A 144,179-nucleotide genomic window follows, 5' to 3' on the forward strand; every position below is an offset into this window, starting at 1 on the left:
GGTGTAAGTTGAAACTTTTTGTAGATTAGATTGCATGCGTCTAACACTCCCTGAGGTTGAGCTTTTATCCATTTTCCTTGTTTTTAAAAAGAGTGTGAGGAAAACTTAACTCTTCATAATCTCTTCTTGAAACATTTGCCTGTTTTGAATTTTTTTGTCCATTCCCTACTTCAGCACCAATGTTTAGAGCAAGTGTCTTTTACAGCCCTGAGTCCTTGTGAATGTTAAGTGACCATTAGCTGTGAGTTTAAAGCTGCTCTTGCAGGAAACGGCCACAAGGCTGCAGCATTTCTCCTTTACCAAATCTGGTTACTAGGGAAACAGAGCCTTAATGGAAGTGGTGTTCTAGGTTGTATATTAGAATGGAATATGCCAGGAAAAAGCCCTTTAGTTTATGTCTCATTACTTCTTGTTCATATTTGTAATTGACTTTTTATTTTTTATCCCAGCAAATTTGATTACAATGGTTTGTTTGCTCTAGGTGTGCAAGATGTGGTTCTTTCACACATATACGTGTATCTATTCTTCCTCGCATCCTTTTCCCATGTAGGTTATGGCACAATGTTGAGTAGTCTCTCTCCTGGTCTTCCGTACGTCTTTGGTGGTTATATATTTCACATGGTATGTATATCTTTGTTAACCCCAATATGGTAATGTAACCAACCCTCATCCCTTTCTATTTGGTGAACCATAAGTTTTTTAATGAATCTGTGATTGCCTTTCTCTGTGGAAATATCTTCATTGGTATCAATTTTTAAGTAACTCCAAAAAGTGATATGATAGGATATGTGTCTTTTGCTTTCTCACTGACTACAGGTGGCGTGATTACGTCTAGACTCATCTATGGTGCTGCAAATGGCATTGTTTCATTTTTTTCACTAGCGAATATTCCATCTGTACATGGAGGAGTTCTTCTGTGTCCACCCATCTGTTGGTGGACTTTTTGGTTACTTCCATATCTTGGCTATTGTAATACTGTGCCATGCAGATTTGCCTGCCTGTGTCTTTCCAATTCTCTCTTCTTAGATTATAGGTCGAGGAGTGGGCCTGCTGGATCATATGGTAGCTCAATGTTGACCTTTTTAATGCACCTCCATTCTGTTCTATTTCGTGGCCCTTTCCAAGTTACGTCCCCCTTGAGGTTGAGGGTATGCATTTCTCTACAACACCTTCAGCATTTATTGTTTGTAGTTTTCTTGCTGATGGTTATTCTGACAAGTGTGATCTGATACCTCTTTGTGGTTGAATTCGCACGTGCCTCATAATCCATTGAAATTGAGCTTGAAGGCAAGTCCTTTTTATTTTTCAAGCTGTGATTACCTCTTAGTTCTTGAAAGTGTTCTCTTAAAGTATGTGTCACATTTTGAAATGTTTTGGCCATTACCTCCCTCAAGACATTTTGAGGGCGGGTTTCATTTACAGTCCTGCATTACTCCTTCCTATGAAATGACCATTAGCACAGGCTTTAAAGCTGGTTTTGCAGGTAACTGCCATAGGGTGGCAGCCGTTCTATGTTCCCCACCCTTGTAACTAGGGGAAAGCCCTTGCGGCCTGTGGTGTTTCTCGGTTATAAATTAGAGTGGAGTGTGCCTGGACAAACCCACACAAGCTGATGTCTCTTTACTTTTGTTGGATTTTTAAATTTAATTTTTATTTTTTATTGGAGTAATTTTCCACTGTGTACGTGGACCACTTCTACTTTGTGCATTCCTCGGTTGATGGACATTTTCATTGCTTCCAATTGTTGGCTATGGTAAATATTGTTGGAGTGCATGATTGCCAGCCTGTGACTTTTTGATTCTCATTTTCTCAGGTGATAGGCCCAGCAGTGGGTGTGATTCATTGACTGGTAGCACCGTGTTTCCCTTTTCAAAGCACCTACTTTGTGTTTTCATTAGTGGCTCTTACCACGTCCCCCTTAGAATCGAGGGTACGCATTTCTCCACAATCGCTTCAGCATTTATTGTTTGCAGCATTTATGCTAATGGCCCTTCTGGCTGCTGTGAGCTGATAGGTTTCTGTAATTTGGGTTTGCATGTCTCTGAAAATTCGTAGAACTCATCATTTTTCTCCGCCGTTTTCTTTTCTGTTAAAAAAAGGAAACAATTGGGAATACAATATAACTCTTGAAATTGTCTTCTTGGAAGGTTGCCCTCTGTTTAATTTTTTGGTCAATTTTCCACCCCAGAAATTTTTAGAGAGCAGGTGTCATTTCCCGAACTGCAAGTTTGGTGAATATTTAGTGACCTTTAGCAATGGGTTTAAAGGTGATGTTGTGGGAAGTGGCCTCAAGCAGGCAGCATTTCTCCATTCCCAAATCTGGGTACTAGGGCAGCAGAGCCTTTCTGGAAGTTGTGTTCCTAGGTTGTAAATTACATTGGAATGTGCATGGAAAAACCCCCATAAGTTTATGTCTCATTATTTCTTCTTGGTGTTAAAAATTTTTTTAATTGGGGTAAAGCTTCGAATATTGGTTCTCCTAGGTGTACACAATCTGCTTCATTTGTACATTATATATGTCTATTCAAGTACAGATCCTCTTCCCATGTAAAATGTTACAGAGGGTTCCGCAGACCTCCCTTGCTATATGGTCGGTCTTTTTGTGATATGTATATAATATGTGTTTGTATACATATAGTAACACTAATCTTAATTTATCCATTCCCCCCACCTTTCCTTTTAGATGAGCATAGTTTGTTTTCTAAGTCTGTGAGTGTCTTTCTCTGTGGAAATATGTTCATTTGTGTCAGTTATTAGATAACGCCTATAAGTGATATCATAGAATATAGGTCTTTTGCTTTCCGACTTACCTCATGTTTCGTGATTACCTCCAGACTCATTTGTGGTGCCTCAAAGAGCAATGGTTCATTGTTTTCCATGGCTAATATTCCATTGTGTACATGGACCACTTCTTCTTTATCCATTCACCTGTTGTTGGACATTTTGATTGCTTCACTGTCTTGGCTATTGTGAATAAGGCTGCACTGCAGCTTTTGCGGCCTGTGTCTTCTCGATTCTTGTCTTCTCAGGTGAGACGTCCAATGATGCGCCTGCTGGATTGAATGGTGCCTCCATTTTTACTTTTAAACACAGCTCCTTTCTTTTCTCATTATTGGCTGTTACCCCTTTACGTCTCACCAGCAGGTAGAGGGTACACAGTTCTCTGAAACCCCGTCAGCATTTATTGTTTGTAGACTTTTTGCTGATGGTCAGTCGACTGGTGTAAGTTGAAACTTTTTGTAGATTAGATTGCATGCGTCTAACACTCCCTGAGGTTGAGCTTTTATCCATTTTCCTTGTTTTTAAAAAGAGTGTGAGGAAAACTTAACTCTTCATAATCTCTTCTTGAAACATTTGCCTGTTTTGAATTTTTTTGTCCATTCCCTACTTCAGCACCAATGTTTAGAGCAAGTGTCTTTTACAGCCCTGAGTCCTTGTGAATGTTAAGTGACCATTAGCTGTGAGTTTAAAGCTGCTCTTGCAGGAAACGGCCACAAGGCTGCAGCATTTCTCCTTTACCAAATCTGGTTACTAGGGAAACAGAGCCTTAATGGAAGTGGTGTTCTAGGTTGTATATTAGAATGGAATATGCCAGGAAAAAGCCCTTTAGTTTATGTCTCATTACTTCTTGTTCATATTTGTAACTGACTTTTTATTTTTTATCCCAGCAAATTTGATTACAATGGTTTGTTTGCTCTAGGTGTGCAAGATGTGGTTCTTTCACACAGATACGTGTATCTATTCTTCCTCGCATCCTTTTCCCATGTAGGTTATGGCACAATGTTGAGTAGTCTCTCTCCTGGTCTTCCGTACGTCTTTGGTGGTTATATATTTCACATGGTATGTATATCTTTGTTAACCCCAATATGGTAATGTAACCAATCCTCATCCCTTTCTATTTGGTGAACCATAAGTTTTTTAATGAATCTGTGATTGCCTTTCTCTGTGGAAATATCTTCATTGGTATCAATTTTTAAGTAACTCCAAAAAGTGATATGATAGGATATGTGTCTTTTGCTTTCTCACTGACTACAGGTGGCGTGATTACGTCTAGACTCATCTATGGTGCTGCAAATGGCATTGTTTCATTTTTTTTCACTAGCGAATATTCCATCTGTACATGGAGGAGTTCTTCTGTGTCCACCCATCTGTTGGTGGACTTTTTGGTTACTTCCATATCTTGGCTATTGTAATACTGTGCCATGCAGATTTGCCTGCCTGTGTCTTTCCAATTCTCTCTTCTTAGATTATAGGTCGAGGAGTGGGCCTGCTGGATCATATGGTAGCTCAATGTTGACCTTTTTAATGCACCTCCATTCTGTTCTATTTCGTGGCCCTTTCCAAGTTACGTCCCCCTTGAAGTTGAGGGTATGCATTTCTCTACAACACCTTCAGCATTTATTGTTTGTAGTTTTCTTGCTGATGGTTATTCTGACAAGTGTGATCTGATACCTCTTTGTGGTTGAATTCGCACGTGCCTCATAATCCATTGAAATTGAGCTTGAAGGCAAGTCCTTTTTATTTTTCAAGCTGTGATTACCTCTTAGTTCTTGAAAGTGTTCTCTTAAAGTATGTGTCACATTTTGAAATGTTTTGGCCATTACCTCCCTCAAGACATTTTGAGGGCGGGTTTCATTTACAGTCCTGCATTACTCCTTCCTATGAAATGACCATTAGCACAGGCTTTAAAGCTGGTTTTGCAGGTAACTGCCATAGGGTGGCAGCCGTTCTATGTTCCCCACCCTTGTAACTAGGGGAAAGCCCTTGCGGCCTGTGGTGTTTCTCGGTTATAAATTAGAGTGGAGTGTGCCTGGACAAACCCACACAAGCTGATGTCTCTTTACTTTTGTTGGATTTTTAAATTTAATTTTTATTTTTTATTGGAGTAATTTTCCACTGTGTACGTGGACCACTTCTACTTTGTGCATTCCTCGGTTGATGGACATTTTCATTGCTTCCAATTGTTGGCTATGGTAAATATTGTTGGAGTGCATGATTGCCAGCCTGTGACTTTTTGATTCTCATTTTCTCAGGTGATAGGCCCAGCAGTGGGTGTGATTCATTGACTGGTAGCACCGTGTTTCCCTTTTCAAAGCACCTACTTTGTGTTTTCATTAGTGGCTCTTACCACGTCCCCCTTAGAATCGAGGGTACGCATTTCTCCACAATCGCTTCAGCATTTATTGTTTGCAGCATTTATGCTAATGGCCCTTCTGGCTGCTGTGAGCTGATAGGTTTCTGTAATTTGGGTTTGCATGTCTCTGAAAATTCGTAGAACTCATCATTTTTCTCCGCCGTTTTCTTTTCTGTTAAAAAAAGGAAACAATTGGGAATACAATATAACTCTTGAAATTGTCTTCTTGGAAGGTTGCCCTCTGTTTAATTTTTTGGTCAATTTTCCACCCCAGAAATTTTTAGAGAGCAGGTGTCATTTCCCGAACTGCAAGTTTGGTGAATATTTAGTGACCTTTAGCAATGGGTTTAAAGGTGATGTTGTGGGAAGTGGCCTCAAGCAGGCAGCATTTCTCCATTCCCAAATCTGGGTACTAGGGCAGCAGAGCCTTTCTGGAAGTTGTGTTCCTAGGTTGTAAATTACATTGGAATGTGCATGGAAAAACCCCCATAAGTTTATGTCTCATTATTTCTTCTTGGTGTTAAAATTTTTTTTAATTGGGGTAAAGCTTCGAATATTGGTTCTCCTAGGTGTACACAATCTGCTTCATTTGTACATTATATATGTCTATTCAAGTACAGATCCTCTTCCCATGTAAAATGTTACAGAGGGTTCCGCAGACCTCCCTTGCTATATGGTCGGTCTTTTTGTGATATGTATATAATATGTGTTTGTATACATATAGTAACACTAATCTTAATTTATCCATTCCCCCCACCTTTCCTTTTAGATGAGCATAGTTTGTTTTCTAAGTCTGTGAGTGTCTTTCTCTGTGGAAATATGTTCATTTGTGTCAGTTATTAGATAACGCCTATAAGTGATATCATAGAATATAGGTCTTTTGCTTTCCGACTTACCTCATGTTTCGTGATTACCTCCAGACTCATTTGTGGTGCCTCAAAGAGCAATGGTTCATTGTTTTCCATGGCTAATATTCCATTGTGTACATGGACCACTTCTTCTTTATCCATTCACCTGTTGTTGGACATTTTGATTGCTTCACTGTCTTGGCTATTGTGAATAAGGCTGCACTGCAGCTTTTGCGGCCTGTGTCTTCTCGATTCTTGTCTTCTCAGGTGAGACGTCCAATGATGCGCCTGCTGGATTGAATGGTGCCTCCATTTTTACTTTTAAACACAGCTCCTTTCTTTTCTCATTATTGGCTGTTACCCCTTTACGTCTCACCAGCAGGTAGAGGGTACACAGTTCTCTGAAACCCCGTCAGCATTTATTGTTTGTAGACTTTTTGCTGATGGTCAGTCGACTGGTGTAAGTTGAAACTTTTTGTAGATTAGATTGCATGCGTCTAACACTCCCTGAGGTTGAGCTTTTATCCATTTTCCTTGTTTTTAAAAAGAGTGTGAGGAAAACTTAACTCTTCATAATCTCTTCTTGAAACATTTGCCTGTTTTGAATTTTTTTGTCCATTCCCTACTTCAGCACCAATGTTTAGAGCAAGTGTCTTTTACAGCCCTGAGTCCTTGTGAATGTTAAGTGACCATTAGCTGTGAGTTTAAAGCTGCTCTTGCAGGAAACGGCCACAAGGCTGCAGCATTTCTCCTTTACCAAATCTGGTTACTAGGGAAACAGAGCCTTAATGGAAGTGGTGTTCTAGGTTGTATATTAGAATGGAATATGCCAGGAAAAAGCCCTTTAGTTTATGTCTCATTACTTCTTGTTCATATTTGTAATTGACTTTTTATTTTTTATCCCAGCAAATTTGATTACAATGGTTTGTTTGCTCTAGGTGTGCAAGATGTGGTTCTTTCACACATATACGTGTATCTATTCTTCCTCGCATCCTTTTCCCATGTAGGTTATGGCACAATGTTGAGTAGTCTCTCTCCTGGTCTTCCGTACGTCTTTGGTGGTTATATATTTCACATGGTATGTATATCTTTGTTAACCCCAATATGGTAATGTAACCAACCCTCATCCCTTTCTATTTGGTGAACCATAAGTTTTTTAATGAATCTGTGATTGCCTTTCTCTGTGGAAATATCTTCATTGGTATCAATTTTTAAGTAACTCCAAAAAGTGATATGATAGGATATGTGTCTTTTGCTTTCTCACTGACTACAGGTGGCGTGATTACGTCTAGACTCATCTATGGTGCTGCAAATGGCATTGTTTCATTTTTTTCACTAGCGAATATTCCATCTGTACATGGAGGAGTTCTTCTGTGTCCACCCATCTGTTGGTGGACTTTTTGGTTACTTCCATATCTTGGCTATTGTAATACTGTGCCATGCAGATTTGCCTGCCTGTGTCTTTCCAATTCTCTCTTCTTAGATTATAGGTCGAGGAGTGGGCCTGCTGGATCATATGGTAGCTCAATGTTGACCTTTTTAATGCACCTCCATTCTGTTCTATTTCGTGGCCCTTTCCAAGTTACGTCCCCCTTGAGGTTGAGGGTATGCATTTCTCTACAACACCTTCAGCATTTATTGTTTGTAGTTTTCTTGCTGATGGTTATTCTGACAAGTGTGATCTGATACCTCTTTGTGGTTGAATTCGCACGTGCCTCATAATCCATTGAAATTGAGCTTGAAGGCAAGTCCTTTTTATTTTTCAAGCTGTGATTACCTCTTAGTTCTTGAAAGTGTTCTCTTAAAGTATGTGTCACATTTTGAAATGTTTTGGCCATTACCTCCCTCAAGACATTTTGAGGGCGGGTTTCATTTACAGTCCTGCATTACTCCTTCCTATGAAATGACCATTAGCACAGGCTTTAAAGCTGGTTTTGCAGGTAACTGCCATAGGGTGGCAGCCGTTCTATGTTCCCCACCCTTGTAACTAGGGGAAAGCCCTTGCGGCCTGTGGTGTTTCTCGGTTATAAATTAGAGTGGAGTGTGCCTGGACAAACCCACACAAGCTGATGTCTCTTTACTTTTGTTGGATTTTTAAATTTAATTTTTATTTTTTATTGGAGTAATTTTCCACTGTGTACGTGGACCACTTCTACTTTGTGCATTCCTCGGTTGATGGACATTTTCATTGCTTCCAATTGTTGGCTATGGTAAATATTGTTGGAGTGCATGATTGCCAGCCTGTGACTTTTTGATTCTCATTTTCTCAGGTGATAGGCCCAGCAGTGGGTGTGATTCATTGACTGGTAGCACCGTGTTTCCCTTTTCAAAGCACCTACTTTGTGTTTTCATTAGTGGCTCTTACCACGTCCCCCTTAGAATCGAGGGTACGCATTTCTCCACAATCGCTTCAGCATTTATTGTTTGCAGCATTTATGCTAATGGCCCTTCTGGCTGCTGTGAGCTGATAGGTTTCTGTAATTTGGGTTTGCATGTCTCTGAAAATTCGTAGAACTCATCATTTTTCTCCGCCGTTTTCTTTTCTGTTAAAAAAAGGAAACAATTGGGAATACAATATAACTCTTGAAATTGTCTTCTTGGAAGGTTGCCCTCTGTTTAATTTTTTGGTCAATTTTCCACCCCAGAAATTTTTAGAGAGCAGGTGTCATTTCCCGAACTGCAAGTTTGGTGAATATTTAGTGACCTTTAGCAATGGGTTTAAAGGTGATGTTGTGGGAAGTGGCCTCAAGCAGGCAGCATTTCTCCATTCCCAAATCTGGGTACTAGGGCAGCAGAGCCTTTCTGGAAGTTGTGTTCCTAGGTTGTAAATTACATTGGAATGTGCATGGAAAAACCCCCATAAGTTTATGTCTCATTATTTCTTCTTGGTGTTAAAAATTTTTTTAATTGGGGTAAAGCTTCGAATATTGGTTCTCCTAGGTGTACACAATCTGCTTCATTTGTACATTATATATGTCTATTCAAGTACAGATCCTCTTCCCATGTAAAATGTTACAGAGGGTTCCGCAGACCTCCCTTGCTATATGGTCGGTCTTTTTGTGATATGTATATAATATGTGTTTGTATACATATAGTAACACTAATCTTAATTTATCCATTCCCCCCACCTTTCCTTTTAGATGAGCATAGTTTGTTTTCTAAGTCTGTGAGTGTCTTTCTCTGTGGAAATATGTTCATTTGTGTCAGTTATTAGATAACGCCTATAAGTGATATCATAGAATATAGGTCTTTTGCTTTCCGACTTACCTCATGTTTCGTGATTACCTCCAGACTCATTTGTGGTGCCTCAAAGAGCAATGGTTCATTGTTTTCCATGGCTAATATTCCATTGTGTACATGGACCACTTCTTCTTTATCCATTCACCTGTTGTTGGACATTTTGATTGCTTCACTGTCTTGGCTATTGTGAATAAGGCTGCACTGCAGCTTTTGCGGCCTGTGTCTTCTCGATTCTTGTCTTCTCAGGTGAGACGTCCAATGATGCGCCTGCTGGATTGAATGGTGCCTCCATTTTTACTTTTAAACACAGCTCCTTTCTTTTCTCATTATTGGCTGTTACCCCTTTACGTCTCACCAGCAGGTAGAGGGTACACAGTTCTCTGAAACCCCGTCAGCATTTATTGTTTGTAGACTTTTTGCTGATGGTCAGTCGACTGGTGTAAGTTGAAACTTTTTGTAGATTAGATTGCATGCGTCTAACACTCCCTGAGGTTGAGCTTTTATCCATTTTCCTTGTTTTTAAAAAGAGTGTGAGGAAAACTTAACTCTTCATAATCTCTTCTTGAAACATTTGCCTGTTTTGAATTTTTTTGTCCATTCCCTACTTCAGCACCAATGTTTAGAGCAAGTGTCTTTTACAGCCCTGAGTCCTTGTGAATGTTAAGTGACCATTAGCTGTGAGTTTAAAGCTGCTCTTGCAGGAAACGGCCACAAGGCTGCAGCATTTCTCCTTTACCAAATCTGGTTACTAGGGAAACAGAGCCTTAATGGAAGTGGTGTTCTAGGTTGTATATTAGAATGGAATATGCCAGGAAAAAGCCCTTTAGTTTATGTCTCATTACTTCTTGTTCATATTTGTAACTGACTTTTTATTTTTTATCCCAGCAAATTTGATTACAATGGTTTGTTTGCTCTAGGTGTGCAAGATGTGGTTCTTTCACACAGATACGTGTATCTATTCTTCCTCGCATCCTTTTCCCATGTAGGTTATGGCACAATGTTGAGTAGTCTCTCTCCTGGTCTTCCGTACGTCTTTGGTGGTTATATATTTCACATGGTATGTATATCTTTGTTAACCCCAATATGGTAATGTAACCAATCCTCATCCCTTTCTATTTGGTGAACCATAAGTTTTTTAATGAATCTGTGATTGCCTTTCTCTGTGGAAATATCTTCATTGGTATCAATTTTTAAGTAACTCCAAAAAGTGATATGATAGGATATGTGTCTTTTGCTTTCTCACTGACTACAGGTGGCGTGATTACGTCTAGACTCATCTATGGTGCTGCAAATGGCATTGTTTCATTTTTTTTCACTAGCGAATATTCCATCTGTACATGGAGGAGTTCTTCTGTGTCCACCCATCTGTTGGTGGACTTTTTGGTTACTTCCATATCTTGGCTATTGTAATACTGTGCCATGCAGATTTGCCTGCCTGTGTCTTTCCAATTCTCTCTTCTTAGATTATAGGTCGAGGAGTGGGCCTGCTGGATCATATGGTAGCTCAATGTTGACCTTTTTAATGCACCTCCATTCTGTTCTATTTCGTGGCCCTTTCCAAGTTACGTCCCCCTTGAAGTTGAGGGTATGCATTTCTCTACAACACCTTCAGCATTTATTGTTTGTAGTTTTCTTGCTGATGGTTATTCTGACAAGTGTGATCTGATACCTCTTTGTGGTTGAATTCGCACGTGCCTCATAATCCATTGAAATTGAGCTTGAAGGCAAGTCCTTTTTATTTTTCAAGCTGTGATTACCTCTTAGTTCTTGAAAGTGTTCTCTTAAAGTATGTGTCACATTTTGAAATGTTTTGGCCATTACCTCCCTCAAGACATTTTGAGGGCGGGTTTCATTTACAGTCCTGCATTACTCCTTCCTATGAAATGACCATTAGCACAGGCTTTAAAGCTGGTTTTGCAGGTAACTGCCATAGGGTGGCAGCCGTTCTATGTTCCCCACCCTTGTAACTAGGGGAAAGCCCTTGCGGCCTGTGGTGTTTCTCGGTTATAAATTAGAGTGGAGTGTGCCTGGACAAACCCACACAAGCTGATGTCTCTTTACTTTTGTTGGATTTTTAAATTTAATTTTTATTTTTTATTGGAGTAATTTTCCACTGTGTACGTGGACCACTTCTACTTTGTGCATTCCTCGGTTGATGGACATTTTCATTGCTTCCAATTGTTGGCTATGGTAAATATTGTTGGAGTGCATGATTGCCAGCCTGTGACTTTTTGATTCTCATTTTCTCAGGTGATAGGCCCAGCAGTGGGTGTGATTCATTGACTGGTAGCACCGTGTTTCCCTTTTCAAAGCACCTACTTTGTGTTTTCATTAGTGGCTCTTACCACGTCCCCCTTAGAATCGAGGGTACGCATTTCTCCACAATCGCTTCAGCATTTATTGTTTGCAGCATTTATGCTAATGGCCCTTCTGGCTGCTGTGAGCTGATAGGTTTCTGTAATTTGGGTTTGCATGTCTCTGAAAATTCGTAGAACTCATCATTTTTCTCCGCCGTTTTCTTTTCTGTTAAAAAAAGGAAACAATTGGGAATACAATATAACTCTTGAAATTGTCTTCTTGGAAGGTTGCCCTCTGTTTAATTTTTTGGTCAATTTTCCACCCCAGAAATTTTTAGAGAGCAGGTGTCATTTCCCGAACTGCAAGTTTGGTGAATATTTAGTGACCTTTAGCAATGGGTTTAAAGGTGATGTTGTGGGAAGTGGCCTCAAGCAGGCAGCATTTCTCCATTCCCAAATCTGGGTACTAGGGCAGCAGAGCCTTTCTGGAAGTTGTGTTCCTAGGTTGTAAATTACATTGGAATGTGCATGGAAAAACCCCCATAAGTTTATGTCTCATTATTTCTTCTTGGTGTTAAAATTTTTTTTAATTGGGGTAAAGCTTCGAATATTGGTTCTCCTAGGTGTACACAATCTGCTTCATTTGTACATTATATATGTCTATTCAAGTACAGATCCTCTTCCCATGTAAAATGTTACAGAGGGTTCCGCAGACCTCCCTTGCTATATGGTCGGTCTTTTTGTGATATGTATATAATATGTGTTTGTATACATATAGTAACACTAATCTTAATTTATCCATTCCCCCCACCTTTCCTTTTAGATGAGCATAGTTTGTTTTCTAAGTCTGTGAGTGTCTTTCTCTGTGGAAATATGTTCATTTGTGTCAGTTATTAGATAACGCCTATAAGTGATATCATAGAATATAGGTCTTTTGCTTTCCGACTTACCTCATGTTTCGTGATTACCTCCAGACTCATTTGTGGTGCCTCAAAGAGCAATGGTTCATTGTTTTCCATGGCTAATATTCCATTGTGTACATGGACCACTTCTTCTTTATCCATTCACCTGTTGTTGGACATTTTGATTGCTTCACTGTCTTGGCTATTGTGAATAAGGCTGCACTGCAGCTTTTGCGGCCTGTGTCTTCTCGATTCTTGTCTTCTCAGGTGAGACGTCCAATGATGCGCCTGCTGGATTGAATGGTGCCTCCATTTTTACTTTTAAACACAGCTCCTTTCTTTTCTCATTATTGGCTGTTACCCCTTTACGTCTCACCAGCAGGTAGAGGGTACACAGTTCTCTGAAACCCCGTCAGCATTTATTGTTTGTAGACTTTTTGCTGATGGTCAGTCGACTGGTGTAAGTTGAAACTTTTTGTAGATTAGATTGCATGCGTCTAACACTCCCTGAGGTTGAGCTTTTATCCATTTTCCTTGTTTTTAAAAAGAGTGTGAGGAAAACTTAACTCTTCATAATCTCTTCTTGAAACATTTGCCTGTTTTGAATTTTTTTGTCCATTCCCTACTTCAGCACCAATTTTTAGACCAAGTGTCCTTTACAGCCCTGAGTCCTTGTGAATGTTAAGTGACCATTAGCTGTGAGTTTAAAGCTGCTCTTGCAGGAAACGGCCACAAGGCTGCAGCATTTCTCCTTTACCAAATCTGGTTACTAGGGAAACAGAGCCTTAATGGAAGTGGTGTTCTAGGTTGTATATTAGAATGGAATATGCCAGGAAAAAGCCCTTTAGTTTATGTCTCATTACTTCTTGTTCATATTTGTAATTGACTTTTTATTTTTTATCCCAGCAAATTTGATTACAATGGTTTGTTTGCTCTAGGTGTGCAAGATGTGGTTCTTTCACACATATACGTGTATCTATTCTTCCTCGCATCCTTTTCCCATGTAGGTTATGGCACAATGTTGAGTAGTCTCTCTCCTGGTCTTCCGTACGTCTTTGGTGGTTATATATTTCACATGGTATGTATATCTTTGTTAACCCCAATATGGTAATGTAACCAATCCTCATCCCTTTCTATTTGGTGAACCATAAGTTTTTTAATGAATCTGTGATTGCCTTTCTCTGTGGAAATATCTTCATTGGTATCAATTTTTAAGTAACTCCAAAAAGTGATATGATAGGATATGTGTCTTTTGCTTTCTCACTGACTACAGGTGGCGTGATTACGTCTAGACTCATCTATGGTGCTGCAAATGGCATTGTTTCATTTTTTTCACTAGCGAATATTCCATCTGTACATGGAGGAGTTCTTCTGTGTCCACCCATCTGTTGGTGGACTTTTTGGTTACTTCCATATCTTGGCTATTGTAATACTGTGCCATGCAGATTTGCCTGCCTGTGTCTTTCCAATTCTCTCTTCTTAGATTATAGGTCGAGGAGTGGGCCTGCTGGATCATATGGTAGCTCAATGTTGACCTTTTTAATGCACCTCCATTCTGTTCTATTTCGTGGCCCTTTCCAAGTTACGTCCCCCTTGAAGTTGAGGGTATGCATTTCTCTACAACACCTTCAGCATTTATTGTTTGTAGTTTTCTTGCTGATGGTTATTCTGACAAGTGTGATCTGATACCTCTTTGTGGTTGAATTCGCACGTGCCTCATAATCCATTGAAATTGAGCTTGAAGGCAAGTCCTTTTTATTTTTCAAGCTGTGATTACCTCTTAGTTCTTGAAAGTGTTCTCTTAAAGTATGTGTCACATTTTGAAATGTTTTGGCCATTACCTCCCTCAAGACATTTTGAGGGCGGGTTTCATTTACAGTCCTGCATTACTCCTTCCTATGAAATGACCATTAGCACAGGCTTTAAAGCTGGTTTTGCAGGTAACTGCCATAGGGTGGCAGCCGTTCTATGTTCCCCACCCTTGTAACTAGGGGAAAGCCCTTGCGGCCTGTGGTGTTTCTCGGTTATAAATTAGAGTGGAGTGTGCCTGGACAAACCCACACAAGCTGATGTCTCTTTACTTTTGTTGGATTTTTAAATTTAATTTTTATTTTTTATTGGAGTAATTTTCCACTGTGTACGTGGACCACTTCTACTTTGTGCATTCCTCGGTTGATGGACATTTTCATTGCTTCCAATTGTTGGCTATGGTAAATATTGTTGGAGTGCATGATTGCCAGCCTGTGACTTTTTGATTCTCATTTTCTCAGGTGATAGGCCCAGCAGTGGGTGTGATTCATTGACTGGTAGCACCGTGTTTCCCTTTTCAAAGCACCTACTTTGTGTTTTCATTAGTGGCTCTTACCACGTCCCCCTTAGAATCGAGGGTACGCATTTCTCCACAATCGCTTCAGCATTTATTGTTTGCAGCATTTATGCTAATGGCCCTTCTGGCTGCTGTGAGCTGATAGGTTTCTGTAATTTGGGTTTGCATGTCTCTGAAAATTCGTAGAACTCATCATTTTTCTCCGCCGTTTTCTTTTCTGTTAAAAAAAGGAAACAATTGGGAATACAATATAACTCTTGAAATTGTCTTCTTGGAAGGTTGCCCTCTGTTTAATTTTTTGGTCAATTTTCCACCCCAGAAATTTTTAGAGAGCAGGTGTCATTTCCCGAACTGCAAGTTTGGTGAATATTTAGTGACCTTTAGCAATGGGTTTAAAGGTGATGTTGTGGGAAGTGGCCTCAAGCAGGCAGCATTTCTCCATTCCCAAATCTGGGTACTAGGGCAGCAGAGCCTTTCTGGAAGTTGTGTTCCTAGGTTGTAAATTACATTGGAATGTGCATGGAAAAACCCCCATAAGTTTATGTCTCATTATTTCTTCTTGGTGTTAAAAATTTTTTTAATTGGGGTAAAGCTTCGAATATTGGTTCTCCTAGGTGTACACAATCTGCTTCATTTGTACATTATATATGTCTATTCAAGTACAGATCCTCTTCCCATGTAAAATGTTACAGAGGGTTCCGCAGACCTCCCTTGCTATATGGTCGGTCTTTTTGTGATATGTATATAATATGTGTTTGTATACATATAGTAACACTAATCTTAATTTATCCATTCCCCCCACCTTTCCTTTTAGATGAGCATAGTTTGTTTTCTAAGTCTGTGAGTGTCTTTCTCTGTGGAAATATGTTCATTTGTGTCAGTTATTAGATAACGCCTATAAGTGATATCATAGAATATAGGTCTTTTGCTTTCCGACTTACCTCATGTTTCGTGATTACCTCCAGACTCATTTGTGGTGCCTCAAAGAGCAATGGTTCATTGTTTTCCATGGCTAATATTCCATTGTGTACATGGACCACTTCTTCTTTATCCATTCACCTGTTGTTGGACATTTTGATTGCTTCACTGTCTTGGCTATTGTGAATAAGGCTGCACTGCAGCTTTTGCGGCCTGTGTCTTCTCGATTCTTGTCTTCTCAGGTGAGACGTCCAATGATGCGCCTGCTGGATTGAATGGTGCCTCCATTTTTACTTTTAAACACAGCTCCTTTCTTTTCTCATTATTGGCTGTTACCCCTTTACGTCTCACCAGCAGGTAGAGGGTACACAGTTCTCTGAAACCCCGTCAGCATTTATTGTTTGTAGACTTTTTGCTGATGGTCAGTCGACTGGTGTAAGTTGAAACTTTTTGTAGATTAGATTGCATGCGTCTAACACTCCCTGAGGTTGAGCTTTTATCCATTTTCCTTGTTTTTAAAAAGAGTGTGAGGAAAACTTAACTCTTCATAATCTCTTCTTGAAACATTTGCCTGTTTTGAATTTTTTTGTCCATTCCCTACTTCAGCACCAATTTTTAGACCAAGTGTCCTTTACAGCCCTGAGTCCTTGTGAATGTTAAGTGACCATTAGCTGTGAGTTTAAAGCTGCTCTTGCAGGAAACGGCCACAAGGCTGCAGCATTTCTCCTTTACCAAATCTGGTTACTAGGGAAACAGAGCCTTAATGGAAGTGGTGTTCTAGGTTGTATATTAGAATGGAATATGCCAGGAAAAAGCCCTTTAGTTTATGTCTCATTACTTCTTGTTCATATTTGTAATTGACTTTTTATTTTTTATCCCAGCAAATTTGATTACAATGGTTTGTTTGCTCTAGGTGTGCAAGATGTGGTTCTTTCACACATATACGTGTATCTATTCTTCCTCGCATCCTTTTCCCATGTAGGTTATGGCACAATGTTGAGTAGTCTCTCTCCTGGTCTTCCGTACGTCTTTGGTGGTTATATATTTCACATGGTATGTATATCTTTGTTAACCCCAATATGGTAATGTAACCAATCCTCATCCCTTTCTATTTGGTGAACCATAAGTTTTTTAATGAATCTGTGATTGCCTTTCTCTGTGGAAATATCTTCATTGGTATCAATTTTTAAGTAACTCCAAAAAGTGATATGATAGGATATGTGTCTTTTGCTTTCTCACTGACTACAGGTGGCGTGATTACGTCTAGACTCATCTATGGTGCTGCAAATGGCATTGTTTCATTTTTTTCACTAGCGAATATTCCATCTGTACATGGAGGAGTTCTTCTGTGTCCACCCATCTGTTGGTGGACTTTTTGGTTACTTCCATATCTTGGCTATTGTAATACTGTGCCATGCAGATTTGCCTGCCTGTGTCTTTCCAATTCTCTCTTCTTAGATTATAGGTCGAGGAGTGGGCCTGCTGGATCATATGGTAGCTCAATGTTGACCTTTTTAATGCACCTCCATTCTGTTCTATTTCGTGGCCCTTTCCAAGTTACGTCCCCCTTGAAGTTGAGGGTATGCATTTCTCTACAACACCTTCAGCATTTATTGTTTGTAGTTTTCTTGCTGATGGTTATTCTGACAAGTGTGATCTGATACCTCTTTGTGGTTGAATTCGCACGTGCCTCATAATCCATTGAAATTGAGCTTGAAGGCAAGTCCTTTTTATTTTTCAAGCTGTGATTACCTCTTAGTTCTTGAAAGTGTTCTCTTAAAGTATGTGTCACATTTTGAAATGTTTTGGCCATTACCTCCCTCAAGACATTTTGAGGGCGGGTTTCATTTACAGTCCTGCATTACTCCTTCCTATGAAATGACCATTAGCACAGGCTTTAAAGCTGGTTTTGCAGGTAACTGCCATAGGGTGGCAGCCGTTCTATGTTCCCCACCCTTGTAACTAGGGGAAAGCCCTTGCGGCCTGTGGTGTTTCTCGGTTATAAATTAGAGTGGAGTGTGCCTGGACAAACCCACACAAGCTGATGTCTCTTTACTTTTGTTGGATTTTTAAATTTAATTTTTATTTTTTATTGGAGTAATTTTCCACTGTGTACGTGGACCACTTCTACTTTGTGCATTCCTCGGTTGATGGACATTTTCATTGCTTCCAATTGTTGGCTATGGTAAATATTGTTGGAGTGCATGATTGCCAGCCTGTGACTTTTTGATTCTCATTTTCTCAGGTGATAGGCCCAGCAGTGGGTGTGATTCATTGACTGGTAGCACCGTGTTTCCCTTTTCAAAGCACCTACTTTGTGTTTTCATTAGTGGCTCTTACCACGTCCCCCTTAGAATCGAGGGTACGCATTTCTCCACAATCGCTTCAGCATTTATTGTTTGCAGCATTTATGCTAATGGCCCTTCTGGCTGCTGTGAGCTGATAGGTTTCTGTAATTTGGGTTTGCATGTCTCTGAAAATTCGTAAAACTCATCATTTTTCTCCGCCGTTTTCTTTTCTGTTAAAAAAAGGAAACAATTGGGAATACAATATAACTCTTGAAATTGTCTTCTTGGAAGGTTGCCCTCTGTTTAATTTTTTGGTCAATTTTCCACCCCAGAAATTTTTAGAGAGCAGGTGTCATTTCCCGAACTGCAAGTTTGGTGAATATTTAGTGACCTTTAGCAATGGGTTTAAAGGTGATGTTGTGGGAAGTGGCCTCAAGCAGGCAGCATTTCTCCATTCCCAAATCTGGGTACTAGGGCAGCAGAGCCTTTCTGGAAGTTGTGTTCCTAGGTTGTAAATTACATTGGAATGTGCATGGAAAAACCCCCATAAGTTTATGTCTCATTATTTCTTCTTGGTGTTAAAATTTTTTTTAATTGGGGTAAAGCTTCGAATATTGGTTCTCCTAGGTGTACACAATCTGCTTCATTTGTACATTATATATGTCTATTCAAGTACAGATCCTCTTCCCATGTAAAATGTTACAGAGGGTTCCGCACACCTCCCTTGCTATATGGTCGGTCTTTTTGTGATATATATATAATATGTGTTTGTATACATATAGTAACACTAATCTTAATTTATCCATTCCCCCCACCTTTCCTTTTAGATGAGCATAGTTTGTTTTCTAAGTCTGTGAGTGTCTTTCTCTGTGGAAATATGTTCATTTGTGTCAGTTATTAGATAACGCCTATAAGTGATATCATAGAATATAGGTCTTTTGCTTTCCGACTTACCTCATGTTTCGTGATTATTTCCAGACTCATTTGTGGTGCCTCAAAGAGCAATGGTTCATTGTTTTCCATGGCTAATATTCCATTGTGTACATGGACCACTTCTTCTTTATCCATTCACCTGTTGTTGGACATTTTGATTGCTTCACTGTCTTGGCTATTGTGAATAAGGCTGCACTGCAGCTTTTGCGGCCTGTGTCTTCTCGATTCTTGTCTTCTCAGGTGAGACGTCCAATGATGCGCCTGCTGGATTGAATGGTGCCTCCATTTTTACTTTTAAACACAGCTCCTTTCTTTTCTCATTATTGGCTGTTATCCCTTTACGTCTCACCAGCAGGTAGAGGGTACACAGTTCTCTGAAACCCCGTCAGCATTTATTGTTTGTAGACTTTTTGCTGATGGTCAGTCGACTGGTGTAAGTTGAAACTTTTTGTAGATTAGATTGCATGCGTCTAACACTCCCTGAGGTTGAGCTTTTATCCATTTTCCTTGTTTTTAAAAAGAGTGTGAGGAAAACTTAACTCTTCATAATCTCTTCTTGAAACATTTGCCTGTTTTGAATTTTTTTGTCCATTCCCTACTTCAGCACCAATGTTTAGAGCAAGTGTCTTTTACAGCCCTGAGTCCTTGTGAATGTTAAGTGACCATTAGCTGTGAGTTTAAAGCTGCTCTTGCAGGAAACGGCCACAAGGCTGCAGCATTTCTCCTTTACCAAATCTGGTTACTAGGGAAACAGAGCCTTAATGGAAGTGGTGTTCTAGGTTGTATATTAGAATGGAATATGCCAGGAAAAAGCCCTTTAGTTTATGTCTCATTACTTCTTGTTCATATTTGTAATTGACTTTTTATTTTTTATCCCAGCAAATTTGATTACAATGGTTTGTTTGCTCTAGGTGTGCAAGATGTGGTTCTTTCACACATATACGTGTATCTATTCTTCCTCGCATCCTTTTCCCATGTAGGTTATGGCACAATGTTGAGTAGTCTCTCTCCTGGTCTTCCGTACGTCTTTGGTGGTTATATATTTCACATGGTATGTATATCTTTGTTAACCCCAATATGGTAATGTAACCAACCCTCATCCCTTTCTATTTGGTGAACCATAAGTTTTTTAATGAATCTGTGATTGCCTTTCTCTGTGGAAATATCTTCATTGGTATCAATTTTTAAGTAACTCCAAAAAGTGATATGATAGGATATGTGTCTTTTGCTTTCTCACTGACTACAGGTGGCGTGATTACGTCTAGACTCATCTATGGTGCTGCAAATGGCATTGTTTCATTTTTTTCACTAGCGAATATTCCATCTGTACATGGAGGAGTTCTTCTGTGTCCACCCATCTGTTGGTGGACTTTTTGGTTACTTCCATATCTTGGCTATTGTAATACTGTGCCATGCAGATTTGCCTGCCTGTGTCTTTCCAATTCTCTCTTCTTAGATTATAGGTCGAGGAGTGGGCCTGCTGGATCATATGGTAGCTCAATGTTGACCTTTTTAATGCACCTCCATTCTGTTCTATTTCGTGGCCCTTTCCAAGTTACGTCCCCCTTGAGGTTGAGGGTATGCATTTCTCTACAACACCTTCAGCATTTATTGTTTGTAGTTTTCTTGCTGATGGTTATTCTGACAAGTGTGATCTGATACCTCTTTGTGGTTGAATTCGCACGTGCCTCATAATCCATTGAAATTGAGCTTGAAGGCAAGTCCTTTTTATTTTTCAAGCTGTGATTACCTCTTAGTTCTTGAAAGTGTTCTCTTAAAGTATGTGTCACATTTTGAAATGTTTTGGCCATTACCTCCCTCAAGACATTTTGAGGGCGGGTTTCATTTACAGTCCTGCATTACTCCTTCCTATGAAATGACCATTAGCACAGGCTTTAAAGCTGGTTTTGCAGGTAACTGCCATAGGGTGGCAGCCGTTCTATGTTCCCCACCCTTGTAACTAGGGGAAAGCCCTTGCGGCCTGTGGTGTTTCTCGGTTATAAATTAGAGTGGAGTGTGCCTGGACAAACCCACACAAGCTGATGTCTCTTTACTTTTGTTGGATTTTTAAATTTAATTTTTATTTTTTATTGGAGTAATTTTCCACTGTGTACGTGGACCACTTCTACTTTGTGCATTCCTCGGTTGATGGACATTTTCATTGCTTCCAATTGTTGGCTATGGTAAATATTGTTGGAGTGCATGATTGCCAGCCTGTGACTTTTTGATTCTCATTTTCTCAGGTGATAGGCCCAGCAGTGGGTGTGATTCATTGACTGGTAGCACCGTGTTTCCCTTTTCAAAGCACCTACTTTGTGTTTTCATTAGTGGCTCTTACCACGTCCCCCTTAGAATCGAGGGTACGCATTTCTCCACAATCGCTTCAGCATTTATTGTTTGCAGCATTTATGCTAATGGCCCTTCTGGCTGCTGTGAGCTGATAGGTTTCTGTAATTTGGGTTTGCATGTCTCTGAAAATTCGTAGAACTCATCATTTTTCTCCGCCGTTTTCTTTTCTGTTAAAAAAAGGAAACAATTGGGAATACAATATAACTCTTGAAATTGTCTTCTTGGAAGGTTGCCCTCTGTTTAATTTTTTGGTCAATTTTCCACCCCAGAAATTTTTAGAGAGCAGGTGTCATTTCCCGAACTGCAAGTTTGGTGAATATTTAGTGACCTTTAGCAATGGGTTTAAAGGTGATGTTGTGGGAAGTGGCCTCAAGCAGGCAGCATTTCTCCATTCCCAAATCTGGGTACTAGGGCAGCAGAGCCTTTCTGGAAGTTGTGTTCCTAGGTTGTAAATTACATTGGAATGTGCATGGAAAAACCCCCATAAGTTTATGTCTCATTATTTCTTCTTGGTGTTAAAATTTTTTTTAATTGGGGTAAAGCTTCGAATATTGGTTCTCCTAGGTGTACACAATCTGCTTCATTTGTACATTATATATGTCTATTCAAGTACAGATCCTCTTCCCATGTAAAATGTTACAGAGGGTTCCGCACACCTCCCTTGCTATATGGTCGGTCTTTTTGTGATATATATATAATATGTGTTTGTATACATATAGTAACACTAATCTTAATTTATCCATTCCCCCCACCTTTCCTTTTAGATGAGCATAGTTTGTTTTCTAAGTCTGTGAGTGTCTTTCTCTGTGGAAATATGTTCATTTGTGTCAGTTATTAGATAACGCCTATAAGTGATATCATAGAATATAGGTCTTTTGCTTTCCGACTTACCTCATGTTTCGTGATTATTTCCAGACTCATTTGTGGTGCCTCAAAGAGCAATGGTTCATTGTTTTCCATGGCTAATATTCCATTGTGTACATGGACCACTTCTTCTTTATCCATTCACCTGTTATTGGACATTTTGATTGCTTCACTGTCTTGGCTATTGTGAATAAGGCTGCACTGCAGCTTTTGCGGCCTGTGTCTTCTCGATTCTTGTCTTCTCAGGTGAGACGTCCAATGATGCGCCTGCTGGATTGAATGGTGCCTCCATTTTTACTTTTAAACACAGCTCCTTTCTTTTCTCATTATTGGCTGTTATCCCTTTACGTCTCACCAGCAGGTAGAGGGTACACAGTTCTCTGAAACCCCGTCAGCATTTATTGTTTGTAGACTTTTTGCTGATGGTCAGTCGACTGGTGTAAGTTGAAACTTTTTGTAGATTAGATTGCATGCGTCTAACACTCCCTGAGGTTGAGCTTTTATCCATTTTCCTTGTTTTTAAAAAGAGTGTGAGGAAAACTTAACTCTTCATAATCTCTTCTTGAAACATTTGCCTGTTTTGAATTTTTTTGTCCATTCCCTACTTCAGCACCAATGTTTAGAGCAAGTGTCTTTTACAGCCCTGAGTCCTTGTGAATGTTAAGTGACCATTAGCTGTGAGTTTAAAGCTGCTCTTGCAGGAAACGGCCACAAGGCTGCAGCATTTCTCCTTTACCAAATCTGGTTACTAGGGAAACAGAGCCTTAATGGAAGTGGTGTTCTAGGTTGTATATTAGAATGGAATATGCCAGGAAAAAGCCCTTTAGTTTATGTCTCATTACTTCTTGTTCATATTTGTAATTGACTTTTTATTTTTTATCCCAGCAAATTTGATTACAATGGTTTGTTTGCTCTAGGTGTGCAAGATGTGGTTCTTTCACACATATACGTGTATCTATTCTTCCTCGCATCCTTTTCCCATGTAGGTTATGGCACAATGTTGAGTAGTCTCTCTCCTGGTCTTCCGTACGTCTTTGGTGGTTATATATTTCACATGGTATGTATATCTTTGTTAACCCCAATATGGTAATGTAACCAACCCTCATCCCTTTCTATTTGGTGAACCATAAGTTTTTTAATGAATCTGTGATTGCCTTTCTCTGTGGAAATATCTTCATTGGTATCAATTTTTAAGTAACTCCAAAAAGTGATATGATAGGATATGTGTCTTTTGCTTTCTCACTGACTACAGGTGGCGTGATTACGTCTAGACTCATCTATGGTGCTGCAAATGGCATTGTTTCATTTTTTTCACTAGCGAATATTCCATCTGTACATGGAGGAGTTCTTCTGTGTCCACCCATCTGTTGGTGGACTTTTTGGTTACTTCCATATCTTGGCTATTGTAATACTGTGCCATGCAGATTTGCCTGCCTGTGTCTTTCCAATTCTCTCTTCTTAGATTATAGGTCGAGGAGTGGGCCTGCTGGATCATATGGTAGCTCAATGTTGACCTTTTTAATGCACCTCCATTCTGTTCTATTTCGTGGCCCTTTCCAAGTTACGTCCCCCTTGAGGTTGAGGGTATGCATTTCTCTACAACACCTTCAGCATTTATTGTTTGTAGTTTTCTTGCTGATGGTTATTCTGACAAGTGTGATCTGATACCTCTTTGTGGTTGAATTCGCACGTGCCTCATAATCCATTGAAATTGAGCTTGAAGGCAAGTCCTTTTTATTTTTCAAGCTGTGATTACCTCTTAGTTCTTGAAAGTGTTCTCTTAAAGTATGTGTCACATTTTGAAATGTTTTGGCCATTACCTCCCTCAAGACATTTTGAGGGCGGGTTTCATTTACAGTCCTGCATTACTCCTTCCTATGAAATGACCATTAGCACAGGCTTTAAAGCTGGTTTTGCAGGTAACTGCCATAGGGTGGCAGCCGTTCTATGTTCCCCACCCTTGTAACTAGGGGAAAGCCCTTGCGGCCTGTGGTGTTTCTCGGTTATAAATTAGAGTGGAGTGTGCCTGGACAAACCCACACAAGCTGATGTCTCTTTACTTTTGTTGGATTTTTAAATTTAATTTTTATTTTTTATTGGAGTAATTTTCCACTGTGTACGTGGACCACTTCTACTTTGTGCATTCCTCGGTTGATGGACATTTTCATTGCTTCCAATTGTTGGCTATGGTAAATATTGTTGGAGTGCATGATTGCCAGCCTGTGACTTTTTGATTCTCATTTTCTCAGGTGATAGGCCCAGCAGTGGGTGTGATTCATTGACTGGTAGCACCGTGTTTCCCTTTTCAAAGCACCTACTTTGTGTTTTCATTAGTGGCTCTTACCACGTCCCCCTTAGAATCGAGGGTACGCATTTCTCCACAATCGCTTCAGCATTTATTGTTTGCAGCATTTATGCTAATGGCCCTTCTGGCTGCTGTGAGCTGATAGGTTTCTGTAATTTGGGTTTGCATGTCTCTGAAAATTCGTAAAACTCATCATTTTTCTCCGCCGTTTTCTTTTCTGTTAAAAAAAGGAAACAATTGGGAATACAATATAACTCTTGAAATTGTCTTCTTGGAAGGTTGCCCTCTGTTTAATTTTTTGGTCAATTTTCCACCCCAGAAATTTTTAGAGAGCAGGTGTCATTTCCCGAACTGCAAGTTTGGTGAATATTTAGTGACCTTTAGCAATGGGTTTAAAGGTGATGTTGTGGGAAGTGGCCTCAAGCAGGCAGCATTTCTCCATTCCCAAATCTGGGTACTAGGGCAGCAGAGCCTTTCTGGAAGTTGTGTTCCTAGGTTGTAAATTACATTGGAATGTGCATGGAAAAACCCCCATAAGTTTATGTCTCATTATTTCTTCTTGGTGTTAAAATTTTTTTTAATTGGGGTAAAGCTTCGAATATTGGTTCTCCTAGGTGTACACAATCTGCTTCATTTGTACATTATATATGTCTATTCAAGTACAGATCCTCTTCCCATGTAAAATGTTACAGAGGGTTCCGCACACCTCCCTTGCTATATGGTCGGTCTTTTTGTGATATATATATAATATGTGTTTGTATACATATAGTAACACTAATCTTAATTTATCCATTCCCCCCACCTTTCCTTTTAGATGAGCATAGTTTGTTTTCTAAGTCTGTGAGTGTCTTTCTCTGTGGAAATATGTTCATTTGTGTCAGTTATTAGATAACGCCTATAAGTGATATCATAGAATATAGGTCTTTTGCTTTCCGACTTACCTCATGTTTCGTGATTACCTCCAGACTCATTTGTGGTGCCTCAAAGAGCAATGGTTCATTGTTTTCCATGGCTAATATTCCATTGTGTACATGGACCACTTCTTCTTTATCCATTCACCTGTTGTTGGACATTTTGATTGCTTCACTGTCTTGGCTATTGTGAATAAGGCTGCACTGCAGCTTTTGCGGCCTGTGTCTTCTCGATTCTTGTCTTCTCAGGTGAGACGTCCAATGATGCGCCTGCTGGATTGAATGGTGCCTCCATTTTTACTTTTAAACACAGCTCCTTTCTTTTCTCATTATTGGCTGTTATCCCTTTACGTCTCACCAGCAGGTAGAGGGTACACAGTTCTCTGAAACCCCGTCAGCATTTATTGTTTGTAGACTTTTTGCTGATGGTCAGTCGACTGGTGTAAGTTGAAACTTTTTGTAGATTAGATTGCATGCGTCTAACACTCCCTGAGGTTGAGCTTTTATCCATTTTCCTTGTTTTTAAAAAGAGTGTGAGGAAAACTTAACTCTTCATAATCTCTTCTTGAAACATTTGCCTGTTTTGAATTTTTTTGTCCATTCCCTACTTCAGCACCAATGTTTAGAGCAAGTGTCTTTTACAGCCCTGAGTCCTTGTGAATGTTAAGTGACCATTAGCTGTGAGTTTAAAGCTGCTCTTGCAGGAAACGGCCACAAGGCTGCAGCATTTCTCCTTTACCAAATCTGGTTACTAGGGAAACAGAGCCTTAATGGAAGTGGTGTTCTAGGTTGTATATTAGAATGGAATATGCCAGGAAAAAGCCCTTTAGTTTATGTCTCATTACTTCTTGTTCATATTTGTAATTGACTTTTTATTTTTTATCCCAGCAAATTTGATTACAATGGTTTGTTTGCTCTAGGTGTGCAAGATGTGGTTCTTTCACACATATACGTGTATCTATTCTTCCTCGCATCCTTTTCCCATGTAGGTTATGGCACAATGTTGAGTAGTCTCTCTCCTGGTCTTCCGTACGTCTTTGGTGGTTATATATTTCACATGGTATGTATATCTTTGTTAACCCCAATATGGTAATGTAACCAACCCTCATCCCTTTCTATTTGGTGAACCATAAGTTTTTTAATGAATCTGTGATTGCCTTTCTCTGTGGAAATATCTTCATTGGTATCAATTTTTAAGTAACTCCAAAAAGTGATATGATAGGATATGTGTCTTTTGCTTTCTCACTGACTACAGGTGGCGTGATTACGTCTAGACTCATCTATGGTGCTGCAAATGGCATTGTTTCATTTTTTTCACTAGCGAATATTCCATCTGTACATGGAGGAGTTCTTCTGTGTCCACCCATCTGTTGGTGGACTTTTTGGTTACTTCCATATCTTGGCTATTGTAATACTGTGCCATGCAGATTTGCCTGCCTGTGTCTTTCCAATTCTCTCTTCTTAGATTATAGGTCGAGGAGTGGGCCTGCTGGATCATATGGTAGCTCAATGTTGACCTTTTTAATGCACCTCCATTCTGTTCTATTTCGTGGCCCTTTCCAAGTTACGTCCCCCTTGAGGTTGAGGGTATGCATTTCTCTACAACACCTTCAGCATTTATTGTTTGTAGTTTTCTTGCTGATGGTTATTCTGACAAGTGTGATCTGATACCTCTTTGTGGTTGAATTCGCACGTGCCTCATAATCCATTGAAATTGAGCTTGAAGGCAAGTCCTTTTTATTTTTCAAGCTGTGATTACCTCTTAGTTCTTGAAAGTGTTCTCTTAAAGTATGTGTCACATTTTGAAATGTTTTGGCCATTACCTCCCTCAAGACATTTTGAGGGCGGGTTTCATTTACAGTCCTGCATTACTCCTTCCTATGAAATGACCATTAGCACAGGCTTTAAAGCTGGTTTTGCAGGTAACTGCCATAGGGTGGCAGCCGTTCTATGTTCCCCACCCTTGTAACTAGGGGAAAGCCCTTGCGGCCTGTGGTGTTTCTCGGTTATAAATTAGAGTGGAGTGTGCCTGGACAAACCCACACAAGCTGATGTCTCTTTACTTTTGTTGGATTTTTAAATTTAATTTTTATTTTTTATTGGAGTAATTTTCCACTGTGTACGTGGACCACTTCTACTTTGTGCATTCCTCGGTTGATGGACATTTTCATTGCTTCCAATTGTTGGCTATGGTAAATATTGTTGGAGTGCATGATTGCCAGCCTGTGACTTTTTGATTCTCATTTTCTCAGGTGATAGGCCCAGCAGTGGGTGTGATTCATTGACTGGTAGCACCGTGTTTCCCTTTTCAAAGCACCTACTTTGTGTTTTCATTAGTGGCTCTTACCACGTCCCCCTTAGAATCGAGGGTACGCATTTCTCCACAATCGCTTCAGCATTTATTGTTTGCAGCATTTATGCTAATGGCCCTTCTGGCTGCTGTGAGCTGATAGGTTTCTGTAATTTGGGTTTGCATGTCTCTGAAAATTCGTAAAACTCATCATTTTTCTCCGCCGTTTTCTTTTCTGTTAAAAAAAGGAAACAATTGGGAATACAATATAACTCTTGAAATTGTCTTCTTGGAAGGTTGCCCTCTGTTTAATTTTTTGGTCAATTTTCCACCCCAGAAATTTTTAGAGAGCAGGTGTCATTTCCCGAACTGCAAGTTTGGTGAATATTTAGTGACCTTTAGCAATGGGTTTAAAGGTGATGTTGTGGGAAGTGGCCTCAAGCAGGCAGCATTTCTCCATTCCCAAATCTGGGTACTAGGGCAGCAGAGCCTTTCTGGAAGTTGTGTTCCTAGGTTGTAAATTACATTGGAATGTGCATGGAAAAACCCCCATAAGTTTATGTCTCATTATTTCTTCTTGGTGTTAAAAATTTTTTTAATTGGGGTAAAGCTTCGAATATTGGTTCTCCTAGGTGTACACAATCTGCTTCATTTGTACATTATATATGTCTATTCAAGTACAGATCCTCTTCCCATGTAAAATGTTACAGAGGGTTCCGCACACCTCCCTTGCTATATGGTCGGTCTTTTTGTGATATGTATATAATATGTGTTTGTATACATATAGTAACACTAATCTTAATTTATCCATTCCCCCCACCTTTCCTTTTAGATGAGCATAGTTTGTTTTCTAAGTCTGTGAGTGTCTTTCTCTGTGGAAATATGTTCATTTGTGTCAGTTATTAGATAACGCCTATAAGTGATATCATAGAATATAGGTCTTTTGCTTTCCGACTTACCTCATGTTTCGTGATTACCTCCAGACTCATTTGTGGTGCCTCAAAGAGCAATGGTTCATTGTTTTCCATGGCTAATATTCCATTGTGTACATGGACCACTTCTTCTTTATCCATTCACCTGTTGTTGGACATTTTGATTGCTTCACTGTCTTGGCTATTGTGAATAAGGCTGCACTGCAGCTTTTGCGGCCTGTGTCTTCTCGATTCTTGTCTTCTCAGGTGAGACGTCCAATGATGCGCCTGCTGGATTGAATGGTGCCTCCATTTTTACTTTTAAACACAGCTCCTTTCTTTTCTCATTATTGGCTGTTACCCCTTTACGTCTCACCAGCAGGTAGAGGGTACACAGTTCTCTGAAACCCCGTCAGCATTTATTGTTTGTAGACTTTTTGCTGATGGTCAGTCGACTGGTGTAAGTTGAAACTTTTTGTAGATTAGATTGCATGCGTCTAACACTCCCTGAGGTTGAGCTTTTATCCATTTTCCTTGTTTTTAAAAAGAGTGTGAGGAAAACTTAACTCTTCATAATCTCTTCTTGAAACATTTGCCTGTTTTGAATTTTTTTGTCCATTCCCTACTTCAGCACCAATGTTTAGAGCAAGTGTCTTTTACAGCCCTGAGTCCTTGTGAATGTTAAGTGACCATTAGCTGTGAGTTTAAAGCTGCTCTTGCAGGAAACGGCCACAAGGCTGCAGCATTTCTCCTTTACCAAATCTGGTTACTAGGGAAACAGAGCCTTAATGGAAGTGGTGTTCTAGGTTGTATATTAGAATGGAATATGCCAGGAAAAAGCCCTTTAGTTTATGTCTCATTACTTCTTGTTCATATTTGTAATTGACTTTTTATTTTTTATCCCAGCAAATTTGATTACAATGGTTTGTTTGCTCTAGGTGTGCAAGATGTGGTTCTTTCACACATATACGTGTATCTATTCTTCCTCGCATCCTTTTCCCATGTAGGTTATGGCACAATGTTGAGTAGTCTCTCTCCTGGTCTTCCGTACGTCTTTGGTGGTTATATATTTCACATGGTATGTATATCTTTGTTAACCCCAATATGGTAATGTAACCAACCCTCATCCCTTTCTATTTGGTGAACCATAAGTTTTTTAATGAATCTGTGATTGCCTTTCTCTGTGGAAATATCTTCATTGGTATCAATTTTTAAGTAACTGCAAAAAGTGATATGATAGGATATGTGTCTTTTGCTTTCTCACTGACTACAGGTGGCGTGATTACGTCTAGACTCATCTATGGTGCTGCAAATGGCATTGTTTCATTTTTTTCACTAGCGAATATTCCATCTGTACATGGAGGAGTTCTTCTGTGTCCACCCATCTGTTGGTGGACTTTTTGGTTACTTCCATATCTTGGCTATTGTAATACTGTGCCATGCAGATTTGCCTGCCTGTGTCTTTCCAATTCTCTCTTCTTAGATTATAGGTCGAGGAGTGGGCCTGCTGGATCATATGGTAGCTCAATGTTGACCTTTTTAATGCACCTCCATTCTGTTCTATTTCGTGGCCCTTTCCAAGTTACGTCCCCCTTGAGGTTGAGGGTATGCATTTCTCTACAACACCTTCAGCATTTATTGTTTGTAGTTTTCTTGCTGATGGTTATTCTGACAAGTGTGATCTGATACCTCTTTGTGGTTGAATTCGCACGTGCCTCATAATCCATTGAAATTGAGCTTGAAGGCAAGTCCTTTTTATTTTTCAAGCTGTGATTACCTCTTAGTTCTTGAAAGTGTTCTCTTAAAGTATGTGTCACATTTTGAAATGTTTTGGCCATTACCTCCCTCAAGACATTTTGAGGGCGGGTTTCATTTACAGTCCTGCATTACTCCTTCCTATGAAATGACCATTAGCACAGGCTTTAAAGCTGGTTTTGCAGGTAACTGCCATAGGGTGGCAGCCGTTCTATGTTCCCCACCCTTGTAACTAGGGGAAAGCCCTTGCGGCCTGTGGTGTTTCTCGGTTATAAATTAGAGTGGAGTGTGCCTGGACAAACCCACACAAGCTGATGTCTCTTTACTTTTGTTGGATTTTTAAATTTAATTTTTATTTTTTATTGGAGTAATTTTCCACTGTGTACGTGGACCACTTCTACTTTGTGCATTCCTCGGTTGATGGACATTTTCATTGCTTCCAATTGTTGGCTATGGTAAATATTGTTGGAGTGCATGATTGCCAGCCTGTGACTTTTTGATTCTCATTTTCTCAGGTGATAGGCCCAGCAGTGGGTGTGATTCATTGACTGGTAGCACCGTGTTTCCCTTTTCAAAGCACCTACTTTGTGTTTTCATTAGTGGCTCTTACCACGTCCCCCTTAGAATCGAGGGTACGCATTTCTCCACAATCGCTTCAGCATTTATTGTTTGCAGCATTTATGCTAATGGCCCTTCTGGCTGCTGTGAGCTGATAGGTTTCTGTAATTTGGGTTTGCATGTCTCTGAAAATTCGTAAAACTCATCATTTTTCTCCGCCGTTTTCTTTTCTGTTAAAAAAAGGAAACAATTGGGAATACAATATAACTCTTGAAATTGTCTTCTTGGAAGGTTGCCCTCTGTTTAATTTTTTGGTCAATTTTCCACCCCAGAAATTTTTAGAGAGCAGGTGTCATTTCCCGAACTGCAAGTTTGGTGAATATTTAGTGACCTTTAGCAATGGGTTTAAAGGTGATGTTGTGGGAAGTGGCCTCAAGCAGGCAGCATTTCTCCATTCCCAAATCTGGGTACTAGGGCAGCAGAGCCTTTCTGGAAGTTGTGTTCCTAGGTTGTAAATTACATTGGAATGTGCATGGAAAAACCCCCATAAGTTTATGTCTCATTATTTCTTCTTGGTGTTAAAAATTTTTTTAATTGGGGTAAAGCTTCGAATATTGGTTCTCCTAGGTGTACACAATCTGCTTCATTTGTACATTATATATGTCTATTCAAGTACAGATCCTCTTCCCATGTAAAATGTTACAGAGGGTTCCGCACACCTCCCTTGCTATATGGTCGGTCTTTTTGTGATATGTATATAATATGTGTTTGTATACATATAGTAACACTAATCTTAATTTATCCATTCCCCCCACCTTTCCTTTTAGATGAGCATAGTTTGTTTTCTAAGTCTGTGAGTGTCTTTCTCTGTGGAAATATGTTCATTTGTGTCAGTTATTAGATAACGCCTATAAGTGATATCATAGAATATAGGTCTTTTGCTTTCCGACTTACCTCATGTTTCGTGATTACCTCCAGACTCATTTGTGGTGCCTCAAAGAGCAATGGTTCATTGTTTTCCATGGCTAATATTCCATTGTGTACATGGACCACTTCTTCTTTATCCATTCACCTGTTGTTGGACATTTTGATTGCTTCACTGTCTTGGCTATTGTGAATAAGGCTGCACTGCAGCTTTTGCGGCCTGTGTCTTCTCGATTCTTGTCTTCTCAGGTGAGACGTCCAATGATGCGCCTGCTGGATTGAATGGTGCCTCCATTTTTACTTTTAAACACAGCTCCTTTCTTTTCTCATTATTGGCTGTTACCCCTTTACGTCTCACCAGCAGGTAGAGGGTACACAGTTCTCTGAAACCCCGTCAGCATTTATTGTTTGTAGACTTTTTGCTGATGGTCAGTCGACTGGTGTAAGTTGAAACTTTTTGTAGATTAGATTGCATGCGTCTAACACTCCCTGAGGTTGAGCTTTTATCCATTTTCCTTGTTTTTAAAAAGAGTGTGAGGAAAACTTAACTCTTCATAATCTCTTCTTGAAACATTTGCCTGTTTTGAATTTTTTTGTCCATTCCCTACTTCAGCACCAATGTTTAGAGCAAGTGTCTTTTACAGCCCTGAGTCCTTGTGAATGTTAAGTGACCATTAGCTGTGAGTTTAAAGCTGCTCTTGCAGGAAACGGCCACAAGGCTGCAGCATTTCTCCTTTACCAAATCTGGTTACTAGGGAAACAGAGCCTTAATGGAAGTGGTGTTCTAGGTTGTATATTAGAATGGAATATGCCAGGAAAAAGCCCTTTAGTTTATGTCTCATTACTTCTTGTTCATATTTGTAATTGACTTTTTATTTTTTATCCCAGCAAATTTGATTACAATGGTTTGTTTGCTCTAGGTGTGCAAGATGTGGTTCTTTCACACATATACGTGTATCTATTCTTCCTCGCATCCTTTTCCCATGTAGGTTATGGCACAATGTTGAGTAGTCTCTCTCCTGGTCTTCCGTACGTCTTTGGTGGTTATATATTTCACATGGTATGTATATCTTTGTTAACCCCAATATGGTAATGTAACCAACCCTCATCCCTTTCTATTTGGTGAACCATAAGTTTTTTAATGAATCTGTGATTGCCTTTCTCTGTGGAAATATCTTCATTGGTATCAATTTTTAAGTAACTCCAAAAAGTGATATGATAGGATATGTGTCTTTTGCTTTCTCACTGACTACAGGTGGCGTGATTACGTCTAGACTCATCTATGGTGCTGCAAATGGCATTGTTTCATTTTTTTCACTAGCGAATATTCCATCTGTACATGGAGGAGTTCTTCTGTGTCCACCCATCTGTTGGTGGACTTTTTGGTTACTTCCATATCTTGGCTATTGTAATACTGTGCCATGCAGATTTGCCTGCCTGTGTCTTTCCAATTCTCTCTTCTTAGATTATAGGTCGAGGAGTGGGCCTGCTGGATCATATGGTAGCTCAATGTTGACCTTTTTAATGCACCTCCATTCTGTTCTATTTCGTGGCCCTTTCCAAGTTACGTCCCCCTTGAGGTTGAGGGTATGCATTTCTCTACAACACCTTCAGCATTTATTGTTTGTAGTTTTCTTGCTGATGGTTATTCTGACAAGTGTGATCTGATACCTCTTTGTGGTTGAATTCGCACGTGCCTCATAATCCATTGAAATTGAGCTTGAAGGCAAGTCCTTTTTATTTTTCAAGCTGTGATTACCTCTTAGTTCTTGAAAGTGTTCTCTTAAAGTATGTGTCACATTTTGAAATGTTTTGGCCATTACCTCCCTCAAGACATTTTGAGGGCGGGTTTCATTTACAGTCCTGCATTACTCCTTCCTATGAAATGACCATTAGCACAGGCTTTAAAGCTGGTTTTGCAGGTAACTGCCATAGGGTGGCAGCCGTTCTATGTTCCCCACCCTTGTAACTAGGGGAAAGCCCTTGCGGCCTGTGGTGTTTCTCGGTTATAAATTAGAGTGGAGTGTGCCTGGACAAACCCACACAAGCTGATGTCTCTTTACTTTTGTTGGATTTTTAAATTTAATTTTTATTTTTTATTGGAGTAATTTTCCACTGTGTACGTGGACCACTTCTACTTTGTGCATTCCTCGGTTGATGGACATTTTCATTGCTTCCAATTGTTGGCTATGGTAAATATTGTTGGAGTGCATGATTGCCAGCCTGTGACTTTTTGATTCTCATTTTCTCAGGTGATAGGCCCAGCAGTGGGTGTGATTCATTGACTGGTAGCACCGTGTTTCCCTTTTCAAAGCACCTACTTTGTGTTTTCATTAGTGGCTCTTACCACGTCCCCCTTAGAATCGAGGGTACGCATTTCTCCACAATCGCTTCAGCATTTATTGTTTGCAGCATTTATGCTAATGGCCCTTCTGGCTGCTGTGAGCTGATAGGTTTCTGTAATTTGGGTTTGCATGTCTCTGAAAATTCGTAAAACTCATCATTTTTCTCCGCCGTTTTCTTTTCTGTTAAAAAAAGGAAACAATTGGGAATACAATATAACTCTTGAAATTGTCTTCTTGGAAGGTTGCCCTCTGTTTAATTTTTTGGTCAATTTTCCACCCCAGAAATTTTTAGAGAGCAGGTGTCATTTCCCGAACTGCAAGTTTGGTGAATATTTAGTGACCTTTAGCAATGGGTTTAAAGGTGATGTTGTGGGAAGTGGCCTCAAGCAGGCAGCATTTCTCCATTCCCAAATCTGGGTACTAGGGCAGCAGAGCCTTTCTGGAAGTTGTGTTCCTAGGTTGTAAATTACATTGGAATGTGCATGGAAAAACCCCCATAAGTTTATGTCTCATTATTTCTTCTTGGTGTTAAAATTTTTTTTAATTGGGGTAAAGCTTCGAATATTGGTTCTCCTAGGTGTACACAATCTGCTTCATTTGTACATTATATATGTCTATTCAAGTACAGATCCTCTTCCCATGTAAAATGTTACAGAGGGTTCCGCACACCTCCCTTGCTATATGGTCGGTCTTTTTGTGATATATATATAATATGTGTTTGTATACATATAGTAACACTAATCTTAATTTATCCATTCCCCCCACCTTTCCTTTTAGATGAGCATAGTTTGTTTTCTAAGTCTGTGAGTGTCTTTCTCTGTGGAAATATGTTCATTTGTGTCAGTTATTAGATAACGCCTATAAGTGATATCATAGAATATAGGTCTTTTGCTTTCCGACTTACCTCATGTTTCGTGATTATTTCCAGACTCATTTGTGGTGCCTCAAAGAGCAATGGTTCATTGTTTTCCATGGCTAATATTCCATTGTGTACATGGACCACTTCTTCTTTATCCATTCACCTGTTGTTGGACATTTTGATTGCTTCACTGTCTTGGCTATTGTGAATAAGGCTGCACTGCAGCTTTTGCGGCCTGTGTCTTCTCGATTCTTGTCTTCTCAGGTGAGACGTCCAATGATGCGCCTGCTGGATTGAATGGTGCCTCCATTTTTACTTTTAAACACAGCTCCTTTCTTTTCTCATTATTGGCTGTTACCCCTTTACGTCTCACCAGCAGGTAGAGGGTACACAGTTCTCTGAAACCCCGTCAGCATTTATTGTTTGTAGACTTTTTGCTGATGGTCAGTCGACTGGTGTAAGTTGAAACTTTTTGTAGATTAGATTGCATGCGTCTAACACTCCCTGAGGTTGAGCTTTTATCCATTTTCCTTGTTTTTAAAAAGAGTGTGAGGAAAACTTAACTCTTCATAATCTCTTCTTGAAACATTTGCCTGTTTTGAATTTTTTTGTCCATTCCCTACTTCAGCACCAATGTTTAGAGCAAGTGTCTTTTACAGCCCTGAGTCCTTGTGAATGTTAAGTGACCATTAGCTGTGAGTTTAAAGCTGCTCTTGCAGGAAACGGCCACAAGGCTGCAGCATTTCTCCTTTACCAAATCTGGTTACTAGGGAAACAGAGCCTTAATGGAAGTGGTGTTCTAGGTTGTATATTAGAATGGAATATGCCAGGAAAAAGCCCTTTAGTTTATGTCTCATTACTTCTTGTTCATATTTGTAATTGACTTTTTATTTTTTATCCCAGCAAATTTGATTACAATGGTTTGTTTGCTCTAGGTGTGCAAGATGTGGTTCTTTCACACATATACGTGTATCTATTCTTCCTCGCATCCTTTTCCCATGTAGGTTATGGCACAATGTTGAGTAGTCTCTCTCCTGGTCTTCCGTACGTCTTTGGTGGTTATATATTTCACATGGTATGTATATCTTTGTTAACCCCAATATGGTAATGTAACCAACCCTCATCCCTTTCTATTTGGTGAACCATAAGTTTTTTAATGAATCTGTGATTGCCTTTCTCTGTGGAAATATCTTCATTGGTATCAATTTTTAAGTAACTCCAAAAAGTGATATGATAGGATATGTGTCTTTTGCTTTCTCACTGACTACAGGTGGCGTGATTACGTCTAGACTCATCTATGGTGCTGCAAATGGCATTGTTTCATTTTTTTCACTAGCGAATATTCCATCTGTACATGGAGGAGTTCTTCTGTGTCCACCCATCTGTTGGTGGACTTTTTGGTTACTTCCATATCTTGGCTATTGTAATACTGTGCCATGCAGATTTGCCTGCCTGTGTCTTTCCAATTCTCTCTTCTTAGATTATAGGTCGAGGAGTGGGCCTGCTGGATCATATGGTAGCTCAATGTTGACCTTTTTAATGCACCTCCATTCTGTTCTATTTCGTGGCCCTTTCCAAGTTACGTCCCCCTTGAGGTTGAGGGTATGCATTTCTCTACAACACCTTCAGCATTTATTGTTTGTAGTTTTCTTGCTGATGGTTATTCTGACAAGTGTGATCTGATACCTCTTTGTGGTTGAATTCGCACGTGCCTCATAATCCATTGAAATTGAGCTTGAAGGCAAGTCCTTTTTATTTTTCAAGCTGTGATTACCTCTTAGTTCTTGAAAGTGTTCTCTTAAAGTATGTGTCACATTTTGAAATGTTTTGGCCATTACCTCCCTCAAGACATTTTGAGGGCGGGTTTCATTTACAGTCCTGCATTACTCCTTCCTATGAAATGACCATTAGCACAGGCTTTAAAGCTGGTTTTGCAGGTAACTGCCATAGGGTGGCAGCCGTTCTATGTTCCCCACCCTTGTAACTAGGGGAAAGCCCTTGCGGCCTGTGGTGTTTCTCGGTTATAAATTAGAGTGGAGTGTGCCTGGACAAACCCACACAAGCTGATGTCTCTTTACTTTTGTTGGATTTTTAAATTTAATTTTTATTTTTTATTGGAGTAATTTTCCACTGTGTACGTGGACCACTTCTACTTTGTGCATTCCTCGGTTGATGGACATTTTCATTGCTTCCAATTGTTGGCTATGGTAAATATTGTTGGAGTGCATGATTGCCAGCCTGTGACTTTTTGATTCTCATTTTCTCAGGTGATAGGCCCAGCAGTGGGTGTGATTCATTGACTGGTAGCACCGTGTTTCCCTTTTCAAAGCACCTACTTTGTGTTTTCATTAGTGGCTCTTACCACGTCCCCCTTAGAATCGAGGGTACGCATTTCTCCACAATCGCTTCAGCATTTATTGTTTGCAGCATTTATGCTAATGGCCCTTCTGGCTGCTGTGAGCTGATAGGTTTCTGTAATTTGGGTTTGCATGTCTCTGAAAATTCGTAAAACTCATCATTTTTCTCCGCCGTTTTCTTTTCTGTTAAAAAAAGGAAACAATTGGGAATACAATATAACTCTTGAAATTGTCTTCTTGGAAGGTTGCCCTCTGTTTAATTTTTTGGTCAATTTTCCACCCCAGAAATTTTTAGAGAGCAGGTGTCATTTCCCGAACTGCAAGTTTGGTGAATATTTAGTGACCTTTAGCAATGGGTTTAAAGGTGATGTTGTGGGAAGTGGCCTCAAGCAGGCAGCATTTCTCCATTCCCAAATCTGGGTACTAGGGCAGCAGAGCCTTTCTGGAAGTTGTGTTCCTAGGTTGTAAATTACATTGGAATGTGCATGGAAAAACCCCCATAAGTTTATGTCTCATTATTTCTTCTTGGTGTTAAAATTTTTTTTAATTGGGGTAAAGCTTCGAATATTGGTTCTCCTAGGTGTACACAATCTGCTTCATTTGTACATTATATATGTCTATTCAAGTACAGATCCTCTTCCCATGTAAAATGTTACAGAGGGTTCCGCACACCTCCCTTGCTATATGGTCGGTCTTTTTGTGATATATATATAATATGTGTTTGTATACATATAGTAACACTAATCTTAATTTATCCATTCCCCCCACCTTTCCTTTTAGATGAGCATAGTTTGTTTTCTAAGTCTGTGAGTGTCTTTCTCTGTGGAAATATGTTCATTTGTGTCAGTTATTAGATAACGCCTATAAGTGATATCATAGAATATAGGTCTTTTGCTTTCCGACTTACCTCATGTTTCGTGATTATTTCCAGACTCATTTGTGGTGCCTCAAAGAGCAATGGTTCATTGTTTTCCATGGCTAATATTCCATTGTGTACATGGACCACTTCTTCTTTATCCATTCACCTGTTGTTGGACATTTTGATTGCTTCACTGTCTTGGCTATTGTGAATAAGGCTGCACTGCAGCTTTTGCGGCCTGTGTCTTCTCGATTCTTGTCTTCTCAGGTGAGACGTCCAATGATGCGCCTGCTGGATTGAATGGTGCCTCCATTTTTACTTTTAAACACAGCTCCTTTCTTTTCTCATTATTGGCTGTTATCCCTTTACGTCTCACCAGCAGGTAGAGGGTACACAGTTCTCTGAAACCCCGTCAGCATTTATTGTTTGTAGACTTTTTGCTGATGGTCAGTCGACTGGTGTAAGTTGAAACTTTTTGTAGATTAGATTGCATGCGTCTAACACTCCCTGAGGTTGAGCTTTTATCCATTTTCCTTGTTTTTAAAAAGAGTGTGAGGAAAACTTAACTCTTCATAATCTCTTCTTGAAACATTTGCCTGTTTTGAATTTTTTTGTCCATTCCCTACTTCAGCACCAATGTTTAGAGCAAGTGTCTTTTACAGCCCTGAGTCCTTGTGAATGTTAAGTGACCATTAGCTGTGAGTTTAAAGCTGCTCTTGCAGGAAACGGCCACAAGGCTGCAGCATTTCTCCTTTACCAAATCTGGTTACTAGGGAAACAGAGCCTTAATGGAAGTGGTGTTCTAGGTTGTATATTAGAATGGAATATGCCAGGAAAAAGCCCTTTAGTTTATGTCTCATTACTTCTTGTTCATATTTGTAATTGACTTTTTATTTTTTATCCCAGCAAATTTGATTACAATGGTTTGTTTGCTCTAGGTGTGCAAGATGTGGTTCTTTCACACATATACGTGTATCTATTCTTCCTCGCATCCTTTTCCCATGTAGGTTATGGCACAATGTTGAGTAGTCTCTCTCCTGGTCTTCCGTACGTCTTTGGTGGTTATATATTTCACATGGTATGTATATCTTTGTTAACCCCAATATGGTAATGTAACCAACCCTCATCCCTTTCTATTTGGTGAACCATAAGTTTTTTAATGAATCTGTGATTGCCTTTCTCTGTGGAAATATCTTCATTGGTATCAATTTTTAAGTAACTCCAAAAAGTGATATGATAGGATATGTGTCTTTTGCTTTCTCACTGACTACAGGTGGCGTGATTACGTCTAGACTCATCTATGGTGCTGCAAATGGCATTGTTTCATTTTTTTCACTAGCGAATATTCCATCTGTACATGGAGGAGTTCTTCTGTGTCCACCCATCTGTTGGTGGACTTTTTGGTTACTTCCATATCTTGGCTATTGTAATACTGTGCCATGCAGATTTGCCTGCCTGTGTCTTTCCAATTCTCTCTTCTTAGATTATAGGTCGAGGAGTGGGCCTGCTGGATCATATGGTAGCTCAATGTTGACCTTTTTAATGCACCTCCATTCTGTTCTATTTCGTGGCCCTTTCCAAGTTACGTCCCCCTTGAGGTTGAGGGTATGCATTTCTCTACAACACCTTCAGCATTTATTGTTTGTAGTTTTCTTGCTGATGGTTATTCTGACAAGTGTGATCTGATACCTCTTTGTGGTTGAATTCGCACGTGCCTCATAATCCATTGAAATTGAGCTTGAAGGCAAGTCCTTTTTATTTTTCAAGCTGTGATTACCTCTTAGTTCTTGAAAGTGTTCTCTTAAAGTATGTGTCACATTTTGAAATGTTTTGGCCATTACCTCCCTCAAGACATTTTGAGGGCGGGTTTCATTTACAGTCCTGCATTACTCCTTCCTATGAAATGACCATTAGCACAGGCTTTAAAGCTGGTTTTGCAGGTAACTGCCATAGGGTGGCAGCCGTTCTATGTTCCCCACCCTTGTAACTAGGGGAAAGCCCTTGCGGCCTGTGGTGTTTCTCGGTTATAAATTAGAGTGGAGTGTGCCTGGACAAACCCACACAAGCTGATGTCTCTTTACTTTTGTTGGATTTTTAAATTTAATTTTTATTTTTTATTGGAGTAATTTTCCACTGTGTACGTGGACCACTTCTACTTTGTGCATTCCTCGGTTGATGGACATTTTCATTGCTTCCAATTGTTGGCTATGGTAAATATTGTTGGAGTGCATGATTGCCAGCCTGTGACTTTTTGATTCTCATTTTCTCAGGTGATAGGCCCAGCAGTGGGTGTGATTCATTGACTGGTAGCACCGTGTTTCCCTTTTCAAAGCACCTACTTTGTGTTTTCATTAGTGGCTCTTACCACGTCCCCCTTAGAATCGAGGGTACGCATTTCTCCACAATCGCTTCAGCATTTATTGTTTGCAGCATTTATGCTAATGGCCCTTCTGGCTGCTGTGAGCTGATAGGTTTCTGTAATTTGGGTTTGCATGTCTCTGAAAATTCGTAAAACTCATCATTTTTCTCCGCCGTTTTCTTTTCTGTTAAAAAAAGGAAACAATTGGGAATACAATATAACTCTTGAAATTGTCTTCTTGGAAGGTTGCCCTCTGTTTAATTTTTTGGTCAATTTTCCACCCCAGAAATTTTTAGAGAGCAGGTGTCATTTCCCGAACTGCAAGTTTGGTGAATATTTAGTGACCTTTAGCAATGGGTTTAAAGGTGATGTTGTGGGAAGTGGCCTCAAGCAGGCAGCATTTCTCCATTCCCAAATCTGGGTACTAGGGCAGCAGAGCCTTTCTGGAAGTTGTGTTCCTAGGTTGTAAATTACATTGGAATGTGCATGGAAAAACCCCCATAAGTTTATGTCTCATTATTTCTTCTTGGTGTTAAAAATTTTTTTAATTGGGGTAAAGCTTCGAATATTGGTTCTCCTAGGTGTACACAATCTGCTTCATTTGTACATTATATATGTCTATTCAAGTACAGATCCTCTTCCCATGTAAAATGTTACAGAGGGTTCCGCACACCTCCCTTGCTATATGGTCGGTCTTTTTGTGATATGTATATAATATGTGTTTGTATACATATAGTAACACTAATCTTAATTTATCCATTCCCCCCACCTTTCCTTTTAGATGAGCATAGTTTGTTTTCTAAGTCTGTGAGTGTCTTTCTCTGTGGAAATATGTTCATTTGTGTCAGTTATTAGATAACGCCTATAAGTGATATCATAGAATATAGGTCTTTTGCTTTCCGACTTACCTCATGTTTCGTGATTACCTCCAGACTCATTTGTGGTGCCTCAAAGAGCAATGGTTCATTGTTTTCCATGGCTAATATTCCATTGTGTACATGGACCACTTCTTCTTTATCCATTCACCTGTTGTTGGACATTTTGATTGCTTCACTGTCTTGGCTATTGTGAATAAGGCTGCACTGCAGCTTTTGCGGCCTGTGTCTTCTCGATTCTTGTCTTCTCAGGTGAGACGTCCAATGATGCGCCTGCTGGATTGAATGGTGCCTCCATTTTTACTTTTAAACACAGCTCCTTTCTTTTCTCATTATTGGCTGTTACCCCTTTACGTCTCACCAGCAGGTAGAGGGTACACAGTTCTCTGAAACCCCGTCAGCATTTATTGTTTGTAGACTTTTTGCTGATGGTCAGTCGACTGGTGTAAGTTGAAACTTTTTGTAGATTAGATTGCATGCGTCTAACACTCCCTGAGGTTGAGCTTTTATCCATTTTCCTTGTTTTTAAAAAGAGTGTGAGGAAAACTTAACTCTTCATAATCTCTTCTTGAAACATTTGCCTGTTTTGAATTTTTTTGTCCATTCCCTACTTCAGCACCAATGTTTAGAGCAAGTGTCTTTTACAGCCCTGAGTCCTTGTGAATGTTAAGTGACCATTAGCTGTGAGTTTAAAGCTGCTCTTGCAGGAAACGGCCACAAGGCTGCAGCATTTCTCCTTTACCAAATCTGGTTACTAGGGAAACAGAGCCTTAATGGAAGTGGTGTTCTAGGTTGTATATTAGAATGGAATATGCCAGGAAAAAGCCCTTTAGTTTATGTCTCATTACTTCTTGTTCATATTTGTAATTGACTTTTTATTTTTTATCCCAGCAAATTTGATTACAATGGTTTGTTTGCTCTAGGTGTGCAAGATGTGGTTCTTTCACACATATACGTGTATCTATTCTTCCTCGCATCCTTTTCCCATGTAGGTTATGGCACAATGTTGAGTAGTCTCTCTCCTGGTCTTCCGTACGTCTTTGGTGGTTATATATTTCACATGGTATGTATATCTTTGTTAACCCCAATATGGTAATGTAACCAACCCTCATCCCTTTCTATTTGGTGAACCATAAGTTTTTTAATGAATCTGTGATTGCCTTTCTCTGTGGAAATATCTTCATTGGTATCAATTTTTAAGTAACTCCAAAAAGTGATATGATAGGATATGTGTCTTTTGCTTTCTCACTGACTACAGGTGGCGTGATTACGTCTAGACTCATCTATGGTGCTGCAAATGGCATTGTTTCATTTTTTTCACTAGCGAATATTCCATCTGTACATGGAGGAGTTCTTCTGTGTCCACCCATCTGTTGGTGGACTTTTTGGTTACTTCCATATCTTGGCTATTGTAATACTGTGCCATGCAGATTTGCCTGCCTGTGTCTTTCCAATTCTCTCTTCTTAGATTATAGGTCGAGGAGTGGGCCTGCTGGATCATATGGTAGCTCAATGTTGACCTTTTTAATGCACCTCCATTCTGTTCTATTTCGTGGCCCTTTCCAAGTTACGTCCCCCTTGAGGTTGAGGGTATGCATTTCTCTACAACACCTTCAGCATTTATTGTTTGTAGTTTTCTTGCTGATGGTTATTCTGACAAGTGTGATCTGATACCTCTTTGTGGTTGAATTCGCACGTGCCTCATAATCCATTGAAATTGAGCTTGAAGGCAAGTCCTTTTTATTTTTCAAGCTGTGATTACCTCTTAGTTCTTGAAAGTGTTCTCTTAAAGTATGTGTCACATTTTGAAATGTTTTGGCCATTACCTCCCTCAAGACATTTTGAGGGCGGGTTTCATTTACAGTCCTGCATTACTCCTTCCTATGAAATGACCATTAGCACAGGCTTTAAAGCTGGTTTTGCAGGTAACTGCCATAGGGTGGCAGCCGTTCTATGTTCCCCACCCTTGTAACTAGGGGAAAGCCCTTGCGGCCTGTGGTGTTTCTCGGTTATAAATTAGAGTGGAGTGTGCCTGGACAAACCCACACAAGCTGATGTCTCTTTACTTTTGTTGGATTTTTAAATTTAATTTTTATTTTTTATTGGAGTAATTTTCCACTGTGTACGTGGACCACTTCTACTTTGTGCATTCCTCGGTTGATGGACATTTTCATTGCTTCCAATTGTTGGCTATGGTAAATATTGTTGGAGTGCATGATTGCCAGCCTGTGACTTTTTGATTCTCATTTTCTCAGGTGATAGGCCCAGCAGTGGGTGTGATTCATTGACTGGTAGCACCGTGTTTCCCTTTTCAAAGCACCTACTTTGTGTTTTCATTAGTGGCTCTTACCACGTCCCCCTTAGAATCGAGGGTACGCATTTCTCCACAATCGCTTCAGCATTTATTGTTTGCAGCATTTATGCTAATGGCCCTTCTGGCTGCTGTGAGCTGATAGGTTTCTGTAATTTGGGTTTGCATGTCTCTGAAAATTCGTAAAACTCATCATTTTTCTCCGCCGTTTTCTTTTCTGTTAAAAAAAGGAAACAATTGGGAATACAATATAACTCTTGAAATTGTCTTCTTGGAAGGTTGCCCTCTGTTTAATTTTTTGGTCAATTTTCCACCCCAGAAATTTTTAGAGAGCAGGTGTCATTTCCCGAACTGCAAGTTTGGTGAATATTTAGTGACCTTTAGCAATGGGTTTAAAGGTGATGTTGTGGGAAGTGGCCTCAAGCAGGCAGCATTTCTCCATTCCCAAATCTGGGTACTAGGGCAGCAGAGCCTTTCTGGAAGTTGTGTTCCTAGGTTGTAAATTACATTGGAATGTGCATGGAAAAACCCCCATAAGTTTATGTCTCATTATTTCTTCTTGGTGTTAAAATTTTTTTTAATTGGGGTAAAGCTTCGAATATTGGTTCTCCTAGGTGTACACAATCTGCTTCATTTGTACATTATATATGTCTATTCAAGTACAGATCCTCTTCCCATGTAAAATGTTACAGAGGGTTCCGCACACCTCCCTTGCTATATGGTCGGTCTTTTTGTGATATATATATAATATGTGTTTGTATACATATAGTAACACTAATCTTAATTTATCCATTCCCCCCACCTTTCCTTTTAGATGAGCATAGTTTGTTTTCTAAGTCTGTGAGTGTCTTTCTCTGTGGAAATATGTTCATTTGTGTCAGTTATTAGATAACGCCTATAAGTGATATCATAGAATATAGGTCTTTTGCTTTCCGACTTACCTCATGTTTCGTGATTATTTCCAGACTCATTTGTGGTGCCTCAAAGAGCAATGGTTCATTGTTTTCCATGGCTAATATTCCATTGTGTACATGGACCACTTCTTCTTTATCCATTCACCTGTTGTTGGACATTTTGATTGCTTCACTGTCTTGGCTATTGTGAATAAGGCTGCACTGCAGCTTTTGCGGCCTGTGTCTTCTCGATTCTTGTCTTCTCAGGTGAGACGTCCAATGATGCGCCTGCTGGATTGAATGGTGCCTCCATTTTTACTTTTAAACACAGCTCCTTTCTTTTCTCATTATTGGCTGTTACCCCTTTACGTCTCACCAGCAGGTAGAGGGTACACAGTTCTCTGAAACCCCGTCAGCATTTATTGTTTGTAGACTTTTTGCTGATGGTCAGTCGACTGGTGTAAGTTGAAACTTTTTGTAGATTAGATTGCATGCGTCTAACACTCCCTGAGGTTGAGCTTTTATCCATTTTCCTTGTTTTTAAAAAGAGTGTGAGGAAAACTTAACTCTTCATAATCTCTTCTTGAAACATTTGCCTGTTTTGAATTTTTTTGTCCATTCCCTACTTCAGCACCAATGTTTAGAGCAAGTGTCTTTTACAGCCCTGAGTCCTTGTGAATGTTAAGTGACCATTAGCTGTGAGTTTAAAGCTGCTCTTGCAGGAAACGGCCACAAGGCTGCAGCATTTCTCCTTTACCAAATCTGGTTACTAGGGAAACAGAGCCTTAATGGAAGTGGTGTTCTAGGTTGTATATTAGAATGGAATATGCCAGGAAAAAGCCCTTTAGTTTATGTCTCATTACTTCTTGTTCATATTTGTAATTGACTTTTTATTTTTTATCCCAGCAAATTTGATTACAATGGTTTGTTTGCTCTAGGTGTGCAAGATGTGGTTCTTTCACACATATACGTGTATCTATTCTTCCTCGCATCCTTTTCCCATGTAGGTTATGGCACAATGTTGAGTAGTCTCTCTCCTGGTCTTCCGTACGTCTTTGGTGGTTATATATTTCACATGGTATGTATATCTTTGTTAACCCCAATATGGTAATGTAACCAACCCTCATCCCTTTCTATTTGGTGAACCATAAGTTTTTTAATGAATCTGTGATTGCCTTTCTCTGTGGAAATATCTTCATTGGTATCAATTTTTAAGTAACTCCAAAAAGTGATATGATAGGATATGTGTCTTTTGCTTTCTCACTGACTACAGGTGGCGTGATTACGTCTAGACTCATCTATGGTGCTGCAAATGGCATTGTTTCATTTTTTTCACTAGCGAATATTCCATCTGTACATGGAGGAGTTCTTCTGTGTCCACCCATCTGTTGGTGGACTTTTTGGTTACTTCCATATCTTGGCTATTGTAATACTGTGCCATGCAGATTTGCCTGCCTGTGTCTTTCCAATTCTCTCTTCTTAGATTATAGGTCGAGGAGTGGGCCTGCTGGATCATATGGTAGCTCAATGTTGACCTTTTTAATGCACCTCCATTCTGTTCTATTTCGTGGCCCTTTCCAAGTTACGTCCCCCTTGAGGTTGAGGGTATGCATTTCTCTACAACACCTTCAGCATTTATTGTTTGTAGTTTTCTTGCTGATGGTTATTCTGACAAGTGTGATCTGATACCTCTTTGTGGTTGAATTCGCACGTGCCTCATAATCCATTGAAATTGAGCTTGAAGGCAAGTCCTTTTTATTTTTCAAGCTGTGATTACCTCTTAGTTCTTGAAAGTGTTCTCTTAAAGTATGTGTCACATTTTGAAATGTTTTGGCCATTACCTCCCTCAAGACATTTTGAGGGCGGGTTTCATTTACAGTCCTGCATTACTCCTTCCTATGAAATGACCATTAGCACAGGCTTTAAAGCTGGTTTTGCAGGTAACTGCCATAGGGTGGCAGCCGTTCTATGTTCCCCACCCTTGTAACTAGGGGAAAGCCCTTGCGGCCTGTGGTGTTTCTCGGTTATAAATTAGAGTGGAGTGTGCCTGGACAAACCCACACAAGCTGATGTCTCTTTACTTTTGTTGGATTTTTAAATTTAATTTTTATTTTTTATTGGAGTAATTTTCCACTGTGTACGTGGACCACTTCTACTTTGTGCATTCCTCGGTTGATGGACATTTTCATTGCTTCCAATTGTTGGCTATGGTAAATATTGTTGGAGTGCATGATTGCCAGCCTGTGACTTTTTGATTCTCATTTTCTCAGGTGATAGGCCCAGCAGTGGGTGTGATTCATTGACTGGTAGCACCGTGTTTCCCTTTTCAAAGCACCTACTTTGTGTTTTCATTAGTGGCTCTTACCACGTCCCCCTTAGAATCGAGGGTACGCATTTCTCCACAATCGCTTCAGCATTTATTGTTTGCAGCATTTATGCTAATGGCCCTTCTGGCTGCTGTGAGCTGATAGGTTTCTGTAATTTGGGTTTGCATGTCTCTGAAAATTCGTAAAACTCATCATTTTTCTCCGCCGTTTTCTTTTCTGTTAAAAAAAGGAAACAATTGGGAATACAATATAACTCTTGAAATTGTCTTCTTGGAAGGTTGCCCTCTGTTTAATTTTTTGGTCAATTTTCCACCCCAGAAATTTTTAGAGAGCAGGTGTCATTTCCCGAACTGCAAGTTTGGTGAATATTTAGTGACCTTTAGCAATGGGTTTAAAGGTGATGTTGTGGGAAGTGGCCTCAAGCAGGCAGCATTTCTCCATTCCCAAATCTGGGTACTAGGGCAGCAGAGCCTTTCTGGAAGTTGTGTTCCTAGGTTGTAAATTACATTGGAATGTGCATGGAAAAACCCCCATAAGTTTATGTCTCATTATTTCTTCTTGGTGTTAAAATTTTTTTTAATTGGGGTAAAGCTTCGAATATTGGTTCTCCTAGGTGTACACAATCTGCTTCATTTGTACATTATATATGTCTATTCAAGTACAGATCCTCTTCCCATGTAAAATGTTACAGAGGGTTCCGCACACCTCCCTTGCTATATGGTCGGTCTTTTTGTGATATATATATAATATGTGTTTGTATACATATAGTAACACTAATCTTAATTTATCCATTCCCCCCACCTTTCCTTTTAGATGAGCATAGTTTGTTTTCTAAGTCTGTGAGTGTCTTTCTCTGTGGAAATATGTTCATTTGTGTCAGTTATTAGATAACGCCTATAAGTGATATCATAGAATATAGGTCTTTTGCTTTCCGACTTACCTCATGTTTCGTGATTATTTCCAGACTCATTTGTGGTGCCTCAAAGAGCAATGGTTCATTGTTTTCCATGGCTAATATTCCATTGTGTACATGGACCACTTCTTCTTTATCCATTCACCTGTTGTTGGACATTTTGATTGCTTCACTGTCTTGGCTATTGTGAATAAGGCTGCACTGCAGCTTTTGCGGCCTGTGTCTTCTCGATTCTTGTCTTCTCAGGTGAGACGTCCAATGATGCGCCTGCTGGATTGAATGGTGCCTCCATTTTTACTTTTAAACACAGCTCCTTTCTTTTCTCATTATTGGCTGTTATCCCTTTACGTCTCACCAGCAGGTAGAGGGTACACAGTTCTCTGAAACCCCGTCAGCATTTATTGTTTGTAGACTTTTTGCTGATGGTCAGTCGACTGGTGTAAGTTGAAACTTTTTGTAGATTAGATTGCATGCGTCTAACACTCCCTGAGGTTGAGCTTTTATCCATTTTCCTTGTTTTTAAAAAGAGTGTGAGGAAAACTTAACTCTTCATAATCTCTTCTTGAAACATTTGCCTGTTTTGAATTTTTTTGTCCATTCCCTACTTCAGCACCAATGTTTAGAGCAAGTGTCTTTTACAGCCCTGAGTCCTTGTGAATGTTAAGTGACCATTAGCTGTGAGTTTAAAGCTGCTCTTGCAGGAAACGGCCACAAGGCTGCAGCATTTCTCCTTTACCAAATCTGGTTACTAGGGAAACAGAGCCTTAATGGAAGTGGTGTTCTAGGTTGTATATTAGAATGGAATATGCCAGGAAAAAGCCCTTTAGTTTATGTCTCATTACTTCTTGTTCATATTTGTAATTGACTTTTTATTTTTTATCCCAGCAAATTTGATTACAATGGTTTGTTTGCTCTAGGTGTGCAAGATGTGGTTCTTTCACACATATACGTGTATCTATTCTTCCTCGCATCCTTTTCCCATGTAGGTTATGGCACAATGTTGAGTAGTCTCTCTCCTGGTCTTCCGTACGTCTTTGGTGGTTATATATTTCACATGGTATGTATATCTTTGTTAACCCCAATATGGTAATGTAACCAACCCTCATCCCTTTCTATTTGGTGAACCATAAGTTTTTTAATGAATCTGTGATTGCCTTTCTCTGTGGAAATATCTTCATTGGTATCAATTTTTAAGTAACTCCAAAAAGTGATATGATAGGATATGTGTCTTTTGCTTTCTCACTGACTACAGGTGGCGTGATTACGTCTAGACTCATCTATGGTGCTGCAAATGGCATTGTTTCATTTTTTTCACTAGCGAATATTCCATCTGTACATGGAGGAGTTCTTCTGTGTCCACCCATCTGTTGGTGGACTTTTTGGTTACTTCCATATCTTGGCTATTGTAATACTGTGCCATGCAGATTTGCCTGCCTGTGTCTTTCCAATTCTCTCTTCTTAGATTATAGGTCGAGGAGTGGGCCTGCTGGATCATATGGTAGCTCAATGTTGACCTTTTTAATGCACCTCCATTCTGTTCTATTTCGTGGCCCTTTCCAAGTTACGTCCCCCTTGAGGTTGAGGGTATGCATTTCTCTACAACACCTTCAGCATTTATTGTTTGTAGTTTTCTTGCTGATGGTTATTCTGACAAGTGTGATCTGATACCTCTTTGTGGTTGAATTCGCACGTGCCTCATAATCCATTGAAATTGAGCTTGAAGGCAAGTCCTTTTTATTTTTCAAGCTGTGATTACCTCTTAGTTCTTGAAAGTGTTCTCTTAAAGTATGTGTCACATTTTGAAATGTTTTGGCCATTACCTCCCTCAAGACATTTTGAGGGCGGGTTTCATTTACAGTCCTGCATTACTCCTTCCTATGAAATGACCATTAGCACAGGCTTTAAAGCTGGTTTTGCAGGTAACTGCCATAGGGTGGCAGCCGTTCTATGTTCCCCACCCTTGTAACTAGGGGAAAGCCCTTGCGGCCTGTGGTGTTTCTCGGTTATAAATTAGAGTGGAGTGTGCCTGGACAAACCCACACAAGCTGATGTCTCTTTACTTTTGTTGGATTTTTAAATTTAATTTTTATTTTTTATTGGAGTAATTTTCCACTGTGTACGTGGACCACTTCTACTTTGTGCATTCCTCGGTTGATGGACATTTTCATTGCTTCCAATTGTTGGCTATGGTAAATATTGTTGGAGTGCATGATTGCCAGCCTGTGACTTTTTGATTCTCATTTTCTCAGGTGATAGGCCCAGCAGTGGGTGTGATTCATTGACTGGTAGCACCGTGTTTCCCTTTTCAAAGCACCTACTTTGTGTTTTCATTAGTGGCTCTTACCACGTCCCCCTTAGAATCGAGGGTACGCATTTCTCCACAATCGCTTCAGCATTTATTGTTTGCAGCATTTATGCTAATGGCCCTTCTGGCTGCTGTGAGCTGATAGGTTTCTGTAATTTGGGTTTGCATGTCTCTGAAAATTCGTAAAACTCATCATTTTTCTCCGCCGTTTTCTTTTCTGTTAAAAAAAGGAAACAATTGGGAATACAATATAACTCTTGAAATTGTCTTCTTGGAAGGTTGCCCTCTGTTTAATTTTTTGGTCAATTTTCCACCCCAGAAATTTTTAGAGAGCAGGTGTCATTTCCCGAACTGCAAGTTTGGTGAATATTTAGTGACCTTTAGCAATGGGTTTAAAGGTGATGTTGTGGGAAGTGGCCTCAAGCAGGCAGCATTTCTCCATTCCCAAATCTGGGTACTAGGGCAGCAGAGCCTTTCTGGAAGTTGTGTTCCTAGGTTGTAAATTACATTGGAATGTGCATGGAAAAACCCCCATAAGTTTATGTCTCATTATTTCTTCTTGGTGTTAAAATTTTTTTTAATTGGGGTAAAGCTTCGAATATTGGTTCTCCTAGGTGTACACAATCTGCTTCATTTGTACATTATATATGTCTATTCAAGTACAGATCCTCTTCCCATGTAAAATGTTACAGAGGGTTCCGCACACCTCCCTTGCTATATGGTCGGTCTTTTTGTGATATATATATAATATGTGTTTGTATACATATAGTAACACTAATCTTAATTTATCCATTCCCCCCACCTTTCCTTTTAGATGAGCATAGTTTGTTTTCTAAGTCTGTGAGTGTCTTTCTCTGTGGAAATATGTTCATTTGTGTCAGTTATTAGATAACGCCTATAAGTGATATCATAGAATATAGGTCTTTTGCTTTCCGACTTACCTCATGTTTCGTGATTATTTCCAGACTCATTTGTGGTGCCTCAAAGAGCAATGGTTCATTGTTTTCCATGGCTAATATTCCATTGTGTACATGGACCACTTCTTCTTTATCCATTCACCTGTTGTTGGACATTTTGATTGCTTCACTGTCTTGGCTATTGTGAATAAGGCTGCACTGCAGCTTTTGCGGCCTGTGTCTTCTCGATTCTTGTCTTCTCAGGTGAGACGTCCAATGATGCGCCTGCTGGATTGAATGGTGCCTCCATTTTTACTTTTAAACACAGCTCCTTTCTTTTCTCATTATTGGCTGTTATCCCTTTACGTCTCACCAGCAGGTAGAGGGTACACAGTTCTCTGAAACCCCGTCAGCATTTATTGTTTGTAGACTTTTTGCTGATGGTCAGTCGACTGGTGTAAGTTGAAACTTTTTGTAGATTAGATTGCATGCGTCTAACACTCCCTGAGGTTGAGCTTTTATCCATTTTCCTTGTTTTTAAAAAGAGTGTGAGGAAAACTTAACTCTTCATAATCTCTTCTTGAAACATTTGCCTGTTTTGAATTTTTTTGTCCATTCCCTACTTCAGCACCAATGTTTAGAGCAAGTGTCTTTTACAGCCCTGAGTCCTTGTGAATGTTAAGTGACCATTAGCTGTGAGTTTAAAGCTGCTCTTGCAGGAAACGGCCACAAGGCTGCAGCATTTCTCCTTTACCAAATCTGGTTACTAGGGAAACAGAGCCTTAATGGAAGTGGTGTTCTAGGTTGTATATTAGAATGGAATATGCCAGGAAAAAGCCCTTTAGTTTATGTCTCATTACTTCTTGTTCATATTTGTAATTGACTTTTTATTTTTTATCCCAGCAAATTTGATTACAATGGTTTGTTTGCTCTAGGTGTGCAAGATGTGGTTCTTTCACACATATACGTGTATCTATTCTTCCTCGCATCCTTTTCCCATGTAGGTTATGGCACAATGTTGAGTAGTCTCTCTCCTGGTCTTCCGTACGTCTTTGGTGGTTATATATTTCACATGGTATGTATATCTTTGTTAACCCCAATATGGTAATGTAACCAACCCTCATCCCTTTCTATTTGGTGAACCATAAGTTTTTTAATGAATCTGTGATTGCCTTTCTCTGTGGAAATATCTTCATTGGTATCAATTTTTAAGTAACTCCAAAAAGTGATATGATAGGATATGTGTCTTTTGCTTTCTCACTGACTACAGGTGGCGTGATTACGTCTAGACTCATCTATGGTGCTGCAAATGGCATTGTTTCATTTTTTTCACTAGCGAATATTCCATCTGTACATGGAGGAGTTCTTCTGTGTCCACCCATCTGTTGGTGGACTTTTTGGTTACTTCCATATCTTGGCTATTGTAATACTGTGCCATGCAGATTTGCCTGCCTGTGTCTTTCCAATTCTCTCTTCTTAGATTATAGGTCGAGGAGTGGGCCTGCTGGATCATATGGTAGCTCAATGTTGACCTTTTTAATGCACCTCCATTCTGTTCTATTTCGTGGCCCTTTCCAAGTTACGTCCCCCTTGAGGTTGAGGGTATGCATTTCTCTACAACACCTTCAGCATTTATTGTTTGTAGTTTTCTTGCTGATGGTTATTCTGACAAGTGTGATCTGATACCTCTTTGTGGTTGAATTCGCACGTGCCTCATAATCCATTGAAATTGAGCTTGAAGGCAAGTCCTTTTTATTTTTCAAGCTGTGATTACCTCTTAGTTCTTGAAAGTGTTCTCTTAAAGTATGTGTCACATTTTGAAATGTTTTGGCCATTACCTCCCTCAAGACATTTTGAGGGCGGGTTTCATTTACAGTCCTGCATTACTCCTTCCTATGAAATGACCATTAGCACAGGCTTTAAAGCTGGTTTTGCAGGTAACTGCCATAGGGTGGCAGCCGTTCTATGTTCCCCACCCTTGTAACTAGGGGAAAGCCCTTGCGGCCTGTGGTGTTTCTCGGTTATAAATTAGAGTGGAGTGTGCCTGGACAAACCCACACAAGCTGATGTCTCTTTACTTTTGTTGGATTTTTAAATTTAATTTTTATTTTTTATTGGAGTAATTTTCCACTGTGTACGTGGACCACTTCTACTTTGTGCATTCCTCGGTTGATGGACATTTTCATTGCTTCCAATTGTTGGCTATGGTAAATATTGTTGGAGTGCATGATTGCCAGCCTGTGACTTTTTGATTCTCATTTTCTCAGGTGATAGGCCCAGCAGTGGGTGTGATTCATTGACTGGTAGCACCGTGTTTCCCTTTTCAAAGCACCTACTTTGTGTTTTCATTAGTGGCTCTTACCACGTCCCCCTTAGAATCGAGGGTACGCATTTCTCCACAATCGCTTCAGCATTTATTGTTTGCAGCATTTATGCTAATGGCCCTTCTGGCTGCTGTGAGCTGATAGGTTTCTGTAATTTGGGTTTGCATGTCTCTGAAAATTCGTAAAACTCATCATTTTTCTCCGCCGTTTTCTTTTCTGTTAAAAAAAGGAAACAATTGGGAATACAATATAACTCTTGAAATTGTCTTCTTGGAAGGTTGCCCTCTGTTTAATTTTTTGGTCAATTTTCCACCCCAGAAATTTTTAGAGAGCAGGTGTCATTTCCCGAACTGCAAGTTTGGTGAATATTTAGTGACCTTTAGCAATGGGTTTAAAGGTGATGTTGTGGGAAGTGGCCTCAAGCAGGCAGCATTTCTCCATTCCCAAATCTGGGTACTAGGGCAGCAGAGCCTTTCTGGAAGTTGTGTTCCTAGGTTGTAAATTACATTGGAATGTGCATGGAAAAACCCCCATAAGTTTATGTCTCATTATTTCTTCTTGGTGTTAAAATTTTTTTTAATTGGGGTAAAGCTTCGAATATTGGTTCTCCTAGGTGTACACAATCTGCTTCATTTGTACATTATATATGTCTATTCAAGTACAGATCCTCTTCCCATGTAAAATGTTACAGAGGGTTCCGCACACCTCCCTTGCTATATGGTCGGTCTTTTTGTGATATATATATAATATGTGTTTGTATACATATAGTAACACTAATCTTAATTTATCCATTCCCCCCACCTTTCCTTTTAGATGAGCATAGTTTGTTTTCTAAGTCTGTGAGTGTCTTTCTCTGTGGAAATATGTTCATTTGTGTCAGTTATTAGATAACGCCTATAAGTGATATCATAGAATATAGGTCTTTTGCTTTCCGACTTACCTCATGTTTCGTGATTATTTCCAGACTCATTTGTGGTGCCTCAAAGAGCAATGGTTCATTGTTTTCCATGGCTAATATTCCATTGTGTACATGGACCACTTCTTCTTTATCCATTCACCTGTTGTTGGACATTTTGATTGCTTCACTGTCTTGGCTATTGTGAATAAGGCTGCACTGCAGCTTTTGCGGCCTGTGTCTTCTCGATTCTTGTCTTCTCAGGTGAGACGTCCAATGATGCGCCTGCTGGATTGAATGGTGCCTCCATTTTTACTTTTAAACACAGCTCCTTTCTTTTCTCATTATTGGCTGTTATCCCTTTACGTCTCACCAGCAGGTAGAGGGTACACAGTTCTCTGAAACCCCGTCAGCATTTATTGTTTGTAGACTTTTTGCTGATGGTCAGTCGACTGGTGTAAGTTGAAACTTTTTGTAGATTAGATTGCATGCGTCTAACACTCCCTGAGGTTGAGCTTTTATCCATTTTCCTTGTTTTTAAAAAGAGTGTGAGGAAAACTTAACTCTTCATAATCTCTTCTTGAAACATTTGCCTGTTTTGAATTTTTTTGTCCATTCCCTACTTCAGCACCAATGTTTAGAGCAAGTGTCTTTTACAGCCCTGAGTCCTTGTGAATGTTAAGTGACCATTAGCTGTGAGTTTAAAGCTGCTCTTGCAGGAAACGGCCACAAGGCTGCAGCATTTCTCCTTTACCAAATCTGGTTACTAGGGAAACAGAGCCTTAATGGAAGTGGTGTTCTAGGTTGTATATTAGAATGGAATATGCCAGGAAAAAGCCCTTTAGTTTATGTCTCATTACTTCTTGTTCATATTTGTAATTGACTTTTTATTTTTTATCCCAGCAAATTTGATTACAATGGTTTGTTTGCTCTAGGTGTGCAAGATGTGGTTCTTTCACACATATACGTGTATCTATTCTTCCTCGCATCCTTTTCCCATGTAGGTTATGGCACAATGTTGAGTAGTCTCTCTCCTGGTCTTCCGTACGTCTTTGGTGGTTATATATTTCACATGGTATGTATATCTTTGTTAACCCCAATATGGTAATGTAACCAACCCTCATCCCTTTCTATTTGGTGAACCATAAGTTTTTTAATGAATCTGTGATTGCCTTTCTCTGTGGAAATATCTTCATTGGTATCAATTTTTAAGTAACTCCAAAAAGTGATATGATAGGATATGTGTCTTTTGCTTTCTCACTGACTACAGGTGGCGTGATTACGTCTAGACTCATCTATGGTGCTGCAAATGGCATTGTTTCATTTTTTTCACTAGCGAATATTCCATCTGTACATGGAGGAGTTCTTCTGTGTCCACCCATCTGTTGGTGGACTTTTTGGTTACTTCCATATCTTGGCTATTGTAATACTGTGCCATGCAGATTTGCCTGCCTGTGTCTTTCCAATTCTCTCTTCTTAGATTATAGGTCGAGGAGTGGGCCTGCTGGATCATATGGTAGCTCAATGTTGACCTTTTTAATGCACCTCCATTCTGTTCTATTTCGTGGCCCTTTCCAAGTTACGTCCCCCTTGAGGTTGAGGGTATGCATTTCTCTACAACACCTTCAGCATTTATTGTTTGTAGTTTTCTTGCTGATGGTTATTCTGACAAGTGTGATCTGATACCTCTTTGTGGTTGAATTCGCACGTGCCTCATAATCCATTGAAATTGAGCTTGAAGGCAAGTCCTTTTTATTTTTCAAGCTGTGATTACCTCTTAGTTCTTGAAAGTGTTCTCTTAAAGTATGTGTCACATTTTGAAATGTTTTGGCCATTACCTCCCTCAAGACATTTTGAGGGCGGGTTTCATTTACAGTCCTGCATTACTCCTTCCTATGAAATGACCATTAGCACAGGCTTTAAAGCTGGTTTTGCAGGTAACTGCCATAGGGTGGCAGCCGTTCTATGTTCCCCACCCTTGTAACTAGGGGAAAGCCCTTGCGGCCTGTGGTGTTTCTCGGTTATAAATTAGAGTGGAGTGTGCCTGGACAAACCCACACAAGCTGATGTCTCTTTACTTTTGTTGGATTTTTAAATTTAATTTTTATTTTTTATTGGAGTAATTTTCCACTGTGTACGTGGACCACTTCTACTTTGTGCATTCCTCGGTTGATGGACATTTTCATTGCTTCCAATTGTTGGCTATGGTAAATATTGTTGGAGTGCATGATTGCCAGCCTGTGACTTTTTGATTCTCATTTTCTCAGGTGATAGGCCCAGCAGTGGGTGTGATTCATTGACTGGTAGCACCGTGTTTCCCTTTTCAAAGCACCTACTTTGTGTTTTCATTAGTGGCTCTTACCACGTCCCCCTTAGAATCGAGGGTACGCATTTCTCCACAATCGCTTCAGCATTTATTGTTTGCAGCATTTATGCTAATGGCCCTTCTGGCTGCTGTGAGCTGATAGGTTTCTGTAATTTGGGTTTGCATGTCTCTGAAAATTCGTAAAACTCATCATTTTTCTCCGCCGTTTTCTTTTCTGTTAAAAAAAGGAAACAATTGGGAATACAATATAACTCTTGAAATTGTCTTCTTGGAAGGTTGCCCTCTGTTTAATTTTTTGGTCAATTTTCCACCCCAGAAATTTTTAGAGAGCAGGTGTCATTTCCCGAACTGCAAGTTTGGTGAATATTTAGTGACCTTTAGCAATGGGTTTAAAGGTGATGTTGTGGGAAGTGGCCTCAAGCAGGCAGCATTTCTCCATTCCCAAATCTGGGTACTAGGGCAGCAGAGCCTTTCTGGAAGTTGTGTTCCTAGGTTGTAAATTACATTGGAATGTGCATGGAAAAACCCCCATAAGTTTATGTCTCATTATTTCTTCTTGGTGTTAAAATTTTTTTTAATTGGGGTAAAGCTTCGAATATTGGTTCTCCTAGGTGTACACAATCTGCTTCATTTGTACATTATATATGTCTATTCAAGTACAGATCCTCTTCCCATGTAAAATGTTACAGAGGGTTCCGCACACCTCCCTTGCTATATGGTCGGTCTTTTTGTGATATATATATAATATGTGTTTGTATACATATAGTAACACTAATCTTAATTTATCCATTCCCCCCACCTTTCCTTTTAGATGAGCATAGTTTGTTTTCTAAGTCTGTGAGTGTCTTTCTCTGTGGAAATATGTTCATTTGTGTCAGTTATTAGATAACGCCTATAAGTGATATCATAGAATATAGGTCTTTTGCTTTCCGACTTACCTCATGTTTCGTGATTATTTCCAGACTCATTTGTGGTGCCTCAAAGAGCAATGGTTCATTGTTTTCCATGGCTAATATTCCATTGTGTACATGGACCACTTCTTCTTTATCCATTCACCTGTTGTTGGACATTTTGATTGCTTCACTGTCTTGGCTATTGTGAATAAGGCTGCACTGCAGCTTTTGCGGCCTGTGTCTTCTCGATTCTTGTCTTCTCAGGTGAGACGTCCAATGATGCGCCTGCTGGATTGAATGGTGCCTCCATTTTTACTTTTAAACACAGCTCCTTTCTTTTCTCATTATTGGCTGTTATCCCTTTACGTCTCACCAGCAGGTAGAGGGTACACAGTTCTCTGAAACCCCGTCAGCATTTATTGTTTGTAGACTTTTTGCTGATGGTCAGTCGACTGGTGTAAGTTGAAACTTTTTGTAGATTAGATTGCATGCGTCTAACACTCCCTGAGGTTGAGCTTTTATCCATTTTCCTTGTTTTTAAAAAGAGTGTGAGGAAAACTTAACTCTTCATAATCTCTTCTTGAAACATTTGCCTGTTTTGAATTTTTTTGTCCATTCCCTACTTCAGCACCAATGTTTAGAGCAAGTGTCTTTTACAGCCCTGAGTCCTTGTGAATGTTAAGTGACCATTAGCTGTGAGTTTAAAGCTGCTCTTGCAGGAAACGGCCACAAGGCTGCAGCATTTCTCCTTTACCAAATCTGGTTACTAGGGAAACAGAGCCTTAATGGAAGTGGTGTTCTAGGTTGTATATTAGAATGGAATATGCCAGGAAAAAGCCCTTTAGTTTATGTCTCATTACTTCTTGTTCATATTTGTAATTGACTTTTTATTTTTTATCCCAGCAAATTTGATTACAATGGTTTGTTTGCTCTAGGTGTGCAAGATGTGGTTCTTTCACACATATACGTGTATCTATTCTTCCTCGCATCCTTTTCCCATGTAGGTTATGGCACAATGTTGAGTAGTCTCTCTCCTGGTCTTCCGTACGTCTTTGGTGGTTATATATTTCACATGGTATGTATATCTTTGTTAACCCCAATATGGTAATGTAACCAACCCTCATCCCTTTCTATTTGGTGAACCATAAGTTTTTTAATGAATCTGTGATTGCCTTTCTCTGTGGAAATATCTTCATTGGTATCAATTTTTAAGTAACTCCAAAAAGTGATATGATAGGATATGTGTCTTTTGCTTTCTCACTGACTACAGGTGGCGTGATTACGTCTAGACTCATCTATGGTGCTGCAAATGGCATTGTTTCATTTTTTTCACTAGCGAATATTCCATCTGTACATGGAGGAGTTCTTCTGTGTCCACCCATCTGTTGGTGGACTTTTTGGTTACTTCCATATCTTGGCTATTGTAATACTGTGCCATGCAGATTTGCCTGCCTGTGTCTTTCCAATTCTCTCTTCTTAGATTATAGGTCGAGGAGTGGGCCTGCTGGATCATATGGTAGCTCAATGTTGACCTTTTTAATGCACCTCCATTCTGTTCTATTTCGTGGCCCTTTCCAAGTTACGTCCCCCTTGAGGTTGAGGGTATGCATTTCTCTACAACACCTTCAGCATTTATTGTTTGTAGTTTTCTTGCTGATGGTTATTCTGACAAGTGTGATCTGATACCTCTTTGTGGTTGAATTCGCACGTGCCTCATAATCCATTGAAATTGAGCTTGAAGGCAAGTCCTTTTTATTTTTCAAGCTGTGATTACCTCTTAGTTCTTGAAAGTGTTCTCTTAAAGTATGTGTCACATTTTGAAATGTTTTGGCCATTACCTCCCTCAAGACATTTTGAGGGCGGGTTTCATTTACAGTCCTGCATTACTCCTTCCTATGAAATGACCATTAGCACAGGCTTTAAAGCTGGTTTTGCAGGTAACTGCCATAGGGTGGCAGCCGTTCTATGTTCCCCACCCTTGTAACTAGGGGAAAGCCCTTGCGGCCTGTGGTGTTTCTCGGTTATAAATTAGAGTGGAGTGTGCCTGGACAAACCCACACAAGCTGATGTCTCTTTACTTTTGTTGGATTTTTAAATTTAATTTTTATTTTTTATTGGAGTAATTTTCCACTGTGTACGTGGACCACTTCTACTTTGTGCATTCCTCGGTTGATGGACATTTTCATTGCTTCCAATTGTTGGCTATGGTAAATATTGTTGGAGTGCATGATTGCCAGCCTGTGACTTTTTGATTCTCATTTTCTCAGGTGATAGGCCCAGCAGTGGGTGTGATTCATTGACTGGTAGCACCGTGTTTCCCTTTTCAAAGCACCTACTTTGTGTTTTCATTAGTGGCTCTTACCACGTCCCCCTTAGAATCGAGGGTACGCATTTCTCCACAATCGCTTCAGCATTTATTGTTTGCAGCATTTATGCTAATGGCCCTTCTGGCTGCTGTGAGCTGATAGGTTTCTGTAATTTGGGTTTGCATGTCTCTGAAAATTCGTAAAACTCATCATTTTTCTCCGCCGTTTTCTTTTCTGTTAAAAAAAGGAAACAATTGGGAATACAATATAACTCTTGAAATTGTCTTCTTGGAAGGTTGCCCTCTGTTTAATTTTTTGGTCAATTTTCCACCCCAGAAATTTTTAGAGAGCAGGTGTCATTTCCCGAACTGCAAGTTTGGTGAATATTTAGTGACCTTTAGCAATGGGTTTAAAGGTGATGTTGTGGGAAGTGGCCTCAAGCAGGCAGCATTTCTCCATTCCCAAATCTGGGTACTAGGGCAGCAGAGCCTTTCTGGAAGTTGTGTTCCTAGGTTGTAAATTACATTGGAATGTGCATGGAAAAACCCCCATAAGTTTATGTCTCATTATTTCTTCTTGGTGTTAAAATTTTTTTTAATTGGGGTAAAGCTTCGAATATTGGTTCTCCTAGGTGTACACAATCTGCTTCATTTGTACATTATATATGTCTATTCAAGTACAGATCCTCTTCCCATGTAAAATGTTACAGAGGGTTCCGCACACCTCCCTTGCTATATGGTCGGTCTTTTTGTGATATATATATAATATGTGTTTGTATACATATAGTAACACTAATCTTAATTTATCCATTCCCCCCACCTTTCCTTTTAGATGAGCATAGTTTGTTTTCTAAGTCTGTGAGTGTCTTTCTCTGTGGAAATATGTTCATTTGTGTCAGTTATTAGATAACGCCTATAAGTGATATCATAGAATATAGGTCTTTTGCTTTCCGACTTACCTCATGTTTCGTGATTATTTCCAGACTCATTTGTGGTGCCTCAAAGAGCAATGGTTCATTGTTTTCCATGGCTAATATTCCATTGTGTACATGGACCACTTCTTCTTTATCCATTCACCTGTTGTTGGACATTTTGATTGCTTCACTGTCTTGGCTATTGTGAATAAGGCTGCACTGCAGCTTTTGCGGCCTGTGTCTTCTCGATTCTTGTCTTCTCAGGTGAGACGTCCAATGATGCGCCTGCTGGATTGAATGGTGCCTCCATTTTTACTTTTAAACACAGCTCCTTTCTTTTCTCATTATTGGCTGTTATCCCTTTACGTCTCACCAGCAGGTAGAGGGTACACAGTTCTCTGAAACCCCGTCAGCATTTATTGTTTGTAGACTTTTTGCTGATGGTCAGTCGACTGGTGTAAGTTGAAACTTTTTGTAGATTAGATTGCATGCGTCTAACACTCCCTGAGGTTGAGCTTTTATCCATTTTCCTTGTTTTTAAAAAGAGTGTGAGGAAAACTTAACTCTTCATAATCTCTTCTTGAAACATTTGCCTGTTTTGAATTTTTTTGTCCATTCCCTACTTCAGCACCAATGTTTAGAGCAAGTGTCTTTTACAGCCCTGAGTCCTTGTGAATGTTAAGTGACCATTAGCTGTGAGTTTAAAGCTGCTCTTGCAGGAAACGGCCACAAGGCTGCAGCATTTCTCCTTTACCAAATCTGGTTACTAGGGAAACAGAGCCTTAATGGAAGTGGTGTTCTAGGTTGTATATTAGAATGGAATATGCCAGGAAAAAGCCCTTTAGTTTATGTCTCATTACTTCTTGTTCATATTTGTAATTGACTTTTTATTTTTTATCCCAGCAAATTTGATTACAATGGTTTGTTTGCTCTAGGTGTGCAAGATGTGGTTCTTTCACACATATACGTGTATCTATTCTTCCTCGCATCCTTTTCCCATGTAGGTTATGGCACAATGTTGAGTAGTCTCTCTCCTGGTCTTCCGTACGTCTTTGGTGGTTATATATTTCACATGGTATGTATATCTTTGTTAACCCCAATATGGTAATGTAACCAACCCTCATCCCTTTCTATTTGGTGAACCATAAGTTTTTTAATGAATCTGTGATTGCCTTTCTCTGTGGAAATATCTTCATTGGTATCAATTTTTAAGTAACTCCAAAAAGTGATATGATAGGATATGTGTCTTTTGCTTTCTCACTGACTACAGGTGGCGTGATTACGTCTAGACTCATCTATGGTGCTGCAAATGGCATTGTTTCATTTTTTTCACTAGCGAATATTCCATCTGTACATGGAGGAGTTCTTCTGTGTCCACCCATCTGTTGGTGGACTTTTTGGTTACTTCCATATCTTGGCTATTGTAATACTGTGCCATGCAGATTTGCCTGCCTGTGTCTTTCCAATTCTCTCTTCTTAGATTATAGGTCGAGGAGTGGGCCTGCTGGATCATATGGTAGCTCAATGTTGACCTTTTTAATGCACCTCCATTCTGTTCTATTTCGTGGCCCTTTCCAAGTTACGTCCCCCTTGAGGTTGAGGGTATGCATTTCTCTACAACACCTTCAGCATTTATTGTTTGTAGTTTTCTTGCTGATGGTTATTCTGACAAGTGTGATCTGATACCTCTTTGTGGTTGAATTCGCACGTGCCTCATAATCCATTGAAATTGAGCTTGAAGGCAAGTCCTTTTTATTTTTCAAGCTGTGATTACCTCTTAGTTCTTGAAAGTGTTCTCTTAAAGTATGTGTCACATTTTGAAATGTTTTGGCCATTACCTCCCTCAAGACATTTTGAGGGCGGGTTTCATTTACAGTCCTGCATTACTCCTTCCTATGAAATGACCATTAGCACAGGCTTTAAAGCTGGTTTTGCAGGTAACTGCCATAGGGTGGCAGCCGTTCTATGTTCCCCACCCTTGTAACTAGGGGAAAGCCCTTGCGGCCTGTGGTGTTTCTCGGTTATAAATTAGAGTGGAGTGTGCCTGGACAAACCCACACAAGCTGATGTCTCTTTACTTTTGTTGGATTTTTAAATTTAATTTTTATTTTTTATTGGAGTAATTTTCCACTGTGTACGTGGACCACTTCTACTTTGTGCATTCCTCGGTTGATGGACATTTTCATTGCTTCCAATTGTTGGCTATGGTAAATATTGTTGGAGTGCATGATTGCCAGCCTGTGACTTTTTGATTCTCATTTTCTCAGGTGATAGGCCCAGCAGTGGGTGTGATTCATTGACTGGTAGCACCGTGTTTCCCTTTTCAAAGCACCTACTTTGTGTTTTCATTAGTGGCTCTTACCACGTCCCCCTTAGAATCGAGGGTACGCATTTCTCCACAATCGCTTCAGCATTTATTGTTTGCAGCATTTATGCTAATGGCCCTTCTGGCTGCTGTGAGCTGATAGGTTTCTGTAATTTGGGTTTGCATGTCTCTGAAAATTCGTAAAACTCATCATTTTTCTCCGCCGTTTTCTTTTCTGTTAAAAAAAGGAAACAATTGGGAATACAATATAACTCTTGAAATTGTCTTCTTGGAAGGTTGCCCTCTGTTTAATTTTTTGGTCAATTTTCCACCCCAGAAATTTTTAGAGAGCAGGTGTCATTTCCCGAACTGCAAGTTTGGTGAATATTTAGTGACCTTTAGCAATGGGTTTAAAGGTGATGTTGTGGGAAGTGGCCTCAAGCAGGCAGCATTTCTCCATTCCCAAATCTGGGTACTAGGGCAGCAGAGCCTTTCTGGAAGTTGTGTTCCTAGGTTGTAAATTACATTGGAATGTGCATGGAAAAACCCCCATAAGTTTATGTCTCATTATTTCTTCTTGGTGTTAAAATTTTTTTTAATTGGGGTAAAGCTTCGAATATTGGTTCTCCTAGGTGTACACAATCTGCTTCATTTGTACATTATATATGTCTATTCAAGTACAGATCCTCTTCCCATGTAAAATGTTACAGAGGGTTCCGCACACCTCCCTTGCTATATGGTCGGTCTTTTTGTGATATATATATAATATGTGTTTGTATACATATAGTAACACTAATCTTAATTTATCCATTCCCCCCACCTTTCCTTTTAGATGAGCATAGTTTGTTTTCTAAGTCTGTGAGTGTCTTTCTCTGTGGAAATATGTTCATTTGTGTCAGTTATTAGATAACGCCTATAAGTGATATCATAGAATATAGGTTTTTTGCTTTCCGACTTACCTCATGTTTCGTGATTATTTCCAGACTCATTTGTGGTGCCTCAAAGAGCAATGGTTCATTGTTTTCCATGGCTAATATTCCATTGTGTACATGGACCACTTCTTCTTTATCCATTCACCTGTTGTTGGACATTTTGATTGCTTCACTGTCTTGGCTATTGTGAATAAGGCTGCACTGCAGCTTTTGCGGCCTGTGTCTTCTCGATTCTTGTCTTCTCAGGTGAGACGTCCAATGATGCGCCTGCTGGATTGAATGGTGCCTCCATTTTTACTTTTAAACACAGCTCCTTTCTTTTCTCATTATTGGCTGTTATCCCTTTACGTCTCACCAGCAGGTAGAGGGTACACAGTTCTCTGAAACCCCGTCAGCATTTATTGTTTGTAGACTTTTTGCTGATGGTCAGTCGACTGGTGTAAGTTGAAACTTTTTGTAGATTAGATTGCATGCGTCTAACACTCCCTGAGGTTGAGCTTTTATCCATTTTCCTTGTTTTTAAAAAGAGTGTGAGGAAAACTTAACTCTTCATAATCTCTTCTTGAAACATTTGCCTGTTTTGAATTTTTTTGTCCATTCCCTACTTCAGCACCAATGTTTAGAGCAAGTGTCTTTTACAGCCCTGAGTCCTTGTGAATGTTAAGTGACCATTAGCTGTGAGTTTAAAGCTGCTCTTGCAGGAAACGGCCACAAGGCTGCAGCATTTCTCCTTTACCAAATCTGGTTACTAGGGAAACAGAGCCTTAATGGAAGTGGTGTTCTAGGTTGTATATTAGAATGGAATATGCCAGGAAAAAGCCCTTTAGTTTATGTCTCATTACTTCTTGTTCATATTTGTAATTGACTTTTTATTTTTTATCCCAGCAAATTTGATTACAATGGTTTGTTTGCTCTAGGTGTGCAAGATGTGGTTCTTTCACACATATACGTGTATCTATTCTTCCTCGCATCCTTTTCCCATGTAGGTTATGGCACAATGTTGAGTAGTCTCTCTCCTGGTCTTCCGTACGTCTTTGGTGGTTATATATTTCACATGGTATGTATATCTTTGTTAACCCCAATATGGTAATGTAACCAACCCTCATCCCTTTCTATTTGGTGAACCATAAGTTTTTTAATGAATCTGTGATTGCCTTTCTCTGTGGAAATATCTTCATTGGTATCAATTTTTAAGTAACTCCAAAAAGTGATATGATAGGATATGTGTCTTTTGCTTTCTCACTGACTACAGGTGGCGTGATTACGTCTAGACTCATCTATGGTGCTGCAAATGGCATTGTTTCATTTTTTTCACTAGCGAATATTCCATCTGTACATGGAGGAGTTCTTCTGTGTCCACCCATCTGTTGGTGGACTTTTTGGTTACTTCCATATCTTGGCTATTGTAATACTGTGCCATGCAGATTTGCCTGCCTGTGTCTTTCCAATTCTCTCTTCTTAGATTATAGGTCGAGGAGTGGGCCTGCTGGATCATATGGTAGCTCAATGTTGACCTTTTTAATGCACCTCCATTCTGTTCTATTTCGTGGCCCTTTCCAAGTTACGTCCCCCTTGAGGTTGAGGGTATGCATTTCTCTACAACACCTTCAGCATTTATTGTTTGTAGTTTTCTTGCTGATGGTTATTCTGACAAGTGTGATCTGATACCTCTTTGTGGTTGAATTCGCACGTGCCTCATAATCCATTGAAATTGAGCTTGAAGGCAAGTCCTTTTTATTTTTCAAGCTGTGATTACCTCTTAGTTCTTGAAAGTGTTCTCTTAAAGTATGTGTCACATTTTGAAATGTTTTGGCCATTACCTCCCTCAAGACATTTTGAGGGCGGGTTTCATTTACAGTCCTGCATTACTCCTTCCTATGAAATGACCATTAGCACAGGCTTTAAAGCTGGTTTTGCAGGTAACTGCCATAGGGTGGCAGCCGTTCTATGTTCCCCACCCTTGTAACTAGGGGAAAGCCCTTGCGGCCTGTGGTGTTTCTCGGTTATAAATTAGAGTGGAGTGTGCCTGGACAAACCCACACAAGCTGATGTCTCTTTACTTTTGTTGGATTTTTAAATTTAATTTTTATTTTTTATTGGAGTAATTTTCCACTGTGTACGTGGACCACTTCTACTTTGTGCATTCCTCGGTTGATGGACATTTTCATTGCTTCCAATTGTTGGCTATGGTAAATATTGTTGGAGTGCATGATTGCCAGCCTGTGACTTTTTGATTCTCATTTTCTCAGGTGATAGGCCCAGCAGTGGGTGTGATTCATTGACTGGTAGCACCGTGTTTCCCTTTTCAAAGCACCTACTTTGTGTTTTCATTAGTGGCTCTTACCACGTCCCCCTTAGAATCGAGGGTACGCATTTCTCCACAATCGCTTCAGCATTTATTGTTTGCAGCATTTATGCTAATGGCCCTTCTGGCTGCTGTGAGCTGATAGGTTTCTGTAATTTGGGTTTGCATGTCTCTGAAAATTCGTAAAACTCATCATTTTTCTCCGCCGTTTTCTTTTCTGTTAAAAAAAGGAAACAATTGGGAATACAATATAACTCTTGAAATTGTCTTCTTGGAAGGTTGCCCTCTGTTTAATTTTTTGGTCAATTTTCCACCCCAGAAATTTTTAGAGAGCAGGTGTCATTTCCCGAACTGCAAGTTTGGTGAATATTTAGTGACCTTTAGCAATGGGTTTAAAGGTGATGTTGTGGGAAGTGGCCTCAAGCAGGCAGCATTTCTCCATTCCCAAATCTGGGTACTAGGGCAGCAGAGCCTTTCTGGAAGTTGTGTTCCTAGGTTGTAAATTACATTGGAATGTGCATGGAAAAACCCCCATAAGTTTATGTCTCATTATTTCTTCTTGGTGTTAAAATTTTTTTTAATTGGGGTAAAGCTTCGAATATTGGTTCTCCTAGGTGTACACAATCTGCTTCATTTGTACATTATATATGTCTATTCAAGTACAGATCCTCTTCCCATGTAAAATGTTACAGAGGGTTCCGCACACCTCCCTTGCTATATGGTCGGTCTTTTTGTGATATATATATAATATGTGTTTGTATACATATAGTAACACTAATCTTAATTTATCCATTCCCCCCACCTTTCCTTTTAGATGAGCATAGTTTGTTTTCTAAGTCTGTGAGTGTCTTTCTCTGTGGAAATATGTTCATTTGTGTCAGTTATTAGATAACGCCTATAAGTGATATCATAGAATATAGGTCTTTTGCTTTCCGACTTACCTCATGTTTCGTGATTATTTCCAGACTCATTTGTGGTGCCTCAAAGAGCAATGGTTCATTGTTTTCCATGGCTAATATTCCATTGTGTACATGGACCACTTCTTCTTTATCCATTCACCTGTTGTTGGACATTTTGATTGCTTCACTGTCTTGGCTATTGTGAATAAGGCTGCACTGCAGCTTTTGCGGCCTGTGTCTTCTCGATTCTTGTCTTCTCAGGTGAGACGTCCAATGATGCGCCTGCTGGATTGAATGGTGCCTCCATTTTTACTTTTAAACACAGCTCCTTTCTTTTCTCATTATTGGCTGTTATCCCTTTACGTCTCACCAGCAGGTAGAGGGTACACAGTTCTCTGAAACCCCGTCAGCATTTATTGTTTGTAGACTTTTTGCTGATGGTCAGTCGACTGGTGTAAGTTGAAACTTTTTGTAGATTAGATTGCATGCGTCTAACACTCCCTGAGGTTGAGCTTTTATCCATTTTCCTTGTTTTTAAAAAGAGTGTGAGGAAAACTTAACTCTTCATAATCTCTTCTTGAAACATTTGCCTGTTTTGAATTTTTTTGTCCATTCCCTACTTCAGCACCAATGTTTAGAGCAAGTGTCTTTTACAGCCCTGAGTCCTTGTGAATGTTAAGTGACCATTAGCTGTGAGTTTAAAGCTGCTCTTGCAGGAAACGGCCACAAGGCTGCAGCATTTCTCCTTTACCAAATCTGGTTACTAGGGAAACAGAGCCTTAATGGAAGTGGTGTTCTAGGTTGTATATTAGAATGGAATATGCCAGGAAAAAGCCCTTTAGTTTATGTCTCATTACTTCTTGTTCATATTTGTAATTGACTTTTTATTTTTTATCCCAGCAAATTTGATTACAATGGTTTGTTTGCTCTAGGTGTGCAAGATGTGGTTCTTTCACACATATACGTGTATCTATTCTTCCTCGCATCCTTTTCCCATGTAGGTTATGGCACAATGTTGAGTAGTCTCTCTCCTGGTCTTCCGTACGTCTTTGGTGGTTATATATTTCACATGGTATGTATATCTTTGTTAACCCCAATATGGTAATGTAACCAACCCTCATCCCTTTCTATTTGGTGAACCATAAGTTTTTTAATGAATCTGTGATTGCCTTTCTCTGTGGAAATATCTTCATTGGTATCAATTTTTAAGTAACTCCAAAAAGTGATATGATAGGATATGTGTCTTTTGCTTTCTCACTGACTACAGGTGGCGTGATTACGTCTAGACTCATCTATGGTGCTGCAAATGGCATTGTTTCATTTTTTTCACTAGCGAATATTCCATCTGTACATGGAGGAGTTCTTCTGTGTCCACCCATCTGTTGGTGGACTTTTTGGTTACTTCCATATCTTGGCTATTGTAATACTGTGCCATGCAGATTTGCCTGCCTGTGTCTTTCCAATTCTCTCTTCTTAGATTATAGGTCGAGGAGTGGGCCTGCTGGATCATATGGTAGCTCAATGTTGACCTTTTTAATGCACCTCCATTCTGTTCTATTTCGTGGCCCTTTCCAAGTTACGTCCCCCTTGAGGTTGAGGGTATGCATTTCTCTACAACACCTTCAGCATTTATTGTTTGTAGTTTTCTTGCTGATGGTTATTCTGACAAGTGTGATCTGATACCTCTTTGTGGTTGAATTCGCACGTGCCTCATAATCCATTGAAATTGAGCTTGAAGGCAAGTCCTTTTTATTTTTCAAGCTGTGATTACCTCTTAGTTCTTGAAAGTGTTCTCTTAAAGTATGTGTCACATTTTGAAATGTTTTGGCCATTACCTCCCTCAAGACATTTTGAGGGCGGGTTTCATTTACAGTCCTGCATTACTCCTTCCTATGAAATGACCATTAGCACAGGCTTTAAAGCTGGTTTTGCAGGTAACTGCCATAGGGTGGCAGCCGTTCTATGTTCCCCACCCTTGTAACTAGGGGAAAGCCCTTGCGGCCTGTGGTGTTTCTCGGTTATAAATTAGAGTGGAGTGTGCCTGGACAAACCCACACAAGCTGATGTCTCTTTACTTTTGTTGGATTTTTAAATTTAATTTTTATTTTTTATTGGAGTAATTTTCCACTGTGTACGTGGACCACTTCTACTTTGTGCATTCCTCGGTTGATGGACATTTTCATTGCTTCCAATTGTTGGCTATGGTAAATATTGTTGGAGTGCATGATTGCCAGCCTGTGACTTTTTGATTCTCATTTTCTCAGGTGATAGGCCCAGCAGTGGGTGTGATTCATTGACTGGTAGCACCGTGTTTCCCTTTTCAAAGCACCTACTTTGTGTTTTCATTAGTGGCTCTTACCACGTCCCCCTTAGAATCGAGGGTACGCATTTCTCCACAATCGCTTCAGCATTTATTGTTTGCAGCATTTATGCTAATGGCCCTTCTGGCTGCTGTGAGCTGATAGGTTTCTGTAATTTGGGTTTGCATGTCTCTGAAAATTCGTAGAACTCATCATTTTTCTCCGCCGTTTTCTTTTCTGTTAAAAAAAGGAAACAATTGGGAATACAATATAACTCTTGAAATTGTCTTCTTGGAAGGTTGCCCTCTGTTTAATTTTTTGGTCAATTTTCCACCCCAGAAATTTTTAGAGAGCAGGTGTCATTTCCCGAACTGCAAGTTTGGTGAATATTTAGTGACCTTTAGCAATGGGTTTAAAGGTGATGTTGTGGGAAGTGGCCTCAAGCAGGCAGCATTTCTCCATTCCCAAATCTGGGTACTAGGGCAGCAGAGCCTTTCTGGAAGTTGTGTTCCTAGGTTGTAAATTACATTGGAATGTGCATGGAAAAACCCCCATAAGTTTATGTCTCATTATTTCTTCTTGGTGTTAAAAATTTTTTTAATTGGGGTAAAGCTTCGAATATTGGTTCTCCTAGGTGTACACAATCTGCTTCATTTGTACATTATATATGTCTATTCAAGTACAGATCCTCTTCCCATGTAAAATGTTACAGAGGGTTCCGCACACCTCCCTTGCTATATGGTCGGTCTTTTTGTGATATATATATATAATATGTGTTTGTATACATATAGTAACACTAATCTTAATTTATCCATTCCCCCCACCTTTCCTTTTAGATGAGCATAGTTTGTTTTCTAAGTCTGTGAGTGTCTTTCTCTGTGGAAATATGTTCATTTGTGTCAGTTATTAGATAACGCCTATAAGTGATATCATAGAATATAGGTCTTTTGCTTTCCGACTTACCTCATGTTTCGTGATTACCTCCAGACTCATTTGTGGTGCCTCAAAGAGCAATGGTTCATTGTTTTCCATGGCTAATATTCCATTGTGTACATGGACCACTTCTTCTTTATCCATTCACCTGTTGTTGGACATTTTGATTGCTTCACTGTCTTGGCTATTGTGAATAAGGCTGCACTGCAGCTTTTGCGGCCTGTGTCTTCTCGATTCTTGTCTTCTCAGGTGAGACGTCCAATGATGCGCCTGCTGGATTGAATGGTGCCTCCATTTTTACTTTTAAACACAGCTCCTTTCTTTTCTCATTATTGGCTGTTACCCCTTTACGTCTCACCAGCAGGTAGAGGGTACACAGTTCTCTGAAACCCCGTCAGCATTTATTGTTTGTAGACTTTTTGCTGATGGTCAGTCGACTGGTGTAAGTTGAAACTTTTTGTAGATTAGATTGCATGCGTCTAACACTCCCTGAGGTTGAGCTTTTATCCATTTTCCTTGTTTTTAAAAAGAGTGTGAGGAAAACTTAACTCTTCATAATCTCTTCTTGAAACATTTGCCTGTTTTGAATTTTTTTGTCCATTCCCTACTTCAGCACCAATGTTTAGAGCAAGTGTCTTTTACAGCCCTGAGTCCTTGTGAATGTTAAGTGACCATTAGCTGTGAGTTTAAAGCTGCTCTTGCAGGAAACGGCCACAAGGCTGCAGCATTTCTCCTTTACCAAATCTGGTTACTAGGGAAACAGAGCCTTAATGGAAGTGGTGTTCTAGGTTGTATATTAGAATGGAATATGCCAGGAAAAAGCCCTTTAGTTTATGTCTCATTACTTCTTGTTCATATTTGTAATTGACTTTTTATTTTTTATCCCAGCAAATTTGATTACAATGGTTTGTTTGCTCTAGGTGTGCAAGATGTGGTTCTTTCACACATATACGTGTATCTATTCTTCCTCGCATCCTTTTCCCATGTAGGTTATGGCACAATGTTGAGTAGTCTCTCTCCTGGTCTTCCGTACGTCTTTGGTGGTTATATATTTCACATGGTATGTATATCTTTGTTAACCCCAATATGGTAATGTAACCAACCCTCATCCCTTTCTATTTGGTGAACCATAAGTTTTTTAATGAATCTGTGATTGCCTTTCTCTGTGGAAATATCTTCATTGGTATCAATTTTTAAGTAACTCCAAAAAGTGATATGATAGGATATGTGTCTTTTGCTTTCTCACTGACTACAGGTGGCGTGATTACGTCTAGACTCATCTATGGTGCTGCAAATGGCATTGTTTCATTTTTTTCACTAGCGAATATTCCATCTGTACATGGAGGAGTTCTTCTGTGTCCACCCATCTGTTGGTGGACTTTTTGGTTACTTCCATATCTTGGCTATTGTAATACTGTGCCATGCAGATTTGCCTGCCTGTGTCTTTCCAATTCTCTCTTCTTAGATTATAGGTCGAGGAGTGGGCCTGCTGGATCATATGGTAGCTCAATGTTGACCTTTTTAATGCACCTCCATTCTGTTCTATTTCGTGGCCCTTTCCAAGTTACGTCCCCCTTGAGGTTGAGGGTATGCATTTCTCTACAACACCTTCAGCATTTATTGTTTGTAGTTTTCTTGCTGATGGTTATTCTGACAAGTGTGATCTGATACCTCTTTGTGGTTGAATTCGCACGTGCCTCATAATCCATTGAAATTGAGCTTGAAGGCAAGTCCTTTTTATTTTTCAAGCTGTGATTACCTCTTAGTTCTTGAAAGTGTTCTCTTAAAGTATGTGTCACATTTTGAAATGTTTTGGCCATTACCTCCCTCAAGACATTTTGAGGGCGGGTTTCATTTACAGTCCTGCATTACTCCTTCCTATGAAATGACCATTAGCACAGGCTTTAAAGCTGGTTTTGCAGGTAACTGCCATAGGGTGGCAGCCGTTCTATGTTCCCCACCCTTGTAACTAGGGGAAAGCCCTTGCGGCCTGTGGTGTTTCTCGGTTATAAATTAGAGTGGAGTGTGCCTGGACAAACCCACACAAGCTGATGTCTCTTTACTTTTGTTGGATTTTTAAATTTAATTTTTATTTTTTATTGGAGTAATTTTCCACTGTGTACGTGGACCACTTCTACTTTGTGCATTCCTCGGTTGATGGACATTTTCATTGCTTCCAATTGTTGGCTATGGTAAATATTGTTGGAGTGCATGATTGCCAGCCTGTGACTTTTTGATTCTCATTTTCTCAGGTGATAGGCCCAGCAGTGGGTGTGATTCATTGACTGGTAGCACCGTGTTTCCCTTTTCAAAGCACCTACTTTGTGTTTTCATTAGTGGCTCTTACCACGTCCCCCTTAGAATCGAGGGTACGCATTTCTCCACAATCGCTTCAGCATTTATTGTTTGCAGCATTTATGCTAATGGCCCTTCTGGCTGCTGTGAGCTGATAGGTTTCTGTAATTTGGGTTTGCATGTCTCTGAAAATTCGTAGAACTCATCATTTTTCTCCGCCGTTTTCTTTTCTGTTAAAAAAAGGAAACAATTGGGAATACAATATAACTCTTGAAATTGTCTTCTTGGAAGGTTGCCCTCTGTTTAATTTTTTGGTCAATTTTCCACCCCAGAAATTTTTAGAGAGCAGGTGTCATTTCCCGAACTGCAAGTTTGGTGAATATTTAGTGACCTTTAGCAATGGGTTTAAAGGTGATGTTGTGGGAAGTGGCCTCAAGCAGGCAGCATTTCTCCATTCCCAAATCTGGGTACTAGGGCAGCAGAGCCTTTCTGGAAGTTGTGTTCCTAGGTTGTAAATTACATTGGAATGTGCATGGAAAAACCCCCATAAGTTTATGTCTCATTATTTCTTCTTGGTGTTAAAAATTTTTTTAATTGGGGTAAAGCTTCGAATATTGGTTCTCCTAGGTGTACACAATCTGCTTCATTTGTACATTATATATGTCTATTCAAGTACAGATCCTCTTCCCATGTAAAATGTTACAGAGGGTTCCGCACACCTCCCTTGCTATATGGTCGGTCTTTTTGTGATATATATATATAATATGTGTTTGTATACATATAGTAACACTAATCTTAATTTATCCATTCCCCCCACCTTTCCTTTTAGATGAGCATAGTTTGTTTTCTAAGTCTGTGAGTGTCTTTCTCTGTGGAAATATGTTCATTTGTGTCAGTTATTAGATAACGCCTATAAGTGATATCATAGAATATAGGTCTTTTGCTTTCCGACTTACCTCATGTTTCGTGATTACCTCCAGACTCATTTGTGGTGCCTCAAAGAGCAATGGTTCATTGTTTTCCATGGCTAATATTCCATTGTGTACATGGACCACTTCTTCTTTATCCATTCACCTGTTGTTGGACATTTTGATTGCTTCACTGTCTTGGCTATTGTGAATAAGGCTGCACTGCAGCTTTTGCGGCCTGTGTCTTCTCGATTCTTGTCTTCTCAGGTGAGACGTCCAATGATGCGCCTGCTGGATTGAATGGTGCCTCCATTTTTACTTTTAAACACAGCTCCTTTCTTTTCTCATTATTGGCTGTTACCCCTTTACGTCTCACCAGCAGGTAGAGGGTACACAGTTCTCTGAAACCCCGTCAGCATTTATTGTTTGTAGACTTTTTGCTGATGGTCAGTCGACTGGTGTAAGTTGAAACTTTTTGTAGATTAGATTGCATGCGTCTAACACTCCCTGAGGTTGAGCTTTTATCCATTTTCCTTGTTTTTAAAAAGAGTGTGAGGAAAACTTAACTCTTCATAATCTCTTCTTGAAACATTTGCCTGTTTTGAATTTTTTTGTCCATTCCCTACTTCAGCACCAATGTTTAGAGCAAGTGTCTTTTACAGCCCTGAGTCCTTGTGAATGTTAAGTGACCATTAGCTGTGAGTTTAAAGCTGCTCTTGCAGGAAACGGCCACAAGGCTGCAGCATTTCTCCTTTACCAAATCTGGTTACTAGGGAAACAGAGCCTTAATGGAAGTGGTGTTCTAGGTTGTATATTAGAATGGAATATGCCAGGAAAAAGCCCTTTAGTTTATGTCTCATTACTTCTTGTTCATATTTGTAATTGACTTTTTATTTTTTATCCCAGCAAATTTGATTACAATGGTTTGTTTGCTCTAGGTGTGCAAGATGTGGTTCTTTCACACATATACGTGTATCTATTCTTCCTCGCATCCTTTTCCCATGTAGGTTATGGCACAATGTTGAGTAGTCTCTCTCCTGGTCTTCCGTACGTCTTTGGTGGTTATATATTTCACATGGTATGTATATCTTTGTTAACCCCAATATGGTAATGTAACCAACCCTCATCCCTTTCTATTTGGTGAACCATAAGTTTTTTAATGAATCTGTGATTGCCTTTCTCTGTGGAAATATCTTCATTGGTATCAATTTTTAAGTAACTCCAAAAAGTGATATGATAGGATATGTGTCTTTTGCTTTCTCACTGACTACAGGTGGCGTGATTACGTCTAGACTCATCTATGGTGCTGCAAATGGCATTGTTTCATTTTTTTCACTAGCGAATATTCCATCTGTACATGGAGGAGTTCTTCTGTGTCCACCCATCTGTTGGTGGACTTTTTGGTTACTTCCATATCTTGGCTATTGTAATACTGTGCCATGCAGATTTGCCTGCCTGTGTCTTTCCAATTCTCTCTTCTTAGATTATAGGTCGAGGAGTGGGCCTGCTGGATCATATGGTAGCTCAATGTTGACCTTTTTAATGCACCTCCATTCTGTTCTATTTCGTGGCCCTTTCCAAGTTACGTCCCCCTTGAGGTTGAGGGTATGCATTTCTCTACAACACCTTCAGCATTTATTGTTTGTAGTTTTCTTGCTGATGGTTATTCTGACAAGTGTGATCTGATACCTCTTTGTGGTTGAATTCGCACGTGCCTCATAATCCATTGAAATTGAGCTTGAAGGCAAGTCCTTTTTATTTTTCAAGCTGTGATTACCTCTTAGTTCTTGAAAGTGTTCTCTTAAAGTATGTGTCACATTTTGAAATGTTTTGGCCATTACCTCCCTCAAGACATTTTGAGGGCGGGTTTCATTTACAGTCCTGCATTACTCCTTCCTATGAAATGACCATTAGCACAGGCTTTAAAGCTGGTTTTGCAGGTAACTGCCATAGGGTGGCAGCCGTTCTATGTTCCCCACCCTTGTAACTAGGGGAAAGCCCTTGCGGCCTGTGGTGTTTCTCGGTTATAAATTAGAGTGGAGTGTGCCTGGACAAACCCACACAAGCTGATGTCTCTTTACTTTTGTTGGATTTTTAAATTTAATTTTTATTTTTTATTGGAGTAATTTTCCACTGTGTACGTGGACCACTTCTACTTTGTGCATTCCTCGGTTGATGGACATTTTCATTGCTTCCAATTGTTGGCTATGGTAAATATTGTTGGAGTGCATGATTGCCAGCCTGTGACTTTTTGATTCTCATTTTCTCAGGTGATAGGCCCAGCAGTGGGTGTGATTCATTGACTGGTAGCACCGTGTTTCCCTTTTCAAAGCACCTACTTTGTGTTTTCATTAGTGGCTCTTACCACGTCCCCCTTAGAATCGAGGGTACGCATTTCTCCACAATCGCTTCAGCATTTATTGTTTGCAGCATTTATGCTAATGGCCCTTCTGGCTGCTGTGAGCTGATAGGTTTCTGTAATTTGGGTTTGCATGTCTCTGAAAATTCGTAAAACTCATCATTTTTCTCCGCCGTTTTCTTTTCTGTTAAAAAAAGGAAACAATTGGGAATACAATATAACTCTTGAAATTGTCTTCTTGGAAGGTTGCCCTCTGTTTAATTTTTTGGTCAATTTTCCACCCCAGAAATTTTTAGAGAGCAGGTGTCATTTCCCGAACTGCAAGTTTGGTGAATATTTAGTGACCTTTAGCAATGGGTTTAAAGGTGATGTTGTGGGAAGTGGCCTCAAGCAGGCAGCATTTCTCCATTCCCAAATCTGGGTACTAGGGCAGCAGAGCCTTTCTGGAAGTTGTGTTCCTAGGTTGTAAATTACATTGGAATGTGCATGGAAAAACCCCCATAAGTTTATGTCTCATTATTTCTTCTTGGTGTTAAAATTTTTTTTAATTGGGGTAAAGCTTCGAATATTGGTTCTCCTAGGTGTACACAATCTGCTTCATTTGTACATTATATATGTCTATTCAAGTACAGATCCTCTTCCCATGTAAAATGTTACAGAGGGTTCCGCACACCTCCCTTGCTATATGGTCGGTCTTTTTGTGATATATATATAATATGTGTTTGTATACATATAGTAACACTAATCTTAATTTATCCATTCCCCCCACCTTTCCTTTTAGATGAGCATAGTTTGTTTTCTAAGTCTGTGAGTGTCTTTCTCTGTGGAAATATGTTCATTTGTGTCAGTTATTAGATAACGCCTATAAGTGATATCATAGAATATAGGTCTTTTGCTTTCCGACTTACCTCATGTTTCGTGATTATTTCCAGACTCATTTGTGGTGCCTCAAAGAGCAATGGTTCATTGTTTTCCATGGCTAATATTCCATTGTGTACATGGACCACTTCTTCTTTATCCATTCACCTGTTGTTGGACATTTTGATTGCTTCACTGTCTTGGCTATTGTGAATAAGGCTGCACTGCAGCTTTTGCGGCCTGTGTCTTCTCGATTCTTGTCTTCTCAGGTGAGACGTCCAATGATGCGCCTGCTGGATTGAATGGTGCCTCCATTTTTACTTTTAAACACAGCTCCTTTCTTTTCTCATTATTGGCTGTTATCCCTTTACGTCTCACCAGCAGGTAGAGGGTACACAGTTCTCTGAAACCCCGTCAGCATTTATTGTTTGTAGACTTTTTGCTGATGGTCAGTCGACTGGTGTAAGTTGAAACTTTTTGTAGATTAGATTGCATGCGTCTAACACTCCCTGAGGTTGAGCTTTTATCCATTTTCCTTGTTTTTAAAAAGAGTGTGAGGAAAACTTAACTCTTCATAATCTCTTCTTGAAACATTTGCCTGTTTTGAATTTTTTTGTCCATTCCCTACTTCAGCACCAATGTTTAGAGCAAGTGTCTTTTACAGCCCTGAGTCCTTGTGAATGTTAAGTGACCATTAGCTGTGAGTTTAAAGCTGCTCTTGCAGGAAACGGCCACAAGGCTGCAGCATTTCTCCTTTACCAAATCTGGTTACTAGGGAAACAGAGCCTTAATGGAAGTGGTGTTCTAGGTTGTATATTAGAATGGAATATGCCAGGAAAAAGCCCTTTAGTTTATGTCTCATTACTTCTTGTTCATATTTGTAATTGACTTTTTATTTTTTATCCCAGCAAATTTGATTACAATGGTTTGTTTGCTCTAGGTGTGCAAGATGTGGTTCTTTCACACATATACGTGTATCTATTCTTCCTCGCATCCTTTTCCCATGTAGGTTATGGCACAATGTTGAGTAGTCTCTCTCCTGGTCTTCCGTACGTCTTTGGTGGTTATATATTTCACATGGTATGTATATCTTTGTTAACCCCAATATGGTAATGTAACCAACCCTCATCCCTTTCTATTTGGTGAACCATAAGTTTTTTAATGAATCTGTGATTGCCTTTCTCTGTGGAAATATCTTCATTGGTATCAATTTTTAAGTAACTCCAAAAAGTGATATGATAGGATATGTGTCTTTTGCTTTCTCACTGACTACAGGTGGCGTGATTACGTCTAGACTCATCTATGGTGCTGCAAATGGCATTGTTTCATTTTTTTCACTAGCGAATATTCCATCTGTACATGGAGGAGTTCTTCTGTGTCCACCCATCTGTTGGTGGACTTTTTGGTTACTTCCATATCTTGGCTATTGTAATACTGTGCCATGCAGATTTGCCTGCCTGTGTCTTTCCAATTCTCTCTTCTTAGATTATAGGTCGAGGAGTGGGCCTGCTGGATCATATGGTAGCTCAATGTTGACCTTTTTAATGCACCTCCATTCTGTTCTATTTCGTGGCCCTTTCCAAGTTACGTCCCCCTTGAGGTTGAGGGTATGCATTTCTCTACAACACCTTCAGCATTTATTGTTTGTAGTTTTCTTGCTGATGGTTATTCTGACAAGTGTGATCTGATACCTCTTTGTGGTTGAATTCGCACGTGCCTCATAATCCATTGAAATTGAGCTTGAAGGCAAGTCCTTTTTATTTTTCAAGCTGTGATTACCTCTTAGTTCTTGAAAGTGTTCTCTTAAAGTATGTGTCACATTTTGAAATGTTTTGGCCATTACCTCCCTCAAGACATTTTGAGGGCGGGTTTCATTTACAGTCCTGCATTACTCCTTCCTATGAAATGACCATTAGCACAGGCTTTAAAGCTGGTTTTGCAGGTAACTGCCATAGGGTGGCAGCCGTTCTATGTTCCCCACCCTTGTAACTAGGGGAAAGCCCTTGCGGCCTGTGGTGTTTCTCGGTTATAAATTAGAGTGGAGTGTGCCTGGACAAACCCACACAAGCTGATGTCTCTTTACTTTTGTTGGATTTTTAAATTTAATTTTTATTTTTTATTGGAGTAATTTTCCACTGTGTACGTGGACCACTTCTACTTTGTGCATTCCTCGGTTGATGGACATTTTCATTGCTTCCAATTGTTGGCTATGGTAAATATTGTTGGAGTGCATGATTGCCAGCCTGTGACTTTTTGATTCTCATTTTCTCAGGTGATAGGCCCAGCAGTGGGTGTGATTCATTGACTGGTAGCACCGTGTTTCCCTTTTCAAAGCACCTACTTTGTGTTTTCATTAGTGGCTCTTACCACGTCCCCCTTAGAATCGAGGGTACGCATTTCTCCACAATCGCTTCAGCATTTATTGTTTGCAGCATTTATGCTAATGGCCCTTCTGGCTGCTGTGAGCTGATAGGTTTCTGTAATTTGGGTTTGCATGTCTCTGAAAATTCGTAGAACTCATCATTTTTCTCCGCCGTTTTCTTTTCTGTTAAAAAAAGGAAACAATTGGGAATACAATATAACTCTTGAAATTGTCTTCTTGGAAGGTTGCCCTCTGTTTAATTTTTTGGTCAATTTTCCACCCCAGAAATTTTTAGAGAGCAGGTGTCATTTCCCGAACTGCAAGTTTGGTGAATATTTAGTGACCTTTAGCAATGGGTTTAAAGGTGATGTTGTGGGAAGTGGCCTCAAGCAGGCAGCATTTCTCCATTCCCAAATCTGGGTACTAGGGCAGCAGAGCCTTTCTGGAAGTTGTGTTCCTAGGTTGTAAATTACATTGGAATGTGCATGGAAAAACCCCCATAAGTTTATGTCTCATTATTTCTTCTTGGTGTTAAAAATTTTTTTAATTGGGGTAAAGCTTCGAATATTGGTTCTCCTAGGTGTACACAATCTGCTTCATTTGTACATTATATATGTCTATTCAAGTACAGATCCTCTTCCCATGTAAAATGTTACAGAGGGTTCCGCACACCTCCCTTGCTATATGGTCGGTCTTTTTGTGATATGTATATAATATGTGTTTGTATACATATAGTAACACTAATCTTAATTTATCCATTCCCCCCACCTTTCCTTTTAGATGAGCATAGTTTGTTTTCTAAGTCTGTGAGTGTCTTTCTCTGTGGAAATATGTTCATTTGTGTCAGTTATTAGATAACGCCTATAAGTGATATCATAGAATATAGGTCTTTTGCTTTCCGACTTACCTCATGTTTCGTGATTATTTCCAGACTCATTTGTGGTGCCTCAAAGAGCAATGGTTCATTGTTTTCCATGGCTAATATTCCATTGTGTACATGGACCACTTCTTCTTTATCCATTCACCTGTTGTTGGACATTTTGATTGCTTCACTGTCTTGGCTATTGTGAATAAGGCTGCACTGCAGCTTTTGCGGCCTGTGTCTTCTCGATTCTTGTCTTCTCAGGTGAGACGTCCAATGATGCGCCTGCTGGATTGAATGGTGCCTCCATTTTTACTTTTAAACACAGCTCCTTTCTTTTCTCATTATTGGCTGTTATCCCTTTACGTCTCACCAGCAGGTAGAGGGTACACAGTTCTCTGAAACCCCGTCAGCATTTATTGTTTGTAGACTTTTTGCTGATGGTCAGTCGACTGGTGTAAGTTGAAACTTTTTGTAGATTAGATTGCATGCGTCTAACACTCCCTGAGGTTGAGCTTTTATCCATTTTCCTTGTTTTTAAAAAGAGTGTGAGGAAAACTTAACTCTTCATAATCTCTTCTTGAAACATTTGCCTGTTTTGAATTTTTTTGTCCATTCCCTACTTCAGCACCAATGTTTAGAGCAAGTGTCTTTTACAGCCCTGAGTCCTTGTGAATGTTAAGTGACCATTAGCTGTGAGTTTAAAGCTGCTCTTGCAGGAAACGGCCACAAGGCTGCAGCATTTCTCCTTTACCAAATCTGGTTACTAGGGAAACAGAGCCTTAATGGAAGTGGTGTTCTAGGTTGTATATTAGAATGGAATATGCCAGGAAAAAGCCCTTTAGTTTATGTCTCATTACTTCTTGTTCATATTTGTAATTGACTTTTTATTTTTTATCCCAGCAAATTTGATTACAATGGTTTGTTTGCTCTAGGTGTGCAAGATGTGGTTCTTTCACACATATACGTGTATCTATTCTTCCTCGCATCCTTTTCCCATGTAGGTTATGGCACAATGTTGAGTAGTCTCTCTCCTGGTCTTCCGTACGTCTTTGGTGGTTATATATTTCACATGGTATGTATATCTTTGTTAACCCCAATATGGTAATGTAACCAACCCTCATCCCTTTCTATTTGGTGAACCATAAGTTTTTTAATGAATCTGTGATTGCCTTTCTCTGTGGAAATATCTTCATTGGTATCAATTTTTAAGTAACTCCAAAAAGTGATATGATAGGATATGTGTCTTTTGCTTTCTCACTGACTACAGGTGGCGTGATTACGTCTAGACTCATCTATGGTGCTGCAAATGGCATTGTTTCATTTTTTTCACTAGCGAATATTCCATCTGTACATGGAGGAGTTCTTCTGTGTCCACCCATCTGTTGGTGGACTTTTTGGTTACTTCCATATCTTGGCTATTGTAATACTGTGCCATGCAGATTTGCCTGCCTGTGTCTTTCCAATTCTCTCTTCTTAGATTATAGGTCGAGGAGTGGGCCTGCTGGATCATATGGTAGCTCAATGTTGACCTTTTTAATGCACCTCCATTCTGTTCTATTTCGTGGCCCTTTCCAAGTTACGTCCCCCTTGAGGTTGAGGGTATGCATTTCTCTACAACACCTTCAGCATTTATTGTTTGTAGTTTTCTTGCTGATGGTTATTCTGACAAGTGTGATCTGATACCTCTTTGTGGTTGAATTCGCACGTGCCTCATAATCCATTGAAATTGAGCTTGAAGGCAAGTCCTTTTTATTTTTCAAGCTGTGATTACCTCTTAGTTCTTGAAAGTGTTCTCTTAAAGTATGTGTCACATTTTGAAATGTTTTGGCCATTACCTCCCTCAAGACATTTTGAGGGCGGGTTTCATTTACAGTCCTGCATTACTCCTTCCTATGAAATGACCATTAGCACAGGCTTTAAAGCTGGTTTTGCAGGTAACTGCCATAGGGTGGCAGCCGTTCTATGTTCCCCACCCTTGTAACTAGGGGAAAGCCCTTGCGGCCTGTGGTGTTTCTCGGTTATAAATTAGAGTGGAGTGTGCCTGGACAAACCCACACAAGCTGATGTCTCTTTACTTTTGTTGGATTTTTAAATTTAATTTTTATTTTTTATTGGAGTAATTTTCCACTGTGTACGTGGACCACTTCTACTTTGTGCATTCCTCGGTTGATGGACATTTTCATTGCTTCCAATTGTTGGCTATGGTAAATATTGTTGGAGTGCATGATTGCCAGCCTGTGACTTTTTGATTCTCATTTTCTCAGGTGATAGGCCCAGCAGTGGGTGTGATTCATTGACTGGTAGCACCGTGTTTCCCTTTTCAAAGCACCTACTTTGTGTTTTCATTAGTGGCTCTTACCACGTCCCCCTTAGAATCGAGGGTACGCATTTCTCCACAATCGCTTCAGCATTTATTGTTTGCAGCATTTATGCTAATGGCCCTTCTGGCTGCTGTGAGCTGATAGGTTTCTGTAATTTGGGTTTGCATGTCTCTGAAAATTCGTAGAACTCATCATTTTTCTCCGCCGTTTTCTTTTCTGTTAAAAAAAGGAAACAATTGGGAATACAATATAACTCTTGAAATTGTCTTCTTGGAAGGTTGCCCTCTGTTTAATTTTTTGGTCAATTTTCCACCCCAGAAATTTTTAGAGAGCAGGTGTCATTTCCCGAACTGCAAGTTTGGTGAATATTTAGTGACCTTTAGCAATGGGTTTAAAGGTGATGTTGTGGGAAGTGGCCTCAAGCAGGCAGCATTTCTCCATTCCCAAATCTGGGTACTAGGGCAGCAGAGCCTTTCTGGAAGTTGTGTTCCTAGGTTGTAAATTACATTGGAATGTGCATGGAAAAACCCCCATAAGTTTATGTCTCATTATTTCTTCTTGGTGTTAAAAATTTTTTTAATTGGGGTAAAGCTTCGAATATTGGTTCTCCTAGGTGTACACAATCTGCTTCATTTGTACATTATATATGTCTATTCAAGTACAGATCCTCTTCCCATGTAAAATGTTACAGAGGGTTCCGCACACCTCCCTTGCTATATGGTCGGTCTTTTTGTGATATGTATATAATATGTGTTTGTATACATATAGTAACACTAATCTTAATTTATCCATTCCCCCCACCTTTCCTTTTAGATGAGCATAGTTTGTTTTCTAAGTCTGTGAGTGTCTTTCTCTGTGGAAATATGTTCATTTGTGTCAGTTATTAGATAACGCCTATAAGTGATATCATAGAATATAGGTCTTTTGCTTTCCGACTTACCTCATGTTTCGTGATTACCTCCAGACTCATTTGTGGTGCCTCAAAGAGCAATGGTTCATTGTTTTCCATGGCTAATATTCCATTGTGTACATGGACCACTTCTTCTTTATCCATTCACCTGTTGTTGGACATTTTGATTGCTTCACTGTCTTGGCTATTGTGAATAAGGCTGCACTGCAGCTTTTGCGGCCTGTGTCTTCTCGATTCTTGTCTTCTCAGGTGAGACGTCCAATGATGCGCCTGCTGGATTGAATGGTGCCTCCATTTTTACTTTTAAACACAGCTCCTTTCTTTTCTCATTATTGGCTGTTACCCCTTTACGTCTCACCAGCAGGTAGAGGGTACACAGTTCTCTGAAACCCCGTCAGCATTTATTGTTTGTAGACTTTTTGCTGATGGTCAGTCGACTGGTGTAAGTTGAAACTTTTTGTAGATTAGATTGCATGCGTCTAACACTCCCTGAGGTTGAGCTTTTATCCATTTTCCTTGTTTTTAAAAAGAGTATGAGGAAAACTTAACTCTTCATAATCTCTTCTTGAAACATTTGCCTGTTTTGAATTTTTTTGTCCATTCCCTACTTCAGCACCAATGTTTAGAGCAAGTGTCTTTTACAGCCCTGAGTCCTTGTGAATGTTAAGTGACCATTAGCTGTGAGTTTAAAGCTGCTCTTGCAGGAAACGGCCACAAGGCTGCAGCATTTCTCCTTTACCAAATCTGGTTACTAGGGAAACAGAGCCTTAATGGAAGTGGTGTTCTAGGTTGTATATTAGAATGGAATATGCCAGGAAAAAGCCCTTTAGTTTATGTCTCATTACTTCTTGTTCATATTTGTAATTGACTTTTTATTTTTTATCCCAGCAAATTTGATTACAATGGTTTGTTTGCTCTAGGTGTGCAAGATGTGGTTCTTTCACACATATACGTGTATCTATTCTTCCTCGCATCCTTTTCCCATGTAGGTTATGGCACAATGTTGAGTAGTCTCTCTCCTGGTCTTCCGTACGTCTTTGGTGGTTATATATTTCACATGGTATGTATATCTTTGTTAACCCCAATATGGTAATGTAACCAACCCTCATCCCTTTCTATTTGGTGAACCATAAGTTTTTTAATGAATCTGTGATTGCCTTTCTCTGTGGAAATATCTTCATTGGTATCAATTTTTAAGTAACTCCAAAAAGTGATATGATAGGATATGTGTCTTTTGCTTTCTCACTGACTACAGGTGGCGTGATTACGTCTAGACTCATCTATGGTGCTGCAAATGGCATTGTTTCATTTTTTTCACTAGCGAATATTCCATCTGTACATGGAGGAGTTCTTCTGTGTCCACCCATCTGTTGGTGGACTTTTTGGTTACTTCCATATCTTGGCTATTGTAATACTGTGCCATGCAGATTTGCCTGCCTGTGTCTTTCCAATTCTCTCTTCTTAGATTATAGGTCGAGGAGTGGGCCTGCTGGATCATATGGTAGCTCAATGTTGACCTTTTTAATGCACCTCCATTCTGTTCTATTTCGTGGCCCTTTCCAAGTTACGTCCCCCTTGAGGTTGAGGGTATGCATTTCTCTACAACACCTTCAGCATTTATTGTTTGTAGTTTTCTTGCTGATGGTTATTCTGACAAGTGTGATCTGATACCTCTTTGTGGTTGAATTCGCACGTGCCTCATAATCCATTGAAATTGAGCTTGAAGGCAAGTCCTTTTTATTTTTCAAGCTGTGATTACCTCTTAGTTCTTGAAAGTGTTCTCTTAAAGTATGTGTCACATTTTGAAATGTTTTGGCCATTACCTCCCTCAAGACATTTTGAGGGCGGGTTTCATTTACAGTCCTGCATTACTCCTTCCTATGAAATGACCATTAGCACAGGCTTTAAAGCTGGTTTTGCAGGTAACTGCCATAGGGTGGCAGCCGTTCTATGTTCCCCACCCTTGTAACTAGGGGAAAGCCCTTGCGGCCTGTGGTGTTTCTCGGTTATAAATTAGAGTGGAGTGTGCCTGGACAAACCCACACAAGCTGATGTCTCTTTACTTTTGTTGGATTTTTAAATTTAATTTTTATTTTTTATTGGAGTAATTTTCCACTGTGTACGTGGACCACTTCTACTTTGTGCATTCCTCGGTTGATGGACATTTTCATTGCTTCCAATTGTTGGCTATGGTAAATATTGTTGGAGTGCATGATTGCCAGCCTGTGACTTTTTGATTCTCATTTTCTCAGGTGATAGGCCCAGCAGTGGGTGTGATTCATTGACTGGTAGCACCGTGTTTCCCTTTTCAAAGCACCTACTTTGTGTTTTCATTAGTGGCTCTTACCACATCCCCCTTAGAATCGAGGGTACGCATTTCTCCACAATCGCTTCAGCATTTATTGTTTGCAGCATTTATGCTAATGGCCCTTCTGGCTGCTGTGAGCTGATAGGTTTCTGTAATTTGGGTTTGCATGTCTCTGAAAATTCGTAAAACTCATCATTTTTCTCCGCCGTTTTCTTTTCTGTTAAAAAAAGGAAACAATTGGGAATACAATATAACTCTTGAAATTGTCTTCTTGGAAGGTTGCCCTCTGTTTAATTTTTTGGTCAATTTTCCACCCCAGAAATTTTTAGAGAGCAGGTGTCATTTCCCGAACTGCAAGTTTGGTGAATATTTAGTGACCTTTAGCAATGGGTTTAAAGGTGATGTTGTGGGAAGTGGCCTCAAGCAGGCAGCATTTCTCCATTCCCAAATCTGGGTACTAGGGCAGCAGAGCCTTTCTGGAAGTTGTGTTCCTAGGTTGTAAATTACATTGGAATGTGCATGGAAAAACCCCCATAAGTTTATGTCTCATTATTTCTTCTTGGTGTTAAAATTTTTTTTAATTGGGGTAAAGCTTCGAATATTGGTTCTCCTAGGTGTACACAATCTGCTTCATTTGTACATTATATATGTCTATTCAAGTACAGATCCTCTTCCCATGTAAAATGTTACAGAGGGTTCCGCACACCTCCCTTGCTATATGGTCGGTCTTTTTGTGATATATATATAATATGTGTTTGTATACATATAGTAACACTAATCTTAATTTATCCATTCCCCCCACCTTTCCTTTTAGATGAGCATAGTTTGTTTTCTAAGTCTGTGAGTGTCTTTCTCTGTGGAAATATGTTCATTTGTGTCAGTTATTAGATAACGCCTATAAGTGATATCATAGAATATAGGTCTTTTGCTTTCCGACTTACCTCATGTTTCGTGATTATTTCCAGACTCATTTGTGGTGCCTCAAAGAGCAATGGTTCATTGTTTTCCATGGCTAATATTCCATTGTGTACATGGACCACTTCTTCTTTATCCATTCACCTGTTGTTGGACATTTTGATTGCTTCACTGTCTTGGCTATTGTGAATAAGGCTGCACTGCAGCTTTTGCGGCCTGTGTCTTCTCGATTCTTGTCTTCTCAGGTGAGACGTCCAATGATGCGCCTGCTGGATTGAATGGTGCCTCCATTTTTACTTTTAAACACAGCTCCTTTCTTTTCTCATTATTGGCTGTTACCCCTTTACGTCTCACCAGCAGGTAGAGGGTACACAGTTCTCTGAAACCCCGTCAGCATTTATTGTTTGTAGACTTTTTGCTGATGGTCAGTCGACTGGTGTAAGTTGAAACTTTTTGTAGATTAGATTGCATGCGTCTAACACTCCCTGAGGTTGAGCTTTTATCCATTTTCCTTGTTTTTAAAAAGAGTGTGAGGAAAACTTAACTCTTCATAATCTCTTCTTGAAACATTTGCCTGTTTTGAATTTTTTTGTCCATTCCCTACTTCAGCACCAATGTTTAGAGCAAGTGTCTTTTACAGCCCTGAGTCCTTGTGAATGTTAAGTGACCATTAGCTGTGAGTTTAAAGCTGCTCTTGCAGGAAACGGCCACAAGGCTGCAGCATTTCTCCTTTACCAAATCTGGTTACTAGGGAAACAGAGCCTTAATGGAAGTGGTGTTCTAGGTTGTATATTAGAATGGAATATGCCAGGAAAAAGCCCTTTAGTTTATGTCTCATTACTTCTTGTTCATATTTGTAATTGACTTTTTATTTTTTATCCCAGCAAATTTGATTACAATGGTTTGTTTGCTCTAGGTGTGCAAGATGTGGTTCTTTCACACATATACGTGTATCTATTCTTCCTCGCATCCTTTTCCCATGTAGGTTATGGCACAATGTTGAGTAGTCTCTCTCCTGGTCTTCCGTACGTCTTTGGTGGTTATATATTTCACATGGTATGTATATCTTTGTTAACCCCAATATGGTAATGTAACCAACCCTCATCCCTTTCTATTTGGTGAACCATAAGTTTTTTAATGAATCTGTGATTGCCTTTCTCTGTGGAAATATCTTCATTGGTATCAATTTTTAAGTAACTCCAAAAAGTGATATGATAGGATATGTGTCTTTTGCTTTCTCACTGACTACAGGTGGCGTGATTACGTCTAGACTCATCTATGGTGCTGCAAATGGCATTGTTTCATTTTTTTCACTAGCGAATATTCCATCTGTACATGGAGGAGTTCTTCTGTGTCCACCCATCTGTTGGTGGACTTTTTGGTTACTTCCATATCTTGGCTATTGTAATACTGTGCCATGCAGATTTGCCTGCCTGTGTCTTTCCAATTCTCTCTTCTTAGATTATAGGTCGAGGAGTGGGCCTGCTGGATCATATGGTAGCTCAATGTTGACCTTTTTAATGCACCTCCATTCTGTTCTATTTCGTGGCCCTTTCCAAGTTACGTCCCCCTTGAGGTTGAGGGTATGCATTTCTCTACAACACCTTCAGCATTTATTGTTTGTAGTTTTCTTGCTGATGGTTATTCTGACAAGTGTGATCTGATACCTCTTTGTGGTTGAATTCGCACGTGCCTCATAATCCATTGAAATTGAGCTTGAAGGCAAGTCCTTTTTATTTTTCAAGCTGTGATTACCTCTTAGTTCTTGAAAGTGTTCTCTTAAAGTATGTGTCACATTTTGAAATGTTTTGGCCATTACCTCCCTCAAGACATTTTGAGGGCGGGTTTCATTTACAGTCCTGCATTACTCCTTCCTATGAAATGACCATTAGCACAGGCTTTAAAGCTGGTTTTGCAGGTAACTGCCATAGGGTGGCAGCCGTTCTATGTTCCCCACCCTTGTAACTAGGGGAAAGCCCTTGCGGCCTGTGGTGTTTCTCGGTTATAAATTAGAGTGGAGTGTGCCTGGACAAACCCACACAAGCTGATGTCTCTTTACTTTTGTTGGATTTTTAAATTTAATTTTTATTTTTTATTGGAGTAATTTTCCACTGTGTACGTGGACCACTTCTACTTTGTGCATTCCTCGGTTGATGGACATTTTCATTGCTTCCAATTGTTGGCTATGGTAAATATTGTTGGAGTGCATGATTGCCAGCCTGTGACTTTTTGATTCTCATTTTCTCAGGTGATAGGCCCAGCAGTGGGTGTGATTCATTGACTGGTAGCACCGTGTTTCCCTTTTCAAAGCACCTACTTTGTGTTTTCATTAGTGGCTCTTACCACGTCCCCCTTAGAATCGAGGGTACGCATTTCTCCACAATCGCTTCAGCATTTATTGTTTGCAGCATTTATGCTAATGGCCCTTCTGGCTGCTGTGAGCTGATAGGTTTCTGTAATTTGGGTTTGCATGTCTCTGAAAATTCGTAAAACTCATCATTTTTCTCCGCCGTTTTCTTTTCTGTTAAAAAAAGGAAACAATTGGGAATACAATATAACTCTTGAAATTGTCTTCTTGGAAGGTTGCCCTCTGTTTAATTTTTTGGTCAATTTTCCACCCCAGAAATTTTTAGAGAGCAGGTGTCATTTCCCGAACTGCAAGTTTGGTGAATATTTAGTGACCTTTAGCAATGGGTTTAAAGGTGATGTTGTGGGAAGTGGCCTCAAGCAGGCAGCATTTCTCCATTCCCAAATCTGGGTACTAGGGCAGCAGAGCCTTTCTGGAAGTTGTGTTCCTAGGTTGTAAATTACATTGGAATGTGCATGGAAAAACCCCCATAAGTTTATGTCTCATTATTTCTTCTTGGTGTTAAAATTTTTTTTAATTGGGGTAAAGCTTCGAATATTGGTTCTCCTAGGTGTACACAATCTGCTTCATTTGTACATTATATATGTCTATTCAAGTACAGATCCTCTTCCCATGTAAAATGTTACAGAGGGTTCCGCACACCTCCCTTGCTATATGGTCGGTCTTTTTGTGATATATATATAATATGTGTTTGTATACATATAGTAACACTAATCTTAATTTATCCATTCCCCCCACCTTTCCTTTTAGATGAGCATAGTTTGTTTTCTAAGTCTGTGAGTGTCTTTCTCTGTGGAAATATGTTCATTTGTGTCAGTTATTAGATAACGCCTATAAGTGATATCATAGAATATAGGTCTTTTGCTTTCCGACTTACCTCATGTTTCGTGATTATTTCCAGACTCATTTGTGGTGCCTCAAAGAGCAATGGTTCATTGTTTTCCATGGCTAATATTCCATTGTGTACATGGACCACTTCTTCTTTATCCATTCACCTGTTGTTGGACATTTTGATTGCTTCACTGTCTTGGCTATTGTGAATAAGGCTGCACTGCAGCTTTTGCGGCCTGTGTCTTCTCGATTCTTGTCTTCTCAGGTGAGACGTCCAATGATGCGCCTGCTGGATTGAATGGTGCCTCCATTTTTACTTTTAAACACAGCTCCTTTCTTTTCTCATTATTGGCTGTTACCCCTTTACGTCTCACCAGCAGGTAGAGGGTACACAGTTCTCTGAAACCCCGTCAGCATTTATTGTTTGTAGACTTTTTGCTGATGGTCAGTCGACTGGTGTAAGTTGAAACTTTTTGTAGATTAGATTGCATGCGTCTAACACTCCCTGAGGTTGAGCTTTTATCCATTTTCCTTGTTTTTAAAAAGAGTGTGAGGAAAACTTAACTCTTCATAATCTCTTCTTGAAACATTTGCCTGTTTTGAATTTTTTTGTCCATTCCCTACTTCAGCACCAATGTTTAGAGCAAGTGTCTTTTACAGCCCTGAGTCCTTGTGAATGTTAAGTGACCATTAGCTGTGAGTTTAAAGCTGCTCTTGCAGGAAACGGCCACAAGGCTGCAGCATTTCTCCTTTACCAAATCTGGTTACTAGGGAAACAGAGCCTTAATGGAAGTGGTGTTCTAGGTTGTATATTAGAATGGAATATGCCAGGAAAAAGCCCTTTAGTTTATGTCTCATTACTTCTTGTTCATATTTGTAATTGACTTTTTATTTTTTATCCCAGCAAATTTGATTACAATGGTTTGTTTGCTCTAGGTGTGCAAGATGTGGTTCTTTCACACATATACGTGTATCTATTCTTCCTCGCATCCTTTTCCCATGTAGGTTATGGCACAATGTTGAGTAGTCTCTCTCCTGGTCTTCCGTACGTCTTTGGTGGTTATATATTTCACATGGTATGTATATCTTTGTTAACCCCAATATGGTAATGTAACCAACCCTCATCCCTTTCTATTTGGTGAACCATAAGTTTTTTAATGAATCTGTGATTGCCTTTCTCTGTGGAAATATCTTCATTGGTATCAATTTTTAAGTAACTCCAAAAAGTGATATGATAGGATATGTGTCTTTTGCTTTCTCACTGACTACAGGTGGCGTGATTACGTCTAGACTCATCTATGGTGCTGCAAATGGCATTGTTTCATTTTTTTCACTAGCGAATATTCCATCTGTACATGGAGGAGTTCTTCTGTGTCCACCCATCTGTTGGTGGACTTTTTGGTTACTTCCATATCTTGGCTATTGTAATACTGTGCCATGCAGATTTGCCTGCCTGTGTCTTTCCAATTCTCTCTTCTTAGATTATAGGTCGAGGAGTGGGCCTGCTGGATCATATGGTAGCTCAATGTTGACCTTTTTAATGCACCTCCATTCTGTTCTATTTCGTGGCCCTTTCCAAGTTACGTCCCCCTTGAGGTTGAGGGTATGCATTTCTCTACAACACCTTCAGCATTTATTGTTTGTAGTTTTCTTGCTGATGGTTATTCTGACAAGTGTGATCTGATACCTCTTTGTGGTTGAATTCGCACGTGCCTCATAATCCATTGAAATTGAGCTTGAAGGCAAGTCCTTTTTATTTTTCAAGCTGTGATTACCTCTTAGTTCTTGAAAGTGTTCTCTTAAAGTATGTGTCACATTTTGAAATGTTTTGGCCATTACCTCCCTCAAGACATTTTGAGGGCGGGTTTCATTTACAGTCCTGCATTACTCCTTCCTATGAAATGACCATTAGCACAGGCTTTAAAGCTGGTTTTGCAGGTAACTGCCATAGGGTGGCAGCCGTTCTATGTTCCCCACCCTTGTAACTAGGGGAAAGCCCTTGCGGCCTGTGGTGTTTCTCGGTTATAAATTAGAGTGGAGTGTGCCTGGACAAACCCACACAAGCTGATGTCTCTTTACTTTTGTTGGATTTTTAAATTTAATTTTTATTTTTTATTGGAGTAATTTTCCACTGTGTACGTGGACCACTTCTACTTTGTGCATTCCTCGGTTGATGGACATTTTCATTGCTTCCAATTGTTGGCTATGGTAAATATTGTTGGAGTGCATGATTGCCAGCCTGTGACTTTTTGATTCTCATTTTCTCAGGTGATAGGCCCAGCAGTGGGTGTGATTCATTGACTGGTAGCACCGTGTTTCCCTTTTCAAAGCACCTACTTTGTGTTTTCATTAGTGGCTCTTACCACGTCCCCCTTAGAATCGAGGGTACGCATTTCTCCACAATCGCTTCAGCATTTATTGTTTGCAGCATTTATGCTAATGGCCCTTCTGGCTGCTGTGAGCTGATAGGTTTCTGTAATTTGGGTTTGCATGTCTCTGAAAATTCGTAAAACTCATCATTTTTCTCCGCCGTTTTCTTTTCTGTTAAAAAAAGGAAACAATTGGGAATACAATATAACTCTTGAAATTGTCTTCTTGGAAGGTTGCCCTCTGTTTAATTTTTTGGTCAATTTTCCACCCCAGAAATTTTTAGAGAGCAGGTGTCATTTCCCGAACTGCAAGTTTGGTGAATATTTAGTGACCTTTAGCAATGGGTTTAAAGGTGATGTTGTGGGAAGTGGCCTCAAGCAGGCAGCATTTCTCCATTCCCAAATCTGGGTACTAGGGCAGCAGAGCCTTTCTGGAAGTTGTGTTCCTAGGTTGTAAATTACATTGGAATGTGCATGGAAAAACCCCCATAAGTTTATGTCTCATTATTTCTTCTTGGTGTTAAAATTTTTTTTAATTGGGGTAAAGCTTCGAATATTGGTTCTCCTAGGTGTACACAATCTGCTTCATTTGTACATTATATATGTCTATTCAAGTACAGATCCTCTTCCCATGTAAAATGTTACAGAGGGTTCCGCACACCTCCCTTGCTATATGGTCGGTCTTTTTGTGATATATATATAATATGTGTTTGTATACATATAGTAACACTAATCTTAATTTATCCATTCCCCCCACCTTTCCTTTTAGATGAGCATAGTTTGTTTTCTAAGTCTGTGAGTGTCTTTCTCTGTGGAAATATGTTCATTTGTGTCAGTTATTAGATAACGCCTATAAGTGATATCATAGAATATAGGTCTTTTGCTTTCCGACTTACCTCATGTTTCGTGATTATTTCCAGACTCATTTGTGGTGCCTCAAAGAGCAATGGTTCATTGTTTTCCATGGCTAATATTCCATTGTGTACATGGACCACTTCTTCTTTATCCATTCACCTGTTGTTGGACATTTTGATTGCTTCACTGTCTTGGCTATTGTGAATAAGGCTGCACTGCAGCTTTTGCGGCCTGTGTCTTCTCGATTCTTGTCTTCTCAGGTGAGACGTCCAATGATGCGCCTGCTGGATTGAATGGTGCCTCCATTTTTACTTTTAAACACAGCTCCTTTCTTTTCTCATTATTGGCTGTTATCCCTTTACGTCTCACCAGCAGGTAGAGGGTACACAGTTCTCTGAAACCCCGTCAGCATTTATTGTTTGTAGACTTTTTGCTGATGGTCAGTCGACTGGTGTAAGTTGAAACTTTTTGTAGATTAGATTGCATGCGTCTAACACTCCCTGAGGTTGAGCTTTTATCCATTTTCCTTGTTTTTAAAAAGAGTGTGAGGAAAACTTAACTCTTCATAATCTCTTCTTGAAACATTTGCCTGTTTTGAATTTTTTTGTCCATTCCCTACTTCAGCACCAATGTTTAGAGCAAGTGTCTTTTACAGCCCTGAGTCCTTGTGAATGTTAAGTGACCATTAGCTGTGAGTTTAAAGCTGCTCTTGCAGGAAACGGCCACAAGGCTGCAGCATTTCTCCTTTACCAAATCTGGTTACTAGGGAAACAGAGCCTTAATGGAAGTGGTGTTCTAGGTTGTATATTAGAATGGAATATGCCAGGAAAAAGCCCTTTAGTTTATGTCTCATTACTTCTTGTTCATATTTGTAATTGACTTTTTATTTTTTATCCCAGCAAATTTGATTACAATGGTTTGTTTGCTCTAGGTGTGCAAGATGTGGTTCTTTCACACATATACGTGTATCTATTCTTCCTCGCATCCTTTTCCCATGTAGGTTATGGCACAATGTTGAGTAGTCTCTCTCCTGGTCTTCCGTACGTCTTTGGTGGTTATATATTTCACATGGTATGTATATCTTTGTTAACCCCAATATGGTAATGTAACCAACCCTCATCCCTTTCTATTTGGTGAACCATAAGTTTTTTAATGAATCTGTGATTGCCTTTCTCTGTGGAAATATCTTCATTGGTATCAATTTTTAAGTAACTCCAAAAAGTGATATGATAGGATATGTGTCTTTTGCTTTCTCACTGACTACAGGTGGCGTGATTACGTCTAGACTCATCTATGGTGCTGCAAATGGCATTGTTTCATTTTTTTCACTAGCGAATATTCCATCTGTACATGGAGGAGTTCTTCTGTGTCCACCCATCTGTTGGTGGACTTTTTGGTTACTTCCATATCTTGGCTATTGTAATACTGTGCCATGCAGATTTGCCTGCCTGTGTCTTTCCAATTCTCTCTTCTTAGATTATAGGTCGAGGAGTGGGCCTGCTGGATCATATGGTAGCTCAATGTTGACCTTTTTAATGCACCTCCATTCTGTTCTATTTCGTGGCCCTTTCCAAGTTACGTCCCCCTTGAGGTTGAGGGTATGCATTTCTCTACAACACCTTCAGCATTTATTGTTTGTAGTTTTCTTGCTGATGGTTATTCTGACAAGTGTGATCTGATACCTCTTTGTGGTTGAATTCGCACGTGCCTCATAATCCATTGAAATTGAGCTTGAAGGCAAGTCCTTTTTATTTTTCAAGCTGTGATTACCTCTTAGTTCTTGAAAGTGTTCTCTTAAAGTATGTGTCACATTTTGAAATGTTTTGGCCATTACCTCCCTCAAGACATTTTGAGGGCGGGTTTCATTTACAGTCCTGCATTACTCCTTCCTATGAAATGACCATTAGCACAGGCTTTAAAGCTGGTTTTGCAGGTAACTGCCATAGGGTGGCAGCCGTTCTATGTTCCCCACCCTTGTAACTAGGGGAAAGCCCTTGCGGCCTGTGGTGTTTCTCGGTTATAAATTAGAGTGGAGTGTGCCTGGACAAACCCACACAAGCTGATGTCTCTTTACTTTTGTTGGATTTTTAAATTTAATTTTTATTTTTTATTGGAGTAATTTTCCACTGTGTACGTGGACCACTTCTACTTTGTGCATTCCTCGGTTGATGGACATTTTCATTGCTTCCAATTGTTGGCTATGGTAAATATTGTTGGAGTGCATGATTGCCAGCCTGTGACTTTTTGATTCTCATTTTCTCAGGTGATAGGCCCAGCAGTGGGTGTGATTCATTGACTGGTAGCACCGTGTTTCCCTTTTCAAAGCACCTACTTTGTGTTTTCATTAGTGGCTCTTACCACGTCCCCCTTAGAATCGAGGGTACGCATTTCTCCACAATCGCTTCAGCATTTATTGTTTGCAGCATTTATGCTAATGGCCCTTCTGGCTGCTGTGAGCTGATAGGTTTCTGTAATTTGGGTTTGCATGTCTCTGAAAATTCGTAAAACTCATCATTTTTCTCCGCCGTTTTCTTTTCTGTTAAAAAAAGGAAACAATTGGGAATACAATATAACTCTTGAAATTGTCTTCTTGGAAGGTTGCCCTCTGTTTAATTTTTTGGTCAATTTTCCACCCCAGAAATTTTTAGAGAGCAGGTGTCATTTCCCGAACTGCAAGTTTGGTGAATATTTAGTGACCTTTAGCAATGGGTTTAAAGGTGATGTTGTGGGAAGTGGCCTCAAGCAGGCAGCATTTCTCCATTCCCAAATCTGGGTACTAGGGCAGCAGAGCCTTTCTGGAAGTTGTGTTCCTAGGTTGTAAATTACATTGGAATGTGCATGGAAAAACCCCCATAAGTTTATGTCTCATTATTTCTTCTTGGTGTTAAAATTTTTTTTAATTGGGGTAAAGCTTCGAATATTGGTTCTCCTAGGTGTACACAATCTGCTTCATTTGTACATTATATATGTCTATTCAAGTACAGATCCTCTTCCCATGTAAAATGTTACAGAGGGTTCCGCACACCTCCCTTGCTATATGGTCGGTCTTTTTGTGATATATATATAATATGTGTTTGTATACATATAGTAACACTAATCTTAATTTATCCATTCCCCCCACCTTTCCTTTTAGATGAGCATAGTTTGTTTTCTAAGTCTGTGAGTGTCTTTCTCTGTGGAAATATGTTCATTTGTGTCAGTTATTAGATAACGCCTATAAGTGATATCATAGAATATAGGTCTTTTGCTTTCCGACTTACCTCATGTTTCGTGATTATTTCCAGACTCATTTGTGGTGCCTCAAAGAGCAATGGTTCATTGTTTTCCATGGCTAATATTCCATTGTGTACATGGACCACTTCTTCTTTATCCATTCACCTGTTGTTGGACATTTTGATTGCTTCACTGTCTTGGCTATTGTGAATAAGGCTGCACTGCAGCTTTTGCGGCCTGTGTCTTCTCGATTCTTGTCTTCTCAGGTGAGACGTCCAATGATGCGCCTGCTGGATTGAATGGTGCCTCCATTTTTACTTTTAAACACAGCTCCTTTCTTTTCTCATTATTGGCTGTTATCCCTTTACGTCTCACCAGCAGGTAGAGGGTACACAGTTCTCTGAAACCCCGTCAGCATTTATTGTTTGTAGACTTTTTGCTGATGGTCAGTCGACTGGTGTAAGTTGAAACTTTTTGTAGATTAGATTGCATGCGTCTAACACTCCCTGAGGTTGAGCTTTTATCCATTTTCCTTGTTTTTAAAAAGAGTGTGAGGAAAACTTAACTCTTCATAATCTCTTCTTGAAACATTTGCCTGTTTTGAATTTTTTTGTCCATTCCCTACTTCAGCACCAATGTTTAGAGCAAGTGTCTTTTACAGCCCTGAGTCCTTGTGAATGTTAAGTGACCATTAGCTGTGAGTTTAAAGCTGCTCTTGCAGGAAACGGCCACAAGGCTGCAGCATTTCTCCTTTACCAAATCTGGTTACTAGGGAAACAGAGCCTTAATGGAAGTGGTGTTCTAGGTTGTATATTAGAATGGAATATGCCAGGAAAAAGCCCTTTAGTTTATGTCTCATTACTTCTTGTTCATATTTGTAATTGACTTTTTATTTTTTATCCCAGCAAATTTGATTACAATGGTTTGTTTGCTCTAGGTGTGCAAGATGTGGTTCTTTCACACATATACGTGTATCTATTCTTCCTCGCATCCTTTTCCCATGTAGGTTATGGCACAATGTTGAGTAGTCTCTCTCCTGGTCTTCCGTACGTCTTTGGTGGTTATATATTTCACATGGTATGTATATCTTTGTTAACCCCAATATGGTAATGTAACCAACCCTCATCCCTTTCTATTTGGTGAACCATAAGTTTTTTAATGAATCTGTGATTGCCTTTCTCTGTGGAAATATCTTCATTGGTATCAATTTTTAAGTAACTCCAAAAAGTGATATGATAGGATATGTGTCTTTTGCTTTCTCACTGACTACAGGTGGCGTGATTACGTCTAGACTCATCTATGGTGCTGCAAATGGCATTGTTTCATTTTTTTCACTAGCGAATATTCCATCTGTACATGGAGGAGTTCTTCTGTGTCCACCCATCTGTTGGTGGACTTTTTGGTTACTTCCATATCTTGGCTATTGTAATACTGTGCCATGCAGATTTGCCTGCCTGTGTCTTTCCAATTCTCTCTTCTTAGATTATAGGTCGAGGAGTGGGCCTGCTGGATCATATGGTAGCTCAATGTTGACCTTTTTAATGCACCTCCATTCTGTTCTATTTCGTGGCCCTTTCCAAGTTACGTCCCCCTTGAGGTTGAGGGTATGCATTTCTCTACAACACCTTCAGCATTTATTGTTTGTAGTTTTCTTGCTGATGGTTATTCTGACAAGTGTGATCTGATACCTCTTTGTGGTTGAATTCGCACGTGCCTCATAATCCATTGAAATTGAGCTTGAAGGCAAGTCCTTTTTATTTTTCAAGCTGTGATTACCTCTTAGTTCTTGAAAGTGTTCTCTTAAAGTATGTGTCACATTTTGAAATGTTTTGGCCATTACCTCCCTCAAGACATTTTGAGGGCGGGTTTCATTTACAGTCCTGCATTACTCCTTCCTATGAAATGACCATTAGCACAGGCTTTAAAGCTGGTTTTGCAGGTAACTGCCATAGGGTGGCAGCCGTTCTATGTTCCCCACCCTTGTAACTAGGGGAAAGCCCTTGCGGCCTGTGGTGTTTCTCGGTTATAAATTAGAGTGGAGTGTGCCTGGACAAACCCACACAAGCTGATGTCTCTTTACTTTTGTTGGATTTTTAAATTTAATTTTTATTTTTTATTGGAGTAATTTTCCACTGTGTACGTGGACCACTTCTACTTTGTGCATTCCTCGGTTGATGGACATTTTCATTGCTTCCAATTGTTGGCTATGGTAAATATTGTTGGAGTGCATGATTGCCAGCCTGTGACTTTTTGATTCTCATTTTCTCAGGTGATAGGCCCAGCAGTGGGTGTGATTCATTGACTGGTAGCACCGTGTTTCCCTTTTCAAAGCACCTACTTTGTGTTTTCATTAGTGGCTCTTACCACGTCCCCCTTAGAATCGAGGGTACGCATTTCTCCACAATCGCTTCAGCATTTATTGTTTGCAGCATTTATGCTAATGGCCCTTCTGGCTGCTGTGAGCTGATAGGTTTCTGTAATTTGGGTTTGCATGTCTCTGAAAATTCGTAAAACTCATCATTTTTCTCCGCCGTTTTCTTTTCTGTTAAAAAAAGGAAACAATTGGGAATACAATATAACTCTTGAAATTGTCTTCTTGGAAGGTTGCCCTCTGTTTAATTTTTTGGTCAATTTTCCACCCCAGAAATTTTTAGAGAGCAGGTGTCATTTCCCGAACTGCAAGTTTGGTGAATATTTAGTGACCTTTAGCAATGGGTTTAAAGGTGATGTTGTGGGAAGTGGCCTCAAGCAGGCAGCATTTCTCCATTCCCAAATCTGGGTACTAGGGCAGCAGAGCCTTTCTGGAAGTTGTGTTCCTAGGTTGTAAATTACATTGGAATGTGCATGGAAAAACCCCCATAAGTTTATGTCTCATTATTTCTTCTTGGTGTTAAAATTTTTTTTAATTGGGGTAAAGCTTCGAATATTGGTTCTCCTAGGTGTACACAATCTGCTTCATTTGTACATTATATATGTCTATTCAAGTACAGATCCTCTTCCCATGTAAAATGTTACAGAGGGTTCCGCACACCTCCCTTGCTATATGGTCGGTCTTTTTGTGATATATATATAATATGTGTTTGTATACATATAGTAACACTAATCTTAATTTATCCATTCCCCCCACCTTTCCTTTTAGATGAGCATAGTTTGTTTTCTAAGTCTGTGAGTGTCTTTCTCTGTGGAAATATGTTCATTTGTGTCAGTTATTAGATAACGCCTATAAGTGATATCATAGAATATAGGTCTTTTGCTTTCCGACTTACCTCATGTTTCGTGATTATTTCCAGACTCATTTGTGGTGCCTCAAAGAGCAATGGTTCATTGTTTTCCATGGCTAATATTCCATTGTGTACATGGACCACTTCTTCTTTATCCATTCACCTGTTGTTGGACATTTTGATTGCTTCACTGTCTTGGCTATTGTGAATAAGGCTGCACTGCAGCTTTTGCGGCCTGTGTCTTCTCGATTCTTGTCTTCTCAGGTGAGACGTCCAATGATGCGCCTGCTGGATTGAATGGTGCCTCCATTTTTACTTTTAAACACAGCTCCTTTCTTTTCTCATTATTGGCTGTTATCCCTTTACGTCTCACCAGCAGGTAGAGGGTACACAGTTCTCTGAAACCCCGTCAGCATTTATTGTTTGTAGACTTTTTGCTGATGGTCAGTCGACTGGTGTAAGTTGAAACTTTTTGTAGATTAGATTGCATGCGTCTAACACTCCCTGAGGTTGAGCTTTTATCCATTTTCCTTGTTTTTAAAAAGAGTGTGAGGAAAACTTAACTCTTCATAATCTCTTCTTGAAACATTTGCCTGTTTTGAATTTTTTTGTCCATTCCCTACTTCAGCACCAATGTTTAGAGCAAGTGTCTTTTACAGCCCTGAGTCCTTGTGAATGTTAAGTGACCATTAGCTGTGAGTTTAAAGCTGCTCTTGCAGGAAACGGCCACAAGGCTGCAGCATTTCTCCTTTACCAAATCTGGTTACTAGGGAAACAGAGCCTTAATGGAAGTGGTGTTCTAGGTTGTATATTAGAATGGAATATGCCAGGAAAAAGCCCTTTAGTTTATGTCTCATTACTTCTTGTTCATATTTGTAATTGACTTTTTATTTTTTATCCCAGCAAATTTGATTACAATGGTTTGTTTGCTCTAGGTGTGCAAGATGTGGTTCTTTCACACATATACGTGTATCTATTCTTCCTCGCATCCTTTTCCCATGTAGGTTATGGCACAATGTTGAGTAGTCTCTCTCCTGGTCTTCCGTACGTCTTTGGTGGTTATATATTTCACATGGTATGTATATCTTTGTTAACCCCAATATGGTAATGTAACCAACCCTCATCCCTTTCTATTTGGTGAACCATAAGTTTTTTAATGAATCTGTGATTGCCTTTCTCTGTGGAAATATCTTCATTGGTATCAATTTTTAAGTAACTCCAAAAAGTGATATGATAGGATATGTGTCTTTTGCTTTCTCACTGACTACAGGTGGCGTGATTACGTCTAGACTCATCTATGGTGCTGCAAATGGCATTGTTTCATTTTTTTCACTAGCGAATATTCCATCTGTACATGGAGGAGTTCTTCTGTGTCCACCCATCTGTTGGTGGACTTTTTGGTTACTTCCATATCTTGGCTATTGTAATACTGTGCCATGCAGATTTGCCTGCCTGTGTCTTTCCAATTCTCTCTTCTTAGATTATAGGTCGAGGAGTGGGCCTGCTGGATCATATGGTAGCTCAATGTTGACCTTTTTAATGCACCTCCATTCTGTTCTATTTCGTGGCCCTTTCCAAGTTACGTCCCCCTTGAGGTTGAGGGTATGCATTTCTCTACAACACCTTCAGCATTTATTGTTTGTAGTTTTCTTGCTGATGGTTATTCTGACAAGTGTGATCTGATACCTCTTTGTGGTTGAATTCGCACGTGCCTCATAATCCATTGAAATTGAGCTTGAAGGCAAGTCCTTTTTATTTTTCAAGCTGTGATTACCTCTTAGTTCTTGAAAGTGTTCTCTTAAAGTATGTGTCACATTTTGAAATGTTTTGGCCATTACCTCCCTCAAGACATTTTGAGGGCGGGTTTCATTTACAGTCCTGCATTACTCCTTCCTATGAAATGACCATTAGCACAGGCTTTAAAGCTGGTTTTGCAGGTAACTGCCATAGGGTGGCAGCCGTTCTATGTTCCCCACCCTTGTAACTAGGGGAAAGCCCTTGCGGCCTGTGGTGTTTCTCGGTTATAAATTAGAGTGGAGTGTGCCTGGACAAACCCACACAAGCTGATGTCTCTTTACTTTTGTTGGATTTTTAAATTTAATTTTTATTTTTTATTGGAGTAATTTTCCACTGTGTACGTGGACCACTTCTACTTTGTGCATTCCTCGGTTGATGGACATTTTCATTGCTTCCAATTGTTGGCTATGGTAAATATTGTTGGAGTGCATGATTGCCAGCCTGTGACTTTTTGATTCTCATTTTCTCAGGTGATAGGCCCAGCAGTGGGTGTGATTCATTGACTGGTAGCACCGTGTTTCCCTTTTCAAAGCACCTACTTTGTGTTTTCATTAGTGGCTCTTACCACGTCCCCCTTAGAATCGAGGGTACGCATTTCTCCACAATCGCTTCAGCATTTATTGTTTGCAGCATTTATGCTAATGGCCCTTCTGGCTGCTGTGAGCTGATAGGTTTCTGTAATTTGGGTTTGCATGTCTCTGAAAATTCGTAAAACTCATCATTTTTCTCCGCCGTTTTCTTTTCTGTTAAAAAAAGGAAACAATTGGGAATACAATATAACTCTTGAAATTGTCTTCTTGGAAGGTTGCCCTCTGTTTAATTTTTTGGTCAATTTTCCACCCCAGAAATTTTTAGAGAGCAGGTGTCATTTCCCGAACTGCAAGTTTGGTGAATATTTAGTGACCTTTAGCAATGGGTTTAAAGGTGATGTTGTGGGAAGTGGCCTCAAGCAGGCAGCATTTCTCCATTCCCAAATCTGGGTACTAGGGCAGCAGAGCCTTTCTGGAAGTTGTGTTCCTAGGTTGTAAATTACATTGGAATGTGCATGGAAAAACCCCCATAAGTTTATGTCTCATTATTTCTTCTTGGTGTTAAAATTTTTTTTAATTGGGGTAAAGCTTCGAATATTGGTTCTCCTAGGTGTACACAATCTGCTTCATTTGTACATTATATATGTCTATTCAAGTACAGATCCTCTTCCCATGTAAAATGTTACAGAGGGTTCCGCACACCTCCCTTGCTATATGGTCGGTCTTTTTGTGATATATATATAATATGTGTTTGTATACATATAGTAACACTAATCTTAATTTATCCATTCCCCCCACCTTTCCTTTTAGATGAGCATAGTTTGTTTTCTAAGTCTGTGAGTGTCTTTCTCTGTGGAAATATGTTCATTTGTGTCAGTTATTAGATAACGCCTATAAGTGATATCATAGAATATAGGTCTTTTGCTTTCCGACTTACCTCATGTTTCGTGATTATTTCCAGACTCATTTGTGGTGCCTCAAAGAGCAATGGTTCATTGTTTTCCATGGCTAATATTCCATTGTGTACATGGACCACTTCTTCTTTATCCATTCACCTGTTGTTGGACATTTTGATTGCTTCACTGTCTTGGCTATTGTGAATAAGGCTGCACTGCAGCTTTTGCGGCCTGTGTCTTCTCGATTCTTGTCTTCTCAGGTGAGACGTCCAATGATGCGCCTGCTGGATTGAATGGTGCCTCCATTTTTACTTTTAAACACAGCTCCTTTCTTTTCTCATTATTGGCTGTTATCCCTTTACGTCTCACCAGCAGGTAGAGGGTACACAGTTCTCTGAAACCCCGTCAGCATTTATTGTTTGTAGACTTTTTGCTGATGGTCAGTCGACTGGTGTAAGTTGAAACTTTTTGTAGATTAGATTGCATGCGTCTAACACTCCCTGAGGTTGAGCTTTTATCCATTTTCCTTGTTTTTAAAAAGAGTGTGAGGAAAACTTAACTCTTCATAATCTCTTCTTGAAACATTTGCCTGTTTTGAATTTTTTTGTCCATTCCCTACTTCAGCACCAATGTTTAGAGCAAGTGTCTTTTACAGCCCTGAGTCCTTGTGAATGTTAAGTGACCATTAGCTGTGAGTTTAAAGCTGCTCTTGCAGGAAACGGCCACAAGGCTGCAGCATTTCTCCTTTACCAAATCTGGTTACTAGGGAAACAGAGCCTTAATGGAAGTGGTGTTCTAGGTTGTATATTAGAATGGAATATGCCAGGAAAAAGCCCTTTAGTTTATGTCTCATTACTTCTTGTTCATATTTGTAATTGACTTTTTATTTTTTATCCCAGCAAATTTGATTACAATGGTTTGTTTGCTCTAGGTGTGCAAGATGTGGTTCTTTCACACATATACGTGTATCTATTCTTCCTCGCATCCTTTTCCCATGTAGGTTATGGCACAATGTTGAGTAGTCTCTCTCCTGGTCTTCCGTACGTCTTTGGTGGTTATATATTTCACATGGTATGTATATCTTTGTTAACCCCAATATGGTAATGTAACCAACCCTCATCCCTTTCTATTTGGTGAACCATAAGTTTTTTAATGAATCTGTGATTGCCTTTCTCTGTGGAAATATCTTCATTGGTATCAATTTTTAAGTAACTCCAAAAAGTGATATGATAGGATATGTGTCTTTTGCTTTCTCACTGACTACAGGTGGCGTGATTACGTCTAGACTCATCTATGGTGCTGCAAATGGCATTGTTTCATTTTTTTCACTAGCGAATATTCCATCTGTACATGGAGGAGTTCTTCTGTGTCCACCCATCTGTTGGTGGACTTTTTGGTTACTTCCATATCTTGGCTATTGTAATACTGTGCCATGCAGATTTGCCTGCCTGTGTCTTTCCAATTCTCTCTTCTTAGATTATAGGTCGAGGAGTGGGCCTGCTGGATCATATGGTAGCTCAATGTTGACCTTTTTAATGCACCTCCATTCTGTTCTATTTCGTGGCCCTTTCCAAGTTACGTCCCCCTTGAGGTTGAGGGTATGCATTTCTCTACAACACCTTCAGCATTTATTGTTTGTAGTTTTCTTGCTGATGGTTATTCTGACAAGTGTGATCTGATACCTCTTTGTGGTTGAATTCGCACGTGCCTCATAATCCATTGAAATTGAGCTTGAAGGCAAGTCCTTTTTATTTTTCAAGCTGTGATTACCTCTTAGTTCTTGAAAGTGTTCTCTTAAAGTATGTGTCACATTTTGAAATGTTTTGGCCATTACCTCCCTCAAGACATTTTGAGGGCGGGTTTCATTTACAGTCCTGCATTACTCCTTCCTATGAAATGACCATTAGCACAGGCTTTAAAGCTGGTTTTGCAGGTAACTGCCATAGGGTGGCAGCCGTTCTATGTTCCCCACCCTTGTAACTAGGGGAAAGCCCTTGCGGCCTGTGGTGTTTCTCGGTTATAAATTAGAGTGGAGTGTGCCTGGACAAACCCACACAAGCTGATGTCTCTTTACTTTTGTTGGATTTTTAAATTTAATTTTTATTTTTTATTGGAGTAATTTTCCACTGTGTACGTGGACCACTTCTACTTTGTGCATTCCTCGGTTGATGGACATTTTCATTGCTTCCAATTGTTGGCTATGGTAAATATTGTTGGAGTGCATGATTGCCAGCCTGTGACTTTTTGATTCTCATTTTCTCAGGTGATAGGCCCAGCAGTGGGTGTGATTCATTGACTGGTAGCACCGTGTTTCCCTTTTCAAAGCACCTACTTTGTGTTTTCATTAGTGGCTCTTACCACGTCCCCCTTAGAATCGAGGGTACGCATTTCTCCACAATCGCTTCAGCATTTATTGTTTGCAGCATTTATGCTAATGGCCCTTCTGGCTGCTGTGAGCTGATAGGTTTCTGTAATTTGGGTTTGCATGTCTCTGAAAATTCGTAAAACTCATCATTTTTCTCCGCCGTTTTCTTTTCTGTTAAAAAAAGGAAACAATTGGGAATACAATATAACTCTTGAAATTGTCTTCTTGGAAGGTTGCCCTCTGTTTAATTTTTTGGTCAATTTTCCACCCCAGAAATTTTTAGAGAGCAGGTGTCATTTCCCGAACTGCAAGTTTGGTGAATATTTAGTGACCTTTAGCAATGGGTTTAAAGGTGATGTTGTGGGAAGTGGCCTCAAGCAGGCAGCATTTCTCCATTCCCAAATCTGGGTACTAGGGCAGCAGAGCCTTTCTGGAAGTTGTGTTCCTAGGTTGTAAATTACATTGGAATGTGCATGGAAAAACCCCCATAAGTTTATGTCTCATTATTTCTTCTTGGTGTTAAAATTTTTTTTAATTGGGGTAAAGCTTCGAATATTGGTTCTCCTAGGTGTACACAATCTGCTTCATTTGTACATTATATATGTCTATTCAAGTACAGATCCTCTTCCCATGTAAAATGTTACAGAGGGTTCCGCACACCTCCCTTGCTATATGGTCGGTCTTTTTGTGATATATATATAATATGTGTTTGTATACATATAGTAACACTAATCTTAATTTATCCATTCCCCCCACCTTTCCTTTTAGATGAGCATAGTTTGTTTTCTAAGTCTGTGAGTGTCTTTCTCTGTGGAAATATGTTCATTTGTGTCAGTTATTAGATAACGCCTATAAGTGATATCATAGAATATAGGTCTTTTGCTTTCCGACTTACCTCATGTTTCGTGATTATTTCCAGACTCATTTGTGGTGCCTCAAAGAGCAATGGTTCATTGTTTTCCATGGCTAATATTCCATTGTGTACATGGACCACTTCTTCTTTATCCATTCACCTGTTGTTGGACATTTTGATTGCTTCACTGTCTTGGCTATTGTGAATAAGGCTGCACTGCAGCTTTTGCGGCCTGTGTCTTCTCGATTCTTGTCTTCTCAGGTGAGACGTCCAATGATGCGCCTGCTGGATTGAATGGTGCCTCCATTTTTACTTTTAAACACAGCTCCTTTCTTTTCTCATTATTGGCTGTTATCCCTTTACGTCTCACCAGCAGGTAGAGGGTACACAGTTCTCTGAAACCCCGTCAGCATTTATTGTTTGTAGACTTTTTGCTGATGGTCAGTCGACTGGTGTAAGTTGAAACTTTTTGTAGATTAGATTGCATGCGTCTAACACTCCCTGAGGTTGAGCTTTTATCCATTTTCCTTGTTTTTAAAAAGAGTGTGAGGAAAACTTAACTCTTCATAATCTCTTCTTGAAACATTTGCCTGTTTTGAATTTTTTTGTCCATTCCCTACTTCAGCACCAATGTTTAGAGCAAGTGTCTTTTACAGCCCTGAGTCCTTGTGAATGTTAAGTGACCATTAGCTGTGAGTTTAAAGCTGCTCTTGCAGGAAACGGCCACAAGGCTGCAGCATTTCTCCTTTACCAAATCTGGTTACTAGGGAAACAGAGCCTTAATGGAAGTGGTGTTCTAGGTTGTATATTAGAATGGAATATGCCAGGAAAAAGCCCTTTAGTTTATGTCTCATTACTTCTTGTTCATATTTGTAATTGACTTTTTATTTTTTATCCCAGCAAATTTGATTACAATGGTTTGTTTGCTCTAGGTGTGCAAGATGTGGTTCTTTCACACATATACGTGTATCTATTCTTCCTCGCATCCTTTTCCCATGTAGGTTATGGCACAATGTTGAGTAGTCTCTCTCCTGGTCTTCCGTACGTCTTTGGTGGTTATATATTTCACATGGTATGTATATCTTTGTTAACCCCAATATGGTAATGTAACCAACCCTCATCCCTTTCTATTTGGTGAACCATAAGTTTTTTAATGAATCTGTGATTGCCTTTCTCTGTGGAAATATCTTCATTGGTATCAATTTTTAAGTAACTCCAAAAAGTGATATGATAGGATATGTGTCTTTTGCTTTCTCACTGACTACAGGTGGCGTGATTACGTCTAGACTCATCTATGGTGCTGCAAATGGCATTGTTTCATTTTTTTCACTAGCGAATATTCCATCTGTACATGGAGGAGTTCTTCTGTGTCCACCCATCTGTTGGTGGACTTTTTGGTTACTTCCATATCTTGGCTATTGTAATACTGTGCCATGCAGATTTGCCTGCCTGTGTCTTTCCAATTCTCTCTTCTTAGATTATAGGTCGAGGAGTGGGCCTGCTGGATCATATGGTAGCTCAATGTTGACCTTTTTAATGCACCTCCATTCTGTTCTATTTCGTGGCCCTTTCCAAGTTACGTCCCCCTTGAGGTTGAGGGTATGCATTTCTCTACAACACCTTCAGCATTTATTGTTTGTAGTTTTCTTGCTGATGGTTATTCTGACAAGTGTGATCTGATACCTCTTTGTGGTTGAATTCGCACGTGCCTCATAATCCATTGAAATTGAGCTTGAAGGCAAGTCCTTTTTATTTTTCAAGCTGTGATTACCTCTTAGTTCTTGAAAGTGTTCTCTTAAAGTATGTGTCACATTTTGAAATGTTTTGGCCATTACCTCCCTCAAGACATTTTGAGGGCGGGTTTCATTTACAGTCCTGCATTACTCCTTCCTATGAAATGACCATTAGCACAGGCTTTAAAGCTGGTTTTGCAGGTAACTGCCATAGGGTGGCAGCCGTTCTATGTTCCCCACCCTTGTAACTAGGGGAAAGCCCTTGCGGCCTGTGGTGTTTCTCGGTTATAAATTAGAGTGGAGTGTGCCTGGACAAACCCACACAAGCTGATGTCTCTTTACTTTTGTTGGATTTTTAAATTTAATTTTTATTTTTTATTGGAGTAATTTTCCACTGTGTACGTGGACCACTTCTACTTTGTGCATTCCTCGGTTGATGGACATTTTCATTGCTTCCAATTGTTGGCTATGGTAAATATTGTTGGAGTGCATGATTGCCAGCCTGTGACTTTTTGATTCTCATTTTCTCAGGTGATAGGCCCAGCAGTGGGTGTGATTCATTGACTGGTAGCACCGTGTTTCCCTTTTCAAAGCACCTACTTTGTGTTTTCATTAGTGGCTCTTACCACGTCCCCCTTAGAATCGAGGGTACGCATTTCTCCACAATCGCTTCAGCATTTATTGTTTGCAGCATTTATGCTAATGGCCCTTCTGGCTGCTGTGAGCTGATAGGTTTCTGTAATTTGGGTTTGCATGTCTCTGAAAATTCGTAAAACTCATCATTTTTCTCCGCCGTTTTCTTTTCTGTTAAAAAAAGGAAACAATTGGGAATACAATATAACTCTTGAAATTGTCTTCTTGGAAGGTTGCCCTCTGTTTAATTTTTTGGTCAATTTTCCACCCCAGAAATTTTTAGAGAGCAGGTGTCATTTCCCGAACTGCAAGTTTGGTGAATATTTAGTGACCTTTAGCAATGGGTTTAAAGGTGATGTTGTGGGAAGTGGCCTCAAGCAGGCAGCATTTCTCCATTCCCAAATCTGGGTACTAGGGCAGCAGAGCCTTTCTGGAAGTTGTGTTCCTAGGTTGTAAATTACATTGGAATGTGCATGGAAAAACCCCCATAAGTTTATGTCTCATTATTTCTTCTTGGTGTTAAAATTTTTTTTAATTGGGGTAAAGCTTCGAATATTGGTTCTCCTAGGTGTACACAATCTGCTTCATTTGTACATTATATATGTCTATTCAAGTACAGATCCTCTTCCCATGTAAAATGTTACAGAGGGTTCCGCACACCTCCCTTGCTATATGGTCGGTCTTTTTGTGATATATATATAATATGTGTTTGTATACATATAGTAACACTAATCTTAATTTATCCATTCCCCCCACCTTTCCTTTTAGATGAGCATAGTTTGTTTTCTAAGTCTGTGAGTGTCTTTCTCTGTGGAAATATGTTCATTTGTGTCAGTTATTAGATAACGCCTATAAGTGATATCATAGAATATAGGTCTTTTGCTTTCCGACTTACCTCATGTTTCGTGATTATTTCCAGACTCATTTGTGGTGCCTCAAAGAGCAATGGTTCATTGTTTTCCATGGCTAATATTCCATTGTGTACATGGACCACTTCTTCTTTATCCATTCACCTGTTGTTGGACATTTTGATTGCTTCACTGTCTTGGCTATTGTGAATAAGGCTGCACTGCAGCTTTTGCGGCCTGTGTCTTCTCGATTCTTGTCTTCTCAGGTGAGACGTCCAATGATGCGCCTGCTGGATTGAATGGTGCCTCCATTTTTACTTTTAAACACAGCTCCTTTCTTTTCTCATTATTGGCTGTTATCCCTTTACGTCTCACCAGCAGGTAGAGGGTACACAGTTCTCTGAAACCCCGTCAGCATTTATTGTTTGTAGACTTTTTGCTGATGGTCAGTCGACTGGTGTAAGTTGAAACTTTTTGTAGATTAGATTGCATGCGTCTAACACTCCCTGAGGTTGAGCTTTTATCCATTTTCCTTGTTTTTAAAAAGAGTGTGAGGAAAACTTAACTCTTCATAATCTCTTCTTGAAACATTTGCCTGTTTTGAATTTTTTTGTCCATTCCCTACTTCAGCACCAATGTTTAGAGCAAGTGTCTTTTACAGCCCTGAGTCCTTGTGAATGTTAAGTGACCATTAGCTGTGAGTTTAAAGCTGCTCTTGCAGGAAACGGCCACAAGGCTGCAGCATTTCTCCTTTACCAAATCTGGTTACTAGGGAAACAGAGCCTTAATGGAAGTGGTGTTCTAGGTTGTATATTAGAATGGAATATGCCAGGAAAAAGCCCTTTAGTTTATGTCTCATTACTTCTTGTTCATATTTGTAATTGACTTTTTATTTTTTATCCCAGCAAATTTGATTACAATGGTTTGTTTGCTCTAGGTGTGCAAGATGTGGTTCTTTCACACATATACGTGTATCTATTCTTCCTCGCATCCTTTTCCCATGTAGGTTATGGCACAATGTTGAGTAGTCTCTCTCCTGGTCTTCCGTACGTCTTTGGTGGTTATATATTTCACATGGTATGTATATCTTTGTTAACCCCAATATGGTAATGTAACCAACCCTCATCCCTTTCTATTTGGTGAACCATAAGTTTTTTAATGAATCTGTGATTGCCTTTCTCTGTGGAAATATCTTCATTGGTATCAATTTTTAAGTAACTCCAAAAAGTGATATGATAGGATATGTGTCTTTTGCTTTCTCACTGACTACAGGTGGCGTGATTACGTCTAGACTCATCTATGGTGCTGCAAATGGCATTGTTTCATTTTTTTCACTAGCGAATATTCCATCTGTACATGGAGGAGTTCTTCTGTGTCCACCCATCTGTTGGTGGACTTTTTGGTTACTTCCATATCTTGGCTATTGTAATACTGTGCCATGCAGATTTGCCTGCCTGTGTCTTTCCAATTCTCTCTTCTTAGATTATAGGTCGAGGAGTGGGCCTGCTGGATCATATGGTAGCTCAATGTTGACCTTTTTAATGCACCTCCATTCTGTTCTATTTCGTGGCCCTTTCCAAGTTACGTCCCCCTTGAGGTTGAGGGTATGCATTTCTCTACAACACCTTCAGCATTTATTGTTTGTAGTTTTCTTGCTGATGGTTATTCTGACAAGTGTGATCTGATACCTCTTTGTGGTTGAATTCGCACGTGCCTCATAATCCATTGAAATTGAGCTTGAAGGCAAGTCCTTTTTATTTTTCAAGCTGTGATTACCTCTTAGTTCTTGAAAGTGTTCTCTTAAAGTATGTGTCACATTTTGAAATGTTTTGGCCATTACCTCCCTCAAGACATTTTGAGGGCGGGTTTCATTTACAGTCCTGCATTACTCCTTCCTATGAAATGACCATTAGCACAGGCTTTAAAGCTGGTTTTGCAGGTAACTGCCATAGGGTGGCAGCCGTTCTATGTTCCCCACCCTTGTAACTAGGGGAAAGCCCTTGCGGCCTGTGGTGTTTCTCGGTTATAAATTAGAGTGGAGTGTGCCTGGACAAACCCACACAAGCTGATGTCTCTTTACTTTTGTTGGATTTTTAAATTTAATTTTTATTTTTTATTGGAGTAATTTTCCACTGTGTACGTGGACCACTTCTACTTTGTGCATTCCTCGGTTGATGGACATTTTCATTGCTTCCAATTGTTGGCTATGGTAAATATTGTTGGAGTGCATGATTGCCAGCCTGTGACTTTTTGATTCTCATTTTCTCAGGTGATAGGCCCAGCAGTGGGTGTGATTCATTGACTGGTAGCACCGTGTTTCCCTTTTCAAAGCACCTACTTTGTGTTTTCATTAGTGGCTCTTACCACGTCCCCCTTAGAATCGAGGGTACGCATTTCTCCACAATCGCTTCAGCATTTATTGTTTGCAGCATTTATGCTAATGGCCCTTCTGGCTGCTGTGAGCTGATAGGTTTCTGTAATTTGGGTTTGCATGTCTCTGAAAATTCGTAAAACTCATCATTTTTCTCCGCCGTTTTCTTTTCTGTTAAAAAAAGGAAACAATTGGGAATACAATATAACTCTTGAAATTGTCTTCTTGGAAGGTTGCCCTCTGTTTAATTTTTTGGTCAATTTTCCACCCCAGAAATTTTTAGAGAGCAGGTGTCATTTCCCGAACTGCAAGTTTGGTGAATATTTAGTGACCTTTAGCAATGGGTTTAAAGGTGATGTTGTGGGAAGTGGCCTCAAGCAGGCAGCATTTCTCCATTCCCAAATCTGGGTACTAGGGCAGCAGAGCCTTTCTGGAAGTTGTGTTCCTAGGTTGTAAATTACATTGGAATGTGCATGGAAAAACCCCCATAAGTTTATGTCTCATTATTTCTTCTTGGTGTTAAAAATTTTTTTAATTGGGGTAAAGCTTCGAATATTGGTTCTCCTAGGTGTACACAATCTGCTTCATTTGTACATTATATATGTCTATTCAAGTACAGATCCTCTTCCCATGTAAAATGTTACAGAGGGTTCCGCACACCTCCCTTGCTATATGGTCGGTCTTTTTGTGATATATATATATAATATGTGTTTGTATACATATAGTAACACTAATCTTAATTTATCCATTCCCCCCACCTTTCCTTTTAGATGAGCATAGTTTGTTTTCTAAGTCTGTGAGTGTCTTTCTCTGTGGAAATATGTTCATTTGTGTCAGTTATTAGATAACGCCTATAAGTGATATCATAGAATATAGGTCTTTTGCTTTCCGACTTACCTCATGTTTCGTGATTACCTCCAGACTCATTTGTGGTGCCTCAAAGAGCAATGGTTCATTGTTTTCCATGGCTAATATTCCATTGTGTACATGGACCACTTCTTCTTTATCCATTCACCTGTTGTTGGACATTTTGATTGCTTCACTGTCTTGGCTATTGTGAATAAGGCTGCACTGCAGCTTTTGCGGCCTGTGTCTTCTCGATTCTTGTCTTCTCAGGTGAGACGTCCAATGATGCGCCTGCTGGATTGAATGGTGCCTCCATTTTTACTTTTAAACACAGCTCCTTTCTTTTCTCATTATTGGCTGTTATCCCTTTACGTCTCACCAGCAGGTAGAGGGTACACAGTTCTCTGAAACCCCGTCAGCATTTATTGTTTGTAGACTTTTTGCTGATGGTCAGTCGACTGGTGTAAGTTGAAACTTTTTGTAGATTAGATTGCATGCGTCTAACACTCCCTGAGGTTGAGCTTTTATCCATTTTCCTTGTTTTTAAAAAGAGTGTGAGGAAAACTTAACTCTTCATAATCTCTTCTTGAAACATTTGCCTGTTTTGAATTTTTTTGTCCATTCCCTACTTCAGCACCAATGTTTAGAGCAAGTGTCTTTTACAGCCCTGAGTCCTTGTGAATGTTAAGTGACCATTAGCTGTGAGTTTAAAGCTGCTCTTGCAGGAAACGGCCACAAGGCTGCAGCATTTCTCCTTTACCAAATCTGGTTACTAGGGAAACAGAGCCTTAATGGAAGTGGTGTTCTAGGTTGTATATTAGAATGGAATATGCCAGGAAAAAGCCCTTTAGTTTATGTCTCATTACTTCTTGTTCATATTTGTAATTGACTTTTTATTTTTTATCCCAGCAAATTTGATTACAATGGTTTGTTTGCTCTAGGTGTGCAAGATGTGGTTCTTTCACACATATACGTGTATCTATTCTTCCTCGCATCCTTTTCCCATGTAGGTTATGGCACAATGTTGAGTAGTCTCTCTCCTGGTCTTCCGTACGTCTTTGGTGGTTATATATTTCACATGGTATGTATATCTTTGTTAACCCCAATATGGTAATGTAACCAACCCTCATCCCTTTCTATTTGGTGAACCATAAGTTTTTTAATGAATCTGTGATTGCCTTTCTCTGTGGAAATATCTTCATTGGTATCAATTTTTAAGTAACTCCAAAAAGTGATATGATAGGATATGTGTCTTTTGCTTTCTCACTGACTACAGGTGGCGTGATTACGTCTAGACTCATCTATGGTGCTGCAAATGGCATTGTTTCATTTTTTTCACTAGCGAATATTCCATCTGTACATGGAGGAGTTCTTCTGTGTCCACCCATCTGTTGGTGGACTTTTTGGTTACTTCCATATCTTGGCTATTGTAATACTGTGCCATGCAGATTTGCCTGCCTGTGTCTTTCCAATTCTCTCTTCTTAGATTATAGGTCGAGGAGTGGGCCTGCTGGATCATATGGTAGCTCAATGTTGACCTTTTTAATGCACCTCCATTCTGTTCTATTTCGTGGCCCTTTCCAAGTTACGTCCCCCTTGAGGTTGAGGGTATGCATTTCTCTACAACACCTTCAGCATTTATTGTTTGTAGTTTTCTTGCTGATGGTTATTCTGACAAGTGTGATCTGATACCTCTTTGTGGTTGAATTCGCACGTGCCTCATAATCCATTGAAATTGAGCTTGAAGGCAAGTCCTTTTTATTTTTCAAGCTGTGATTACCTCTTAGTTCTTGAAAGTGTTCTCTTAAAGTATGTGTCACATTTTGAAATGTTTTGGCCATTACCTCCCTCAAGACATTTTGAGGGCGGGTTTCATTTACAGTCCTGCATTACTCCTTCCTATGAAATGACCATTAGCACAGGCTTTAAAGCTGGTTTTGCAGGTAACTGCCATAGGGTGGCAGCCGTTCTATGTTCCCCACCCTTGTAACTAGGGGAAAGCCCTTGCGGCCTGTGGTGTTTCTCGGTTATAAATTAGAGTGGAGTGTGCCTGGACAAACCCACACAAGCTGATGTCTCTTTACTTTTGTTGGATTTTTAAATTTAATTTTTATTTTTTATTGGAGTAATTTTCCACTGTGTACGTGGACCACTTCTACTTTGTGCATTCCTCGGTTGATGGACATTTTCATTGCTTCCAATTGTTGGCTATGGTAAATATTGTTGGAGTGCATGATTGCCAGCCTGTGACTTTTTGATTCTCATTTTCTCAGGTGATAGGCCCAGCAGTGGGTGTGATTCATTGACTGGTAGCACCGTGTTTCCCTTTTCAAAGCACCTACTTTGTGTTTTCATTAGTGGCTCTTACCACGTCCCCCTTAGAATCGAGGGTACGCATTTCTCCACAATCGCTTCAGCATTTATTGTTTGCAGCATTTATGCTAATGGCCCTTCTGGCTGCTGTGAGCTGATAGGTTTCTGTAATTTGGGTTTGCATGTCTCTGAAAATTCGTAAAACTCATCATTTTTCTCCGCCGTTTTCTTTTCTGTTAAAAAAAGGAAACAATTGGGAATACAATATAACTCTTGAAATTGTCTTCTTGGAAGGTTGCCCTCTGTTTAATTTTTTGGTCAATTTTCCACCCCAGAAATTTTTAGAGAGCAGGTGTCATTTCCCGAACTGCAAGTTTGGTGAATATTTAGTGACCTTTAGCAATGGGTTTAAAGGTGATGTTGTGGGAAGTGGCCTCAAGCAGGCAGCATTTCTCCATTCCCAAATCTGGGTACTAGGGCAGCAGAGCCTTTCTGGAAGTTGTGTTCCTAGGTTGTAAATTACATTGGAATGTGCATGGAAAAACCCCCATAAGTTTATGTCTCATTATTTCTTCTTGGTGTTAAAAATTTTTTTAATTGGGGTAAAGCTTCGAATATTGGTTCTCCTAGGTGTACACAATCTGCTTCATTTGTACATTATATATGTCTATTCAAGTACAGATCCTCTTCCCATGTAAAATGTTACAGAGGGTTCCGCACACCTCCCTTGCTATATGGTCGGTCTTTTTGTGATATATATATATAATATGTGTTTGTATACATATAGTAACACTAATCTTAATTTATCCATTCCCCCCACCTTTCCTTTTAGATGAGCATAGTTTGTTTTCTAAGTCTGTGAGTGTCTTTCTCTGTGGAAATATGTTCATTTGTGTCAGTTATTAGATAACGCCTATAAGTGATATCATAGAATATAGGTCTTTTGCTTTCCGACTTACCTCATGTTTCGTGATTACCTCCAGACTCATTTGTGGTGCCTCAAAGAGCAATGGTTCATTGTTTTCCATGGCTAATATTCCATTGTGTACATGGACCACTTCTTCTTTATCCATTCACCTGTTGTTGGACATTTTGATTGCTTCACTGTCTTGGCTATTGTGAATAAGGCTGCACTGCAGCTTTTGCGGCCTGTGTCTTCTCGATTCTTGTCTTCTCAGGTGAGACGTCCAATGATGCGCCTGCTGGATTGAATGGTGCCTCCATTTTTACTTTTAAACACAGCTCCTTTCTTTTCTCATTATTGGCTGTTACCCCTTTACGTCTCACCAGCAGGTAGAGGGTACACAGTTCTCTGAAACCCCGTCAGCATTTATTGTTTGTAGACTTTTTGCTGATGGTCAGTCGACTGGTGTAAGTTGAAACTTTTTGTAGATTAGATTGCATGCGTCTAACACTCCCTGAGGTTGAGCTTTTATCCATTTTCCTTGTTTTTAAAAAGAGTGTGAGGAAAACTTAACTCTTCATAATCTCTTCTTGAAACATTTGCCTGTTTTGAATTTTTTTGTCCATTCCCTACTTCAGCACCAATGTTTAGAGCAAGTGTCTTTTACAGCCCTGAGTCCTTGTGAATGTTAAGTGACCATTAGCTGTGAGTTTAAAGCTGCTCTTGCAGGAAACGGCCACAAGGCTGCAGCATTTCTCCTTTACCAAATCTGGTTACTAGGGAAACAGAGCCTTAATGGAAGTGGTGTTCTAGGTTGTATATTAGAATGGAATATGCCAGGAAAAAGCCCTTTAGTTTATGTCTCATTACTTCTTGTTCATATTTGTAATTGACTTTTTATTTTTTATCCCAGCAAATTTGATTACAATGGTTTGTTTGCTCTAGGTGTGCAAGATGTGGTTCTTTCACACAGATACGTGTATCTATTCTTCCTCGCATCCTTTTCCCATGTAGGTTATGGCACAATGTTGAGTAGTCTCTCTCCTGGTCTTCCGTACGTCTTTGGTGGTTATATATTTCACATGGTATGTATATCTTTGTTAACCCCAATATGGTAATGTAACCAATCCTCATCCCTTTCTATTTGGTGAACCATAAGTTTTTTAATGAATCTGTGATTGCCTTTCTCTGTGGAAATATCTTCATTGGTATCAATTTTTAAGTAACTCCAAAAAGTGATATGATAGGATATGTGTCTTTTGCTTTCTCACTGACTACAGGTGGCGTGATTACGTCTAGACTCATCTATGGTGCTGCAAATGGCATTGTTTCATTTTTTTTCACTAGCGAATATTCCATCTGTACATGGAGGAGTTCTTCTGTGTCCACCCATCTGTTGGTGGACTTTTTGGTTACTTCCATATCTTGGCTATTGTAATACTGTGCCATGCAGATTTGCCTGCCTGTGTCTTTCCAATTCTCTCTTCTTAGATTATAGGTCGAGGAGTGGGCCTGCTGGATCATATGGTAGCTCAATGTTGACCTTTTTAATGCACCTCCATTCTGTTCTATTTCGTGGCCCTTTCCAAGTTACGTCCCCCTTGAAGTTGAGGGTATGCATTTCTCTACAACACCTTCAGCATTTATTGTTTGTAGTTTTCTTGCTGATGGTTATTCTGACAAGTGTGATCTGATACCTCTTTGTGGTTGAATTCGCACGTGCCTCATAATCCATTGAAATTGAGCTTGAAGGCAAGTCCTTTTTATTTTTCAAGCTGTGATTACCTCTTAGTTCTTGAAAGTGTTCTCTTAAAGTATGTGTCACATTTTGAAATGTTTTGGCCATTACCTCCCTCAAGACATTTTGAGGGCGGGTTTCATTTACAGTCCTGCATTACTCCTTCCTATGAAATGACCATTAGCACAGGCTTTAAAGCTGGTTTTGCAGGTAACTGCCATAGGGTGGCAGCCGTTCTATGTTCCCCACCCTTGTAACTAGGGGAAAGCCCTTGCGGCCTGTGGTGTTTCTCGGTTATAAATTAGAGTGGAGTGTGCCTGGACAAACCCACACAAGCTGATGTCTCTTTACTTTTGTTGGATTTTTAAATTTAATTTTTATTTTTTATTGGAGTAATTTTCCACTGTGTACGTGGACCACTTCTACTTTGTGCATTCCTCGGTTGATGGACATTTTCATTGCTTCCAATTGTTGGCTATGGTAAATATTGTTGGAGTGCATGATTGCCAGCCTGTGACTTTTTGATTCTCATTTTCTCAGGTGATAGGCCCAGCAGTGGGTGTGATTCATTGACTGGTAGCACCGTGTTTCCCTTTTCAAAGCACCTACTTTGTGTTTTCATTAGTGGCTCTTACCACGTCCCCCTTAGAATCGAGGGTACGCATTTCTCCACAATCGCTTCAGCATTTATTGTTTGCAGCATTTATGCTAATGGCCCTTCTGGCTGCTGTGAGCTGATAGGTTTCTGTAATTTGGGTTTGCATGTCTCTGAAAATTCGTAGAACTCATCATTTTTCTCCGCCGTTTTCTTTTCTGTTAAAAAAAGGAAACAATTGGGAATACAATATAACTCTTGAAATTGTCTTCTTGGAAGGTTGCCCTCTGTTTAATTTTTTGGTCAATTTTCCACCCCAGAAATTTTTAGAGAGCAGGTGTCATTTCCCGAACTGCAAGTTTGGTGAATATTTAGTGACCTTTAGCAATGGGTTTAAAGGTGATGTTGTGGGAAGTGGCCTCAAGCAGGCAGCATTTCTCCATTCCCAAATCTGGGTACTAGGGCAGCAGAGCCTTTCTGGAAGTTGTGTTCCTAGGTTGTAAATTACATTGGAATGTGCATGGAAAAACCCCCATAAGTTTATGTCTCATTATTTCTTCTTGGTGTTAAAAATTTTTTTAATTGGGGTAAAGCTTCGAATATTGGTTCTCCTAGGTGTACACAATCTGCTTCATTTGTACATTATATATGTCTATTCAAGTACAGATCCTCTTCCCATGTAAAATGTTACAGAGGGTTCCGCAGACCTCCCTTGCTATATGGTCGGTCTTTTTGTGATATGTATATAATATGTGTTTGTATACATATAGTAACACTAATCTTAATTTATCCATTCCCCCCACCTTTCCTTTTAGATGAGCATAGTTTGTTTTCTAAGTCTGTGAGTGTCTTTCTCTGTGGAAATATGTTCATTTGTGTCAGTTATTAGATAACGCCTATAAGTGATATCATAGAATATAGGTCTTTTGCTTTCCGACTTACCTCATGTTTCGTGATTACCTCCAGACTCATTTGTGGTGCCTCAAAGAGCAATGGTTCATTGTTTTCCATGGCTAATATTCCATTGTGTACATGGACCACTTCTTCTTTATCCATTCACCTGTTGTTGGACATTTTGATTGCTTCACTGTCTTGGCTATTGTGAATAAGGCTGCACTGCAGCTTTTGCGGCCTGTGTCTTCTCGATTCTTGTCTTCTCAGGTGAGACGTCCAATGATGCGCCTGCTGGATTGAATGGTGCCTCCATTTTTACTTTTAAACACAGCTCCTTTCTTTTCTCATTATTGGCTGTTACCCCTTTACGTCTCACCAGCAGGTAGAGGGTACACAGTTCTCTGAAACCCCGTCAGCATTTATTGTTTGTAGACTTTTTGCTGATGGTCAGTCGACTGGTGTAAGTTGAAACTTTTTGTAGATTAGATTGCATGCGTCTAACACTCCCTGAGGTTGAGCTTTTATCCATTTTCCTTGTTTTTAAAAAGAGTGTGAGGAAAACTTAACTCTTCATAATCTCTTCTTGAAACATTTGCCTGTTTTGAATTTTTTTGTCCATTCCCTACTTCAGCACCAATGTTTAGAGCAAGTGTCTTTTACAGCCCTGAGTCCTTGTGAATGTTAAGTGACCATTAGCTGTGAGTTTAAAGCTGCTCTTGCAGGAAACGGCCACAAGGCTGCAGCATTTCTCCTTTACCAAATCTGGTTACTAGGGAAACAGAGCCTTAATGGAAGTGGTGTTCTAGGTTGTATATTAGAATGGAATATGCCAGGAAAAAGCCCTTTAGTTTATGTCTCATTACTTCTTGTTCATATTTGTAATTGACTTTTTATTTTTTATCCCAGCAAATTTGATTACAATGGTTTGTTTGCTCTAGGTGTGCAAGATGTGGTTCTTTCACACAGATACGTGTATCTATTCTTCCTCGCATCCTTTTCCCATGTAGGTTATGGCACAATGTTGAGTAGTCTCTCTCCTGGTCTTCCGTACGTCTTTGGTGGTTATATATTTCACATGGTATGTATATCTTTGTTAACCCCAATATGGTAATGTAACCAACCCTCATCCCTTTCTATTTGGTGAACCATAAGTTTTTTAATGAATCTGTGATTGCCTTTCTCTGTGGAAATATCTTCATTGGTATCAATTTTTAAGTAACTCCAAAAAGTGATATGATAGGATATGTGTCTTTTGCTTTCTCACTGACTACAGGTGGCGTGATTACGTCTAGACTCATCTATGGTGCTGCAAATGGCATTGTTTCATTTTTTTCACTAGCGAATATTCCATCTGTACATGGAGGAGTTCTTCTGTGTCCACCCATCTGTTGGTGGACTTTTTGGTTACTTCCATATCTTGGCTATTGTAATACTGTGCCATGCAGATTTGCCTGCCTGTGTCTTTCCAATTCTCTCTTCTTAGATTATAGGTCGAGGAGTGGGCCTGCTGGATCATATGGTAGCTCAATGTTGACCTTTTTAATGCACCTCCATTCTGTTCTATTTCGTGGCCCTTTCCAAGTTACGTCCCCCTTGAGGTTGAGGGTATGCATTTCTCTACAACACCTTCAGCATTTATTGTTTGTAGTTTTCTTGCTGATGGTTATTCTGACAAGTGTGATCTGATACCTCTTTGTGGTTGAATTCGCACGTGCCTCATAATCCATTGAAATTGAGCTTGAAGGCAAGTCCTTTTTATTTTTCAAGCTGTGATTACCTCTTAGTTCTTGAAAGTGTTCTCTTAAAGTATGTGTCACATTTTGAAATGTTTTGGCCATTACCTCCCTCAAGACATTTTGAGGGCGGGTTTCATTTACAGTCCTGCATTACTCCTTCCTATGAAATGACCATTAGCACAGGCTTTAAAGCTGGTTTTGCAGGTAACTGCCATAGGGTGGCAGCCGTTCTATGTTCCCCACCCTTGTAACTAGGGGAAAGCCCTTGCGGCCTGTGGTGTTTCTCGGTTATAAATTAGAGTGGAGTGTGCCTGGACAAACCCACACAAGCTGATGTCTCTTTACTTTTGTTGGATTTTTAAATTTAATTTTTATTTTTTATTGGAGTAATTTTCCACTGTGTACGTGGACCACTTCTACTTTGTGCATTCCTCGGTTGATGGACATTTTCATTGCTTCCAATTGTTGGCTATGGTAAATATTGTTGGAGTGCATGATTGCCAGCCTGTGACTTTTTGATTCTCATTTTCTCAGGTGATAGGCCCAGCAGTGGGTGTGATTCATTGACTGGTAGCACCGTGTTTCCCTTTTCAAAGCACCTACTTTGTGTTTTCATTAGTGGCTCTTACCACGTCCCCCTTAGAATCGAGGGTACGCATTTCTCCACAATCGCTTCAGCATTTATTGTTTGCAGCATTTATGCTAATGGCCCTTCTGGCTGCTGTGAGCTGATAGGTTTCTGTAATTTGGGTTTGCATGTCTCTGAAAATTCGTAAAACTCATCATTTTTCTCCGCCGTTTTCTTTTCTGTTAAAAAAAGGAAACAATTGGGAATACAATATAACTCTTGAAATTGTCTTCTTGGAAGGTTGCCCTCTGTTTAATTTTTTGGTCAATTTTCCACCCCAGAAATTTTTAGAGAGCAGGTGTCATTTCCCGAACTGCAAGTTTGGTGAATATTTAGTGACCTTTAGCAATGGGTTTAAAGGTGATGTTGTGGGAAGTGGCCTCAAGCAGGCAGCATTTCTCCATTCCCAAATCTGGGTACTAGGGCAGCAGAGCCTTTCTGGAAGTTGTGTTCCTAGGTTGTAAATTACATTGGAATGTGCATGGAAAAACCCCCATAAGTTTATGTCTCATTATTTCTTCTTGGTGTTAAAAATTTTTTTAATTGGGGTAAAGCTTCGAATATTGGTTCTCCTAGGTGTACACAATCTGCTTCATTTGTACATTATATATGTCTATTCAAGTACAGATCCTCTTCCCATGTAAAATGTTACAGAGGGTTCCGCACACCTCCCTTGCTATATGGTCGGTCTTTTTGTGATATATATATATAATATGTGTTTGTATACATATAGTAACACTAATCTTAATTTATCCATTCCCCCCACCTTTCCTTTTAGATGAGCATAGTTTGTTTTCTAAGTCTGTGAGTGTCTTTCTCTGTGGAAATATGTTCATTTGTGTCAGTTATTAGATAACGCCTATAAGTGATATCATAGAATATAGGTCTTTTGCTTTCCGACTTACCTCATGTTTCGTGATTACCTCCAGACTCATTTGTGGTGCCTCAAAGAGCAATGGTTCATTGTTTTCCATGGCTAATATTCCATTGTGTACATGGACCACTTCTTCTTTATCCATTCACCTGTTGTTGGACATTTTGATTGCTTCACTGTCTTGGCTATTGTGAATAAGGCTGCACTGCAGCTTTTGCGGCCTGTGTCTTCTCGATTCTTGTCTTCTCAGGTGAGACGTCCAATGATGCGCCTGCTGGATTGAATGGTGCCTCCATTTTTACTTTTAAACACAGCTCCTTTCTTTTCTCATTATTGGCTGTTACCCCTTTACGTCTCACCAGCAGGTAGAGGGTACACAGTTCTCTGAAACCCCGTCAGCATTTATTGTTTGTAGACTTTTTGCTGATGGTCAGTCGACTGGTGTAAGTTGAAACTTTTTGTAGATTAGATTGCATGCGTCTAACACTCCCTGAGGTTGAGCTTTTATCCATTTTCCTTGTTTTTAAAAAGAGTGTGAGGAAAACTTAACTCTTCATAATCTCTTCTTGAAACATTTGCCTGTTTTGAATTTTTTTGTCCATTCCCTACTTCAGCACCAATGTTTAGAGCAAGTGTCTTTTACAGCCCTGAGTCCTTGTGAATGTTAAGTGACCATTAGCTGTGAGTTTAAAGCTGCTCTTGCAGGAAACGGCCACAAGGCTGCAGCATTTCTCCTTTACCAAATCTGGTTACTAGGGAAACAGAGCCTTAATGGAGGTGGTGTTCTAGGTTGTATATTAGAATGGAATATGCCAGGAAAAAGCCCTTTAGTTTATGTCTCATTACTTCTTGTTCATATTTGTAATTGACTTTTTATTTTTTATCCCAGCAAATTTGATTACAATGGTTTGTTTGCTCTAGGTGTGCAAGATGTGGTTCTTTCACACATATACGTGTATCTATTCTTCCTCGCATCCTTTTCCCATGTAGGTTATGGCACAATGTTGAGTAGTCTCTCTCCTGGTCTTCCGTACGTCTTTGGTGGTTATATATTTCACATGGTATGTATATCTTTGTTAACCCCAATATGGTAATGTAACCAACCCTCATCCCTTTCTATTTGGTGAACCATAAGTTTTTTAATGAATCTGTGATTGCCTTTCTCTGTGGAAATATCTTCATTGGTATCAATTTTTAAGTAACTCCAAAAAGTGATATGATAGGATATGTGTCTTTTGCTTTCTCACTGACTACAGGTGGCGTGATTACGTCTAGACTCATCTATGGTGCTGCAAATGGCATTGTTTCATTTTTTTCACTAGCGAATATTCCATCTGTACATGGAGGAGTTCTTCTGTGTCCACCCATCTGTTGGTGGACTTTTTGGTTACTTCCATATCTTGGCTATTGTAATACTGTGCCATGCAGATTTGCCTGCCTGTGTCTTTCCAATTCTCTCTTCTTAGATTATAGGTCGAGGAGTGGGCCTGCTGGATCATATGGTAGCTCAATGTTGACCTTTTTAATGCACCTCCATTCTGTTCTATTTCGTGGCCCTTTCCAAGTTACGTCCCCCTTGAAGTTGAGGGTATGCATTTCTCTACAACACCTTCAGCATTTATTGTTTGTAGTTTTCTTGCTGATGGTTATTCTGACAAGTGTGATCTGATACCTCTTTGTGGTTGAATTCGCACGTGCCTCATAATCCATTGAAATTGAGCTTGAAGGCAAGTCCTTTTTATTTTTCAAGCTGTGATTACCTCTTAGTTCTTGAAAGTGTTCTCTTAAAGTATGTGTCACATTTTGAAATGTTTTGGCCATTACCTCCCTCAAGACATTTTGAGGGCGGGTTTCATTTACAGTCCTGCATTACTCCTTCCTATGAAATGACCATTAGCACAGGCTTTAAAGCTGGTTTTGCAGGTAACTGCCATAGGGTGGCAGCCGTTCTATGTTCCCCACCCTTGTAACTAGGGGAAAGCCCTTGCGGCCTGTGGTGTTTCTCGGTTATAAATTAGAGTGGAGTGTGCCTGGACAAACCCACACAAGCTGATGTCTCTTTACTTTTGTTGGATTTTTAAATTTAATTTTTATTTTTTATTGGAGTAATTTTCCACTGTGTACGTGGACCACTTCTACTTTGTGCATTCCTCGGTTGATGGACATTTTCATTGCTTCCAATTGTTGGCTATGGTAAATATTGTTGGAGTGCATGATTGCCAGCCTGTGACTTTTTGATTCTCATTTTCTCAGGTGATAGGCCCAGCAGTGGGTGTGATTCATTGACTGGTAGCACCGTGTTTCCCTTTTCAAAGCACCTACTTTGTGTTTTCATTAGTGGCTCTTACCACGTCCCCCTTAGAATCGAGGGTACGCATTTCTCCACAATCGCTTCAGCATTTATTGTTTGCAGCATTTATGCTAATGGCCCTTCTGGCTGCTGTGAGCTGATAGGTTTCTGTAATTTGGGTTTGCATGTCTCTGAAAATTCGTAAAACTCATCATTTTTCTCCGCCGTTTTCTTTTCTGTTAAAAAAAGGAAACAATTGGGAATACAATATAACTCTTGAAATTGTCTTCTTGGAAGGTTGCCCTCTGTTTAATTTTTTGGTCAATTTTCCACCCCAGAAATTTTTAGAGAGCAGGTGTCATTTCCCGAACTGCAAGTTTGGTGAATATTTAGTGACCTTTAGCAATGGGTTTAAAGGTGATGTTGTGGGAAGTGGCCTCAAGCAGGCAGCATTTCTCCATTCCCAAATCTGGGTACTAGGGCAGCAGAGCCTTTCTGGAAGTTGTGTTCCTAGGTTGTAAATTACATTGGAATGTGCATGGAAAAACCCCCATAAGTTTATGTCTCATTATTTCTTCTTGGTGTTAAAAATTTTTTTAATTGGGGTAAAGCTTCGAATATTGGTTCTCCTAGGTGTACACAATCTGCTTCATTTGTACATTATATATGTCTATTCAAGTACAGATCCTCTTCCCATGTAAAATGTTACAGAGGGTTCCGCACACCTCCCTTGCTATATGGTCGGTCTTTTTGTGATATATATATATAATATGTGTTTGTATACATATAGTAACACTAATCTTAATTTATCCATTCCCCCCACCTTTCGTTTTAGATGAGCATAGTTTGTTTTCTAAGTCTGTGAGTGTCTTTCTCTGTGGAAATATGTTCATTTGTGTCAGTTATTAGATAACGCCTATAAGTGATATCATAGAATATAGGTCTTTTGCTTTCCGACTTACCTCATGTTTCGTGATTACCTCCAGACTCATTTGTGGTGCCTCAAAGAGCAATGGTTCATTGTTTTCCATGGCTAATATTCCATTGTGTACATGGACCACTTCTTCTTTATCCATTCACCTGTTGTTGGACATTTTGATTGCTTCACTGTCTTGGCTATTGTGAATAAGGCTGCACTGCAGCTTTTGCGGCCTGTGTCTTCTCGATTCTTGTCTTCTCAGGTGAGACGTCCAATGATGCGCCTGCTGGATTGAATGGTGCCTCCATTTTTACTTTTAAACACAGCTCCTTTCTTTTCTCATTATTGGCTGTTACCCCTTTACGTCTCACCAGCAGGTAGAGGGTACACAGTTCTCTGAAACCCCGTCAGCATTTATTGTTTGTAGACTTTTTGCTGATGGTCAGTCGACTGGTGTAAGTTGAAACTTTTTGTAGATTAGATTGCATGCGTCTAACACTCCCTGAGGTTGAGCTTTTATCCATTTTCCTTGTTTTTAAAAAGAGTGTGAGGAAAACTTAACTCTTCATAATCTCTTCTTGAAACATTTGCCTGTTTTGAATTTTTTTGTCCATTCCCTACTTCAGCACCAATGTTTAGAGCAAGTGTCTTTTACAGCCCTGAGTCCTTGTGAATGTTAAGTGACCATTAGCTGTGAGTTTAAAGCTGCTCTTGCAGGAAACGGCCACAAGGCTGCAGCATTTCTCCTTTACCAAATCTGGTTACTAGGGAAACAGAGCCTTAATGGAAGTGGTGTTCTAGGTTGTATATTAGAATGGAATATGCCAGGAAAAAGCCCTTTAGTTTATGTCTCATTACTTCTTGTTCATATTTGTAATTGACTTTTTATTTTTTATCCCAGCAAATTTGATTACAATGGTTTGTTTGCTCTAGGTGTGCAAGATGTGGTTCTTTCACACATATACGTGTATCTATTCTTCCTCGCATCCTTTTCCCATGTAGGTTATGGCACAATGTTGAGTAGTCTCTCTCCTGGTCTTCCGTACGTCTTTGGTGGTTATATATTTCACATGGTATGTATATCTTTGTTAACCCCAATATGGTAATGTAACCAACCCTCATCCCTTTCTATTTGGTGAACCATAAGTTTTTTAATGAATCTGTGATTGCCTTTCTCTGTGGAAATATCTTCATTGGTATCAATTTTTAAGTAACTCCAAAAAGTGATATGATAGGATATGTGTCTTTTGCTTTCTCACTGAATACAGGTGGCGTGATTACGTCTAGACTCATCTATGGTGCTGCAAATGGCATTGTTTCATTTTTTTCACTAGCGAATATTCCATCTGTACATGGAGGAGTTCTTCTGTGTCCACCCATCTGTTGGTGGACTTTTTGGTTACTTCCATATCTTGGCTATTGTAATACTGTGCCATGCAGATTTGCCTGCCTGTGTCTTTCCAATTCTCTCTTCTTAGATTATAGGTCGAGGAGTGGGCCTGCTGGATCATATGGTAGCTCAATGTTGACCTTTTTAATGCACCTCCATTCTGTTCTATTTCGTGGCCCTTTCCAAGTTACGTCCCCCTTGAAGTTGAGGGTATGCATTTCTCTACAACACCTTCAGCATTTATTGTTTGTAGTTTTCTTGCTGATGGTTATTCTGACAAGTGTGATCTGATACCTCTTTGTGGTTGAATTCGCACGTGCCTCATAATCCATTGAAATTGAGCTTGAAGGCAAGTCCTTTTTATTTTTCAAGCTGTGATTACCTCTTAGTTCTTGAAAGTGTTCTCTTAAAGTATGTGTCACATTTTGAAATGTTTTGGCCATTACCTCCCTCAAGACATTTTGAGGGCGGGTTTCATTTACAGTCCTGCATTACTCCTTCCTATGAAATGACCATTAGCACAGGCTTTAAAGCTGGTTTTGCAGGTAACTGCCATAGGGTGGCAGCCGTTCTATGTTCCCCACCCTTGTAACTAGGGGAAAGCCCTTGCGGCCTGTGGTGTTTCTCGGTTATAAATTAGAGTGGAGTGTGCCTGGACAAACCCACACAAGCTGATGTCTCTTTACTTTTGTTGGATTTTTAAATTTAATTTTTATTTTTTATTGGAGTAATTTTCCACTGTGTACGTGGACCACTTCTACTTTGTGCATTCCTCGGTTGATGGACATTTTCATTGCTTCCAATTGTTGGCTATGGTAAATATTGTTGGAGTGCATGATTGCCAGCCTGTGACTTTTTGATTCTCATTTTCTCAGGTGATAGGCCCAGCAGTGGGTGTGATTCATTGACTGGTAGCACCGTGTTTCCCTTTTCAAAGCACCTACTTTGTGTTTTCATTAGTGGCTCTTACCACGTCCCCCTTAGAATCGAGGGTACGCATTTCTCCACAATCGCTTCAGCATTTATTGTTTGCAGCATTTATGCTAATGGCCCTTCTGGCTGCTGTGAGCTGATAGGTTTCTGTAATTTGGGTTTGCATGTCTCTGAAAATTCGTAAAACTCATCATTTTTCTCCGCCGTTTTCTTTTCTGTTAAAAAAAGGAAACAATTGGGAATACAATATAACTCTTGAAATTGTCTTCTTGGAAGGTTGCCCTCTGTTTAATTTTTTGGTCAATTTTCCACCCCAGAAATTTTTAGAGAGCAGGTGTCATTTCCCGAACTGCAAGTTTGGTGAATATTTAGTGACCTTTAGCAATGGGTTTAAAGGTGATGTTGTGGGAAGTGGCCTCAAGCAGGCAGCATTTCTCCATTCCCAAATCTGGGTACTAGGGCAGCAGAGCCTTTCTGGAAGTTGTGTTCCTAGGTTGTAAATTACATTGGAATGTGCATGGAAAAACCCCCATAAGTTTATGTCTCATTATTTCTTCTTGGTGTTAAAAATTTTTTTAATTGGGGTAAAGCTTCGAATATTGGTTCTCCTAGGTGTACACAATCTGCTTCATTTGTACATTATATATGTCTATTCAAGTACAGATCCTCTTCCCATGTAAAATGTTACAGAGGGTTCCGCACACCTCCCTTGCTATATGGTCGGTCTTTTTGTGATATATATATAATATGTGTTTGTATACATATAGTAACACTAATCTTAATTTATCCATTCCCCCCACCTTTCCTTTTAGATGAGCATAGTTTGTTTTCTAAGTCTGTGAGTGTCTTTCTCTGTGGAAATATGTTCATTTGTGTCAGTTATTAGATAACGCCTATAAGTGATATCATAGAATATAGGTCTTTTGCTTTCCGACTTACCTCATGTTTCGTGATTACCTCCAGACTCATTTGTGGTGCCTCAAAGAGCAATGGTTCATTGTTTTCCATGGCTAATATTCCATTGTGTACATGGACCACTTCTTCTTTATCCATTCACCTGTTGTTGGACATTTTGATTGCTTCACTGTCTTGGCTATTGTGAATAAGGCTGCACTGCAGCTTTTGCGGCCTGTGTCTTCTCGATTCTTGTCTTCTCAGGTGAGACGTCCAATGATGCGCCTGCTGGATTGAATGGTGCCTCCATTTTTACTTTTAAACACAGCTCCTTTCTTTTCTCATTATTGGCTGTTACCCCTTTACGTCTCACCAGCAGGTAGAGGGTACACAGTTCTCTGAAACCCCGTCAGCATTTATTGTTTGTAGACTTTTTGCTGATGGTCAGTCGACTGGTGTAAGTTGAAACTTTTTGTAGATTAGATTGCATGCGTCTAACACTCCCTGAGGTTGAGCTTTTATCCATTTTCCTTGTTTTTAAAAAGAGTGTGAGGAAAACTTAACTCTTCATAATCTCTTCTTGAAACATTTGCCTGTTTTGAATTTTTTTGTCCATTCCCTACTTCAGCACCAATGTTTAGAGCAAGTGTCTTTTACAGCCCTGAGTCCTTGTGAATGTTAAGTGACCATTAGCTGTGAGTTTAAAGCTGCTCTTGCAGGAAACGGCCACAAGGCTGCAGCATTTCTCCTTTACCAAATCTGGTTACTAGGGAAACAGAGCCTTAATGGAGGTGGTGTTCTAGGTTGTATATTAGAATGGAATATGCCAGGAAAAAGCCCTTTAGTTTATGTCTCATTACTTCTTGTTCATATTTGTAATTGACTTTTTATTTTTTATCCCAGCAAATTTGATTACAATGGTTTGTTTGCTCTAGGTGTGCAAGATGTGGTTCTTTCACACATATACGTGTATCTATTCTTCCTCGCATCCTTTTCCCATGTAGGTTATGGCACAATGTTGAGTAGTCTCTCTCCTGGTCTTCCGTACGTCTTTGGTGGTTATATATTTCACATGGTATGTATATCTTTGTTAACCCCAATATGGTAATGTAACCAACCCTCATCCCTTTCTATTTGGTGAACCATAAGTTTTTTAATGAATCTGTGATTGCCTTTCTCTGTGGAAATATCTTCATTGGTATCAATTTTTAAGTAACTCCAAAAAGTGATATGATAGGATATGTGTCTTTTGCTTTCTCACTGACTACAGGTGGCGTGATTACGTCTAGACTCATCTATGGTGCTGCAAATGGCATTGTTTCATTTTTTTCACTAGCGAATATTCCATCTGTACATGGAGGAGTTCTTCTGTGTCCACCCATCTGTTGGTGGACTTTTTGGTTACTTCCATATCTTGGCTATTGTAATACTGTGCCATGCAGATTTGCCTGCCTGTGTCTTTCCAATTCTCTCTTCTTAGATTATAGGTCGAGGAGTGGGCCTGCTGGATCATATGGTAGCTCAATGTTGACCTTTTTAATGCACCTCCATTCTGTTCTATTTCGTGGCCCTTTCCAAGTTACGTCCCCCTTGAAGTTGAGGGTATGCATTTCTCTACAACACCTTCAGCATTTATTGTTTGTAGTTTTCTTGCTGATGGTTATTCTGACAAGTGTGATCTGATACCTCTTTGTGGTTGAATTCGCACGTGCCTCATAATCCATTGAAATTGAGCTTGAAGGCAAGTCCTTTTTATTTTTCAAGCTGTGATTACCTCTTAGTTCTTGAAAGTGTTCTCTTAAAGTATGTGTCACATTTTGAAATGTTTTGGCCATTACCTCCCTCAAGACATTTTGAGGGCAGGTTTCATTTACAGTCCTGCATTACTCCTTCCTATGAAATGACCATTAGCACAGGCTTTAAAGCTGGTTTTGCAGGTAACTGCCATAGGGTGGCAGCCGTTCTATGTTCCCCACCCTTGTAACTAGGGGAAAGCCCTTGCGGCCTGTGGTGTTTCTCGGTTATAAATTAGAGTGGAGTGTGCCTGGACAAACCCACACAAGCTGATGTCTCTTTACTTTTGTTGGATTTTTAAATTTAATTTTTATTTTTTATTGGAGTAATTTTCCACTGTGTACGTGGACCACTTCTACTTTGTGCATTCCTCGGTTGATGGACATTTTCATTGCTTCCAATTGTTGGCTATGGTAAATATTGTTGGAGTGCATGATTGCCAGCCTGTGACTTTTTGATTCTCATTTTCTCAGGTGATAGGCCCAGCAGTGGGTGTGATTCATTGACTGGTAGCACCGTGTTTCCCTTTTCAAAGCACCTACTTTGTGTTTTCATTAGTGGCTCTTACCACGTCCCCCTTAGAATCGAGGGTACGCATTTCTCCACAATCGCTTCAGCATTTATTGTTTGCAGCATTTATGCTAATGTCCCTTCTGGCTGCTGTGAGCTGATAGGTTTCTGTAATTTGGGTTTGCATGTCTCTGAAAATTCGTAAAACTCATCATTTTTCTCCGCCGTTTTCTTTTCTGTTAAAAAAAGGAAACAATTGGGAATACAATATAACTCTTGAAATTGTCTTCTTGGAAGGTTGCCCTCTGTTTAATTTTTTGGTCAATTTTCCACCCCAGAAATTTTTAGAGAGCAGGTGTCATTTCCCGAACTGCAAGTTTGGTGAATATTTAGTGACCTTTAGCAATGGGTTTAAAGGTGATGTTGTGGGAAGTGGCCTCAAGCAGGCAGCATTTCTCCATTCCCAAATCTGGGTACTAGGGCAGCAGAGCCTTTCTGGAAGTTGTGTTCCTAGGTTGTAAATTACATTGGAATGTGCATGGAAAAACCCCCATAAGTTTATGTCTCATTATTTCTTCTTGGTGTTAAAAATTTTTTTAATTGGGGTAAAGCTTCGAATATTGGTTCTCCTAGGTGTACACAATCTGCTTCATTTGTACATTATATATGTCTATTCAAGTACAGATCCTCTTCCCATGTAAAATGTTACAGAGGGTTCCGCACACCTCCCTTGCTATATGGTCGGTCTTTTTGTGATATATATATAATATGTGTTTGTATACATATAGTAACACTAATCTTAATTTATCCATTCCCCCCACCTTTCGTTTTAGATGAGCATAGTTTGTTTTCTAAGTCTGTGAGTGTCTTTCTCTGTGGAAATATGTTCATTTGTGTCAGTTATTAGATAACGCCTATAAGTGATATCATAGAATATAGGTCTTTTGCTTTCCGACTTACCTCATGTTTCGTGATTATTTCCAGACTCATTTGTGGTGCCTCAAAGAGCAATGGTTCATTGTTTTCCATGGCTAATATTCCATTGTGTACATGGACCACTTCTTCTTTATCCATTCACCTGTTGTTGGACATTTTGATTGCTTCACTGTCTTGGCTATTGTGAATAAGGCTGCACTGCAGCTTTTGCGGCCTGTGTCTTCTCGATTCTTGTCTTCTCAGGTGAGACGTCCAATGATGCGCCTGCTGGATTGAATGGTGCCTCCATTTTTACTTTTAAACACAGCTCCTTTCTTTTCTCATTATTGGCTGTTATCCCTTTACGTCTCACCAGCAGGTAGAGGGTACACAGTTCTCTGAAACCCCGTCAGCATTTATTGTTTGTAGACTTTTTGCTGATGGTCAGTCGACTGGTGTAAGTTGAAACTTTTTGTAGATTAGATTGCATGCGTCTAACACTCCCTGAGGTTGAGCTTTTATCCATTTTCCTTGTTTTTAAAAAGAGTGTGAGGAAAACTTAACTCTTCATAATCTCTTCTTGAAACATTTGCCTGTTTTGAATTTTTTTGTCCATTCCCTACTTCAGCACCAATGTTTAGAGCAAGTGTCTTTTACAGCCCTGAGTCCTTGTGAATGTTAAGTGACCATTAGCTGTGAGTTTAAAGCTGCTCTTGCAGGAAACGGCCACAAGGCTGCAGCATTTCTCCTTTACCAAATCTGGTTACTAGGGAAACAGAGCCTTAATGGAGGTGGTGTTCTAGGTTGTATATTAGAATGGAATATGCCAGGAAAAAGCCCTTTAGTTTATGTCTCATTACTTCTTGTTCATATTTGTAATTGACTTTTTATTTTTTATCCCAGCAAATTTGATTACAATGGTTTGTTTGCTCTAGGTGTGCAAGATGTGGTTCTTTCACACAGATACGTGTATCTATTCTTCCTCGCATCCTTTTCCCATGTAGGTTATGGCACAATGTTGAGTAGTCTCTCTCCTGGTCTTCCGTACGTCTTTGGTGGTTATATATTTCACATGGTATGTATATCTTTGTTAACCCCAATATGGTAATGTAACCAACCCTCATCCCTTTCTATTTGGTGAACCATAAGTTTTTTAATGAATCTGTGATTGCCTTTCTCTGTGGAAATATCTTCATTGGTATCAATTTTTAAGTAACTCCAAAAAGTGATATGATAGGATATGTGTCTTTTGCTTTCTCACTGACTACAGGTGGCGTGATTACGTCTAGACTCATCTATGGTGCTGCAAATGGCATTGTTTCATTTTTTTCACTAGCGAATATTCCATCTGTACATGGAGGAGTTCTTCTGTGTCCACCCATCTGTTGGTGGACTTTTTGGTTACTTCCATATCTTGGCTATTGTAATACTGTGCCATGCAGATTTGCCTGCCTGTGTCTTTCCAATTCTCTCTTCTTAGATTATAGGTCGAGGAGTGGGCCTGCTGGATCATATGGTAGCTCAATGTTGACCTTTTTAATGCACCTCCATTCTGTTCTATTTCGTGGCCCTTTCCAAGTTACGTCCCCCTTGAAGTTGAGGGTATGCATTTCTCTACAACACCTTCAGCATTTATTGTTTGTAGTTTTCTTGCTGATGGTTATTCTGACAAGTGTGATCTGATACCTCTTTGTGGTTGAATTCGCACGTGCCTCATAATCCATTGAAATTGAGCTTGAAGGCAAGTCCTTTTTATTTTTCAAGCTGTGATTACCTCTTAGTTCTTGAAAGTGTTCTCTTAAAGTATGTGTCACATTTTGAAATGTTTTGGCCATTACCTCCCTCAAGACATTTTGAGGGCGGGTTTCATTTACAGTCCTGCATTACTCCTTCCTATGAAATGACCATTAGCACAGGCTTTAAAGCTGGTTTTGCAGGTAACTGCCATAGGGTGGCAGCCGTTCTATGTTCCCCACCCTTGTAACTAGGGGAAAGCCCTTGCGGCCTGTGGTGTTTCTCGGTTATAAATTAGAGTGGAGTGTGCCTGGACAAACCCACACAAGCTGATGTCTCTTTACTTTTGTTGGATTTTTAAATTTAATTTTTATTTTTTATTGGAGTAATTTTCCACTGTGTACGTGGACCACTTCTACTTTGTGCATTCCTCGGTTGATGGACATTTTCATTGCTTCCAGTTGTTGGCTATGGTAAATATTGTTGGAGTGCATGATTGCCAGCCTGTGACTTTTTGATTCTCATTTTCTCAGGTGATAGGCCCAGCAGTGGGTGTGATTCATTGACTGGTAGCACCGTGTTTCCCTTTTCAAAGCACCTACTTTGTGTTTTCATTAGTGGCTCTTACCACGTCCCCCTTAGAATCGAGGGTACGCATTTCTCCACAATCGCTTCAGCATTTATTGTTTGCAGCATTTATGCTAATGGCCCTTCTGGCTGCTGTGAGCTGATAGGTTTCTGTAATTTGGGTTTGCATGTCTCTGAAAATTCGTAGAACTCATCATTTTTCTCCGCCGTTTTCTTTTCTGTAAAAAAAAAGGAAACAATTGGGAATACAATATAACTCTTGAAATTGTCTTCTTGGAAGGTTGCCCTCTGTTTAATTTTTTGGTCAATTTTCCACCCCAGAAATTTTTAGAGAGCAGGTGTCATTTCCCGAACTGCAAGTTTGGTGAATATTTAGTGACCTTTAGCAATGGGTTTAAAGGTGATGTTGTGGGAAGTGGCCTCAAGCAGGCAGCATTTCTCCATTCCCAAATCTGGGTACTAGGGCAGCAGAGCCTTTCTGGAAGTTGTGTTCCTAGGTTGTAAATTACATTGGAATGTGCATGGAAAAACCCCCATAAGTTTATGTCTCATTATTTCTTCTTGGTGTTAAAAATTTTTTTAATTGGGGTAAAGCTTCGAATATTGGTTCTCCTAGGTGTACACAATCTGCTTCATTTGTACATTATATATGTCTATTCAAGTACAGATCCTCTTCCCATGTAAAATGTTACAGAGGGTTCCGCACACCTCCCTTGCTATATGGTCGGTCTTTTTGTGATATATATATAATATGTGTTTGTATACATATAGTAACACTAATCTTAATTTATCCATTCCCCCCACCTTTCCTTTTAGATGAGCATAGTTTGTTTTCTAAGTCTGTGAGTGTCTTTCTCTGTGGAAATATGTTCATTTGTGTCAGTTATTAGATAACGCCTATAAGTGATATCATAGAATATAGGTCTTTTGCTTTCCGACTTACCTCATGTTTCGTGATTACCTCCAGACTCATTTGTGGTGCCTCAAAGAGCAATGGTTCATTGTTTTCCATGGCTAATATTCCATTGTGTACATGGACCACTTCTTCTTTATCCATTCACCTGTTGTTGGACATTTTGATTGCTTCACTGTCTTGGCTATTGTGAATAAGGCTGCACTGCAGCTTTTGCGGCCTGTGTCTTCTCGATTCTTGTCTTCTCAGGTGAGACGTCCAATGATGCGCCTGCTGGATTGAATGGTGCCTCCATTTTTACTTTTAAACACAGCTCCTTTCTTTTCTCATTATTGGCTGTTACCCCTTTACGTCTCACCAGCAGGTAGAGGGTACACAGTTCTCTGAAACCCCGTCAGCATTTATTGTTTGTAGACTTTTTGCTGATGGTCAGTCGACTGGTGTAAGTTGAAACTTTTTGTAGATTAGATTGCATGCGTCTAACACTCCCTGAGGTTGAGCTTTTATCCATTTTCCTTGTTTTTAAAAAGAGTGTGAGGAAAACTTAACTCTTCATAATCTCTTCTTGAAACATTTGCCTGTTTTGAATTTTTTTGTCCATTCCCTACTTCAGCACCAATGTTTAGAGCAAGTGTCTTTTACAGCCCTGAGTCCTTGTGAATGTTAAGTGACCATTAGCTGTGAGTTTAAAGCTGCTCTTGCAGGAAACGGCCACAAGGCTGCAGCATTTCTCCTTTACCAAATCTGGTTACTAGGGAAACAGAGCCTTAATGGAAGTGGTGTTCTAGGTTGTATATTAGAATGGAATATGCCAGGAAAAAGCCCTTTAGTTTATGTCTCATTACTTCTTGTTCATATTTGTAATTGACTTTTTATTTTTTATCCCAGCAAATTTGATTACAATGGTTTGTTTGCTCTAGGTGTGCAAGATGTGGTTCTTTCACACAGATACGTGTATCTATTCTTCCTCGCATCCTTTTCCCATGTAGGTTATGGCACAATGTTGAGTAGTCTCTCTCCTGGTCTTCCGTACGTCTTTGGTGGTTATATATTTCACATGGTATGTATATCTTTGTTAACCCCAATATGGTAATGTAACCAATCCTCATCCCTTTCTATTTGGTGAACCATAAGTTTTTTAATGAATCTGTGATTGCCTTTCTCTGTGGAAATATCTTCATTGGTATCAATTTTTAAGTAACTCCAAAAAGTGATATGATAGGATATGTGTCTTTTGCTTTCTCACTGACTACAGGTGGCGTGATTACGTCTAGACTCATCTATGGTGCTGCAAATGGCATTGTTTCATTTTTTTCACTAGCGAATATTCCATCTGTACATGGAGGAGTTCTTCTGTGTCCACCCATCTGTTGGTGGACTTTTTGGTTACTTCCATATCTTGGCTATTGTAATACTGTGCCATGCAGATTTGCCTGCCTGTGTCTTTCCAATTCTCTCTTCTTAGATTATAGGTCGAGGAGTGGGCCTGCTGGATCATATGGTAGCTCAATGTTGACCTTTTTAATGCACCTCCATTCTGTTCTATTTCGTGGCCCTTTCCAAGTTACGTCCCCCTTGAAGTTGAGGGTATGCATTTCTCTACAACACCTTCAGCATTTATTGTTTGTAGTTTTCTTGCTGATGGTTATTCTGACAAGTGTGATCTGATACCTCTTTGTGGTTGAATTCGCACGTGCCTCATAATCCATTGAAATTGAGCTTGAAGGCAAGTCCTTTTTATTTTTCAAGCTGTGATTACCTCTTAGTTCTTGAAAGTGTTCTCTTAAAGTATGTGTCACATTTTGAAATGTTTTGGCCATTACCTCCCTCAAGACATTTTGAGGGCGGGTTTCATTTACAGTCCTGCATTACTCCTTCCTATGAAATGACCATTAGCACAGGCTTTAAAGCTGGTTTTGCAGGTAACTGCCATAGGGTGGCAGCCGTTCTATGTTCCCCACCCTTGTAACTAGGGGAAAGCCCTTGCGGCCTGTGGTGTTTCTCGGTTATAAATTAGAGTGGAGTGTGCCTGGACAAACCCACACAAGCTGATGTCTCTTTACTTTTGTTGGATTTTTAAATTTAATTTTTATTTTTTATTGGAGTAATTTTCCACTGTGTACGTGGACCACTTCTACTTTGTGCATTCCTCGGTTGATGGACATTTTCATTGCTTCCAGTTGTTGGCTATGGTAAATATTGTTGGAGTGCATGATTGCCAGCCTGTGACTTTTTGATTCTCATTTTCTCAGGTGATAGGCCCAGCAGTGGGTGTGATTCATTGACTGGTAGCACCGTGTTTCCCTTTTCAAAGCACCTACTTTGTGTTTTCATTAGTGGCTCTTACCACGTCCCCCTTAGAATCGAGGGTACGCATTTCTCCACAATCGCTTCAGCATTTATTGTTTGCAGCATTTATGCTAATGGCCCTTCTGGCTGCTGTGAGCTGATAGGTTTCTGTAATTTGGGTTTGCATGTCTCTGAAAATTCGTAGAACTCATCATTTTTCTCCGCCGTTTTCTTTTCTGTAAAAAAAAAGGAAACAATTGGGAATACAATATAACTCTTGAAATTGTCTTCTTGGAAGGTTGCCCTCTGTTTAATTTTTTGGTCAATTTTCCACCCCAGAAATTTTTAGAGAGCAGGTGTCATTTCCCGAACTGCAAGTTTGGTGAAAATTTAGTGACCTTTAGCAATGGGTTTAAAGGTGATGTTGTGGGAAGTGGCCTCAAGCAGGCAGCATTTCTCCATTCCCAAATCTGGGTACTAGGGCAGCAGAGCCTTTCTGGAAGTTGTGTTCCTAGGTTGTAAATTACATTGGAATGTGCATGGAAAAACCCCCATAAGTTTATGTCTCATTATTTCTTCTTGGTGTTAAAAGTTTTTTTAATTGGGGTAAAGCTTCGAATATTGGTTCTCCTAGGTGTACACAATCTGCTTCATTTGTACATTATATATGTCTATTCAAGTACAGATCCTCTTCCCATGTAAAATGTTACAGAGGGTTCCGCACACCTCCCTTGCTATATGGTCGGTCTTTTTGTGATATATATATAATATGTGTTTGTATACATATAGTAACACTAATCTTAATTTATCCATTCCCCCCACCTTTCCTTTTAGATGAGCATAGTTTGTTTTCTAAGTCTGTGAGTGTCTTTCTCTGTGGAAATATGTTCATTTGTGTCAGTTATTAGATAACGCCTATAAGTGATATCATAGAATATAGGTCTTTTGCTTTCCGACTTACCTCATGTTTCGTGATTACCTCCAGACTCATTTGTGGTGCCTCAAAGAGCAATGGTTCATTGTTTTCCATGGCTAATATTCCATTGTGTACATGGACCACTTCTTCTTTATCCATTCACCTGTTGTTGGACATTTTGATTGCTTCACTGTCTTGGCTATTGTGAATAAGGCTGCACTGCAGCTTTTGCGGCCTGTGTCTTCTCGATTCTTGTCTTCTCAGGTGAGACGTCCAATGATGCGCCTGCTGGATTGAATGGTGCCTCCATTTTTACTTTTAAACACAGCTCCTTTCTTTTCTCATTATTGGCTGTTACCCCTTTACGTCTCACCAGCAGGTAGAGGGTACACAGTTCTCTGAAACCCCGTCAGCATTTATTGTTTGTAGACTTTTTGCTGATGGTCAGTCGACTGGTGTAAGTTGAAACTTTTTGTAGATTAGATTGCATGCGTCTAACACTCCCTGAGGTTGAGCTTTTATCCATTTTCCTTGTTTTTAAAAAGAGTGTGAGGAAAACTTAACTCTTCATAATCTCTTCTTGAAACATTTGCCTGTTTTGAATTTTTTTGTCCATTCCCTACTTCAGCACCAATGTTTAGAGCAAGTGTCTTTTACAGCCCTGAGTCCTTGTGAATGTTAAGTGACCATTAGCTGTGAGTTTAAAGCTGCTCTTGCAGGAAACGGCCACAAGGCTGCAGCATTTCTCCTTTACCAAATCTGGTTACTAGGGAAACAGAGCCTTAATGGAAGTGGTGTTCTAGGTTGTATATTAGAATGGAATATGCCAGGAAAAAGCCCTTTAGTTTATGTCTCATTACTTCTTGTTCATATTTGTAATTGACTTTTTATTTTTTATCCCAGCAAATTTGATTACAATGGTTTGTTTGCTCTAGGTGTGCAAGATGTGGTTCTTTCACACAGATACGTGTATCTATTCTTCCTCGCATCCTTTTCCCATGTAGGTTATGGCACAATGTTGAGTAGTCTCTCTCCTGGTCTTCCGTACGTCTTTGGTGGTTATATATTTCACATGGTATGTATATCTTTGTTAACCCCAATATGGTAATGTAACCAACCCTCATCCCTTTCTATTTGGTGAACCATAAGTTTTTTAATGAATCTGTGATTGCCTTTCTCTGTGGAAATATCTTCATTGGTATCAATTTTTAAGTAACTCCAAAAAGTGATATGATAGGATATGTGTCTTTTGCTTTCTCACTGACTACAGGTGGCGTGATTACGTCTAGACTCATCTATGGTGCTGCAAATGGCATTGTTTCATTTTTTTCACTAGCGAATATTCCATCTGTACATGGAGGAGTTCTTCTGTGTCCACCCATCTGTTGGTGGACTTTTTGGTTACTTCCATATCTTGGCTATTGTAATACTGTGCCATGCAGATTTGCCTGCCTGTGTCTTTCCAATTCTCTCTTCTTAGATTATAGGTCGAGGAGTGGGCCTGCTGGATCATATGGTAGCTCAATGTTGACCTTTTTAATGCACCTCCATTCTGTTCTATTTCGTGGCCCTTTCCAAGTTACGTCCCCCTTGAAGTTGAGGGTATGCATTTCTCTACAACACCTTCAGCATTTATTGTTTGTAGTTTTCTTGCTGATGGTTATTCTGACAAGTGTGATCTGATACCTCTTTGTGGTTGAATTCGCACGTGCCTCATAATCCATTGAAATTGAGCTTGAAGGCAAGTCCTTTTTATTTTTCAAGCTGTGATTACCTCTTAGTTCTTGAAAGTGTTCTCTTAAAGTATGTGTCACATTTTGAAATGTTTTGGCCATTACCTCCCTCAAGACATTTTGAGGGCGGGTTTCATTTACAGTCCTGCATTACTCCTTCCTATGAAATGACCATTAGCACAGGCTTTAAAGCTGGTTTTGCAGGTAACTGCCATAGGGTGGCAGCCGTTCTATGTTCCCCACCCTTGTAACTAGGGGAAAGCCCTTGCGGCCTGTGGTGTTTCTCGGTTATAAATTAGAGTGGAGTGTGCCTGGACAAACCCACACAAGCTGATGTCTCTTTACTTTTGTTGGATTTTTAAATTTAATTTTTATTTTTTATTGGAGTAATTTTCCACTGTGTACGTGGACCACTTCTACTTTGTGCATTCCTCGGTTGATGGACATTTTCATTGCTTCCAATTGTTGGCTATGGTAAATATTGTTGGAGTGCATGATTGCCAGCCTGTGACTTTTTGATTCTCATTTTCTCAGGTGATAGGCCCAGCAGTGGGTGTGATTCATTGACTGGTAGCACCGTGTTTCCCTTTTCAAAGCACCTACTTTGTGTTTTCATTAGTGGCTCTTACCACGTCCCCCTTAGAATCGAGGGTACGCATTTCTCCACAATCGCTTCAGCATTTATTGTTTGCAGCATTTATGCTAATGGCCCTTCTGGCTGCTGTGAGCTGATAGGTTTCTGTAATTTGGGTTTGCATGTCTCTGAAAATTCGTAGAACTCATCATTTTTCTCCGCCGTTTTCTTTTCTGTAAAAAAAAAGGAAACAATTGGGAATACAATATAACTCTTGAAATTGTCTTCTTGGAAGGTTGCCCTCTGTTTAATTTTTTGGTCAATTTTCCACCCCAGAAATTTTTAGAGAGCAGGTGTCATTTCCCGAACTGCAAGTTTGGTGAATATTTAGTGACCTTTAGCAATGGGTTTAAAGGTGATGTTGTGGGAAGTGGCCTCAAGCAGGCAGCATTTCTCCATTCCCAAATCTGGGTACTAGGGCAGCAGAGCCTTTCTGGAAGTTGTGTTCCTAGGTTGTAAATTACATTGGAATGTGCATGGAAAAACCCCCATAAGTTTATGTCTCATTATTTCTTCTTGGTGTTAAAAATTTTTTTAATTGGGGTAAAGCTTCGAATATTGGTTCTCCTAGGTGTACACAATCTGCTTCATTTGTACATTATATATGTCTATTCAAGTACAGATCCTCTTCCCATGTAAAATGTTACAGAGGGTTCCGCACACCTCCCTTGCTATATGGTCGGTCTTTTTGTGATATATATATAATATGTGTTTGTATACATATAGTAACACTAATCTTAATTTATCCATTCCCCCCACCTTTCGTTTTAGATGAGCATAGTTTGTTTTCTAAGTCTGTGAGTGTCTTTCTCTGTGGAAATATGTTCATTTGTGTCAGTTATTAGATAACGCCTATAAGTGATATCATAGAATATAGGTCTTTTGCTTTCCGACTTACCTCATGTTTCGTGATTACCTCCAGACTCATTTGTGGTGCCTCAAAGAGCAATGGTTCATTGTTTTCCATGGCTAATATTCCATTGTGTACATGGACCACTTCTTCTTTATCCATTCACCTGTTGTTGGACATTTTGATTGCTTCACTGTCTTGGCTATTGTGAATAAGGCTGCACTGCAGCTTTTGCGGCCTGTGTCTTCTCGATTCTTGTCTTCTCAGGTGAGACGTCCAATGATGCGCCTGCTGGATTGAATGGTGCCTCCATTTTTACTTTTAAACACAGCTCCTTTCTTTTCTCATTATTGGCTGTTACCCCTTTACGTCTCACCAGCAGGTAGAGGGTACACAGTTCTCTGAAACCCCGTCAGCATTTATTGTTTGTAGACTTTTTGCTGATGGTCAGTCGACTGGTGTAAGTTGAAACTTTTTGTAGATTAGATTGCATGCGTCTAACACTCCCTGAGGTTGAGCTTTTATCCATTTTCCTTGTTTTTAAAAAGAGTGTGAGGAAAACTTAACTCTTCATAATCTCTTCTTGAAACATTTGCCTGTTTTGAATTTTTTTGTCCATTCCCTACTTCAGCACCAATGTTTAGAGCAAGTGTCTTTTACAGCCCTGAGTCCTTGTGAATGTTAAGTGACCATTAGCTGTGAGTTTAAAGCTGCTCTTGCAGGAAACGGCCACAAGGCTGCAGCATTTCTCCTTTACCAAATCTGGTTACTAGGGAAACAGAGCCTTAATGGAAGTGGTGTTCTAGGTTGTATATTAGAATGGAATATGCCAGGAAAAAGCCCTTTAGTTTATGTCTCATTACTTCTTGTTCATATTTGTAATTGACTTTTTATTTTTTATCCCAGCAAATTTGATTACAATGGTTTGTTTGCTCTAGGTGTGCAAGATGTGGTTCTTTCACACAGATACGTGTATCTATTCTTCCTCGCATCCTTTTCCCATGTAGGTTATGGCACAATGTTGAGTAGTCTCTCTCCTGGTCTTCCGTACGTCTTTGGTGGTTATATATTTCACATGGTATGTATATCTTTGTTAACCCCAATATGGTAATGTAACCAATCCTCATCCCTTTCTATTTGGTGAACCATAAGTTTTTTAATGAATCTGTGATTGCCTTTCTCTGTGGAAATATCTTCATTGGTATCAATTTTTAAGTAACTCCAAAAAGTGATATGATAGGATATGTGTCTTTTGCTTTCTCACTGACTACAGGTGGCGTGATTACGTCTAGACTCATCTATGGTGCTGCAAATGGCATTGTTTCATTTTTTTCACTAGCGAATATTCCATCTGTACATGGAGGAGTTCTTCTGTGTCCACCCATCTGTTGGTGGACTTTTTGGTTACTTCCATATCTTGGCTATTGTAATACTGTGCCATGCAGATTTGCCTGCCTGTGTCTTTCCAATTCTCTCTTCTTAGATTATAGGTCGAGGAGTGGGCCTGCTGGATCATATGGTAGCTCAATGTTGACCTTTTTAATGCACCTCCATTCTGTTCTATTTCGTGGCCCTTTCCAAGTTACGTCCCCCTTGAAGTTGAGGGTATGCATTTCTCTACAACACCTTCAGCATTTATTGTTTGTAGTTTTCTTGCTGATGGTTATTCTGACAAGTGTGATCTGATACCTCTTTGTGGTTGAATTCGCACGTGCCTCATAATCCATTGAAATTGAGCTTGAAGGCAAGTCCTTTTTATTTTTCAAGCTGTGATTACCTCTTAGTTCTTGAAAGTGTTCTCTTAAAGTATGTGTCACATTTTGAAATGTTTTGGCCATTACCTCCCTCAAGACATTTTGAGGGCGGGTTTCATTTACAGTCCTGCATTACTCCTTCCTATGAAATGACCATTAGCACAGGCTTTAAAGCTGGTTTTGCAGGTAACTGCCATAGGGTGGCAGCCGTTCTATGTTCCCCACCCTTGTAACTAGGGGAAAGCCCTTGCGGCCTGTGGTGTTTCTCGGTTATAAATTAGAGTGGAGTGTGCCTGGACAAACCCACACAAGCTGATGTCTCTTTACTTTTGTTGGATTTTTAAATTTAATTTTTATTTTTTATTGGAGTAATTTTCCACTGTGTACGTGGACCACTTCTACTTTGTGCATTCCTCGGTTGATGGACATTTTCATTGCTTCCAATTGTTGGCTATGGTAAATATTGTTGGAGTGCATGATTGCCAGCCTGTGACTTTTTGATTCTCATTTTCTCAGGTGATAGGCCCAGCAGTGGGTGTGATTCATTGACTGGTAGCACCGTGTTTCCCTTTTCAAAGCACCTACTTTGTGTTTTCATTAGTGGCTCTTACCACGTCCCCCTTAGAATCGAGGGTACGCATTTCTCCACAATCGCTTCAGCATTTATTGTTTGCAGCATTTATGCTAATGGCCCTTCTGGCTGCTGTGAGCTGATAGGTTTCTGTAATTTGGGTTTGCATGTCTCTGAAAATTCGTAGAACTCATCATTTTTCTCCGCCGTTTTCTTTTCTGTAAAAAAAAAGGAAACAATTGGGAATACAATATAACTCTTGAAATTGTCTTCTTGGAAGGTTGCCCTCTGTTTAATTTTTTGGTCAATTTTCCACCCCAGAAATTTTTAGAGAGCAGGTGTCATTTCCCGAACTGCAAGTTTGGTGAATATTTAGTGACCTTTAGCAATGGGTTTAAAGGTGATGTTGTGGGAAGTGGCCTCAAGCAGGCAGCATTTCTCCATTCCCAAATCTGGGTACTAGGGCAGCAGAGCCTTTCTGGAAGTTGTGTTCCTAGGTTGTAAATTACATTGGAATGTGCATGGAAAAACCCCCATAAGTTTATGTCTCATTATTTCTTCTTGGTGTTAAAAATTTTTTTAATTGGGGTAAAGCTTCGAATATTGGTTCTCCTAGGTGTACACAATCTGCTTCATTTGTACATTATATATGTCTAT

Source organism: Balaenoptera ricei, chromosome 16, assembly GCF_028023285.1.
Source record: "Balaenoptera ricei isolate mBalRic1 chromosome 16, mBalRic1.hap2, whole genome shotgun sequence".
Lineage (NCBI taxonomy): Eukaryota > Metazoa > Chordata > Mammalia > Artiodactyla > Balaenopteridae > Balaenoptera > Balaenoptera ricei.